The sequence below is a fragment of the Thunnus albacares genome, chromosome 20 (assembly GCF_914725855.1).
Source record: "Thunnus albacares chromosome 20, fThuAlb1.1, whole genome shotgun sequence".
NCBI classification, from domain to species: Eukaryota; Metazoa; Chordata; class Actinopteri; order Scombriformes; family Scombridae; genus Thunnus; species Thunnus albacares.
Window position 1 is genome coordinate 2,704,628 of NC_058125.1, and position 144,179 is coordinate 2,848,806.

Below are 144,179 nucleotides of genomic sequence, written 5' to 3' on the forward strand. Positions count from 1 at the left end.
GATGCACTTAAAGTATATAAAAGTAGAAGTACTCATTCTTGACAAATGTCCCCTCTGACTGATGTATTATTATATATGACATCATTAGATTATTAATAGTGAAGCATCAGTGTTAGAGCAGCATGTTAATGTTGTAGCTGCTGGAGGTGGAGCTGGTTTGAACTACTTTATACACAGTCAGCTAGTTTAGTCCACTGGTTCCCAACCTAGGCGTCGGCCCCTCCAAAGGGTCACCAGATAAATCTGAGGGGTCGTGAGATGATTAATGGGAGAGGAAAGAAGAAAAAACAAAGTTCTGATACACAAATCTGTTTTCAGTTTTTGGACCTTTTCTCCAATCTTTGATTTTTGGTGAAATACTGGATCATTTGAATATTTACTGAAATGAAACCATGTGAGAAGTTTAGAGGGAAATTGTCTCTTTGGTGGAAAAACTCTGAAACATAACAAGAACAACTAAACACTGTTTGAAAAGTGTAACCCGAAAGGTTCAAAACCACTGGTTTAATCTTTAACAAGACCACTGCACCTCTGTCACACTTCTATCTGCCATGCTTTAGTCACTCATTGTAGCTGAATTGGCAACATGATATGTCATGTGACATCTCTCCACCAATCAGAGCTTCACAACAATCACTGACTACACCACCAGGAAGTAAAGAGCACCTGACATGTCAAAGGAAGCCTACAACTTTTCTGAAACTGTATTCCACTTTACACTTAGTTACTTTTGTGAGTCAATTGTGGCGGGTTCGGCGCGCATGTCTTACCCTCTTCACTGTCAGTGATATCATTTGTATTTAAATCAACGTGTCGATATTGTCCTCAGCCCAATGGCCAGCTCATTTCCAAGTGTCCCGGAGCTGGCTGCAGAGGCTCGGCGTGTGTACGGCCAGGTTTTCGGGGAAGACGCTCCTCAGGTGGCGGTGTGTGCTCCTGGAAGAGTCAACCTGATCGGGGAGCACACTGACTACAACCAGGGATTCGTACTGCCAATGGTAACATATGACTGCTCGCTAAGTGGCAGTCGAAGGCTTTTGTGAAGCGGTTGAACTGAATCTCAATGTTTGTCACGCCAAATGTCCTCTAATAACTAGTCATTTTAATGTTTCTTTGCTGTTTGGTGGGCTTGTGTGTGTCACTGCATGAATCTGAGCCTCTTCACAATATTTTAAGGAGTCCCTCAATTGTTCGGCATGCAAGCAGTCAGAACAGACACTATAAGTTATGCAAAAATGCAACTTTTATGGCTGACTAGCCTGTTCTGTAGTCTTGCATTAACAACGATGTTGTGATTCACTTTGCGGTTTGGTGTGTCACTTGCATGCCGAATTTAACAAAGAACAAAAGTCTAAAATTTGCACAAAGACTTAAATTCTTCATATCAGTAATAAGCATCAAATCATTAACTTCCTCATTTTTTGAATGGAGTTTGGCAATATATTTCCTCTCTGACAAAAAGGAAAAGCTAACCACCCAGCTGCATGTGTATGTCTGTGTGTGGTGAGCCAGGCGCTGCCCCTGGTGACTGTGGTCGTTGGGCGTCAAACCTCTGGCCAGGATGTTACCATAGTAACGGCAACTGAGGAAGCAGACGAGCCTCGGAGGGTGGACTTCAGCCTACCCAGTGATGGATCACCGCTGTCTCCAGGGTTACCAAGCTGGGCAAACTATGTGAAGGGCGTTATACAGCATTACAGGGGTAAACAAATGAGCAATGACTGTATCCACAGCTATACAAACATTACCTGGAATCTGTTTTAATTAGGTAGTAAATAGAAGCTTGTTAATCTTACAGATGTTATTTTATACACCCGCCTTGGTTGGACACCACAGGATATTTATCTCATGAGTATTATCTCTGTCTCTGTATGCCTCAGCTCCTCCTGTCCCAGGTTTCAGGGCAGTGATAGCCAGCAGTGTCCCCCTGGGAGGAGGTCTGTCCAGCTCTGCCTCTCTGGAGGTTGCTTTCTACACATTCCTGCAGCAGCTCAAGCCAGGTCACAGTCTGATATTCAGTACCTGCAATCAGGATGCAAAATGCAATTTATTTCTACAACCTTAATGGTTGATCTACAGGTATATGAGCCTGGATCTGTGGTATCCATTCTACATCTTTTTCCGCAGATGACGGAGACAAAGTGTCCAAAGCAGTGGCATGTCAGCAGGCAGAACACACTCATGCCGGTGTACCCTGTGGCATTATGGATCAGTTTGTGTCCGTTCTCGGCAGGGAGGGGCATGCTTTGCTCATTGACTGCAGGTAGTGTGAGAATAGATTAAGATTGCCTCTGTCTCTTCTTAGCATGTTTTGGCAAATGTTTTCAAAGGCAGAGGAAACTATAAATTTATGTCCACCATGATCAACCATGTCCTTAGGTCCCTGGAGGCCACCCCTGTCCCTCTGGCAGACCCAGGCCTGGTCATTCTCATCACCAACTCCAATGTGAAACACTCTCTGTCCGGCAGTGAGTACCCCATGAGACGCAGACAGTGTGAGGAGGCTGCCTCCATCTTGGGGAAGGCCAGTCTCAGAGATGCTACTATGAAGGACCTGGAGGGTGTGAAGTATATTTTGTATTATCCTGTCTTGATCCATTCTGTCCCACTCTTCCTTATTTCCCTGAGTCTTAATTCCGCACCCTATCCTCTTTTCTTCCATTGCTGTAGTTCTGTCTTTTCTTGTCTTTTAAATTCATCTTCTTATGTCCTGTACTACTTGTTCTGTTCCACTGATCTATTGTAGTTCTCTTTCTTTCCTTTGAAGGAAAAGTTCAATACCTTGGGAAATATGCTTATTTGTTTTTCTGAGATTGAAATGTTCAGATGAATACCATTTCACCAGTCTGTATCTAAACGGAGCAGTCTTGACATTTGCAAGAACCATTTCAGCTGCTCGAAGTGCTACAGCTGAATATCTAATTAGCTATGTAGCTTAGCTGGGGCACTTTTCAATTACACCATCCCTCGTTGATCCAGACAGGACTTTGTTGTATATCACCACCCTCTGTATCACCATAGTGGCAAATAAAAACACCTCCGAAATATGATTTAGAGAAAGAGCAACATAAAACCAAAACAGACAGCCACAATAGTGTAAGAGCATAGAGAATAAAATAAGACAGGCTTAAGGCACAGTGGTTATAAACAAATTAAGAGGAAGCCAAATTAAATAAAGTCAGTGTAAGCTGCACAATAAAGGTAATTGATGTAATAGGAACAGAATTAATTATGTCGGCTTCTACCTCATGGCTCCTTTGTGTCCATGTCACAGGCTGCTCTCTGCTTGTCAGCCAGACCACATTAATGACAGGTTTTTAAATAGAGGACATATGACATTCTATGTACAGAGCAGATCTATAGACTGTAAGACAGAAAATGTAAGAAAATGCACTTTAATTACAGCTGGACTTAAACGTTTCATCATGCTCAATTCCACTGATGCATGTTATAGCGGGAAGCTAACCTTATTTTTTACCTTGTCTACCATTTCAGAAGCAAAGGCGCGCCTGGATGATGTTACCTGTCGAAGAGCTCGTCATGTGATCGAGGAGATAGACAGAACTGTGCGAGCTGCTGAAGCCCTGAAGAGAAGCGCCTACAAAGAGTTTGGCAAGCTAATGGTGGAGAGCCACAACTCCCTCAGGTACTGTTAAAGCAGCTGTTCAGGACACAGTGTTTACAATGTCGGAGGTGTGTGGTTACTTTATGACGGTGCTACGTTGTCCATGTGTCAGAGATTTATATGAGGTGAGCTGCCGGGAGCTGGATGAGCTGGTGTCTGCAGCCATGGAGGTGGAGGGCGTGTTTGGCAGCAGGATGACAGGCGGAGGATTCGGCGGATGCACTGTGACTTTGCTGCAGGCTCATGCCATCGACAGGACTATACTCCACATACAGGTTAACACACACACACACGCACTTATGTAGAGATCATGAGTACTGTATGTAGATTATTAGGAGTATCAACGATATACTAGGTTTCTTAAATCCATATATGGAACATGGTAGATTCATACCTGTAGTCTGCTGTTATCAAAACAAAACTGCTTCAAAATCATGGGAGATATGCCTGTTTGAGGTCATCTCTGTGTACTCAGTAGAGAACACAGAAAAAAAGACGCCTTACAGCAACAGCAATATCCCCCTCCTACTCCCCCATTCATGAAAAGATAAGCACAGATTAGATCTTAACAGCTGGGCACACGCACGCAGGAGTTTTCACTTGTTCTGGCTGGCTACACCTCTGTCAGAGTGAATGTTTGCAGAGATTCACTGGAAATCCATGAGGTCACCAGACTCTGCAGCTAACAAGAAAAGTGAAGGAGTTATTTGACCTGCCCCTAACGAAGGAAGATGTTAATCAAGCACAGTCTCATGACTGAGAGGAGGTCTAATCATAATAATTAATTAAAGGGGACATATTATGCTTTTGGGGATTTTCTGTTATTTACACACTGTTATGTCAGATATCTACTGTATGTTAAACATGGTCAAAATTGCACAACTTGAGGTTCGGGTATGTAGAAATGCTCCCTGCAAGTCAAAACCCAGGGATTCAACCTGCTCTGACCACTTCATTTGCAATGTTTTTTTCTAGCTTGCCGATGAGCTGACATTGCGTTGCGCATGCCCATAAATGGCCGTCCGTTCCATAGCCTTGGTTGCTAAGGTTGTTGCTAAGGTTTTTCCTCGTACTGTTCATGGTGTCCACTCTTATATTTCGGATTGGATTTCGGCTAGCATATATACGGATGTATTTGAGAAGCTGACATCTTGAGTAAAGAATTAGTAAAAGAAGTGACACCCTACTACTATAGTTTGTTTACGTAGCCAATGAAAGTCGGCTGAGATGCAGCTGACCAATCAGAACAGAGTGGGCTCATAGGGAGGGGGGCCTTAAATAAGATACAATTCTGTGGAAGAGAAGATCATTGCTATAGTTCCTAGGATCCCTTTTTTTGTGACCCTTGCAACCAAGATTCAGAAACTGAATCAGAATGAGGTTTATTAGCTAAGTATGCAAGCATACGAGGAACGTGTCATGATGTTTGCTCCCACAAATGCAACATGGAAGAATAAAGAATAAATCTAGAACAAAAGTAAGGTAATAAATAATGAAATAATCAAAATAATATTAAAAAAAAAAAACATGCTGCTTTGCACAAAGCCACATAAATTGCATTCAGCTATGAAGCATGATTTGTTTGCTTTCATAGGTCTTCATGGTAACAGGTCAGGACACCACTGGAAACAGACATACTTGCAGAGATGGGAGTAAAAGAAAGTTGATAAAATGTTCTTACTCATTTGCCTAAACATAGGACCAAATATGCATCACTGAAGATTTTTGGGCCAGTTAGGACAGATATCCTGCTCTAAGATGTTTGATAAACATGGGTTCCGGACTGTAATGTTCACCAGTGCTGTCAGACAGTGACAGGATAATATAGTATCTACTGTAATCATCTATCTTCTTTGGACATTATTCAGTTGCACTCTCATGACTCCACATATTGCATCCGACAGTCACCAGATGTTTTAGGTTTCTAATTTTAAATTGAGCGTGTGCAGTTTGGTGTGGATGCAGCATTAACACAGCAGGTGGCTGCTTTCTAATATCGAGGTTATGTTTGTTGTTGCTGAACTACTTTCATCCTGCAATATAACACAGCAGGTGAAACACCATCCGTTTTGCTTTTGCTATGTTGGGGAATTTTTACTTTTTCTGTTTTCAGATTTTTGTTTTCTTGAAAGTCTTTAAATTCCGAAGGGTATTTGAAATGAGAAGTGTCTAAGGACATTGTTCATTTGTTCACGGGGGATAAAAAGAACTTTTCAGTGTTCTGGCTGTCACTTTAAGGGGGGGCATTTCAGACAAATTGCCCAGTCCCCCGTGTCTTGCTCAGACAGCTCCAGTGTGTGTGAGTGTGTGTGTGTGTGTATGTGAGTGAGAGATCAGGGGGTATGAGCCGAGAATAAAAGCGAGCTTCGTGGAGACAGAGCCAGAAGTGTCCAGTTATTAGCATGCTGGTCTGGTCACTGTGGCCCTGTTGCCTTTCTGCTTTAACAGTCATGCTGTAGGCCTTCTGTGGACTGGCTGCACCACTCAGAATCCTACAGGAGAAACATCAACAAAGATGTAAATTTAACCACAGAACATCACGGGAAAAAACACCTGCATTTTAAAAGGTTGCTTTGAAATAACATTGAGAAGGAAAACAGCAGCAGGCTTTTATAGGTTTGAAACGGCACTTTTATAAATCTTCAGCTTTGGAAACAGACTTGGCAGATTTCCTCGCATCTCTCCTAACTAGGCCGTATCCTGGCTACTACCGTGGCTTGGTGACCGTCAAAGGAAACAAGACTTTCTTTGAAACAAAAGAAACACTTGTAACTTCCACATCCATCAGTCCTCAGCATTCGTGACCAGCGCAGAGGGATCCTTGTCCTCCCAGAGAGGGATTCGCAGGATCATAAAAAACCACAGCTTTGCCTTCCCTTCGCCTCCGAGATGCTGAACCTCAACTCGCCAGACGATAACAGCAACAGGAACTCTCTCCAGGACCCGGTGTCATTGAATGTCGGTGGGGAAATTTACACTACAACCTTGGACACTCTGACATGCTGCCGTGACTCGATGCTAGGCGCCATGTTCACCGGACAAATCCCTGTGCTCAGGGATAACCAAGGAAATGTTTTCATAGACCGAGATGGTAAAGTGTTCAGGTACATTCTGAATTACCTGCGCTCCAGCTCCCTGGACTTACCGGATGGATTTTCAGAGCTCGCCCTGCTGAGGAGAGAGGCAGATTTCTTCCAGATACGCCCCCTGCTGGAGGAGATCCGCCGCTGTGAAGCATCAGTGCCACTCAGCTGTAGAGGAGGACCACTAGGAGCCATGCTTATCCTTAACGTTGACTCCAAGGTATGTGTATTATAGTTAGAACAACATGTCAGTCTGACAATGAATCAATGTTGGAGTTTTAATTTAGTAATGGCTAGGCAGGCCTAGCTCTGTATCATTTGTTTAGTCAGACTTTTTCCTGGCAAACTGATTTAAAAACTGGTACACTCATGTAGAATATACCTTGAGATGCCAGAAAAATTCATCAGGTTATGTAATCTATAATGGGTTTCTTAATTAAATTTCCAGAAAATTGACTTTGTCAAGATATATGTTGATGTTGTGGTATAGAATTATGCCTGACATAAAATAATGTATCCATCTCACCCATCAGAAGTTATTTATAAGATGTTTTTCTGAGTGTTATTGTGGACTAGGGACACAAACTAACAAGTAATTCATTCAAATTAATTTGAATGTAAGCCATGCTTAATTGTAAAATATGTTGTCAAATTAATGTGGTCCTTTTTTATTGGCCTCTGTTTTAATCAAGTCAATCAAATTATCCAATGACCAAACAAACATCGACTGGGGAAAAGTGCTCTGCTAATGTCAGTTTGCATAGCTAATTAGCTAGTCAGTTGCAGCACATTAAACAGCTTAAAATGCACCTGCAAATGTCACTTTGGTCCAGTCTCAATGCTGCTGTGATTCTTACTCTTCATTACCACTGCTAACAACACACTGTCATGTATGTCATGTGTTATGCTCATGGCTGGTACCTGCAGCGCAAATTTGTAGACTTTCACTTTGTAGACTCTCACTGTTTCCCTGCTGGCGCTCAGCCTGCCAGCGGCTGTCATGTCACACCGATACACCCCACCAGAGGCTGAGAGAGAAAAGAAACATTACTTTTATTTCCCCAAAAACTTTTTTTTCTCCTTCATTTTATAATGAAAAAAAATCACTTTTACATTATTTTTGATGGCAAAAAGGGATGACTAATTGTGATTTCATTTGGACATTTCTCATTTTCCAAAACTAGTTTGAATTTCAAAAAAAGTGACAGCCAAGCAGAGATCTGGAGGCTCTGAACTAAGCTAAATGGATGAAGTTTACTTGATATTAAGTGTCTGGCCTTGTGAGCAAGGCTGGATTACCAAATGGGTAAGCAGACCCAGAGTCCCCAGAACCCAAAAGCCCCAGATTCAGTGTGTGCTTATTGGTTTTTGGTAATTTAATTAATTGTGCATTTCTTAAAGAATTTGAACTGGTAAAGTACAATACCAGCTACGGTGGGCCTTGCAGTATTAGGCATTTTGTGGCCCTGTCTTGTAGAGAGGGACATATGGTACATATTCCTAAATAAAGGTGTTGGGACCAACAGCAAATTTTAGCCCAGGAGCAGCTTAATCTGGCCGTACTCATGAGACTAGGAAGAACTCAAACTGAACTGAAATTTCAGTTGGATTCAACACAAAAAGACTGAAGAATATTTTGGTATTACATCAGCCTTGCTTTCAATGCAGAGATTTTCCTGTTAGTAGATTCAGAATATTGAAATTCTAAAAATACTGGCCTTAACAAAATGTTTGAGCTTATGTTTACTGTATATACATAAAATGCGCAGAGGTTGTGTTTGTGCATCTGTTCACACGTTCAGAGACATGGAAAGACAGGTTCTTTGTTTGTGTACACTGGAGAATGTGCAGTCAGCATACTCTACTCTCATTCCAGGTCCGTGTTCTCCACTTTAACTTGCGGCATGGGCCAGAAAACTATGAGCTTCGTACGTGCTCTGTACGAGCCTTCACAGTCGACCTCTTTTGCACCTGGAGAGCCTTCCTAGCTCTGCTCTGTGAGCACTTCTCCTACAGAACATCCCAGGGTAACACCAGCCCTCATCCATGCAACCCCAGGCAGAACAGGCTGAAACTGGAGTGGGTGCCGAGGCCCGACGAACTCCCGCAGGACCAATACGACAAGCAGCGCTATAGAGGTCTAACCGTCTTTAACCCTGAAGTCACGCAGTCAGATGACATCATGAACGCGCACCGAAGCCAATGTGAAATCACCGACATGCAGGGTTTTGTGGAGGAGCTGCTGAAGGTGTCTCTGGCTGAAGGGTTCAGGGTTGATCTGGTGACTCCTGACCCAGCGGAAATTCTTAACTGCACCTCACTTCGGCTTGTCAAGTGCTGAACTTACTAAAAACACCAGAACATGCCAACTAAAACTACAGATGTTTGCCTTTAGTCACAACTGAACCCATTACCTCTAGGACTAGAATACTTTGATCAAATCTTTTATCGGTCAGGGTTAGGATTAACTTTGTTATATGGAAATCAGAAGGATACAGATTATGACTAGGAGGTCATTAAAAGGCTTTTTTCCTGGGCCCTCTGTCTGTTTTTCTGTCTTAACGTTTACCGAAACTGTTTTAAATAGTAAAAATAATAAATTGTGTTAAATAATAGATTATTTTACTGACCCCTTACGCTGTGGACATATTATTTGGTATATGCAACATTGAACGTAACCTTTAGACATGGAATCTGAAACATTGCTAGCTTTGTCTGTCTGTCAAAGTGATTTTGACAGATAGGTGAAGCTTTTTGGCTATCAAACATAGGGGACTGTTATGGGAATGGTCCATATTGACTCTGTTCAAACATTACATTACATATAGAGCTGTAATGCTGTGGCAGAACTACTGGAGAACAACAGTGACTTTTCAATGATTTCTTTGGGGAATGGGAATGTTCTCCATGGCTCCAAAGCTTGTGCAGCTTGCCCCAACATACGTCATTTTGAGCGAGCCCTCATTTCCACAAATCCACAAAGGCCACATTTATGAGAAATAAGGCAGGTCCAGAATTATCCTTTAACAACAATTTTCTGCCAGGTCTAACTGTTGTGCACTGTAGCTAATAGAACTAACTGCGAACATTAGCTTAGTAATATATGACCTGTTTCAATTAAAGAATAAAAGAGGGAATATTCGATATTACACCTTTACCCCTCAATATGGAAAATTTCACAAAAATAACACTGTATATGTCAAAATACAAAATGCTGCCAGTAAAGTTAAACTAAATGACCAAATGACATAGGTTAGATTAGCATAATCAGATATTTGATGGTGCAAAAGGTTTTGCACTGCAAATCATTTGCTAGATTTGTGTTACTGGAAAAAGATTATTGAGCCTTTCTTCAACTTGCTTAATGGATAGGTTCACAATTTTTCAAGTGTGTCTTAAACAACAATCAGGTGTCTATATGAACATTGAAGGAGGTTTTCCTCGCTGTAATCATTCTTCCTGTTCATACTTGCTATTAAAAGATCCCCTTCAAACGTGCTTATAATGTAAGTGATGGAGACCAAAGTGTGTCCACACAGTCATTTAAAAGTTGATGTGAAGCTTACATGAGGCTTCAGCAGTCTGAGTTAGTCACATTAAGTGGATATCTGCCACATTTACAGTCTTTTTATTATCAAATTACCTCTTTGTGTTTCCTCAGACAGTGTTTCTCTGTTGAGCTGTGGTGGAAGTATAGTAACAAAAAGAGGAACTTTGCCACTAAAAAGAGTGTAACATTGAAAGATATCTACTTAATTTGACCCATTTGGACGCAGAAGCTTCATTTTAGCTTCAGATAAACTTTTAAATACATTTTGCACAGAAGGAGGACTGTGGATTTTGTCCTCCATCACTTACATTGTAAGTGCATCATGAAGGGATCTTCTAATGGTCAGTATGAACAGGAGGAATGCTTACAGCAAGAAAAACATGTTTCACTGTTCATTTGGGCTCCTGACTGTTGTTTTAAGACAGACTTGAAAAATTGTGAACCTGTCCTTTAATGTTATCTGCACTTTAAATCATCTCCATCTATCTTTGTCATCTGAAAAAGACAAAGGCAGCCACTTCCCATCACAGTTCTTGTGGTCTATGTATAGATCTCTATCTTGCAACTCTAAATTCAACTTTATGTGGCTATACTTGGCTGATGACTAATGTGATTTTTTTAAGGGTTTGGTTCTATTTTGCCATCCATGAAAAAAATACCTACCATACCTACATATTTAAATAGTTTTTTGTCACATGAATTAAACTGACTTTATTTCTTTGTGGGAGGGTTATATCCGTTTGCCCTTTCAGTGACATAGAGGTGAGTTAATGGACTGAGTGTGTAATTTTAGCATGGGGGAAGTAGTAGTAAAGGAAGTTTGGAGGAGGAAAGATGTGCCTTAGCCAATGAGGATAAGTGTCTGACTGCAAAAACAAACCCAGCGGTTCTTTCCCTTTGCTCACTCTTTGAACTTCCTTCCTTGAGTTGTGAGAGATATGATGAGCATGAATGGCTTCTGGGTGGACAGTTTGGTTTTATAATGGTTAGATTTAGTGTTTAGTTTCAGGTTCATTACTGGCTGAAAGTGACCGCTGTTTGATGCACTCATTGTCTGGTTTTGTGTGTGTTTGTTTTTCTTCCTCAATAGGAGCGATACAGCGGAACGCCGACTTTCTATGTCACAACTCCTTCAGAGGGGGCTCGGACTCTCAGTCTGTCCTAACCTTTGTCAACACATCTCTGCTGTATGAACACAACACATGCATTCCTTTTGATAGGCTTTACTTACTTATTTCAATTCTCGTTATTAAAGTTCAAATGATATGCTGTGATGCAGACTGGATCTGATTTGAAAATCATTCTGTTACTGTTGAAAAGGTGCCTTAACAATAAAACATTGCCTTCTGTTAACATTTTTATTACTAGATTTTTTTTATGTCACGCTTTATCATCTGGATTACATGTAGCAACTGTTTTGTATAATTAAGACTTACACAACTGTGAAAATACAGGCTAGAATCATATCTATATTACCTCTAATTTTTATTGAATAAAGTATGTTGTTTAGAAAATGTAAAAAAAAAAGAAAAGAATGTTGTTATTTTCCTTGAAGCTGCATTAATCGACATGTTTTGACATTGCTCTGTGTCTGCTGGATGTCCAGTTATTTGTATACACATGAGTCATAACTGTAGTCAAGAATGTGACTGTATCCCAAGTTTAGAACACATACTAATCATTAACATACTTAACTGTTTTATACTAACAGGAAATAACATTATACGCAATATCAGACATCAGTCAAGCTGCAACTTGGAATGTCACTGCCGGTTAAACATCACAAAGAGAAAGCAAAATGTCTCTTAGGATTTAATACTTTTCAAAGTGTCTGTAGATGTTTCACCTCCAGCTATTTATTTAGACTTTTTCCAGCTGTGAGCAGTTGTTTCATTCCCTCTGTGCATTGCATTGTGAGAGAATAGTGTCCCTTGACAGCACACTCAAAAAAATTCATCATATTTATTCTGCATACTGTTTGATTTGAGTATACAGTTCTTTATTAGTTGCTCACACAATTCTTGTGTGTATGTAAATGTAGTGAATGTTTCAGTATACAGCTGTTGTCTGTCACTGTTGGTGCTTTTTGAAAGTAACAACCCGGTAGTTTCGGCTCTAAAGCCAACAAAGCGATAACCCACTTCTCTCTACATCAGAACTAATTATTCTAAATAAAAGCAGCCAACCAATCTGTTCTTTTTTCAGACCAAATGCTTTGTCTCTTTTTTCATTTTGGTATATTTATATTGTATGTTTTGTCTGTTTTATTAATGGGGGTATCATTAATTGGACTTTCCAGAAAGATGTAACACAGGCATTTTCTGTCCATTTACTGTCCAAAAGCAGTGAGTGTCTTCATTTTATTGGCTACAAAAATGTAACCACTTCATCATGTTAACAAACACGAAACAACATAAGCATATCCCAGGAGATGCTCCCAAGCCTCATGGGAGCTGTGGTTGTTGAATTGTTATCCAAATAATTGATATTTTGTCGTTGTTAAACTAACGACATGTTCAAATTTTACAAGCCAGGAGAGCAGTAGATACCCATTTTGCTAGGAATATGGACAGCATCATGTTTTCAGAAGGAATGATGAAAGAGGCCCCTGCCAGAAAAACTTAACAGAGCTATGAAAGCTTTTGAGACACAGGCGCGGAAGTGGGCGGGATTTAGTCTGTGTTTAGGAGTTTACGAGATGCACTTGAATGCAGCACAAGGGCGGAGTTAGCACAGCAGTGAAGTTTAGCCTAGCAGGAAACACCGAGGCTACCACCGCAGCGGTGGAAAAAGAAACAGCAGCGGACCTAGTTTCAGTTCTTAGCCAGTCCTCAGACCAGATATCGTCTCGGCAGATTCACTATCGCTTGGCACCTTGGAACTGACGCTTTCTGCCTGGTTACGTTTTCTTTGACTTTATGGTAGGAGAGAGCTGCTAGCCAGCACAAACACCGGACGCTGGCCGGAGGTGGAAACCTATCCAGCGGCTGTAAACGGTGGACGTCGGCTGAGCAACGGCCGTTTTGAATCAGGTGGGTTGGGAGGTGGGCCCGCACTTCACGTTCACAGAGAGCTGGTACCCACAGGTGTCGGCTTCTGAGCCAGTTGGTTAAAACCTGAACCACCCTGTTCATCACTGCCACCTGTTTTCTGTTCGACACCTGAACGGCTCCAACTCAAGCTAGCTAAAGTTGCTTGTGTAGCCGGACATCATTCCTCCCAATTGGCTAGCTGGCTAATCTTAACTCTGGATATTCCACCCAGAAATCAGGCATCCTAGGGTTGTTTCCTTGTACATCAGTTAGTTTGCACCTTTCTTAAAATTAGAGTTACATTGTTTTCCACATAAACTCTTCCATTTGGTATTTACATTAGCCACCGTTAGGCTGTTTCGCTACATGTTTTATTTTCTGCAAGTATTTCACCTGCTATCTCTCAACTAAAACATATTCGTGGACGGTCACAAATACGACCAATGTATGTTTTACGGTATGGACTAGTTTGCTTGGTATATTGCTTTCATGCCAAGAGTACATTACCTGAATGACTATTAAAATGTCGTCAGTCATTTTCAGTAGACGAAGTGCCTACAAGGATGTCATTAAATCGACATTTTTTGCACAGAGATTGGTAAGGCTGTGTTGTAATCAAATGTAGCATGTTGTTAACCAACAGTAAACAATGCTTCCAGACGAAACCGTGCAAAAATAACTAGTTGAAGTAGGCGTTAACACGCACCTGGGCACAATGATAGCAGCTTGAAACCGGTCATTTTGCAAGACGTGAGTTCAGAACAGAAAATTAGCAAGAAATTGATAAGTGGTTCAACTTGAGATGTCGAAGAAACCCTGGCGTTCCTTGTTAACCCCAACCTGTAGCCAGGTGAGTAGTAGTTGTAGCTAGTGTTGCATAATTACGGAAAGGTAAAACCTGAGCTAGGTGTGTCTCCCCAGCAGGTAGAGTGAGCCTTGTGAGTCAACGGTCTGGTTTCAAGCATGAGTAATAGTTATAAGGGGAGGGGGTGTGTGTTTGAGGGAGAAGCGTTTCACCGGTTTGTCTTGTTTCAGGAAAATTCACAACAAAATAACAACACGTTAGCTCAAAATAGTGATACACATTTTGTCCATGCAGTCAAAGCCAGGTTATATCTTACTGTAATACCGAACTGTGATGTGAGTCACTTTTTTTTTTTTTAACATAACACTCTTGTATCAACTTCTGCAAATATATTTTAATCCTCTGCCTGTTTAAATCTTAGTATGATTTAACTTTGTGAGATAAAAAGTCACTCAAGCTACTGAGCACAAACAGAAACCGGTCTCACAACCTGGACAGGATACTGGTGAAGGACACACAGGCAGTGTCCTTCCAACTCCACCTGCACCGGTGCAAGGCTAGCCAAACAAAACGCCTTTGTTCTCAGTTGACGTGGTGCTATTCCACCTGCAAAGTCCACCTGAAAATATTATGGAGGCAAAGTAAATTGCCCCTCCCAAATGTAGGGCAGGCTAAGAGAGTGCTTTCACCTGCTGACTTTATTGTACAGTTTAGAGGTCTTGTACAAAAGCATGAAATTTCTCAGCTATCTTAGAAATGTGTGTGCTGTGCAGTGTTGTCTTTAAAAGCTTCCTTTTTTTAAAAACCTTTTAACAGGAGAGTTGATTTATCAAACCTCTGCGTGGGTGAGGAGATGTACCCTGCTTGTAAACTTCAAACAGAAACACTTAGCTCAGCCTGTCACGCTGTGTTTAGCGCTGTTAACTGTTAACTTGATTCCTGTTTTACCTCTCCCAGTGTGCAACACATTACCAAAGCAGGAAAAGAAGCTTTTTTTTTTTCTGTGGTTTTTAATAATGAGACAGCTTAGGAAGTCTCCTGCCCGGGCTTTCCAGCAGATTCGTCAGGACATTACAAGGACAGCTAACGGATGAACTGTTTTTTTAAAAGGTCAGACAGAAAACATGCCATGATGTCTTGTTGAAGAGGATGATAAAGTTAGCTGTGATAAAGTCAACATGTGTGCTGCCAGTATTGCATCTTGTTCCAGCGTTTATCCAGGCTCTAAATGAGGCAGAGTAGGCAGTAGGGATGGAACATATTTCTGGATTTGTTGAACGTCACCGTAATCATAGTGTGAGAGCTGTAACGGTTAGTAGATCAGCTGATCAAGAGAAATTTAGATAATCAAGCAATAGTTTAATCATTTTAAAGCAAAAATGACAAATCTACTGGTTCTCAATTTGAATATATGTGAATTTTCTGTGATATTTGGGATTTAAACTGCAGATTGGACAAAACAAGCGATTTTGAAAATATCATCTTTTGCTCTGGGAAGTTGTGATGAGCATTATTTTTCTGACATTTAATAGCCCAGATAAATAATCAATGAATTGATGGCAAAAAAATGGCAGATTCATTGATAAGATTCCAAACAAGCTCTAATTTTTGAAAAAAAATCACAGTCATTGAAGTTTTAGTTTTACACAAATCAGCCCTGCAAATAAGAAGGGTTGTTAATTCAACTCTGTGGTCATTTTGGAGACTGTGTGTTGTTGTATTGAATTACATTAATCTGTGAGGTGTAGCTAGTTATTTTGTTAATTTTGGGTAACATATTTGGGAAAAACCAGTAAGATGGTGTTAAGAAGCTGAGAATGATCTGTTGTAAGTGCAGGAATAGATGGCAGCAAAGTGATCTGGCTGTATTATTTATATAAGAAAGGTGACCACAGGAGCTGGGAAAGCAGAGCCTGAAGGGAGAAGTGGTTTGGTGGCAATATAATTAGCGCTTTGGTACAATATGTGGTTTTAAGTCATGTGACCTGGTTTTAACAAATTGTTCCTCAATTTTTAGTGAGACAATTTGATAGAAAAGAACAATATTCTCAGGAACGGCCTCGCGTTACCGTCAAAATGCCTGTAGTTGACAGAGAAAGTAATTGATCTGTAACATCAGTGCTCATTGGTCCCTTCCTCCTGCAGCAGTATTATGTCTGTCAGACCTGACAAATGTACCACAAGTTGGTTGTGAGTTATGCTTTTTAATATGCTCTAATGAGCTGCCGTGACATCCCCATTGTGATGAAACCGAGAGAGCCGCTCACCTTTTTAAATGATCTACACAAGAAGTCACTATTCAGTGATCACAAGGTTTGTGTTAATGACTCGCAGGTCTAAACCGCTGCCTAGTTTCATCCTGTCAGTGAGGATCTGAGCTGAGCTAGTGTGAAGTGTGTGTGTGTGTGTGTGTGTGCTCCCGATCACCACCCCCCCCCCCCCGTCCTCTTCTGTCTCTCCCTGGTTCTGATTACAGGAAAGAGGGAGTGAGTTGGTGGGAGATATGATATCCTGCCGGCCACACCCAAAACTGACAAGATCCCATTTCTGTTTTTGTTAGGGGACAGTGGAAGGAAGCATCTCTGTAATGTTTGCTGGGGTTGAGCGTGACAGTCTCCTACCGCTCCGTCTTATTAGATGCATTCTTGTATCTTTTTAAAAACACAGGAAAGCTGTTTCTATTTCACCTTTATACACCAGTAACACACCTGACGGTTTGTGTTTCATACTGCCGATTTACCCCCCCCTCCCCCTCACTCCCCCTGTCAGTGCGCTGACATGATACCAATCCCTCCCCAACCCACAATGCATCAATGTGTGCTGACTTGAGAGGACACGCTTCCATCACCACAACCAAGAATAGCTCAATGTTGTCCAGCTCAGGATCTCAGAAAGGTGTTAGACCCCGCCCATTCAGTTTCATTTGTCTGTGTGTGTGTGTGTGTGTGTGTGTGTGTGTGTGTGTGTGTGTGTGTGTCAGATGTGCAGTTACAAGTGGTGTTTGTGATCAGACCATGTGTGCAAGCTAGTTCTCTCAGGCTACACAGTCTTAACAGCAGCTGTCAAACAGGTTCTTCTCCACCTGTGTCAATGTGGTTTATATCATATTTTCATATTCTGACACCATCAATATAAGTGTTTTGCACGTAGTATTGAGTCAGTGACTCGATCAGATGTCACTCCGGGAGGGGCTGCTTATCTTTGCACCTCTCTTCCCCGTCTCGCAGCAAGTGCTGGCATAGCTGTTGATTGCATAAGTCCATAAGTAGAATGTTTTGGATGCCAGGCATTTCCTGGCCACTCATTCTTCCTCTGAAGCACTATGCTAGCTATGTCGTTGAGAGACGCAGCCCACGTAGCAGCTCTGCTGGTCGAGCAGCCTTCTCTTGAGGTTGTCGTCGTGTCCAGGCATGTTTATGCACTTTTTTTTTTTTTTTTTTCCCTTCCATTGACTCCCTTCTCAACCTAGATGGTTCGGTTTGATATGCAGGGAATTTGATGACATCACTGAAATGTGGGTTGAAAAAACAACAAATAGCATCCTGCTAACCGAGTGAACAAACTCAAAGCGGAGATGACAACGGTGTCGTCACTGTCCGGGGACAGCGGTGACGACACGCTCCGGTGTTTTTTTGCATGCGGCTGTGTGAGAATAGTCAATACGCCAGTCGAAGTTGCTATCAAATGTAAATAGTGTATGGAACCTTATCACGCTGAGAGATGAGCTCACCATAGAACAAACAATGTCACCAGTGTGACAAAAAAAACACACAAGTGTTTGCTGTCATTTACAAGTTCATTGCTTCTCTCCTGCCAAGTGAAATTCCTTAAAAAAAAAATCTATACCACGGTGTCACAGTGCAGAGCTGTGCTGGAACTGACCTGAATCTGCTGTGTTTCTCTGTCACTCACTAACCGGCCATTGTTCTTCTGATTTAACCTGAAACTAACAGGTACTTCCCTCTGATAATAACAAACTTATCCACAGACATGGCGGTGATGTAAAATGAACCTCTGTGTTCACGTTGCTCAACAAACACATCTGTGAAGATCTCAGTTCTTTCCCTGCAATGTGGCAAACTTCAAAAAATTCCACATAGTAATAAATCACATGAATGATTCTTACTTTTTAAGCTTAGACGGATCCATTTAAAAACACTGAGCACCAGAATGAAAGTCATAGTTTAGATTTGTATTTAACTGTTGCTGGATTTTTTTTAAGGCTAATATCAATATTTGAGACAATTAATACTTGTGACTAATATATGAAGTGAGTGAAACATTTTCACATTGTTTCTACATGACTGACACATCTCTGCAACCTCTCTACCACAGCTGATTGTTACTTATATAATGTACATGTTGAGACGGGCATATCAGTGATCTTTGTCCATATATTCAGCCTGGACTGTTTATTGATCAGAAAGTCTATTATTTCAGCCACTCCCCAGAGTCTTCATCACTGAATGGAGTTTGCTCAGTTTAAATCAGTAAATATCTGCTCAAAGAATCTGTGAACAAGACTACAAATCTGACCCGGCTGGGAAAAAAAGTGTCGAGAGGGATACGCAAGCCCGGTCAGGTGTTTAGGAGACTGTTCCTGAAGGCAAGGTCACACGATCGTTCATCCCTGTTCATTCCTGTCCGTGTCCTTAAGCAAAACACAGACATACCTCTAACTATAGAGGCATCACTCCTGGCTACTAACGCTTCATGACCTGCTCTTTGATGAAAGGCATACATGCGTCTGTAAAAACACATATTCACGCAGAGTGCTGTGCTATGATGGAGTGCTCTAGTCTAAATGATTTAAAAAGGTCAATAGTTTCCTGCTTCGCTCAGTTTGTTGAATATTCCACTGTTTGTTCCTCTTGGCTTCAAGTTGAGCCTCCCAGCGCAGCACGAGAAGGAGCAGAGGAGGAGGAGGTTTAATCTAACTGTCTGACCTGACAGTGTTAAACATCACTGCAGCTCACGTAATTGTGATGTTGGTCCCCGGCCTCGGCTCTTGATAAGTAGCTGGTCTAGAAATAACACTGGAGTGCGTTTTTTTTTAATGAAGGGGTAATTTGTGCTCTAATGTCTGTCAGGTTACTTGAAAGGCCACAATTAATCAGTGGGAGAGAAATAACTGTAGGATTAGGATGTCTGAACTCGCACCTGACATGTCGCATGGTGTCAGCGCTTGTTTTTTTTAATGGATAAAGCTAAGCTTCCCATACCGGTTGATGACTTCACTGTTTACACGTGTGCACGCGTACGTGAGGGTTGTACTCTACTGTTCCAGTTTCCATCAGCGGATTTCTCCGGTAGCTGGTAGAAGGCGTCGTGTGTTTTTTTGTGAAGCAGACCTCCCACCCTGCCTTTGTTAACAGAGCTTACAGCTTTGAGCTCTCCTTTCTGCTCCACTGCTTCTCCTGGGACACTCTCACACACTGGCAGGGTGTCTACAAGGACTACAAGCTCGTAACCTGCCGCAACAACAAGCATCTTACCGGCTGATCAACCTGCAGTCGCAGCATTTGCATTCTCAGTTGTCTAAAGTATAGCTGAATGTGTCAGCTAGCTCAAAGCTCTAACTGTTGCTGTCAATGTTGACTACTAGAATTCTGACATTGATAGCAGTATAACCTCTTCAACCCAGATATTCCTCTTAAACAGACCTGTTAATTGGTTAAAAAGGATTCAGTCCAACACTTAATTGAAGCTATATCATAGTTTCATTTCATTTCATTTATTTATAACGCACTTTAATCAACGTTTCTATGAATGTACCAGTGTTAGCCAGCTGGCTCGTTGTCAGCTGCAGTCCTCTGATGAGATGTTCTGATGGTAAAAAAACAACAGACAGAAGCCAACAAGATGCCATAAAGTCAAATAGCAATAAAATAAACACTCACAAGACATGCAGAGCAACAGGAGACAGCAAAACAGTAGTACAGTAATACAGCAACAATATCCACTATCATGTATATGTAGATAATCATAAAGTTAGTCTTGATAAAACTGTTTAAAGATGCAGTGAACACATGAGTCACACAGAGACAACTATAGAAGATCATTCCACTTTGTAAAGTAGTAGCTGTGTCTTACATACTGTATATAGTTATAGAGTTACTGAAGATATTCAAATGACCAAATGTAGTTGTGGCTACACATTATATCAGTTGAAACTTAAATGTTGCTTAAATTCAATATGACATATTTAGTGTCTGGTAGAGCTAAAACAATTAATCAATTAGTTCATCAGAAAATTAATCAGCAACTATTTTGTTAATCAGATAAATGTTTTAGTCATTTTTCCAGCAAAAGTGCCAACAGTTCATTCACAAATGTGACTTTTTGATGCTTTAAAATAGGATTAAATAGGATGCTTTTGATCAAATAAAACAAGACTTTTGAAGATTTAGGTTTTGGGAAACTGTCACAGCATTTAATAGAATAAAAGATGACTGCATTAATCATGATGAATGAAAGTCAGTGTTAGTTGCAGCTGTAATCTGTGGACACTTTGGAATCTCAAAAAGAACTGAGAATAAAGTTGTCAGATTGACAACAAAGTGTTATTTGTTTCTAATGATGGATCCATCATCTATCATGAGTCCACAATACTACTACAATAATACAAAGATTTTATTCTTTATTTACTGTTACTGCAAACATAAAAACATAAGTTAAGAATCTAAAATGTTTTAAAATGTGTGCTGATAATTTAAAAACTTCTTTTTTTGATAATATAATTTTAATGTGCTTTAAACACATAAACAACTAGACCCTGATCAATAAATTGGCCAATCACAGATGTATCAGTATCTGCATATATGTTGGCCAATAAGGAATTACAGTACAACAATACTAAAGACAGTGTCCTCGTTGTAAATGTTAAGGAAACACTTTTTAACTAATACAGTATATATTGTGTTATTTCCCAGCCTAATTTAAACCTTCACATAGAGACAAGTAAACCTCTACATTCAGTCATCCTGCTGTAGCAGCTCTGCGTACCAGAATAGTGTTGACTTTTTCTTTGAGGAAGCTGGAGTTGGAAACGTGTGACACACAGCCCAGCAGTGAGTCAAGGCAGCACTGGCTGATATGAGGGTAATAACAGAAATATGTCTGGATTTGGACCGAGGCAAATGAGCTGGTATAGATGGAAAACTGTGACTCATTGCGCGGGCCTTTTGTCACGGACTTGTGACAGTGAGGATCATATGTCTGACTGTAGTTTCTGAGTTTCCCCTTGCGAGCTCGCTTTCTTCTACATAGCTGAGTGTCAGTGAGTGAAAGAGCCAGCGAGCTGAGGGCCCGGGCTCACAGAGAGAGAGCACACACACGCACACACACACACACACACACACACACACACACACACACACAGCACACAGACAATGAGGCTTACAGGCTTTTCACGCTGCTCTGTGGTTGAACCTTTTCCCTTCACGTGACGAAGCTTAGCCAGTCGCTTTCTATGAGCATTGTAGAACCTTTTACCCGCCGGTTTACCACTGATTAATGTCGTCTCACAATGCCCCTTCAGTTGTCGTCACAGTGCCGTCTTTCTTTTTTGGAACTGCAAGAAAGAATGCAAGGATGATATTTTTTCCTTTCATTGTCTCCGTCCTTCCCCCTCTTCCTTTCCTTTCCTTTTTTCTCTGAAGTGGCCTCTATGGAAACTGCCTTTATGTGTGACAGGTGTTTTCATCAGCTGGCGTGTGCTGCTAAGGAAGGTTTGACCGTCTGTGTGTGTGTGTGTGTGATGGTCAAACAATGGCTCCTTGGTTGTGCCCTGACTGACCTCTGACCCTTGTCTGATGGGGCAGCATTACCACACCCACTAATTTGTGTGTGTGTGTTCACAAATGACAAAGGATGAAGTGCAAAGCTCTGCCTGTTGATTTCCTCTCTCTCTCTCTCTCTCTCTCTCTCATCATCAGTCTAGTGGGAGAAAACACACAGTCAGCTTCCATACCTTCCACACTGTGGTCCCACTTTTCCACTGAGTCTGGGTGTTAGTGTTGGGCACGTACGTACAGACAGGACTGTCAGTGTGGAGACAGGCTCCAGTCAGATAGAACACACGTTTGTAAAGCTGTAACATTCTCATAAAAATTCAAACGAACGACAACTAACGCACATTTGAATCATTCGAAGGCAACGTGTGTTCGTCCGCGGTGCCTCTGCCGTCTCATGTATCAGTTTACCAGGTGACTCCTCAGATTTGTTAACGTCCCTGAAAAGCTCCTTTTCAGATGTGGAATTTATAAGACTGCTAGTCTGTTGTTAGATGAGGATTTATTCAGACAGGACAGGACGGTTCTGGAAAGACTTGCGCAGTATTTGCCCCTTGCTGCATGAGAGGGTGCGGTGGCACTGCTGAGAGCACTGTTGAATTAAAAAGTAATGATTGGAAGGAAGAGGAGTGTTCTCTGTTCCCTCACAGGCTGCTTCAGTCATGAATTTTAGAACTTATTTAGTCTTTTAAGGCTTTAGCTGATGAACGACCGTCGTAAGCATGAGAGACACACGTCTCTCTTTCTCTGACTGAATTTTCTCATCAGATCTTGTTTTAAATGTGGGAGGATGTCCAATTATAGACAGACAAGATGTTAAAAGTTCCCTGTGGAATTTTCTGTTTATATTCAGTGAGTCACATATAAAAAGCATTGCTCCATAACACTACTGGAGGTCAAAAACTCCAGGATTGATTCAACATTGCTCATATGCTGATAGCATTTTTTAACTGTGTAGTTGGCATGAATGAAAAATTTTAAATATAGGAAGAAGGTGATGATCTGATGATATTTTTAAAATTTAATTCTTTTGCATTGCTTGAGAAAAAGACTGATTAAACATTGCAAAGTATCTCATCATCTTAATATTTTTGTCTTAATGTTTTTCATGCTTTATTTTATGATTTTTCTTTTTACATAAGAGGTCATTCAATTGCATTTAATCTCTTTGTGTTTAAGACTTGACATTAACATGAATGCATCCAATTTAAATACATTCAAATACAATGATTATTATGTTCAGGAACTGATAAAGAAATGTTCCAGGTCCATAACTTGAACATAACAAGGTGCATGTCTGGAAGAGGTTTAAAGGTGCAGTGTGCAGGGTTTAGTGTCATCTAGTGGAGCAGACTTGGCAGGAATGGAATATAATATTCATAAGTATGTTTTAATTAGTGTAAAATCACCTGAAAATAAGAATCATTGCATTTTCGTTACCTTAGAATGAGCCTTTTATATCTACATAGAGAGCAGGTCCTCTTTCACTGAGGCTGCCATGTTGCACCGCCATGTTTCTACAGTAGCCCAGAATGGACAAACCAAACACTGGCTCATGTTTTGGCAGCCACCATAGTTTCTCCCACACTCTTGGAAGGTGAGGGTGAGGGGTATTCAGTTGGTTGCAACGTGCAACTTCACCTTTAGATGTCACTAAATCCTACACACACTGCTCCTTTTTAAAGCAGCTGCATTTTACAAAGTCAGTAAACAAGCTGAGCTTCATCCATGAGTTATCTATGTTGTAGAATTCAAAATACTTCCACACATTACTTCTCTGATGTTTTAGTGCCGTCTTATTTAGTCAATGACATTTCAGCACTGTCTGTTACCAGTATGTGTGTGCTGCTACATGACTATAGCACTTATATCTGCTAGTTTAATTAAGCAAGTAACAGCAATAAAATAAGGACTTAATAAGTTTCAGTTTATGTTGTTTTGTTTTCTTGCTCATCTGTTTTCTCTCTTTTGCACTTAAAAAAAAAAAGATATTCTCATCCTTAGATTCAACTAGGATGCAAATAGCCAATCAGTGACTTTGTGTGTGAGTCAAAGAAAGACAGATTTTTTTTGAAAAAGCATTTGAACTCACAAACAACCATCTTGCAAACATCTCAAAGGAAAGAAACACTTGGAAAGTGCAGTGCAAATACATGACAGCAGTTGGTTCTTACCACGAAAGAATAAGACAAAAGGATGAACTGGAGAGTTTGTGTTTTAACCCCTCCCCATATGTTTCTTAATCTTCCTGTGTGTCTCTCTCTCTCTGTCTTTCCCCCCATGCAGCGTGCGTCAGTGGGCCTGCAGGCTCCACACTGGTGCTGAGACAGGATGAAGAGGTTCAGGCGACACGGCCAGGAGTCCCACAGAGATCGACTTAAACAGGAACTCTTCCAGTTCAACAAGGTGAGCGAGACTAAACACACCGGCTCGGCTCAGCTTTCAACAGCTGACAGGAAAATAAAAAAAAAAAAACAGAGGCAAAAAATATGAGTTAAAGAAGGAGAATCATATGAGACTCCCTCAAAGGCACAATCTGTTCCTCTCATTATTAATGAACCATCAAAGTGCACTCATCTTCAACAAGTAATACACTGTATCTACAGAAGAGCTTCTTAAAATGAGCATTTCATATATCCTGTTTACATGTTTCATAGTCAAAAAGAGAAGTTCTGACATGTGAAAAACCAAATTCAGCACTCAGCTATGAGCAAACTTGACAAAGATGGAGCTCCTTGGATTTACTGCAGAAACACAGTGGTACTGTTGACTAACACACACACACTAGTGAAATCCAGGGCCACATGTATAAATAATGACAGTGTGGAGGGAAACACAGTTTTCTAGAGCAAGCTGAGGGTTTTATGATAAGACGAGAGTGACATGAAGAAGGAAGAATCATGAAATCTTATTTGTTTAGGTTGTTAACCAGCTGATTGGATATTAAATTTCTGCAGTCTATACAGTGATCTCTAACTTGTCAACCAACGGTGCATGTATGAACTTAATGCTGATTACATGTTTTGTATTTAGTCCATCACTGTGAAGCACTGAGTACACTCTGTTTTGATACCACTACTAAAAATAAATGATTACCGACTTCAGTGTCACCACTGTTGGTGATTTATAGGTACGTGTGATGAATTAATGATAATTCTGACGCTATTAATAGTCATAGCTGGGTGCACCGCTCCTCCTCTTGTTGGAGGGCGTCGGCGATGCAACATTCGGTGAAATCGCTCCCTTTAAGTGCATGTAAACACAATGAGTGACAGGTCTGAAAACTGGTGGAGCAGACAGTTTGAACAAGGGCGTATCAGGAAATGAGGCTCGTGCACATGCACCCACTGTAACAGTGAATATTTCTTTCACACACACACAGCTTTTATAAAGCTGACTCCAAGAGTGACTATGCTTTTTTTTTCTTGTCTTTGTGCTTACACAGAGATTTCCACATTAGACCCGGAGACTGAACATGTGTACTGAAGCACTTTCATTTAGTGTTAGTTGCAACCGTCATCATCCAGCCCTTTCAAATAGAATGAAATGAGCTGTTTTTATTCTGAATGAAGTGTGATTATTCTCAACAGTACTTCACGTTTCACTCAGACCTGATAAATGCTGACAGTGAGTCAGCAGTTACAGAGACGGGTCGGGAGACAACAGGGTTCATATTTGTATGTCATCTATCATCCTTCTTCTTCTCGTCCACCTGCTGTTATCTGCAGCCTGTTTTGGTCCAGTCTCTCGTCTCTGTCCTATCCTGTCATTGTCTCTGCTGTCACAGCTCAGTCTCACCCCCCCCCTTCCTCTCTGTCCACTCTCTCCTCCTCAGACAGTGGAGCATGGATTCCCCCACCAGCCCAGCGCTCTGGGCTACAGCCCCTCTCTGCAGCTTCTGGCCATCGGCACCCGCTCCGGTGCAATCAAACTGTATCTTTTACTGTGCATGTGTGTGTGTGTGTGTGTGTGCGTGCTGTGTCGGCTTTAAATAGTTTTTACAAGAGGAATCCGAGCGTCATGTTTGAACTTGAGGAAGGCAGCGCTAATGAATGACTATGACGCTGCTAAGTCGTCGTCTGCGGTTCACATGGGCACCTGGTTCAGGTATTTCATTTTTTCCCACGCTGTTGCTCAACACCGGCTGCCATTCTCAGACAGCGGAGTCTGTCTGTGTCGCCATAGCGTCGCACACAATCCTGCTCATTGACAGTGCGGCAGAGCCAGTCGGTACACTCTCCCCATTGACACAGAGACACACACACACTGGTTTTGATAACCGCGGTACCTTCTCTCATTAGGATAATCCATTCATACAATGCAGCAGATTGTTCCTAGATAAAACAGCGAGAGGGCACAGATAAAGGAAAATCTGTGAATGAATATTATTAGTCCAAGCACAGGACGCTTCAGGCGAAGTCAAACAACAGAGCAGCTTCTGTTCTTTTTATGTAGCGCACAAATCATTTGTAATGTCAGGCTTTAATCAATCCTCATGGGGACATTGTTTGTCCACAGTGAGGTCAGGGTCACATACACAGCAGCAGCCTGAGCTCACTGATTTATTCAGTGACACTTTAGCAGAGATGAAACTCAGTTCCTCACGTAGACATAAAGACTCCCTCCTGTATCACAGCTCAGTGAGTGACCCAGCAATCCTCAGATTTATTCAGGATGTCCAGTTTCATGAAGCTTGGCTCCTATCTAGCGTGGATCACCATGGTAACAAATGCAACTACACAACTCAAAATGTTAATTTATCATATACTTGGTTTGTGACCAAATACCTTACAAAAACAATGACACTCCCATCAGCCTCAGCTGTAGTTTGTGTTTAGCGCTGATTAGCAAATGTTAGCATGCTAATCATATGAAGAACTGGATACCGGAATCAATGACGGCGCCCCGTTCATTCCCATGAAAGTTTCTCAGTGGCGCGTGAAGCCAAAACATCGGCTTCCTGCTGTAAAGTAAATACCTGGATGTCATTCATGCTTCCTGATTGTTGGGCCCGTAGAGCGTGCTCAGTAGAAACTTTCACTGGCCGACCTGGCTAACTTCCAGTTGACTCTTTGCTTACTTGAACAGGGATAAAATAGTTTAATCATGTGGCTCTTTTAGACTTTCCAAATGTTATCGGACCAAATGGATCAAATTCTGATTAGTAAACAGTTATTTCGTGGGGTTGTGATGTATTCACCGTTTTACAGCCACCCTTTTCCAGTGATTGTGTGCAAGACAAATGCTTTTTGGGCCAGTGTGCATTATGTGACGGACCTGGAATGGTTTGGCCACTATATGATGACATTGGTTTCACAGCCTGGAACAGTTACTGGAAGCTTGCTGTTAACACGCTAAACTAAAACGATGAACACGATAAACATTATACCTGCTAAGCATCAGCATGTTAACATTGTCATAATAACAATGTTAAGACTGCCACTGTGAGGCTTTGTTTCATAGGCCCCTGGTGTCTTTATCACTTGTCTAGTAGGACTGTGTCTATATGAAACCAGTTTGTCCTTAACAGTGGTCAGGTATGGAGCTCCAGGTGTGGAGTTCATGGGTCTACATGATGAGAACGCTGCCGTCACACAGGTGCACTTCCTCCCCCACCAGGTACAGTAAGAGGATCAATGCCCAACACACTCAACACCATTTTACTCTTTTCATTCGTCATTTGTATGGAATGAATTCACATTTCATAGATTTATGTATTCATTGATAATGGCTCATGTTTAGGTTGAACTGGTGACTCTGCTGGATGACAACAGTCTCCACATGTGGACTTTGAGAGCCCACAAGGGACTTTCTGAACTTTTGGAGATAGGACGCTTCATGCTTACTGGACCACCTGGGTAAAACCCTCAGACACACACACACACACACACACACACACACACACACACATTTTCCCCTTTCTTGATTGCTTTTTCACAGCTGTAACTTTCCCAGAAACCATCTTAGAAATTTTATCAGCATGTCTACCACTGCAATCTAGTTGCAGTTTTGGTTTCTGGGCTGCAGTTTGGACTTGGGACTCTTACTCATCTTTTATGACTTCTGTATAGTGGATGGTAATAGTATTTTATACAGTCGCAGTAGCCGCCAATCATCCTGTTAAGTGATCTCATCTCCCTCCTCTTCTCCCCTTCAGTGCCCCCCCAAGTGTGACCAGAGTGACAGCAGTGCTGGCCCATTCGTCAGGAGACCTGCTGCTGCTGGGGACAGAAGGAGGCCATGTCTTTATAGTTGAAGTGCCTGGGTTCAGAGAGCTGGAGGAAAGAAATATCAGCCTTGATCAAGTTGCCAACAGGTGAACAACTACAACATGCCGACACACTGCACATCGTTTATGGTCTTGATTTTACATTATCAACCATTTATTTTTTTCAAAATTGGACTGAGCTGGGTCTGAACTGCTCCCAAACATGCTTCCATTAAACACTGAGTTGAAGTGTTGATCAAAAAGCTTGATTACATCCGTTGTGATTCAGAGTTGTAAAATAATAAAAGTCTTAGCTTTTATAGTCACTGTATGCTTGTTTTCTTAGTAGTAATGAATAACAGCAGTCTGTCTGTCTGTGCTAGATATTATTCAAACAACAATAAACTAGATTATATTCATATGAAACAGAGCTGGATGTTTTTGGTCACAGTCTTATCTGCAAAGCGGCAAACATGTTGACATGTATCATGTGTGTTGTATATGTTAGGTGTGTTACTGAAATATGAAATGTATTAGAATTAGAGTTTGACCTCAACGAGACAGGCCCATAAGATGAGGTATAAATGTAGAACCACCTCTTACATTTCAGTGTTTGTTCTGCTTTAGAAAGAAATGAATCTAATTACGACAGAGTCATTGCCACACAGACAACCTGGGATCCCTGATGCCAGTTTCACAATAAAGGATTTGAAAGGATTCCAATTAAGTATTGGAGTCACATTCAACAAAAGGCTATTATAACCCATCCCTAGTAGAGCTACATAACTCCTGGAGTTCAGTGACCCACAAAAGCACATTCAGGGTCAAAGTTTAATTTAGTTGAACTTCCCCTACAAGACCTGGCAGAGAGTCCAGGCAGCGTGCTCAGCCACTCTCTCCATTTGAAATAACGTCTTGGCTTCTAGCAATGATGAACTTGTGTTTTGGATGTCAAAGCCCAGTGAGGGTCTGGTACAGTTTCCTGCTTTGTCCAGTTGTTAATTAAACCCTGGTGAGAGAACGACTGGAATGTGAGATCTCTCGAAATTCTGTTTAAACATCTCTGCTGTACGAGATAAAACTGTCTGTAGATGCCAGTTAATTGTTCAGTTCCATGCTGTCTCTGTGACTTTAAATTGTTTCACTTACAAGACAAGCATGAGCTTGAATAAACAATACAAGCTCATATTGATACTTGGAAGGTTTTGATTTGCATCATATCATCTGGTGTTTATCTTCTCTGTGCAAATACAGCATTGCAGTTAGCTGGATTTCAAATGGATTGACCATAAACAACGTAAATGTGTGTTGATTGTTCTGACTACACCGCTGTCCCACACACACAATACAATCCATCTCTTTGCACACTGCCTCTCAGCTGCTACAGATCAATACTGAGATTGATGTTCTGCCTCCAGTCCTTCCATTGTCCCTCTTCCACTCATTCTTTCCTCTTTCCTGTGTTTATCCTTCCTCTCTCCTCTCCTCCAGCGTACCAGACGACTACATAGGCCGCAGGAATCTAGAACATGTTGAAGCCTTACAAGAGAACCCGGTCAACCCAAACCAGGTCGTCATCGGTTACGGACGAGGTCTCATGGTCATCTGGGATCTAGAGAACCAATGTGCCATCCAGCACATCCCTGCCACACAGGTGACTTATGAAAGACAGGTCGACTGAAGTGTTTTCAGTAGAAGACTTGTGACCTGAATAGAAAAGCAGCCAGTCCTGTATAGACTGTGGTTAGAAGCAGCATGCTTAATCTCGCTATGTGCTTTGTGTATTTTTCCATGTAACTTTTAATGCAACCATAGCAACTGGAGAGTGTGTGGTGGACAGAGGACGGAGGCTACATTCTTAGTTCGCACAGTGATGGAAGTTACTGTCGATGGATGGTGGGCGGAGAGGACGTGGAGGAGGAGGAGAAATCAGACATTCCTTACGGTGAGGAGGGAAAAAAAAAAACTGTCCGCTGCACATTTTTCTTTGCCGTCTACATTTTCAAAAAAAAAAAAAAAAAAAAAAAAAGTTTTTCTGGAGGCTGATGATGACTCGTCTTTTCTTCTCGCAGGACATTTCCCCTGCAAGGCCATTTCTAAAATAGTTCAGCTACCTACAGAAGAAGGGTACGTTACACACACACACACACACACACACACACACACACACACACACACACACACACACAGCTGTTTCACTTGTCTTCCTTCATCAAACCGTTCTAATGTTTAACTTTATTACCCAGATGTGTTACATGACCTGTTACACATTAATCTCTGGGCAAACTGAACTGAACTTGAACTTGAACTTGAACTTGTGTGTGTGTGTGTGTGTGTGTGTGTGTGTGTGTGTGTGTGTGTGTGTGTGTGTGTGTGTGTGTGTGTGTGTGTGTGTGTGTGTGTGTGTGTGTGTGTGTGTGCGCGCGCGCGTGCGTGCACGTAGGCCTCCGTTCCTGCTGTTCAGCGGTGGTATGCCCAGGGCCAGCTACGGTGACAGACACTGCATCACTGTGATCCACAGTAAAACACACGTGGCTCTGGACTTCACCTCCAGGATTATTGACTTCTTCGTCATCAGAAACGGACAACAGCACACAGGCAGGCAGCATGCACACACACACAAACACTCACACTCAGCACACACACACACACAACGCTCACACAATTCAGATTTTTGTACCATTTACTCACTAACCAAAACATTAGCAATTCATTTTCAAACACGCTAGACGTCAGACAGGTTTTCTGTATTTCTCCTGCAGAAACCCGACTGCTTTTCCATGTAGACACTCACTGTAACCGAGTCTCTGGAAATCTCATCACTGACCTGCTGCATATAAACATGAATTTACATGCATGTGTCTGTATCACTTAGTATCAAAAACATATTCTTTAAAGATCCCCTTCAGACACGTATGAAGATAAATATAAATACTGCTTTGAGTAATAATTTATTGTAAGTACAGCAGTAAAAATTCTTCCTCGTTGACAAATCTAGTGTCTATGACCACGATCGCAGGATGACATCACTTAACACAGGATGTCTCCTGCTTCACTGTAAAGTCTGTTTTCAGTGTTTGTGCACTGGGACCTTCAAGTTTCTACATCACACTTGTGTAAATTGTATTCTGGACCATGATTGGTTCCATCTGTGATGTCACGGATCGTGTTCTTAGGTACACGTCTTAAACAGTGAAAGAACAAGAAGCAAAACACATTTTTGACACACACTTTTTTTATTTAACAAGACAGTTTGAGATACTAAAATGGAAAATGTTTACATCCCTCAAAGTAAGATCTCAAAAGTAGGCTTGAAATCTTTTGACACTAGTGCCGTTATGATACCTAACGGTCCCTGGCTCTAAACGTGCATGCACCCATTACCAGCATGTAAACACGCTGCGTTATTTCCTGCAGTAACCTGTTTCTTAAGTGCATGTGAACATTCTCACCGTGGACTCCCACAGCCTTCCTGGCAGGGTGTAAAGACATGTGTCATCTTTTGATGCACATGGACCATGCAACCAGTTTTGCAATGCAAAATGTAATAACAAACATTTTGGGCGTACTCACTTTCAGTTTTGCTTTCAAATGAGTGGTTTAGATAAACTGTTTCAACCAGGTCTTTTGTTTTAGGGTGATTTAGTCGAAATATTTACAACCTCAGAGAAATTTTCCTCTCTCAGAATTTCTCAGACACTGCAGAGAAAAGTGTAAACAGTTGAGACTAATGTACAGTATATGTATCTAACTAGTGTTTTCACTCTGTTCCATCCACCTACAGGAGATCCCAGTGCGCTGGTGGTCCTGGTAGAGGAGGAGCTGGTAGTGATCGACCTGCAGACGGAGGGCTGGCCGGTCATTCAGACACCTTACCTGGTCCCCCTCCACAGCTCAGCAATCACCTGCTCCCACCACGTCTCCGCCATCCCCCTTAAACTGTGGGAGAGAGTCATTGCAGCTGGAGAGCTGCAGAGCACACATTACTCCAAAGAGGTGCACCCACTTTTACCTTGTTGTTGTTAAGTGTTGCCTCATTAACAGTATAATAATCACTGAGGTCTACTGACTGATGCCTCCTGGCTGTCCTGACATCTAGGCTTAAGACCTAGGGTGACTGTGCTTATGGGGTTGTGCCCCCCCCCCTCTGGAACCGTCTTCCCCTAGTTATAAAAAAAACACAGAGTCTGTCGATAGTTTTAAGAAGCTGTTCCAATCTCACCTGTTTCATAAGCATCCTGTCCCGTAATGTCTGACTGACCTCTGTGTTGCTTTTATTGTTTTAGTTTTATCTGACTTCCGTGTCTGCCCTATGTGTAGTTTTATGGTTTTATTGTTTTTATATTGATATTTCCTGTTTTTAACCTTTTTTTTAAAATTTTATTTTATTTTTCTCTCAATTCTTTGCGTTTTATAGCAACTTGTAACTCTGCTTTTGCTCTTTAAAATGTCAGGCTGTTTCAAATTTTGACATGTTCAGTACTTTTTCACCAGAACCATGACTGTAAAGAAATAGACATTTAAATTCTCTAACTAGTTGTTAAAGTTACATTAACCTCAGACAGAATCTTTAAACACATGTCGATGCACAGTCTGAAGTTTCCCTCTACAATATAAGGCTCCCACTGCTGAGACATCTGCACATAACATTTTACCTGATGTAACCTGCACGTTACTCAAAGAATTTCCTCCAGAGCCGTTCATCATATATATATTGTGCGCTGTATCCTGAATATGGACACATTCCTTCATTTCTTGTAGAACAGATGGCATTAAGTTGGTATTATTGTTAAACTTTCATTTCCCCTCTCTCCACGCAGCCCTGGCCAATAACAGGCGGGCAGAACCTGGCCCCAGACCCTCCACAGAGAGACCTGCTGCTCACAGGGTCAGCTCACCTCAACTTTGTATCCACTGGAACATATTTCTCTCTAACTGGCTGTCAGGCATTTTAACAGTATCGTGTTTATTTGTGTGTGTGTGTGTGTGTGTGTAGGCACGAGGATGGAACGGTGCGTTTCTGGGATGCATCAGGAGTCTGTCTGTATCCCATGTACAAACTAAGCACATCGGCAGTATTCCACACAGACGCTGACCCCAATGACAACATGAACCAAGGCACGGAAGGAGAGTGGCCGCCGTTTAGAAAGGTGTGTGTGTGTGTTTGTATAGCAGGGAAAGACATTTCTACAGGAAATGTTCCTTTTCCATCACAGATCACCACTGAAAAGATGTAGATTATCTAAAGCTTGACTGATGCATCCACACAGTGAAAAAGTTCACATTCACTTACTATTATTATATTTATCTAAGAGGAAGTCAACCAGTTTTACATATCAAGATCAGTTTAATCATGTTGAGTGCTGCATGGGTGTTCACCAGGCATGGAGGGTTGCTATTGAGATGCATTATGGGGAGTGTAGGATCCAGCATTGTCGGGACTGACAGTCAGGACAACTTACTGTCTGCTGCTTCAATTTTGACCTTTGTTTTTTTTTCATCAGTCTCTTATGAGTTTACCATTTTTATGGAAGTGCATAATAAATGACTGTTTTTTTTACTGCAGGTTGGCTGTTTTGACCCGTACAGTGATGACCCCAGGCTCGGCATTCAGAAGATCCACCTCTGTAAATACAGCGGTTATCTGATTGTAGCTGGCACAGCTGGACAGGTGAAATGTTTTAATTAACATAGGTAACATATATCATAGGACTGTGTTGTTTTATTTCCCAACTTATTGTGTTTTTCAGTGTTCTTTTAATACATTTCTTCACCTTGTGTAAAGCACTTAGAAGTGCCTCTGTGTGTGAAAGGCACTCTTCAAATAAAGTTGATGAAGCCATGATCACAGCTGTGGATTGATCTCCACATTAAGGGAAAAGGTAGAAAGATTGGGGAAAAAAGTATTGCATACACAGCATAAATTCTCAAGTAAAAGCCACTACTCCAATTTATATTCTTCATGTCAAATCAGGAAAAGGAGGGATTAGTATTGAAAGTGTTAAAGTAGAAGCAATGGGGATGAATTAGTGAATGAAAACATAATTTCTGTTAGAGAAGAGAAAGCGAGAGCAGCAGAGTGGTGAGTATGACATCACTCCGTCATACTGATGGAAATAGTGCTGTGGAAACATTCACAATGCTGAATTTGTCATGGCAACATGTAAATATGAAAGAAAAGAAGAAGAACAGGAAGGCTTCCAATAGTAATAAAACAACATCTTAATACTTAATATTATTGTATCAGTTTATCTGTTTCAAATGAAGGCCTGGTGTTACCAGAATAATATAAAATATGATGAAGTACGAAGAAGGAACTCGTCTGTGATGTTTCCTCCATTCTTTGGTATGTGCACTTCCATGTAGGGGTGGTAAAGTATGAGAAGTAAGCCTGATTCGTTATTGTTGGATGCTATTGTTCATACTATAAAAAGCCTTCACACAGTCACACAAACACAGGCAGAGCTGGCAGGCTGAGGGTTTAGTGGTCAGAAACGGACCTTTTCTTGTCACGCACACATTTAGATTAGAGGTTATAGTAGCAGAGCCTGGTTTGTTATCAGTTTGTTTTTTTTCTGTTTTACATGTCTTCTTCTTCTTCTGTGTCTGGTGTTTGTCTGTCCAGATCCTGGTGTTGGAGCTGAACGATGAGGCAGCAGAGCAGACGGTGGAGGCTAAAGTTGTGGACTTGCTGCAGGGCCAAGAGGGATTCCGCTGGAAGGTAATGACCACTGCTGGAATGTTTTCCTGTAAAAAGCCGAATGCCTTACTTATCAGCTAGTCGTTTCAATGCATGACTCATCACTCCCTGAAAGCTGTAATATCTTACAGTTTGTACATCCTTTTTGTATCATTATTTGTAACATACTGTACCATCCACCAGTAGAGCCATGTCAGCACCACTGAGTTCCAGTGACAATCGGTATATTGATGCTTTTCATGTCGATTAGGGCCACACTCGTCTGGATGTGCGAGAGGAGCCGGTGCTGTTTCCCGCAGGCTTCCAGCCCTTCGCTCTGGTGCAGTGCCAGCCTCCCGCCGTGGTCACTGCCCTCAACCTGCACTCAGAGTGGAAGCTGATTGCTTTTGGCACCAGCCACGGCTTCGGCTTATACGATTACCAACAGAAGAACAACGTCCTCATCAAGTAAGGAGACATAGAGAAAGAGAGAGAGAGATAGAAAGTTTACTGAGTTTGCTCTCTCCAGAGGCTCCTTTTTATCAAAGCATGCATAGATAAAGTTCTAAGTGTGTGTGTGTGTGTGTGTGTGTGTGTGTGTGTGTGTGTTTAGGGACTGTCTGTACAAACAGGAAAATTAGTATTTATCAAACAGGCACACACACTTCACACAGTGAGCAATGATAAATCTCAGCTTGTGCACTCACAGGCTCATTTACATACAGACACACCCCCCCAGAATGCCAAATACGGTCAACGCATCCTGTTGAAATTCCCAGCAGCAATTAATGTAGAGTTGCTTGTTGTGGATAAAAATAGAAAACAAGATAAAGATAAAAACATTACACACAATGAAGTTAAGATACTGTAGTGTCCCGGGAGCAAATGTGAAGGAAAGTTTCCCAGCACGCACTGGGGCAAGCGAGATATCAGTCTTATTTTGTCCATGTTCCTGTCTTGTTATTGGTTGGTGTTATTGTACTTTTACATTATGTTCTGTAATGTTTTTATGCACTTGCCACAGGTATTTTGCTGCCATGTGATTAGTTGTTAGGAGTGAATGTGGCTGTTCAGTGAGTGATGTGATGTGCACAGTTAAGCATCTCTCTACCTGGATCTCATATATGGCTTTTCTACATATGGGTATACAGCCTATGCATACAACAGATAAGCACTTATACAACTGCCTCACTCAGTATATCCTTGGTATAATCAGACAAGCGCTCCAAACCAACACAAATGGAACAAAAACGACAATCATAAATAAAAATGCTGCGGACATAGCAGCAGGTGCAACATGCATAAATACAACAATCAAACAGCCAAGCAAATAACAGTAGGTGACCACAACCACACACTTACTAAAGCAAAGAGAGAGCCTGCACTTTTTTTTTGCACACCTTGAAGTGCGCACATGCAACGCAGTGACTGTTGAGGTTCTGTCCTGGACTGTGGGTTAAGCCTGTGATTCCCATGGCTCTGAGTCAGGGTTATGTACGCCAGCAGGTTCAGTATCTGTGCACCTGTGCGTTCATGTGTTGATCTTTGCTCTGCGCCGTAGGTGCACCCTAAACCCCAGTGACCAGCTGGCCATGGAGGGTCCTCTGTCCAGAGTGAAGAGCATTAAGAAATCCCTTCGACAGTCATTCAGAAGAATCAGACGCAGCAGAGTGTCACTAAGGAAACATCATGTCAACAACGCTGCCAAGGTAGATCTACAGTACCTCTCCGCTTATCTCTTCATCCAGGCTCATAGAAGCGTCGCTGAATGAGTCAGATGTGACAGAGAGTGGAATGCACGGGTTCTTCCGCGTTCTTTATTTCTGTGTTATATTAAACTTTGCTCACTTTTTTTTTTTCTTTGAAATCTGCATCTTGTCTCTGAGCAGCTCCAGGAGGCCAATGCTCGCCTGGAGGCTGAACTGGCAGAGATGGAGCTGGCTCCCGTACAGAGGAAGATCGAGGCTCGGTCTTCAGACGACTCTTTCACCGGTCTCGTACGGACGCTTTACTTCGCCGACACCTTCCTCTCAGACAGTGAGTTACATCGTCAAACGCTCAACCCAGCCCATACACAACACCAGAAGGTCACACAATCAGATAAGTGATGTTTTTTCATTCACACCTCCTCATTTCCTCCTAGGTTCACACAACACACCCTCCCTATGGGCAGGGACCAACGGCGGCTGTGTGTTTGCGTACATGCTGCGCCTCCCTCCTGTGGAGCACAGAGCGGACGAGCCGGTCACCGCACAGCCAGGTGAGAAACATATGATTTTCCCCAAACGATTTCATCATGTTTCCACATCTCTGTCCTGTAGTTCTAACGTCATCTACCGTCTGTCTGCGCCCGCTTATTTTCCAGCAAAGGAAATCCAGCTGATGCACCGCGCTCCTGTCGTTGGTATCGTGGTGTTGGACGGTCAGGGGGCTCCTCTTCCTGAGCCATTGGAGGTGGCCCACGACCTGGCTCGCTCTCCTGAAATGCAGGGCTCCCACCACCTGCTGGTTATATCTGAGGAACAGTTCAAGGTCAGGATCACACACACAACTGACATGACCCTAAGAGATGATAGATACAACTGATGGTGGGGTGGGGTATTTTCAAGAACTGATTTCCAGAAAAGCTTTTGTTTCTAACTATAATGGAATGAAATTGTGGGAAACTGAGCTCACAGTGTCTGGTGTGTGTGTGTGTGTGTCCAGGTGTTCACCCTGCCTAAGGTGAGCGCTAAGATGAAGTTGAAGCTGACGGCCGTGGACGGCTCCAGAGTACGGCGGGTAGGCGTGGCCTGGTTCGGCAGCAGTCGGTCGGAGGACTACGGCGAGAGCGGCCTGGTGGTCCTGACCAATCAGGGCGACCTCCACGTGGTGTCGCTGCCAGGAGTCAAGATGCAGGTTCAGCACCCCTGCATCCGCAGAGAGGACGTCAGCGGCATCGCTTCCTGTGTTTTCACCAAGCATGGCCAGGGTAAAAAAAACAGACCTTAAATCTGAGTGACATCACAACTAGTTTGGAGCCAGTCTTGGCTAAGAACATGTTCTTTAGAGATCCTAAAGACACAAATGACTGTTCTGACTGCACTTCTCATATATCCTTTCTTTGTATTGTTGTCTTCCCTAAGGCTTCTACCTGATCTCTCCGTCTGAATTTGAACGGTTCTCTCTGTCTACCCGCTGCGTGGTGGAGCCTCGCTGTCTGGTGGAGGTCCCTCTTCATTCAGGCGCATCCACCCAACACAGAGCACAGCCTGACGGAGCTTCATCTGCTCACAGGTATACACGCTTTGAGTTTCCTATTTTTTTTAAATTGTAGAAAGGCGTCATTAGTTTTGGTACTTATGAGTTTTTGTCGTCCCCGTTCTTCCAGAAACGCCCGTCAAGAGAGCGAAGACGCAGGTAAAACATCTCTCAAAGGCCTCCGAGACTTACTAATAGCAACAAACAGCATCATACTTAAACATGCATGTGCCATTGGCTGATGGAACACTACATGTCCAGATGTAGTGTTCTGTTTGCTGTTGTTTAACTCTGTGCTTATGCTACCGTGCTGTCTTGTCTACCCATCTGTTTACACACACACAAACACACACAACGTTGTTGTTGTTTGTGGCTGACTGTACTGACGTGTCCTATGCTTGCTGCCTGTGTGTTCCAGAAAGCGCAGCTAGACGTGTTATGGAGCATGCTTTGCTGAATGACGAGAGTGAGTACTCGAGAGAGAAAGACAAATGTTGGATCATACGGATATAGAAATATCATGACTGTTATCTGAAACCCTTTAAAGTCTCGCTTCAGTTCGATTTGCAACCTGTGCTGCCTCTCCTAACTGGTATGTCAGCTTTCTGCTCCCATTGTTGGCAGACACACCTTCATCAGCAGGTTGGAAACCTGAGCAGTGTTTACCAAACCCATCATCCCATCGCATGATTTGTACAGCTTCCCCTTTGAGCCCAGAAAGCTGGATCCTAATGTGACCGAGCTGCTGCTGCTGCTGCTGCTGCAGGTCTCGGGTGTGAGAAGTGTTAAGAACCACCAGTCAGTTACAATCATGTTCTGTTTCTTTGCAGAAGTGCTCCAGGAGATCCAGAAGTCACTAGAAGGAGACCAGACGTAAGTATCAGTATCAGTATCATGATTCCTCAGAGGATCTAAAGATTCGCTGGACTGACTTTTGCTTCTCAATATATTGGGCATAAAATCTAAAACCAGTAGTCCCTGTGATGAGCTGAGTTTTCATGTCCCAAGATATGAATACTGCTTTAGAAGATATCTCACCAGTGTGTAAAAATGTTCAATATTTGTCATAAATTTAAGAATAAGTGTTCACTCTTGAGCTTTAGAACAAAAAAAAACCAAACTTTCCAGCTTTTCTCAGAGCTTTCGCCCACAAGTCACCATTGACCTACTGAGCTAGAAAGCTCCAGAAAAAGTTAGTAAGATTTATTTTTTCAAGCCACTGCTTCCCACGGTGAAGAATGAACTCTCATGCTCAATAAGTCATAAATGTGTTTCAAATAAAATGATTCCAGTCTAATGCTGCATTCACATGATGTGGGAGGGAAGATGGTGATGGGAAAGATTCCCATATTTAGTTCACATCATCACACAATGTAAGATAGTAGCTGTCATTCTTGTCAACAGGATCAAAATACAAACATACACCCAAACAGTACTTTCAATTTCTAAAGCTGGACTAATCAGTAATTTAATATTAATAATGACTGTGTGACGTGAAAGGTAACAAGCAGAAATATCAACTTTTCAGTTCCCCTCAGCTCTACAGAGCTCTTTGTGCTAATTGTCAGGGTTCTTCTTTCCCATAAACTCTGCTCTCATCACCAAACAGTAGACAGACACAGTTAGCGACTAGCTGGTGAACATAGAGGAGCTTTTAGCAGCTAAAGAGCCAGATATTTTTCTCAGGAGCAGATGGAGAACATCACAGACCTAAAAGAGAGTGAATATTGGACTTATATTCATCAGGTGGCCTGAAACACAACTCAAATGAATTCCAGTGTTGTTCTGTGTCTACTGGATGACTAAATAGGTGACTGTTTCCTAACACTTGAGCTATAGCAACTTTTATAAGGTAGTAATATGTCAGTGTTCACAGCTTGTTCCACTACCTTCAACTGGCCAAAAAATACATGAATGTAGCTGTAAAAGATGATCAGAAGTAATACTACCAAGCTAACAAATTATTAGCAAATGATTCATTTGGTTTATTAGAAATTAGAAATCCCATTTTGGTTGAACTTTGATCTAAAGGTGAACATGGACACAGTGTGTAACCAGTCATGTTGATGGTTTTTTTTCCACAGGTCATTCCTGGAGAATAATGTGAAGAGTGCTGTCGCTTGAGAGACGTTGCTGGACAGTGGAGGTGAGGAAATAGTGACACCTTTTTCCTGTAATATTAACACAGGCTATCTGCAAGTCTTAAAAAGCACTGAATTCAGTTTGCTTGAGGAAAAAGCCTTACAAGGTATTAAAAACTTAAATTTCATGTACAATGATGATAGCTGTGGGCAGTAAACTTAGCTCTAAAATGTGTTTGTATGTGTTTGCGGGCTGTCAGAAGCTCTACATCTATAAACTACAAGTGAGACTGATGTGACATTGAATGGGAAAGTGTCAGTGAATTATCATTATATACTGCTGGGAAGTACTAACAAAAATGTGACATAGTAATGAAGAATTCTAGTTCATATTGTTGCTCCTGGTTTTCCATCCTTCTTTAATGTATGATTGTGAAATAAGTATAAATTTGAATTCTGTGAAAAAAAACCCTTAAATCTCTCTCCAAGTTATCGCAGAGCTTTTTTGTGATTATTGCAGTAAAAAATTTTGCAGCAGCTTTTCAAAAACTACGATACAATTTGTAATGTTTTATGTGCTCTTTTTGCACTGAAATTGCGAGAATTGGGAAAAATTGCAAGCAATGGAAAATAATGCGATTTTTTAGAAAATGACTACCAATGTAGAGTCTCATATAATCACTTCCTTGGATAAAAAGCGTACTGCGTAGAAACAACTATATTTCAGTGCTAATTTTTAAAATGTATTTTCTGAACATGAGAACCATGGGCTCAAAGTTATATAAAAAAAAGAAAATACTGTACTTGAGTTCCATTTATAAGCCTTTTATTAAATAAACTTTCACCTCCACAGTCAATAATGCCATTAATATAATTCCATTAAAATAAAAATATAGTTTCATTTCCAAAGTGCTTTTTTTTAATGTTTTTGGTAGATTATGTCCATCTTAGCTGTCTGAACAACATCAGCTTGTATTCTTCTGACTAACTGAATGCAAACCTCATTTGGGAACATTTGTTTAGCTCAGTCTATGGCATCATTTCCTCCACTTAAATCCTTGCTGATTGCACGCTGCAATGACGTAACATGAAATGCGACAACTGCTCCAAATCACAAGCGGTCTGTTAATTTGGCCATTTCATGCGGAAAAGTTGCGGTAATTTTTCTAAATTGCACTTTCTTGCAAATATTGCAGAGATTTCTTGAATTTGTGTTAATTATCGTAATTGTAAAATTACAATTTCCTGGAGGGACTATTAAATGGTCCTTTTTAACTAAAAAGTGACATATGATTGACAGTTTGTTTCTGTTGTCTGTCCTCAGAGTGAACTGACACGTTAATGATCATGAAGCATACTGCAGTCCTGTGGCAGCTCTCGTCTCCTGCCTGGCTGCCAGAACAACCACTACTGACCCCTGACCCCTTGCCTCAGTGACTGACCTCCCCACTGGCCCCTCGTAGAGACACCAAAGGGCTCTTGGCAGTAGCGTGCACTATGAGCACCACCAGGCTGCTTGAAGACTCACTAACTGCTTGATTCCACCGGATGCGGCTGCATCACGTTCTGGCTGCTACGGCAAAACAGACAAAAAAAAAAAAGAAAGCATTAAACTACGTAGCCTGCTTACCCATAGTAGAAGCACAAAAATCAAGGAAAAATGACCAAATCAACAAAATCAGAGCAAGTCATCAATATCAGGCAGGCAAAACACTCTGCTTCTGGTGGGGGTTTGAAGCCATGCAGAGGACGGAACAAAAACCGCGACACTGCCGTGCCCGATGGAATCAAGCAGTAACGGTTACAGACAGAGGGTGAAGGAAGAAGACACCACCTGTGCCTAAAGACCACACACTGTACACAAATCCTCACAGCATGGTCACAACCATTTAACCCAAAGCTCTACATGAAGCACATTCCTCACGTGACCAGTGCCAGAATTCATCACACAAAAAAAAAACTTTGATCCTCGCCAGCATCAAACCAGCATCTCACATCTGCCATGGATGCCACTTGTTGAGGCTGTTTGACTTAAATAGCAACCATACCCACTTCATTCAGAAAGCCTTTATCACCACCAGCCTTTTGGACTGCCAGTGGACACAGTTTGTCCAATCACCACGCTCTTGTCTCTGCTGGACATCTCCCCACATGGACATACAGCTGGACGGAGTGCAGGAGATGATTTGAATTAGGTTGATGAAACTAATGTGTAGCTTCAATTTTATGTGATTTGTGCCTGTTTTTTTTTATTATTATTTGAAGAAACCTCCAATCTAAACTGTGGAAGCTTATTCTGCCATAAAAAGAAGAAAAAAATGGATGGAAAAGTCAAAATAATGAGATACTAAGTTAATGTTTTTACTTTTTAAGTCAAAATATTTAGATGGTAAAAATTTGGACTTTCATAATTGTTACTTGGTATTTAGCATGATATAATTTTGAATTTATATTTGATCATTTTGACTTTCCACCATAATTTTACTCAAAATTCATAATTTTTTCTTGATAGTCATACTTTTTTGTGATTTTGACTTAGTCATAATTTTCTCAAAAGCCATAATTTACACATAGTATCTTATAGTTTTGACTCAGTAACTTAGTTTTGATTTAGTAAATCTCATACTTTTGACTAAGTTTGATTTACTATTATAAAAGTGACTCAAAAGTCACTTTTATTTAATATCTTGTAATTTTGACTTGAAGCAAAAAATTCTCATTTTCACTTGGGCTAAAAGTTTGATGTAATATCAGTGTTTTTTTTTTTATTTTTGTCATTCCTTACACTTCATCTATTTTTTTTTCTTTTCCTGGCATTAATGGGCTTCTATACTATTCAGATGAACTATCAAGGGAAAATATTTTTTTGTGATGCCCCAGAAGAGAAAAAAAAAGATACAAAAGTTGTTTTATGTATATTGAACCACACATTTTTTATTTTTCAGTCAGGATTTAACAAATTAGTAATAGCGAGTATGTTGTACCCCTGCACACTGCTAACACAGCCCTCTCCCCTCCCGTCCACTTGATAAAAACTTTGTAACCGGCCATAGGTACTTCTCCACTACTGCGGAGCTCACAGTGCTGTACTTTTTTGGGGGAACAGTTTCTATGGGGTTTGTTTTTTAATTATTTTTTATGTAAACCATTTTTTAATGCCAGCAATGAATAATGTAATTTAGGAATGTAATTGTAAGCTATTGTAGTGAAATCTTTTTAATATATACAGTATGTATGTGACTCAGTCTGTACCTGTGGGCCTGTTGTAACTGGGGTTGGCTGCTATTTAGATCGTACAAGGAAATATTTTGGTACTGCGTCTGAGAATGCCGGAATACTATTTTAGCCTCTGCCTAGAATATATTTTTGTAGTGAACTGATTAAGAACCCTAATTTTTTTTTGATTTGTAATTTCACACTACAGTTTTCTTGTGGATAATTATATGTTTTTTCCCAAGAATGAATGAAGTGTCTGTTTTTATTGTCTAAATACACTGACATGTCTTTATTTTGTAACTGTTTGTTTTCCACATCTCATCATTCCTCATCCCAGCTGTTCTGCAAAGAAATCCATGACAATGTATAAATGTGGAATGTCTGCGTAGTCCACTGACAACTGGAAAAAAGGCCTAACATTTAGACTCCCAACCCATCATTTAGGCCTGTCTGATTATATTCCAAAACTCAGCGCTCTCTCTCAATTTTTTCTTTTTTTCTCTGAAACACCAGCTATAATCTTGGTCATTGTGATCCACAGTGCCCCGGCCATCTCTGGTGAAGTGGATAAAGGAGGGATCAGTTGTCATACATGCCCAGCCAAGAGTTTTGATCATCCATTATAGAATGAGGCGCTTTGTTCACTAATTGCCTCGAGCCACAGTGGCTTTGCTGCAACCTGAGCTCTCTAAGGACCTGGCTGAGGCTTGGCTAGCTAACAGCAGCAGCTCTGTTAGAGGATGACCCTGCAAGATGAGTCAGTCATTTGCAACCTGGAGATGTTAAAGGACCAGTGTGTAGGATTCAGTGGCATCTAGTGGTGAGGTTGCAGATTGCAACCAGCTGAATACCCTCCCCTCCCCTTCCAACCGTGTAGGAGAACGCCACGGAAAACGGGAAAGGCCCTCTCTAGAGTCAGTGTTTGGTTTGTCCATTCTGGGCTACTGTAGAAATATGGCGGTACAACATGGTGGGTTTGTGGAAGGGGACCTGATCTCTGTGTAGATATAAAGGGCTCTTTCTAGGTTAACAAAAACATAATTCTTAGTTTCATGGATTATACACTAATTAAAACATTTATTACGTATGAATATTATATTCCATTTCTGCCAAGTCTGTTCCACTAGATGCCACTAAATTCTACCCAATGCACCTTTAAATGAGCCAGAAAATGGGGGCTGGATGCCCTGGACTTAAACTATGAGTTTGCTCAAAGAAACCCAACTCAAGATCCACCTACTAGCTCTTTCCCAAGCTTTGAGTCATATCTCATGGTCTTCACTAGCAGGTAAGGTTTGCTTAGCTACTACAGAGAGGAATCTTATTACATGCAGTAGTTTTTATGATTGCATCCAAAGCACTTTTAGGACTTCTTATCTCTGTTGGTGTCAAAATTAAGCTAAATTGGGTGCCCTGGTGGCAAAGTGCTGACCATGTAATCTCCATGTCCCTGAGTCAGTCCAGCTGGGGACCTCTGTTGCATATCCCCATTTCACCCCAATCATTTCCTGTCTGCCTATACTGTCTACTCTCTAATAGAAAATGCCCCAAAAATACTTAAATAAAAAAGTTCCAGATGAAAGCTCCGGTAAGGCCAGTAAGTGGACCCTGAGATACAGTAGGATTGTTTAGTCAAACTACTATTTCCCAGGTCAAGACTGAACTTTAATGCTTAATGATCCTGAGGTTAAAGTTCTGAATCTCAATTTTTGTTTGAGGCTTTTACATCGACATACTGCAGACAGCTTCATTTCTGTCTTCATTTCTTCATTTCATTTCTGTCTCCAGAAAAGGAAAGTGTTTGGCCTGAAAAAAGAAACAGCTTTGTAACTTTTGCTGTCTTTTTGTCATGGTGAAGCTTTGTCCACTGAGTAATGATTTATTCACTTGGATCTGAGTAGACATTCATAGGGACATCATTAGCAAACACAACTCAGTAAGTAGTGATTTGGTGATTAGCAAGCGAAAAGAGGTTCAAATCAGGCCAAAATTGGTTTAAAGAATATTATTTAAATATGCAAGTAACTTGTTTTATCAGCATTTCAATGACTATTTAAACAGGAAGCAGATCTTAACTATACATTGAATTATAGTCACTGTTATGCTGTTCTAATGACTGAGTTAGCTGATATATTTAATCTAGAACTCTTAAAAAAAATAAATTTCACCCGAATTTAACATTGACACTTCTGTCTTTTGACCTAGATATCATCAGATCAGTGCTTACTGGGAAGTGAAACATCCAAGAACAGTACCCAACTGAAGACTATATATGAAAAGGACCATGATACTGTTGATACAGTATATATAGCTGAACTGTTGATATCAGCAATAACAGTATATATAAGTACTGATATCGATACAACACAAAACCACTGATGTGAACCTCATGGTGACAGGATTCATCCTGGGGAACATGACTTGTACCACATTTCATGTCAATCCTGTAATTGTTGACATATCTCCCTCTGGATCAAAGGTCTGGTCAATGAGTCAAAAGAAGAAAAATGTTTCACTGTCCAAATACTTATGGCCTGCACTGAGGTATTGACAATTTAGAAATGAGGCCACTCCAGCATTCCAGCAGGCACTGACGGAATCTCCCTCTCCCAGGGGAAAAAGCGAGGTAATGAACCCTTTTCTCTCTCCTCTCCCTCTCTCCTCCATCAGCACCTATTGTTGATCACTCCAAGCAGCACCTCTCACCTTTCCTCCCAAGCATTCACCAGCTGGCCATATGAAAGGCAGCAGAGCTGACCTGCCAGATAGAGCTCAATTATTCAAAGGCCACTTTGTGTTTGTGTGTGCGTGTCGGTGCACGCCAGCTCACCTTTGTTGATGGGGGCATTGTGTGTATGCATAAACCACATGCAAACTTTTGTCGGGTGTGTATTGCATATGTGGCTGTGTGCCTTCCTGTATAATGTTAGTGGGTGGGATATCAGTGTGTAACTGCCCCTCAGTCCTCCTAAGCATGGCTACATGATTGTATCAGTGACACCAGCTCTTGAGGACAAGCCGGAGCACTTTGCAGCCCCCCAGGCATGCCTGAGTTTCACCTGAGAAGCCTGGTAAGCTATATTACACTGAAATGAGCTCTCACTGCTTTCCCCCCAGGGCGCACAGGCTATACAACTACATGTAGGTGGATCTAAAGATAGCCTTGCACTGCTGTTTAGATTTAACCTGCAGATAAAAGCTGTTCTTTGCCATTACAAAACAAAAAGGAGAGTTGTTTTCATCCAGCATGTGAAGAACTGTCAAAAGATCGTGCATGAATTTTGATTCAATGTGCTTTTGCTTCCTTTCACTAAATTGATTTATTGTCAAGTTTGACTTGATAGAGATGTATTACAGCATCTATATCCTAGCACTGACTGTTAGCTAAAAAAAAATAGGTCAGTTGTGACTGAACTAGGTCTGACCTGGGTGTCTTTATCCTGAGAACAAGGATCAGGGACTTAAAGTGTGAAACCTGGTCTAAATGCTGATGGATTGAGCAAAGGACCTGGTTTCACTGAGTTTGACAGACGTGTTACTCAACCTACTGCCCATGATTGTTCATTTTACTGAGTGGATAACTTATCTTTCAAAGTGTGTCATTGATAAATATTTTCTTATGCCAGACTACTGAAATCTGTAAATGACGTCTTTCCATTTTATTCATCAGTATGATATCAAATGACAAAACAAAGGAAATGTTTATGGTTATGTTATTCTGCAGGTAATGTCAACACTGAAGAATTGATAGCCATGCCGCCCGTCAAGTCCCAAAGTAGAGCAAATGCCACGAAGCAGAAAGCAGAGGAGGTAAAAAAAGGAAATCATCAGAAAAATGTGAGGCGAAATTGTTCCAAAGCATCCCAGCCTCCCTCTAAAGTGCCTAATGGGAAACAAAAAGGTAGAGGGAATGTACCTAATCTGGAGGACGAAAAGGCAGATGATATAAAGAGTAACAGAAGGAGTAACACAGATCAAGGAAAAAAGAGAGGGGCAGAACAGAAGCCACCACAGAAACAAACAGGGATCACATTAAGAAATGGGAAAACAGCCAATGGTAGATCACAACCCCAACCCGAGAGAGACAGTAAAAGTACAGGGCGCATAAACAAGACCACCAAACTCAAACCTCCAAAAGCACCCACGACAAAACAAGGGAGGATCAACAACAAGCACCCCGCCAAGCCTGAAAACAAGAGAAGTGATAAAGTGACAGAAAGTGAGGAGGAGGAATCAGAGAGCGATGCAGGAAGCTCAGCGGAGGCGACGGAAGAGGAAAGTAGTAATGATGAGAAGGAGGAGGAGCGGGACAGTAGCAAAGAGCCAACTGAGACACAGGAGAGTGAGGAGAGCAGTAAGGAGGAGGCTGAGGTATCAGACACTCAAAGAGATACTGAACAGACAGCAGACGAGGAATCAGACAAAGAACTTGCAGAAGAAGCCAAATCCAGAAGTCACTCTGAGGTCGAAACGGTCACATCCAGTGAAGAAGAAGTGGAAAAAGGGAAGGAAGTGGAAGTATCTGAGGCAGTCATCAGTGATAGGTGTGAAGACAAGGAGATAACCCAGGAGGACACGTCTGAAAAGCCAACAACTAACAAAGCCTGCAGACGACGCAGACAGACACCACGTCCCCCAAAGCCTGCACAAGAGCCAAAATACAAGATGTTTAAAAAGACAAAGGCAGATAAGCAGGCTGAGAAGGCAGAGAAACAGAGGGCCAAAGCAGAAAAACAGAGGTTAGAAAAGGAAGCCAAACAAAAAGCCAAGGAAGAGAAAAAGAACAAAAAGAAGCAACAGAAAGAGGAGAAAACCAGCTCTGCAACAGAGGAGATTCCAGCACCAAAAGAGAAGAGCCAGCCACTTCAGTTAACCAACAAAACAAAAAATATCAATGAGAAAGGTCCAGATCCAGATGAGGAAGACGAGGAGGCAGAACCCACATTGACTAAAGCCATCAAAGGCCAAAACAAAATGATGCTTCTCAAAGCCAAAGGTAAAGACCTCAAAACCATTCTGGAGCCTGAAGCAACAAAAGAAAGCCGACAGGAAGCTGGTGGTGGAAGTGGTGTCAAAGGGCAGCCCCAGAGCTTGCTACTGGGGAAGGTCAAGATGGCGTCTCTACGACACAAAGCAAATAAGATATTAGTTAAGCCTGATGAGGAAACATCAGAAAGTGAGGCTGTCGATGGGAGGTCCAGCAAACCAAAGGAACGTTTGATAGCGCGAAGAAAAGGTGTGACCACTCTTCGCAGAGTGTCCGGTTGGATTCAAATGAAAATGCCAAGAGGGTTAAACTTGAGGAAAAAGCTATCTGCTTGGACCAAAGCTATTGGGGTCTCCCGCTGGCTCTCCCATCGGGCCATAAAACAGAAACAAGGCACTAGAAAATCCAAGGGCAATGTCCTCAAACATCGGATGGCTATGAGAGTTGCCAGTAAAACCAGCCTGGCCAGTAGGAAAACAAGGACCTCCTCTGAGGACAAAATGGCTAAAGAAAAAGCCGGCCTCCAGGGAAAGGCTGGAGGGGAAGAAGCAGCACCAGCTGGGGAAAAAGAGGTAGAGGCTAAATATGCTGTGGTACTCCCCAGGATGAACAAACTGGGCAAGGCTAAGACAACCCAGGCACCCCAGGCTGCCCCTGGACCTTCTACACCATCAAGCACCACTGAATCACCAGGAGAGCCCACTACCTCAGAACCCAAACCCCCAAAGCCAGGTGCCAGGCTCGTGCTTCCTGTCAAACCAGATCTCAGCCTCCTGAAGTCCATCAAGAAGCCCTTGCCAGGAGGGCTCATATCAGGCGGAGATGTGGCAGAGAGGAGCCCTGGGTCCAGTGTTGGTACCGCAGCGCAGGAAGGTTCCTCCAACACTGAGGATACAAACAGGAGAGCTGCCTTAGACAATCAAAATGGAGTCAGTGTGCTACAGGCTGCAAGAGGGAAACTGGGCCCTTCCCAGATCAATCTGACCAAGATCTCCTTATCAGGGGGAATAATTGGTGCCGGATCCACTCGGGCCAAGGGGCCAGACCCAGAGAAAGAGACTGCAGCTGGGATACCCAGGTCCAGCACTCAGCCCCTTTCAAATGGGGAGTCAGGTGCTGTGATGCCAGGTGTACGGTCTGTGTATGAAGAAGAGGCAGACAGGGAAGTGGCCCAGCTGATGGGTGAGGGGGCTATATATACCCAACCAGAGGTGCACTGGGCTGGGAACCCACGGATGAGTGGAGACCCTCAGGTATGTGTTACAGTTTTGGTAAATCTACTTTTTGTGATAGATTGGCAGAAATACGGGTATAAATAGTAGTATGAAACACATTTCAGTTACTTAAACAATTCTTAGTGGAACAACTATAGAGTACCTATAGTGTTTCAAGTTGTGAGAAACACTGATTTAAATCAATGTGTTTTAAATCAATGTGTTGATTTAAAACACATTGATTCCTTTATGGTGAATCATCTGTCTTTTCTGTGTGGGGTTCAGGACTGGCTGCGTGCTGAGAACCTGCTGCCTCATCAGACGGTTGAGAAGCTAACCAAGTGGACAGTCTATGACGATGGGGGCCAGGCCAGGACTATTCCAGCCCACAATGGCAGGGGTCCCTGGGAATCAGATGACCCCACCCAGGAGATGCTGGAGAGTCGACTAGTCAGTACACAGGTAGTAATACTCAGCAATCATCATTACACTCCACAGTGCATAACGTGTTGAACAGAAGGAAAAAACGCTCATAATTTAGCTGCTCTCAGGTCTGTCAGATTGAACATGACACAAATTTTCTGCTCGTGTAATCCACATGCATCTGACCCCTGGATTAGTCACCAATGGCGAATGTACCAGTTGTAGAGATGTTAGCTGTGACTAGCCAGCGACATGGATTGTCAAATATTTTATATGCAAAGCTAACACCAAAGTCACTGTGATTCCTCAACTGGGTTCTATGAATTTCCATAGCGAATTTCATTCAAATTTTAGTTTACAATATCTTTACAATATATCTAGCCTGAGGGTGGCACTAGAAAAAAAGTGTCCAAAATGGAAATGTATCTTTCTCTCATTTTGTTGTTTTGTGTGTTGTGAGTACATCCACAACACACTGTGTTGTTGTATGTAAGATTGATGTTTTTTGCTGGTGTTTTCATGGTACATTTCTTGAATTGTTCATTGTTTTGATTTGTACCATCCTGGATGGGTTGGATGGTTAACCACACCTGTCGCCATGGAGCCTATCATTCTATTGATGGGTAAGGTTTTTAAACATTTTGACATGATGAAGATCGGACTGTGCTCCCTCTCAAGGATAAAAAGTGGACCAAAGTGATTGACAAGGGGAGATTGAGCTGATGATGGTACTAGGTGAAAGACGATTAAATATCCATACCAAATGTCATTGCAAATGAGTGAGTAGTTGTCTTGATGTTTTGCCCAAAGTGTTGGACAAACGCCCTGACTATCTGACAATTCTCAATCATTGGGTCTTGTTGCATGCAGAGGAAAGACCTCACACCTTGACTATCATCCTTGTTACTGCAACATTCTAGTACTGGTGAGCCTCAGCATTTGCCATTTTACCAATTTCTCACGCGACCCTGTCAAATTGCATTGTCCTATGCACCATATTAATCCCAAAAAGACAAACATTAACTATAGTTGTGTATAAGGGTTGGAGTGTCAGCATATCAGTTCTATTTCATCCCTTATAGCCAGTGTATACACAAGACAACAATACATAAAAGACTTGCTGCTGATTTATTTATTTCCCAGTCTGTGCAGAAACAATAGAGCATACAACACACCACAGCACGCTGCTATGAGATTGCAAAATATCAGCTATCACATCGCTCCACCACTGCAAGTGGATTGGTTACCTGCTGTGGAAAGGTTATGGAGTGGGGAGTGGAGTGGACCATAGGCAGCAGGGAAGTGCAGAAACAAAACACATCGTAAACCAAAGGGCTATGATGAAGCTTCATTCACTTTTTGGAAAGTGAAATCTATTTAGTGTGAGTTAGACTAGAAGATAGCTGTGGAGAGAAGGCAGAGCTGTGTGAAGTCCAGCATATTCACTGGGGTCAGCCTTTAAATGGAGTGATCCTTGGATTTGGGCTTGTGTCCTCATACAGTATCTGCTCATGTCTTTCTCTTTGTCTTTCAGGTGGTGATGCATGGCAGCGAAAGACCTGTAGAGGTGGATGAGGTGGAGGATCTGTCCCAACTGGAGTGAGTTTACACACACACGAACAGTACCTACAGTATAATTATGCACACTTTCAACCTGTTTGTCCAATGTTCTTAGAGAGGTGTGTGAGAGCTCTGTGCTTCTGAATCTAAAGAAGAGGTTTCACCGTGACTGTATTTATGTAAGTTATGTAAGTTTCATTACTATTCTCATCTTTTCATATATATATATATATATATATATATATATATGTATGTATATATATATATATGTCTTTTTCATATATTGTATATGATACAATTTATAAAATACGCTGAAGCATTTTAATGTGAAAAAGTTTCCTAATATGACTCCAGCAACATTAGATGTTTGAAACAAGTTGGTTTGCAAATGGACATCACCAATTTTATACATAAATATAATGGTTAGAACTACTTAACCTGTAAAAACTGTTGTATGATGTCTTGTGTTGCTCTGGAGGAGCTAAAGTCTGGGAAAATAACTTTTGTGATGTCATAGTGATGTCATCAGGGTTATTTCGGCTTGGGCTTGGAGACTACATTTTTAACAAAAAGCCTTTGTGAAACTAGGGGGATGGAGTTTGAAAGATGTATGCCTACATATCTCAGCCTCTACTTATCAATTGTGATCATTCTTGGTTTTTTTTAATCTTTCTCTTCTGAGTCACCCAACTTTATGAAAGTGCATTGCTAAATTATTTGTAAAAACTAACTCAAGAGCAGCTTACTAGCTATTACAGAAGCTTTCAACTGCTGAAATTGACTTTGAATCCATTAGTAAATGGATCCAAGCTGACCACTTAACTATTACCGCTTTTACAGAGCTTTTAATTGCATCACACTATCTTTATCCAGAGATTTTCTGGAGCTCTCCCTCAGAGGACTGAGTTTGCTTTAACTGAACCAAAGAGCAAATTCCACCCACTGAGGAGATGCAGTTGAAAGCTCTTGAAAAAGCTAGTAAATCGAATCATATATCTTTTTGTCTTAGTTAGAAATTTTCTTCAATGCTGCATGATAGCCAAACAACCATCCAATAGTGCACTACCACAACTCAACAACTGTTGTTTATGCAAGTACTTAGCAATACCTGCCATCCTTGCTAAGTGAGATTTTCAAACTTGTTTATTTCTAGAGTTAAGTTATTTATTTCTGTGTACATATTCACTGAAAGTCTGTGTCATTTTTTTCCCAGACTTACATTGGAAACATGCTATTGTCCATTAACCCCTTCAAACCGCTTAATATCTACACAGAGGAGCTGAGACAGAAATTCCAGGGCAAAGAGCAACATAGAAACTCACCGTGAGCTAACACTTCCCCAAACTGCTATTCAATAATCTGCTTACTTTTTATTACAGCATGAGTGTCATATAAAGTGTCTCACCCATCAAAATCAGTGTTTCACGTTCTGTCGTATTCTGCTTCAGCCATGTGTATGCCATAGCTGATGCTGCCTTCAGCCACTCTCAGGTTTCCACACAGGAGCAGTGCATCATCATAAGGTACAGGAACATCAATTTCACCTATGTTATTGCCTACTTCTGTCCAGTTTGCACCAATTCGGAGTCTTATTGTTCCTGTCTATGCAGATTCTCAGGATTTCACCAAATCCCCTGCTCTTTTCCAGCATTTATGATCTACACAGATATTGGTGATATTCTATATTTTCCTCTTTACCAACCAATCCCATGAAGAGACCCAAACCAACAATGAACTGATTTAACTAACAAGTCTATGTATCCAAAGCCTGATATTTCTCTGTGCCATAGACTTCCATTGTTGACCTCCGGTTTGGGTAACATTTGCTAAAAACTACCATGGCCAGCTGTTTTAGGAAATTACTGAGAAAAATGAAACTATATATTCATGAACCCCTTTCAAAGCTTTATTTGTTCAGGAAGGAAGTAGGAACCAAGGGCCTTGATGCTAAGTGCCACAGACTAACACATTGTTGATTTGGGTCTATTCATGAGAGATGTTGACAGTAAGAAAAATATAGAATAATGTCAGCCGTATCCTTAAAAGGCAAAGACATGCATATCGATAGACTGGTCTGTCAGTCAGCCTGTAAAGATTTGTACCATATGCGCTGAGGACATGGGATTTGAACAAGAACTCCTAAAAATGTTCTGAATATTAATATTTTTTCACTGCATATAAGTGAGTCTACCAGAAAGCTGTGTCATATTTTCGATAATTTCTATTTCCTGTGTAGTGGCCAGAGTGGTTCAGGAAAGACTGAAGCTACGAAGCTAATGGTCCATTACCTCAGCTCCATGTATCAGGGCAGAAACGACAATCTCCGACAGGTAATTCACTTCACAAAGGAATACCTTCATAACTCTGAGACTATGTTTACAACTTTTGATTATATTTAAAAAGGAAAAAAACATTATTTTTATTTATATTTTGCAATTTCAGACATTCTGTAACTGTAACGTATTATCTGGATTATAAATTACACCACTGGAAATCATAGTCAGGAGGAATTGCGATATCCCACCCAAATTATATGTTGGTCTACTTTTGTGTACATTTCTAGTCAATAAGTCCATACAGTTTTAACAAAAATATTTTCTTCCTGGAAGATAATACATTGTAGATGCTTTACAGTACAATAATTGTAATTGTACGCAGCATTTTGTGCTATTTTTGACTATCTAGCCAGTTTACATATGTTGCTTTCATCCATACATCATGCAAGCCAGATTCCTAGGGCAGAGTTAGATCTTCCACCAGAGGAGTGAAGATGAACTAGTGGGCAGTGATGACAAGAACAGTGTTGACATGAACTTGGATCAGAGCAGTTGCTCAAAGTGTGTCATGTTCCTCTGCTTCACCTTCTCTGCAGTTCCACTCAGCTCTACAGTTACTTTTTAGCATCTTTTAGCTACTTATTTTGGTTTCACGTCCCACAACTTTACTGTTTTTTCCTCTAATCACCTTGTTTCCAGCTGTTTTCAGTGAAAAAGCTGTGAAAAAACTACTGCACACTACCCGCTCAGCACCAAACAGCAGACAGACAAAGTTAGCAACTAGCTGGTGAACATAGTGGAGCATTTAGCAGCTGATGGGCCTGATATTTTTCTCAGGAGTGGGTAGAAACCAAATCAGAACTAAAAGGAGAGTGAATATTTGACTTCTATTTATGAAACTGAAACAAACTACAAATTAAACAGACTCCAAATTAATGCTAATGTTGCTCTGTATCTGCTGGATGTGTAGCCTAAATACGCAACTGACGTTTGCTACGTCAGCATTGTGTTTACAGCTTATTCTGCTGCCCCCAAGTGGCCAAAAATGCAGGTTTAATGTACGATTTTATCAATTATGTTACGTTTTAAATGAAAAAGATTGCAAAGCATTAGGGCATTAAACTTTCAGTCCTCCATCCATTTTTGTCTTTGATTGACTTCTTTCGTCCTCTTCCTCCACCAGCCCATGGAGGTCTTTCCTATCCTGGAAAGCTTCGGGAATGCCAAAACCATCCTCAACAACAACTCCAGCCGCTTTGGCAAGTACCTCCATGTCCACATCCTCCAGTGAGTCCAAAAAATGATGTTAACCTTTTGCTGTTTTGTTGCTCCCCCAGATGTGATTGGTTACAACTGTTTTATTTGTTGACTGTCTCTCATCTTGGTTGACAGTGGGGTTGTTGTAGGGACCTCAATGTCTAAATACCTCCTTGAGAAGTCCAGGGTTGTCTTTCAGGTGAGAATGAGTGGGGTGTGCAGTGTGCTCAAAACAGACATCATGGAGGAGTTGATGATGTTCTATTTCAAACTTAATCAGGTTCAAACTGATTACAAGAGACATTAAACACCACAGCAAGTGTGTGAATATGACTGTGGGACAATTTATTGTGTAAATCATTGTTTGATCAGCTATTAGTATAGTACAGTATATCACACAACTTCTTGTTTTTCCTTGTAGGAAAACGTCTAAAGTTCCTTTTGGTTTGGTTGATTGCTTTGGCTTCTTGGAAAAAGAATGGAGGCTCATTAGAGGCTCAGTTTTCTCAGCTTGATACAGGACACTTCCACCTATAAAACTGATCACATGGCTTCTTGATTCTCAGTTTTTAGCCATTGCTGAGTGGCTCTGAGGATTTTAATGTAAGTCAGTTGGTCTGTCTACCACTTTGGTCCAGACTGAAATACCCAGTATTTGGTACAGATGTTCAAGATCCCCAGAGAATGAACCCTACGGACATTGGCGATCCCCTGACTTTTCACTTAGCATGCACCAGCAGGTCAAAGTTTTTGATTACCCAATGAAATATCTCTATTAGACAATTTGTAGTCATTCATGATCCTCAGAGGATGATTCTTAATGACTTTTGAGCACCCCTGACTTTTCCTCTTGCACCATGACTTTTTTTGGTTCAGAATGAAATAATTAATGATTATATCACATGATGAATTGTGATGACTTTAATGTTCCCTGACTTTTCATCTAGCATTGTCAAATTTTTAATTTGTCCAATACTTTGTTTTATGGCCAAATACGCACCTGCAAAACTAATAACATTCCAATCAGCCTCAGCTTTACTTTGGGTTTAGTGCTGATTAGCAAATGTTATCATGCTAACAAGCTAAACTAAGATGGTGACCATGGTAAACATGACCTGCTAAACATCAGAATTGTGAGCATGTTAGCATAGTTGTTAGCATTTAGCTCAACTGGGGAGCTCTACTGCATGTGTGAAAAAGTAGAGTTAAGCCTTTTGTGTCTCCAGAGGGAGCTGTGTGAAATCTGATAAATTGCCTCAAGTGATGTCACATGAGTCAGCATCGGTTGAGGCTGAAGACTACAAGTTTGAAATGAAAAAAATCTGAAAGAAGTGAGGTTACCAGACACTCAAATCTCTGAACCAAACTGTTGCCAGTTGAGTTGCATTGTGGGTAATATCTCTTGTTCTGCTGCATCAATTCTTTTTTTTTTTTTTTTTTTTTTTAGCAAAACTGTCCAATGTGAGTCTGACAGTGTTATAGGATTACAATGCTAAATCTGTGGAGTACTTTTTAAGTAAAGCCTCACAGAACCTCGCACAGCATGGCTGTTTACTATAGTCTTGTTTATTGACTTTTAGTGCTTTACTGGCATGGAGTGTAACACACAACCAAAATTTGAACATGGCTGTGTGTTTCATGATGTTTTTGTTCTTGGCAAACAGTCTTTGCTGTAAGTAGACGGTAATTAATCTGAAGTTATGAACCCAGCTGATTTCACTGTCGAGCTCTTGTCTTATTTCCTCTGTAGGCCAATGAAGAGAGGAACTACCATGTGTTCTATGAGCTGCTTGCAGGTATGAACGACTGGGACAAACAGGAGCTTTACCTGCAGGGAGCCGAGACCTATTACTACCTAAACCAAGTACATCACACATCAGTGAACACAGAACAATTTCCATCTGTGCTTTTCCCTTCCTTTTCACTCATTATACATGTTGTTCATGTTGTTTGCCTCCTGTAGGGTGGTGCCTGTGAGTTGAAGGGGAAGCAGGACAAACAAGACTTCCAGCTTTTGGTTCAGTGCTTTGAGATCATTGGTCTCCATGCTGACCAGATCTCCACCGTCTGGGCCATCCTCTCCTCCATCCTGCAACTCGGCAACATCTGCTTCAGCTCCTATGAGGTGTGTGTGAGAGAGAGTGAGAGTCAGACTTATCAGGCATTGGTATCAAACATCAGTCGGTGTTGTTGTTTCAGAGTGAGTCCTTCGAAGTGGCTCGTATCTTCAGTGAGGCTGAGGCCAGGAGGGTCGGCTCCTTGCTGCAGATTTCCTCTGAAGCGCTGCAGACCGTCATCACACACAGAGTCACAGTCAGCAACCTCTTAAGCATCTATCAATTAGTTATCATTCATATTCATGCATGTATCTGTACACACATTGATCAGCTTTCTTGTATGCAGGAGACAACCTACGACAGGATCTACTGCCCCCTGTCTGTGGAAAGTGCCATAGAATCCAGGTAAGAGAAGGGCGGGAGGGTCATCATCATTTCTCCAAATGATGCAGGCTGAATGTAAGCAGAGCAAACAGTCACAATCTTTTTAAACCATATAACATTTCATTGTTTCTGTTTGAAAAAGTTTTCTTCCATTTTTGATGATGTATTAAATCTGGTGATATTCCATAGAGCACCAAATGTAGATAAATCTGCCGCTGAAAACAATGCACAATAAATTTACTATCTATCTATCTATCTATCTATCTATCTATCTATCTATCTATCTATCTATCTATCTATCTATCTATCATATTACAGAGGAGTACAGAAGAGACCAAATCTTATCTTGTAGTCATAACTACAAAAAATTGAATATCTGCATGAAAGTATGTGACCATGACAGCATCTTTTGAACCAGCAGTTTAATTATGAAGATAATTTGGCTCATTAAAGTCAAACTACAATGGCATTATGAATTCACTCAGTTTGTAATTATTTTAGCTATGTGACTCAAATCATTTGTATTAGACTTACATATTACATTTGATAGAAAGGTGTCACAGGCTGAGCTGTGTAAACCTTGAAAGACAGAAAAACAGAATCAGTATGAATTAATTTATGCTTTTTTTACTTGTATATTTCTTAAAAAACAAAAAAAGAGAAGACAAATCAGCAAGTTGGTGTTGCATTATTCTAAAGCTGTGGGACTTGTGAGTGTGAGAGATTAAAAAAAATGTTCAAAATTGAAGCAGCAGATACTGATATTTCTTCTTTTATGGTTCAAGATCCCAAAACACTGGATCCTACATTTCCCACAATGCTGTTGATAGTGTCATTGTCCCTTGCTTCATGTCTTTTAAAGTTATCATCTCCAAGACCAATCCTACATTTTGTTTCAGACTGTTAAAGCTCCTCCAGAGCCACAGAAGAAATTATACAACTGTTTTCATACACTGAGTAGTGTTCTTCATGACAAAACTGATCTTGATGTATAAAATCAGTGGAGTGTCTGTTTAAAGGTTTGTGTTTCAGCTTCCTCCTCTCCTCTTCCTCTCTTACAGAGATGCCATTGCCAAAGCCTTGTATTCAGTGCTGTTTGACTGGTTACTGGAGCAGATCAATGACTGGCTGAGTCCCACAGAGATGGACAGCACTGTGGGCATAGTGGACATCTACGGGTTCGAGGTTGGTATCCAGCCTGTTCTGAGATTTGAAAAACAGAATTAAATAAGAATGTGCTTGTGGCATTAAATGGGACTTCTTCTGCAGGACCTGGGAGTGAACAGTTTTGAGCAGCTGTGTATCAACTTTGCCAATGAGCAGCTGCAGCACTTTGTCAACAAGGCGGTGATCTCTCAGGAGCAGGTCAGTGGGAAGTAGGATAGATACATGAAGATCAACTGACCTTTAGGGGATCACTCTCATAAAGTCGCCTTTTATAAAGTGTTTAAAAGTGGGTCAAGAGGAGTAACATAAAACTACATGAAGAATATGAGGAGTCAGCTTAAATTCAACTTCAGGCAGAGCCTTGGCCAAAATAACAAACCAATCAGTCCTGAGTAGAAATAAAACCACAATATTAAACTCAAAAACAGGAGAAAAGAATGAAACAAAAATGGCAGCCTCACAGAGCTTCCTTCTTAAATACAAAAAACATAAACAAAACAATAACTTAAGATGATGTATAGATTGTGAACTGAAATTTAACAGCACTACCCTTCTTACATGAACCTGGCAACAACATACACCAGCAGCTATGGACTAAATCCTGACAAGATAGCTCTCAGTACACAAATACTCTGAGTTGCAGGCAGCACAAAGTGGCCAAAATGCCCAGAAGTGCAGTTCCTCAGCTCTTATATAACCCCAGATGGACTGTGATTGGCTGCAGGTTGCCAAATTGTGACAAATCCCTCTGGTTCTTTATCTCTTGATCTTATCCTCTTCCAGCATGATTCTATGTTGCATCTTTAGTTTATCAGGAAGATCACTCAGATTTGCTGTTTGACCACTAATGTTCTGGAAAAGGGCTGTAGGGCATCCAGACGAAAATCCAATTATTACCAGCTCATTAATATTTACAGCTGCAGACTTGATAGATTGTTCTAAGTTAATAGCAACTGTATTTCTGGAGGAACAACAGTAACAGTGTACAGCTTCCTGGAATCTTATCGTCTTACATGTTGCAATGTTTGGTACCATGGTGCCTCTGTAGAGAGAGATACAACTAAAACCTGTTCTCATCAACCATATTTGGTATCCTGTGCAAGAGCTGTGTGCTGAGCCGATTGAATAAGTGTTGATTGTCAAGAAATAGTCCCAGCACGCTGTACATGTTTTAATACTCAACATAGTACAAAACAGAAATATTAAGCTGGGAGGACATTTGGGGATTTGTGTGTGTGTGTTTGTGTCCTGCAGGAGGAGTACAGTGTGGAACAGATCCAGTGGTACCCGATGCCACTCAAGGACTTCCACTCCTGTCTGGAGCTGATCTCCTCCAGGCCACATGGCATCCTCCGTATACTGGACGACCAGACCTGCCTCCCCCAGGTACACAAACGCACACATATCCAACAGAAAACACAGGTGCATACACTGGAAAAACCAAATGTGTGTGGCTGAGTTGATGACCCCATTACTTTGCCATGTATGTTGTGATCACACTTGAGTAGGCCATGGCTATTAATTCTGGAAGGTATCATTTGGTATGAAAGTAAAAATGTATAAATTGTGCAACTCTTGAGTGAACACTAGAAGCTACAAGCAGAGCTTTTATGTTAATTCTTTGTTATCACACAATGTTTCCATGTTGTTCTACATCTGACCTATAAATTAATCAAATAATCACTGTTCCTCTGTGTTTGTTCATCAGGCCACTGACCACACTTTCCTCCAGAAGTGCCACTACCACCATGGTAACAGCCCCTACTATGCCAAGCCCAAGAACCCACTGCCAGTCTTCACTGTCTATCACTATGCTGGAGCTGTCACCTATCAGGTATCAGGCACAGCATATACAGTATATATCTGTACAACATATTTATATCTGTATTTAAACATCTTTTTATCCTCTTTTTCCAGGTCCATAATTTCCTCAATAAGAATCACGACCAGTTCAGGACAGAAGTGGTGGAGCTTTTTGCCAGGAGTCGCTTAAAGGTGAAGCAACTACAATTAAGCACATACAGGGTGCTGCTAATGTCTTTATTATTATGTCTATTAACAATATTACATAATCAGATCACACAAGTTTGTGTATCAACCAATTAAACTTTACTTTAATAGCCTCTTTCATATAGGTTAATGCCATCGAGAGTGCTTTTACAAACCCAACTAAAAGATCATTTTACAAAATTATGGACAAGAGTTGAAGCAAGTTGCATGTTAATCAGGTTTTAATGTTCCCTGGAAACCCTGTGTTGTTTTTTAAGTTGTGCTGCGTTGAGCTTTCTCTAAGAGTTCTGTATGTCATAATTATGACTTAGCATCTCATCTTTTCTCTTAATTACATGATAAGAATCTTGTAGTTATGATATGTTTTCTCATAATAATGAGACACAGGTCTCTTAATTTTAGAATCTTTTCTTGTAATAATGGGATAAGGATCTTGAGGCTATGACATCTCTTTTCATATCTAAGAGACACACATCTTGTAATAATAACACCTTTCTCATAACTATAAGGTCATAAGTATTAGAAATGGATTTCATTCTTTCATCTTTTATTGTAATTAAATTATGAGATACAGACCTCAGAGTCATGGCATCTTTTCTTGTAATTTTTATTAATTTAACCTTTACTAACAAAGACGTCTCTTAAGATACATTGTCTCCTTTGCAAGAGAGACCTGGCCCAATGGCAGTGTAGGGTAGAATACAGTCCCATTAAAAAAACGTATATATGCATATGTCATTCTGTGTAAATGTTTTATTACTCATATCATTAGTAGTAATGTTCTAAATGATGAGAATAATCAGTTTTGAGGATATTTTATCTGCATAAATATGAGCTATTGGTCGCTCCAAAATCTAATCAGTAAAGGTTTACAAAATCACACATGCACACACATGAACTCACTGAAACAAGCAGATAAAAAGCCTGTTTCCTTTGTGCGGCCCTGTTTGTCAGATGGTGTCGGAGCTGTTCCGGAAGGTTCAGGACGGTTACATCCAGCAGAGAGAGCTGGGCTGGAGAGGAAAGGGCCTCCGCCAGCAGCCCTCTACTGCTGCCTCACATTTCCTACAGTCCCTGTCTGAACTCACCACCCGCCTGGAGAGGTACCAACACACTGACCGGGCTGGCTGTCATACAGCTGTCATTACCAATGCTGAGAGATCTCTAAGGAAGGAAGGCTTTTTTTTATCTTAACTCTTATTTCTATTTTATTTTATGTTTTGTGTTCTATGTTATTAATACTATAGTACTTTAATTTTCACTACGAATGAAAAGTTCAGTATTATTATTAATTTATATATTATTATATAAATGATATGTATATATGTATGATAATTAATGTTATTCTTTCTTGATGTCTTTTATGCTCTATGTAAAGCACTTTGAATGCCTTGTTGTTGAAATGTGCTATACAAATAAACTTGCCTTGCCTAATTACAAGAAAGCCAACAAGGGATACTATTTCGCTGCATGTGTTTAGAATCAAACAGCTGTGGTTTGTGGAGAATGTGGGTTTAGTAAATGTCATGGAAAGAAATATGAGAATTATTTGGTGTGAATCATCAGCCGAAAGCAGTTCTACAACAGACTTTACGAGATGACACGTTATACAGTTTCCTAAATACAGTCAACCACATGTATACCAGTCACTCTGTTGGTTAACTCTCGGTTCTTTTAAGATATTCCTTTCTTGACTTGCAGGCAGGTCTGAGGTTAAACCAGTTTCCTGATGAGTCACCTGTGTCTGTGTTTTTTCTCTTTAATCCCAGGTGCAAAACCACTTTTATCCGTTGTCTGAAGCCAAACTATGTCAAGGTAACACCAGATACTTTACATGATTAGCTAGTATCAGCCAGCAGTGTACAGTATAACCTTGTATCTCTTGCGTTCTTTGTCAGCTTCCTGGGATCTTTGATGTGGACTATGTGTCAGCTCAGCTGAGGCATGCTGGGATGCTGGAGACCATCCACATCAGGAAAGAGGGTTTCCCAGTCCGGATTCAGTACTCCCTCTTCATTGAGAGGTGCAGACCAACATACGCAGTGCTTGCCTGATCCATCATGACAAAAATATTTATTATGTTTTAACACCCTTTTTATCCTTTAAAGAAGGAGGTTTCCCATTGTTGTTCCCTTTTTCCTCTTGCTGTCTCTCCAAACTGCTGATCTGTTCCACCATTGGCTACAGATTTGAAGGATGTACAAAGTACTGAACTTCAACAATCTATGACTCGATTCAATGTAGCAAACATCCATCAGGATCTCAATCTCAATCCAACCCTAAACCTTCATATTCCACTCTACTTCCATTTGCACATTCCTGTGGAGGGTTCACCAAATTAAAGGATAAATCTGGTGATAAATCAACCATAGTCCCGTGAAAAGACAAATAGGGGGTTTCCACTGGAGGAAGAACCTTTTGAGGAACTATGGATCTAGAGAGAGTGTGAACGAATTGAGAGCACAGGAGGTGAAGCTACTTAGGGGAAGATTTACATCTTCAAACACAATTTTAAGTTCTTTCTGGCCTTTCTCTCAAATATGTGAACTTTTTTTCTTATTCATATTCTTTGTAGTGAGTATATACAAAATCATAGAGAGGTGAAGTTCAAATAAAAAGAGAAAACGTGACTATGTTATTTTTTGCCCTTGTGCAGACAAACCTGATTTACAGTATGTGTTGCGCCTCAAGCACTGCTGCCATTACTGTGATGTCACAGGGGAAGAGAAGACATTTCCACTGACGGTGAAAATGGAGATGTCTCGGTTAATCACAGTGGAGAGATAAATGTCGAAGTTCTTCAGTCTTAAAACACTAGTGTGAAATTGATAATGACACAGCCTTTGGGAAAAAATAACATGAACATAGCTTCTGTCTGACCTCCACAGTCTGGATGTGAAAGTGCTGTGTGGAGTCGCATATTAAACACAGCAGGAATGACTCGCTAGCTGCTAATTTTAATCATCAAATGCCATCATTTCTGTCATTGTAATCAAAAGAAAGGCATCATTAAAGTAAAATCTGAAACACATGATACTGTTAAAGTGGAATTTCAGCCAAGAAACTTAATGCTAGCACCAAGCTAACAGAGATCAGGAGGGTAGAGGCAGAGCCGTTTTTAGCAATTCCTGAGCGGTATGTTGGACCTTTGTTAGAATAATACTCAAATTAAGGACTTGATTATGAAAATAAAATTAATTCTATGGAGCACAGGTTTGTGGCTTCCAGATTTGGCTTTCACCCTCTCTCACTGTTTTTTTCAAAATGTTAGTTTGTTGTTGGAGCCACTGATAACAGCTCTGCCCAGAAAGACGTCTAGCTGTCTGTTAATACTGGACCAAATTACACTGAATTAGAGTTTTGTAGATTGTAACCTTTATTTTAAAGACATTTGATGACTATATTTTCTCCTGATAGCTGGTTCTACAAGATCTCCTCAACAGATATCTTGGCAAAAGCACGTTGAAAGTGAAATCCTTCAAATACATTACAGTTTTACACACAGATTTAGAAATGACTGGTGCCACCGCAGTAATATTGGCTTGTCTATTTGTACACTACAACCCAGATTTGAATATATGCAGGCTTCAGGCTCCAGGGGAACAAAGACAGATGAAGGTCTGCACACTGAAGCTCCCATAGATACAGTTTATTGAGACATCCACCAGTTTATCAACACTCTGCACCACCAAGGTTTATTTTTTAATGCCTTTAGCTCATCACGTTGTTCCTTAGACAGGTTGTTTCACATTTTATATTTCTTATTTTTACATAGTATGGTAGACACATCCCTTTCCACCAGTCCACAATATGTATCCTGAGATGGATTTCTGTATTTTGGAGGTATAGGCTGCAGGGGGTAATTACGACGACTAATAACCCCAATACTAAGGGTGTGATTTCATACACTCTGTATTCTGTGGACCACAGTCTTGTTACTTCCTCCATCCTCCAGGCTATCCAATCCTATCTTTAATCACACCAACCCCATGCTGCCTTCATGTACTGTCAGAATTATGCATGTGTGCATTGCTGACCTGACTTAAAGTTTTATATGATCCCTGATTTATGCATGCACCATAAATCAGTTACATTATTCAGCAGCCTGTGTTTCTGTTTGATAGGTATGGCGTGTTGCTGACCCAGCGCCCCAGCAAGGGGACAGACAGAGAGCATACAGTGGCTCTGTTGAAGATGGTTGATGCAGAGGAGGGACAGTACCAGCTGGGACTCACCAAGGTGCCAAACTGTTCATTCATGCCACTAATTAGTGAAGTAAATAAAGCTTTTAATCGATATGTCATCATGTGTGTGTGTTTGTTTGTTTTAGGTGTTCCTCAAGGAGCTTCTGTACCGGCAGCTGGAGGAGAAATGGAGCAGCACTCAAACTTGGGCTGCTGTCACCATCCAGAGGAACATCAGGGGCTTCCTCTGCAGGAGGAACTTCAGGTTCTTCAAACAGAAAGCCATCATCATCCAGAGCCACATCCGAGGACACCAGGCCAGGTATGGATACAGAGTGGAGGGAGACGAGAGAGAAGAGTCGATAAAAGCTGAGGCAAAATCTCTCCATCCAGGAGACAAAATGTAGTCATGATTCAAAACTTACAGATAGCTTTCCAAATGATCACCTCAGAGCATGAAGGCTCTCTGATGTGATTTTTGTATAAATGGTACTTAAATTCAAGTGTTTTCATTTTCAGTTGAAGAAGATATTGGATAAAAGAAAGAAACAAACAGAAAAATTAATTAAAGAAAGAATATCATTAAAGAAATAAATTAGAAGAAAAGAATTAAAGGAAGGAGAGAGAGAAGGAAGGAAGAAAAAGGAAACAATGCTGTTCAGTCTAAAAGATGCACGCGCAGTCACACAGTATCTATAGAGGCTAAAACATGACGCTGCCTCTGAGTTTCTTCTCATCATCTAAAGAATAAACACATAGTTGGTTTTCAGACACAGTCAACTGCGTTTAAATATCACAGTTAATTGGATATGCTACTGCAGTATATTGCTGTAATGCTTAGACTGCTAATAGCCCAATAGGTGGCAGTGGAGAACAGTTGAAACCCAGTTGTTGTTGCTGGCATGGAGGTACATGATCTTCCCTCTGACGCTATCAATTGTGAATGAGAACAGGAAGTGAGAACAGAAAGTATTTGTGATGAAACATCCCAATTATTTGTTAACTGGAATAATTAAGTTTCAACACTGGAAAGCAATTACACATCTGTGAAACAACATGTAACAATTTAAACATCCAAATAACATGGGATAATGTCCTTGCAAGCATTGCTCACCTGTTGGTCATCTAGTGAGTGCTTTTATTGGTCATCTAGTGAGTGCGTTTATCATTTGCACTACAACAGCTATTGATAACGAAGCAGGGTGGAGTACACAGCATAACATTCTTCAACAACTGTGAGGAAGACTGTGGAAATATTGGGTGTGTAGATCAACATTACATTTACAACATGGGTAGTCATCTGCTAGTAATCTGCTATGTGCGTGTGATTACACTTGGCAATCCGTATACTACACCTGCTGGGTCTCTGTTATCACACAAAGAAACATGAGCCTGCACACAATGTGCCAGCTATTCATGAGCGAGGCTAATCAGGCAAATATCATTTTAATTTATGGTGTGGTTGTTCACTTATGTAACTTAGATCCAATAACTGCACACTGTGCCACCAGTGGCAGAATTACTTTCACTTAGCAGCGCATTATCTATGCAGAACAAATTGAACATATGAAACATACACTAGATTGACTATGACATGTGAACACAATACTGATAGATGATATAGGAATTTAAAAATTGGATCCAATTACCGTCATGTATAACGATGGACCCCTATTTTATTAAAGGGTTGATATAGTTTATGGCATTCACAGCAACTATGTTTTGATTTTTTTTTTAGTTTATAATTCCTTATGTGCATGGCTATGTTTATTTACATCTGTGTTATATAAGCCTATTTATGGCTTTATTCTAGGTTATTCTTTGTTTATTTTGTCACAATAAGTAAATAACCTGTTGTGTTTCATTATTAATAATTCATAAGTTATAGTAAAACAATGCGCTCATTAGCTACATAGTCTAAAATGCTACTTTTCTCAGTGTTTATCATTAATTATAAGTCATGTTAAGATGCTGTACAGAATCTATCAAGTATTACAATACATTTTTAAATGTCCATTATGCCCATTAAAATGTATTAACGTTATTGCCATTATTCCCTGGCCAAAGAGGAAAACATTATAGCATTAGGAAAGATCAATTGCAGCCTGAACTTGAAACCAAACCTAAATTGGAATGAGGAATCAGACAAACACGCAAGCAACCCTGGACGTGGGACACTTGCTGCCATACACTGGTGCCAGGCACCAACTCACACACACAAAGGTTCAGAAGACAAGGATTGATTTCAGCCAATTAAGAAGAGGGATGATTAAGTGGCCATAATGTCAGATACCTGAGTGGGTTTATTGCCAAAGAACGTCAGGGAACCCCCTACTCTTTATGATAGACATCCTGAGTTCTTTAACAACAAGTGAGTCAGGACCTCAGTCTAACGTCTCATCCACATACAACCAAAGATGTAGTTTAGGTTGACTCATCACAACCTTTCATGTAAAATAAATGATATCGGTAGGCTACTGAATAAGACCACACACATAAAAGTCCAGATACTGTTGGGAATATATTCTAGCTCTTCAATAGCGGACTTCTAGTACTAGGACATCGAATGCTTGACAACAGAATGACTGGAATCATTTTTCAAGATGGATGGTCACAGGGGGAATCAAACTCCTAATTCTGGTGTTATTAGAGCAATTATAGAGCACTGTGTTCTCTACCACTGAGCTATACAGGACCACAACAAAACCACAAGAGTATTTGCAAGCTAATGGGGTCGGAAACATTGCATTTTGCCTATAGTTGATATAGATCATTGGAAAATAAAACATTGTTTTTCATCAACTTCTTTCATTTTAGGAATATTAGCAGACGCATTGTCCAGAGGAACTGTTGATTTTGTGATAGTAATTATGACTCAGTTTGCCTGAATATTTTAAATGACAAAGCAACACAAAACCCTTCCCACTGTGAAGTTAGAAGGACCAACAATATTTATAAACACCTTATTTTAATTTTGCTGGGCGTCTCAAGCAGAGGACGAGAGTGTACCCCACTATATATATAATATGTAATGGAACTCACTGTTGCCCACTAGTATTTCCAGAGCGGTGGACAACTGTGTTTCCAGTATAGTGTACAGTGGCTGCATGCTACATGGGAGCGCGCACCTTTCACAAAAAGTCAAATGCCCCCTGGTGGAATAGTGGTTAAAACACAATGAGCTTTCTTGATAGAAGTTCCATGTTAGGCATGTTGGTGTGTAGGCATGTAGGCGTTTGCTGCAGCAAACCAAATGTAAACATGCACTCCACTTACAACGCGTATCTATATGATACCTAGATATCTTTTTCAACTGGGGTGTATGTTGATGTGGCATTTACAGCTTGCCAAAGTAAACGTATATACGTACACATACACTTTAGCTGTAGCAGGTACGCGGTGAAAGGTACTGTGTGTTAGTTGCATAGACCGTAAAAAATATGGACTATGGTTTGTGAACTGCTGTTTGGTTTTGAAGCCTTGAGTTTAGCGATTTGACCATGGATGTATAAAGGGAACCCTTAAGAGAACCCTAACCCTTCTATTTATACATCCATGGATTTGACCGTCCGTCTCCATCTTGGATTCGGACAAGAGGGTGGAGTTGACCCTAGCACTAGCTGCTAGCTTGGTTAGCACGGTGCATTTACAGTCTATGGTTAACTCTAGTAATGCTAATGCTAATTTTCACTAGCGAAAAATAGGCCTAAAATCATTCAAACAAAATGTACTTCTCAGAAAAACTGAACAGCCGATTCCTTAGAGGGTCTTTTAGTACAACCAAACACTGAACAAGACTTTTTCAGATGACCAAAATGTTACAATTACAAATGTTTATTTCATAAACTGAAAACACACTGTGAAATAGCTGCAGCTACGCATTTACTCTGTAAATCTGGAGTTACGCCGTGGTTACGTTATGTAATCAACGTTGTAGCCGTGGTAGCGACTTGTCAAACACAAGATAATCACACCCTAAAGCATACTCTGCTTTATCATCTATTTTACTTTAAATGGGACCATATTTTACAAAACGGACATCATGCTGTATTGAAGAACACTTTAAACTAGTGATTGATACCATAAACTCATTAGGAAAATATTAACTGGGGTAATAAATAAAGTGAGAAGTAGGGTCATTTTCTCATAGATTTCCATACAATCAGATTTCTTTTTGCAACCAGTGAAGTCGCTCACTGCTAGTCATCAGAAAGAATGCACTTCCACATTGGCTTCACTTTTCAGACCGGGAGCTACCTGTTTTGTTAGTTGGCAGAATCATTTGACTCTTCATAGAAATGAGAATAGTGACTGATGTACAAATGTGGATGACTGTATGTTTGTGTATGACTGCCCCCTCTTGCCTTCTAGGAAGTACTACAAGCGTCTGAAGCAGTCCTTCACTCAGTTCTGGGCGGTGATGATGATAACCAGGAACACCATCAAGAGACGCCACTGGAGGAAGGTAGATATGAAAGAGAGACTGCAGAGTCCTTGGCTGGGTTTCTTGGCAACAACATATTTGCTGACTTTATTGTGCAATAAATCATTGCTCTATGTGCTGCTTAAGCAATAGCAGCAGCTTAACAGCATATGAGTTGTAATAGGAGAAATGTGGTCACGCCCTCTAGATAACACCTGTACATCCATGTTTGGGGTCAAAGTGTAGTTTTGTCAGTGGTCTGTATACAGTTTCAGACTGTTGGCAGTTTTTACCTTATTATACGGGCATTAGTTAAAGGGTTGTTTTATCCTAATTATAAAAAAAACATTTTCTCATTTACCTCTGGTGGCATCTGGCTTTGTATGTAGTTTTACAATTTAAATTTAATTTATGATGTATTTGTCCAGGTTTTGAGACACCTGTCTCTGAGATGTCTGCCTTTACATAAAAATGAGGTAAATAGAATTTTAGAAAATTCAAAAATGACATTTAAAGCTGCAATGATGAATAGTTTTTATATAAAAATTGATCAAATGACTATATGGAATGTGAAAGATACCACTCTTTGCAGTTTGAGGTCTAAAGGGTATTTTAGCCCCTTTTAGCTCATTGTTTTGGTTTTACAGCCTGCAAATTCATCAACCACTGCAAAAGGTGAAGTAATTTTACACTACCTGCACCAAACAGCAGACAGGCAAAGCTACTAGCAACATGAACATTTAGCAGCTAAAGAGACATATTTTTGCCGGAGATCAAAATAGAGCTAAGAGAGTCAGTGTTGGAGTTACATTCACCAGGTGAACAAAAACATGACACTAAATGAATGATAATGTTGCTCTGTAACTGCTGGATATGTAAATAGGCAATTTTTTTGCTAACTTCATAGCCATAACAACTTCACATAACATATTTTTGAGGCGCTAACATGTCAATGTCGTGTTTTTAGCTTGCTCTGATTCCCCCAAGTGACCAAAAAACATGAAACATGAAAAATGAAAGCTACAGAGGTAAATGTATGATTGATGGTACCTGCTGTGCTCTCATACAGTCTGTTGGATGTGTTCTTTCTCAAACATTTTTCATCATTGGCAACAACTCTGTTGACATTTGATTACTGCCACATTATATAATTTCATCCCTTTCCTTTAACGAGCTTTCTGAGCTTGCATTAATCATGTCACTTGGGTGCGCACACACACACACACCCTGCTTACACCTCAGTCACACTCTTGGACTTCAACCCCTGTCAGTGAAATTTGAAGCAGCCTTTGAAACCTGTCTGTCAGACTTCCAGCTCCTCAGCTCTAACAGGTAGGCTGCTTTTCTTTTCCTCTTACCTACTGCATCAGATCAGGTGCAACATATGTTTTCAGTCATTTATTTGACTTGAGAAATAGTTGGCACTGTGGAAATAATGTAAAATAGGGAGTGTAGTAAAGGAAACTATCTGTATCAGGTATCAAAAGAGTCCTGTGCGTCCTGTGTTTCATTTCTTTTTCTTTTCTTGTCTCGGCTGTAAACTAAACACAGTTTTCTTCTTTTTGTTAGTAAAACATCTCAAGCGAAATGACGGTCAGTTTATTTGCTGTTATTCTTTTATGAGGCTTGGACTATGAACAGTGGATTTGTCGGGCTCCTGCTCACAGGCTGCATATGTCAGCTGCTCTGTCAGGCCTATTTGGACTCTCAGAAGTGTTTACAGAGAGTAAGATTTGGATTAAAGTTTGACAGATGGATTTGGGGCTGAAAGTGACATCAGCCAGTCAGTTACCACCTCTGATACAAAATAAATGATGCAGTTTGACAAATAACATATATAGTAAACCTTTCATTTTTAGGTAACACTTTATTTACATAAAAAAATTAAGTCCCTTTATAGGAATTATGTAATTTATGTAATTTCTTAGGAAGGTTCTCAGAAAGCATTATGTCATTTTTATGGTGATTACTGTGAAAATGGAGACAGTGTTCAGTTGGCACTGACATTTTTTACATCTGTCTCTCATGAGTCCCCTAACTTCTTGTGTAATAATAATAACAGTAATAAAGTTTATTTACACAGCCCTTATCAAAATCTGCAATTACAAAAGCCTAGGTACACAGGGCAGGCTATTCTGTAGTTATAGCTGTTTCAGTCTGGAGTGGGTTTCCTCTGGATGCTACAGTCTTGTCTTTGTCTTTATCTAAAGACAGTCATGTTAGATTGAACTAGAACCTCTAAATGGTCTGTAGATGTGAATGGGTTTGTCTGTTTGTGTTAGCCCTGGTTCACTCAAAACAAAACTTAACCTGCGGGTGGCCAAGATAAAAAGTCAAGGGATACATTAGGAAACATTCTCTGGGAACGATGAATGTCTGAACCAAATTTGATATCGATGTATTAGATGTCAACATATTTCACTAGATAAGTGAAAACTTTGATGCTGCTGGTGGCACTAGTCAGGGGATCATCAACGCCATGAATGTCCATTAATGTCTGAACCTGTACCGTATGAGCATGGCCAAACCCAAATTAGCAGGTGTTTGCACTGTGTCAGAGCATTGTTGCTATTTTCCCTAACTAGTACCAAACCAGAGGGTGTGTTTGAATCTGCAATGATTTGTGACACAATTGTTTGGTTTGGGAAGGTCAGTTATTGTAAATCCTCTGATGTAGATGCAGAGCAGGGTTGGGCAGCCTGTGTGTTTGTAGAGAACCAGTCTCTGAGTTATTTGATAACTTGCGTGAGTATTGAAGTGAAGCCGTGATGAAAGAACATTTGCTGTATGAATATGAATGCACACCAATGTTTAATCTGAGCTGTGTACCTCACTTTTGTTTACAGATTAGACATGTGTCCAGCAGAATAACCAGCTGGCCAAGCAATGATGAATTAGAATTAGATACTGGGAAGGATAGAGATGAATGGGGTGGTTTGGATTACATTAATAATTTCTGAGTGACGTTGCCCTGCTGTGTGGAGGCAACTCCTCTCTGAAAGCTGTAAACCTCCTGATAAAAAGCAAAATCGTACTTATTGGACTCTTGGAACTGTGTGGCCTGTTGTGCGAGGCGGAGCAACAAGACTGTGGGTGTTGCAGGAGTATATAACAGGACATGTGTCTAAGAATAGGTCTCATTGAACACACACACAGGCAGAGCGAGTGTTGAGTGTACCTGGATAATAAGAGGATAACTTACCTGAGGAGTTACCCAGCGGTTGAGCAACAAGCTTCAGGTTAAGGACGAATATGACTTTGAGATTATGAAATAAAATCACTGATCACAGAGTAACAAGCAGTATGATTGACTAACTGGTCTTGTATGTTTGTATGTCTTCAATTTCAGGAATTTCAGGAGAGGAACAAAGTAAAGGCAATCACAAAGACAAAATCTGTCACTCCAGGAATGGTAAGGCAACAACAGAATGACTGATATAATCCTGTATCATACAAATCCTGCAAATCCTTCATCAAAAAAAATAGAAACCAGCGTCATGTTGAAGTACCAAACTTTCTCTCTTTCTCCTGTAATATGTTGTTTTCCTGTCAGGATGTGGGGATGTTAGAGATCCCTGCTGAGTTGTCAGCCAGACTTCGCAGTGCAACAGGTGAGCGTCATAAGAAACTGAACCAGAGAGATGATTTGATAACACTATGATCTGCACACATACAAAAACAATGATGGCAGTTTATAAAACCCATGCTAATATGCCACCACCCTGTGTTTTATCAGTTTGTGATTGTAATTTTGTTTCTGCCCTACAGGGCGGCAGCATGGGTCAGGAGTTACAGAGGTCACACCTCCACAGGTGAAGGCAGAACACAGGTTCACCCTGCCTCTGGATATAGACAGATACCCATTTTCTCGCTATGCCAACTCCGTATTAAAGGTGAGCAACACACACACACACATTATACAGACCAGGATGTAAATCCTTAATTTAATCTATTTTAATCACACTTAAGCGGATGGTTTCCCACACACTCAAAATGTTTTTAAGAAATGAATAATTCTGTGTTATATTCAGATGTTTGTGTTGAATAAAGCAGTTTTGCACTTCATTCAGATGTCAAAGCCATGCAAGTGTCCCTGGAACGTCAGTCACTCTGAGGTCTCATGCTGTGACATTAACATATTCTGTGTTTAATAAATGTAGGCTTGTGAGGAAATGACAACCTGTTGAGTTAAATACTTAGTAATCTGTGGTGATATTTGGCCAAGGTGAATGTTGTTGGCGTAGAAACTTTTTAGAATCAAACCAAAAGACAGAGAAATCAAGTAGCACAGTAGATTGCTAGTTAGCTCTGTCACCTTGCAGCAAGAAATTTCTGCGTTTGAATGTAGCAGCAAGCCGGGAGCGCTATATCCATTATATGTGTCAGAGCATGGTCACCATGTCACTTTTTTGCACAATGTGGTGAGCTACAATAAATGTCAGTCATTGAGAAGGTTATGACTTAAGGGATGAGGAGTAATTGGTTAGTTACATTGAGTTATACTCCCCTCCATAAATAGTATAAAGCTCCATAAAGCATAAACAGATGCTTCCACATCCTGTTTCCCACGACTAGATGAGACAGTCCATGGCACCTGGTTCCTCATAGCCTGGAACAGGATAAGCAGGTTAGAGATTTTATGGCTACTAGATGAATTACCTCTCAAAATATTAGGAACTACTTTTCTGTTTCTGTAGGACCTAAAGGTGGAGTATGACGGCAGTCTGTACACAGCTAAAAGTATTTGTTCTATAAATAGGCATATGGTTGCTACCAATATTTAATTATGTGTCATTTTTAATTACGAATCTACTGTCCATATAGTTGGAATCCACCTTATATCACCAAAATATGCTGCATGCTGTAAATGTGGTTAATTGTTGTTCAACATGCTGTGTTAGCATGAAGCACTGGAGACAATTTTCTGCTGGGGACATATGGAAGACTTTCTTTTAGTGTTTCTGTTAATGGAAAGTCTGTGTCCACGATGAAGTAGTTACCTTTCCGAAATCAGGGTCCAATGGGAACAGGTTGAGATTTATTCAATAAAAGGGAAAATTCTTCCAACAGGATGAATTTCGAAAAATAAATCAGTCAATAAATCAGTATAATAAAGAAAGTAATACTTGGTTGAAGAAATTGTTGATTGATGATGGATGTTGTGTCCTCCTCAGGATACATGGAGCCAGCCTCAGGGATACCCCCTCCAGAGACCCCTCACCCCTCTGGATCCAGAAGATGCCACACTTGCCCTGGACATTTACAAACTGGTATATGAGAGTGATTAGATTAGATTGTATTAGATTAGATTTCTTCTCATTCTTCTCATTTATGATTTCCAATACTTTCCTCCTCAGATCTTGCGGTTTACAGGTGAGTCAGGCATCAGCAGCTGGCAGGAGCAGATGTTGGGCAACTATATAGTGGAAAAGGGCCAGAGCCGACCGGCCCTGAGGGACGAGATCCTGGCCCAGTTGACTTACCACACGTGGGGCCTGACTGAGGAGCAGAGCAGCCTGAGGGGCTGGCTGCTGCTGGCCTGCTGCCTCAGTGCCTTCACCCCTTCACCAACATTGGACAAAACCCTGCTCAAGTAGGTGCTACGCTTTGGTTAGCCTTCTATTACAAACAAGGCTTAGTGGAGGGTATGATAAGATGGGGTATGATGGGGTTAATGATATGAAGTCACACTGTCTGTAACTGTAACAGTATAAATATGTAAGTTATGTTAGATTTTTATGTTCTAATTTATATATTTTTCATATCTTTATTTCTAAGAATTCAAATCCACTGTGTGTAGAATTTTTAATATCATCTTTTAAATTAGTTTGATGGTGTGTTTGGTTTTAGGCAATTAGACAATCTGGTGAAAGTTGATGCAGTCTTTGTGTTGCTTTCAGCCCATTCACCTGTCATATCCAGAATGCATTGCTTTCTGCTACAGTGTCTTTTTTGATATTACCACTCAGGGCACCAAAGTCATAAATCATTTAATTCAGCACATAGTGGCTTTAATACATTTTTGTTTACAGTGATGGCTATTAATGAAAGTCATGATGCAATTTTATTTACTTTCATGTACATTTCCACAGAGATGTAAAGTACAAAAAACTGTTCCATACTAGCGATGCTACCAACTTAATTTAAACACATTCATGCACAAAAGACAAATCTCTATGAGTTGGAAGACATTAAAGCTCTACTTTGTAAATTTAGAAGAAAAAATAACAATCTTCTTAAAAATGAAAAATTGAATTCATAATAATTAAAACACACCCTTGCTCAGTTCATCTCACTCAAGGGTTTTGCTGCTACAGCCTTACTTGCTCTAGTATGACCAGTAACATATGGTGGCTAGTGTTAGTTAATAGAAAACTTTACATATACATATTGCATATTGTAATATAATATATTACATATTGATGTGTGACTCACATTACTGAGTGGGTTGCTGTTACACTACATTTTAGCATCTATAATTACAGGATTGTCACTTGTTGCCAGAGGCCATTGTTGGCTATTGTCATCAATAGCTTTTTAAAGAACATGGAATGACAAACCTACAGATAACCGACCCTGCGATTTTAGCATCTTTCAGCTAATTTCTTTCATGGTTTTGCTTCCAGCAAAAAGCTCTGATAAACCCACTGTATACTACTTGCCCAGAACCAAACAGCAGACAGACAAAGTTAGCTAACTAACTCCTGAATGGAGTGGAGGATTTAGCACCTAAAGAGCCAGATATTTTCCTCAGACAGTGGAGACCAAAACAGTGCTTGATGGAGAATGAATATTTGACTTTGTCAGACCAGAAATATGAAACCAATAAATGTGTCTGATTTGTTAAAAGGCAAATGCTTGTTAATATGTGAGCCATTAATTTTACAAGTCAATAATTTGTCAATCATGTGATGTTTCGCTTATTGTGGAGTTGAAGTGGCTAAAAAACAGATTAATGCAGCTTTAAATTGAATTCTTCCCATGGTTTGCCTCGCTTTTACACTGGATTTGTGTGGAAATTGTTAAAAGACGGTAGTGAAGTTGTGGACATGTATACCGCCACAAGCCTACAATGTGATTAACCATTACTGTATGTTATGTTTCCCTGTCTGAAAAACACTTTACTTGTCTGTACATGACTCAGTCTTCAGTATTTCCTGTCCAGGTATGTTTCTGACTATGGTCCAGGGGAGTACCGTTCACTGTGCCAACACAAACTGCTCACATCTCTGCAGCTGCCAGCCCCCACTGCCCGCATCTATCCCCCCACCCAGCTAGAGTGGACCACCAACCAGAGGAAGGGCACCATGCTGTTGGACGTACACACTTTCAATGGTGAGACTGGCAGAAAGTCAAACTCTTCAGGAAAATAAACCTGGACCAAATTTACTAATAGAAACTCTAACTCTAAACTGTAAAAAGTTCTAAAAGGTTCATAATATCCTCTGATGTTCCTCCGATTTTTTCTCAGATGAGAAACTGACAACTGAAGTGGAGTCATGGACCACAGGAGAGCAGCTGGCCTCATGGCTTCTGCATTACAGGTGCTCATCTAGTTTGGAACATACAGTGCATTTACCTCCCTTCACTTATGAATGTTTCTGCAAATACATCCTCCCTGATTTTCTGCTCCATGTGTTCTTGGTGTGTCATAGAGGTGTGTTGGAGGGTGTGCAGGGCTGGTCAGTGTCTCTTCTGACTGATGACGGTTGGTCCGACCTGGCTGGCTCAGACTTTGTCATGGATCTGCTGGCCGGAGCTGAAGCTGAAGTGCTGCCACCACCAGGCACCCCCTCCTCTACAATCTCTGACTACCTATTCAGCAGCCCGGGAGACAGGTAACACAGTGAACAAGTCATTTGTTTTCTGGGCCAATCCAAGGTTGTTTTAAAGGATTTGCTAAAACAGTGAGAATCTGTGTGTGTCTCCCTCTGTTCCTCCAGAATGCTGGCTACAGATCTGGATGGCTTCATCCCACCAGCACCTTCCATGCAAGCTCCAGGGCTGCCTCCTTTTGAGGGAAACCCCTTGGGAATGAATTATCCACAGGAAGGTAGGTAATATGCAGTGAAATGTTGAGGCAATATCAGTATGCTTTAAACAAAATACTTATCAGATTGTCAAACACCTTCAGAAACCCCCCTTCCACCACACCTTTCTGACATCAGAATTAGGGGTGCTGCATCTGACAAACTGTCTCTTTGACAGCTTTTCACTCCACCTTTGAATATGTCCATTAAGTTCTTTTGCCTTTAGTTGTGTTCAGACACCTCATACAAACTAGTTATTTTGAAGCATACTGAAACCCAGAGGCTGCTACCCCCTTCCACCTAACATGCACGCAACCTGGGACTAACCCTGTGTGCTGAAAGTTTGATGTGTGAATGGTCCTGTTCATCCCTTGGGAGTGTATTGTTTCCCTGTTCTGCAGGTTGGACTCACTTGTAGCCGCAGGACCAAACTCTGTATCACCCATGCAACAAAATGTCCTCCTGCGAGGCTGGTGGTGGTAGTAGCCATCCAGTTGGTGGGCCTCTTCTGGCTTTGGTCAGCCTGCTCTTCTCTTGATGTAGGCACTGATGCAGGTTTTATTTAATGGGTATAAAGTGGATGGTAAAATTCTTACATTGTTATACCGTTTAAAACAACAAATCAAACAGTTCGAACCTTGCAGGATCATCACGTTGTAGCACATTTCAAAACCACTGTTGTTTGCTCGTGTCTCGGGTGTGTCACATTAGTGGCTAAAAAGAAGTCAGACGTGTTACATCAGTGCTGACACACACACTAACCTACCAAACTGAAAGAGTTATCATAACAGGACTCGTTCCACCTCATTCATTCTTCAACTGCAGCACATCAAGCTGTCCTCTGGGTCTATCAGTTACTCTGGTTTCACTTTCACTCGATTGTGTTCCAAGTGACTGTGCTCACACTGGCTGACCTTCAGAGACTGTTGCTGGTATTCTGAACTCAGGCACAAGTGTAATCAAGTGACTCTGCATGGTCCCAACTCAAGGCTGGATTATTAACTGGGCAAAGCGGAAAACTGCTACCAGAGGCCCCAAACCCTTACTGGTCTTTGGTAATGTGTTTGCCAATATGCACCACTACATAAATATCAACTGAAATGACAAGGGTCCTGAGCTAATTTCTGATCTTAATGCCCAGTATTGTAGAAGTAGCCTTGTTCCAAACCTCTAATTGACTAACCACATCTCCGATTTGTTGAGCAAGTCAAACCATTCAACCAATCAGCGATATGTAGACAGAATTAAGAATGAGTATATCATCCTCCTACATAGCCAGCCAACCAGCCACATCCATAAAAAACATTGTCAGAAAAAGCATAAATGAGATTAACACAGGTGTATGTGTTAAGAAATAACATTTAAGACAACATAATTATTTGATTATTGTTGAAAAAACTGCCTTAATTCATTTTTTGGCCACTTAGGGGCTGCACAACAAGCTGTAAACACAACATTGACATAACCTCACCTTATAAAATTGATATGGAAAACATGCTAATAAACAGTTGCCAGCAGCTAAGGAGCAACATTAGCATTCATTTGAGGTTGTGTCTTTGGGCACCTGACAAGTTTAAGTCTAATTTTCACTAACTCATGAGGAAAATATCCTGCTCATAGCTGCAATGTTCACTTGCCAGGCACTCAGGTAGTGCACAGGTAGCTTACAGTGGGTTTATTAAAGCTTGTTATTGAATACACATATCTGATACAGAGATGAGAGCCAGTAAATGGCTAACATGAACATGTTGTCAGGCTAAATCCAGACTACATCCATTGTGTTGCTATCATCTTTCTTCACCTGTTCATAGGTCGTGGTCGACAGATGGATGCCTATGTTGATGACTTGTTTGATCCTGTACTGGACCAAGGACCCCCGGTGAGTGATGTCATCAGATTTATTTTATCATTCAAACTGTGACCTGTGATTAATGTAAAGGTTATGTTTGCCTGTTCCCGAATAGCGTTAAAGTTTTATACTGTAGGGTGCACAGTGTGCTCACTGGTCTCTGCTGGATTGTGTATCTCTGGTTGTATCTTATTACTGAGTGTGTGAAGTCACTGGCTTGTATTTCCTGTTGTCTGTTCAGTGGCTGCACTCCTGTCTGTCACTCACTATGTAATGTATCACTGATGTGTGTGTGTGTGTGTAGGACATGGAAAGAGTGGCCATGCTAAACCGCAGGATGAGAGGTGGAGGAGGGATTGGACCCATGCAGCCTGGCATGTATGGAGCTGGTAGGAAAACTGGATCTCCTGTTGCATCTCCATGAAACATTCCACACCATGAGGATCACTTAGTCCACTGTATAGTTGTATTATAACACACTCTTAAACAGCTGTTCTTCAACCAAACTAAAAAAGTCTTTATTTAGAAAAAACATCACTTTGGTTATATTTCAAAATTTAAAATACATTTTACATCTACGTCTCATTTTGTCCTTAAAGGTGTTAATGTTTTGTAAGCAAGAGCTCAGAAAAAAGTTTATTTGACTCTATGGAATTAGATTTATGTCTCATTTGTGAGGATACAATTGGGAAATTTGAGCAGAGAACAAGATTGTTTCCAAGCACATAAATTATATACACAAAGAATACTTAAAGAAAACTAAACTTTGCTCTGTGCTTAATAATTTTATTGTGTGCTGTGTTTCACATCAGCATAAAATAATAAATTATTCTTTATGGGAAAATAATACACGTGTAATACGGCAGATCAAGTCAATTAATATAGCACAAAATAACAAGCTTTACAGTGACAAGGGCTTTACAATCTGAACAGCTTAAACCACCATCTCTCCTTAAACCCACAGTTTGGATTTATCTTAAAAACTAAGAAGAGCATCATAGGAGGGATCCCTCTTCCAGAAATGGACAGACATACAATAGGTCCTACAAATGATTAGGAAAATCGAATTATAATAAAAATCTAAGTTTGCTGGTAGTAGAATTACACTATACCACAGAGGACTCACGTATAAGCAAAATGGAGCATATACTGTACATCAAGTTAATAAGTATCATAGTTACACATACAAATTTTATGTTGTAATAGGTGACTTAACTTTTTCAGTCACATCTTAAATCACATGCTTCAGTTATTGAACAGTAATTAGAACTGATGATTCTGTTTTTCAGGTATGCCTATGACAATGCCAAGCTATCCTATGGGTAAGTGAGGAGATTCATTTGTGTCTTCAAGAATCAAACTTCTTATGTCCTGCTGTCTTAAGTCCTTTTAATATGAAGTAAAGTGCAAAAAACTGTCTCTTTCAGTTTTCTAATCTTTATGTCACTGCGTGGTTTATGTCCAGGAATGCCAGTAACTTCAATGCCCAGCTATGGTGCAGCTCCTATGATGCCAGCCATGCCAGGTCTTTCCTCAATATCATACATTTTAATGTATCAGTTTGTTCATCCAGTAAATTCAGAGTTCCCTCTTTGCTATTTAAATCTTTAACTCTTGTATGTCATAATCCCAACATAGCCATGATGATGCCTCAGGCTCCCATGCCTGCTCCCGCTGTCGCTGACCCCATGCAGATGGCAGCAACCCAGCAGGCCCTCATAAACCAGCAGGCCGTTCTCATGGTAAGGGCCAGCACACTTAGGATATTATCTTTGTAACATTATGGTCCACTGGTGTGCCACAAGGCTCAGTTTTAGGTCCATTATTGTTTTCAGTATACATGCTTATTCTTTGTAAATATGACATTAATTATTATTTTTATGCAGATGACACCCAGCTTTATGTGCCAATAACACCTGCTGACACCAGCAGTCTAAGTACACTTATACACTGCCTAAATGAGATTTAGTGTTGGATGTCCAACAATTCCCTGCACTTAAATGAGAGCCAATCAGGCTATTTGGCTCATCTGTCTCTGTCCAGTCGATCCACAATCACCTTGGCAGTCTGTCAGTATATGTTAAACTCGTCAGTAGAAAACTGGGAGTACAGTTTGACTCTGACTTTTAATTATGTTCACAATCAACTGCCTGCTGTTAGCTTCTGTTGTTTATTGTGTTGATTTTACTTAATATTTTACATGCCTGTATTTTAGTGGGGTTTTTTTTCCCATGTCCATTTTAGTGTTTTTATCCCATTTATTTATTATAGCCTTTGATATTCCATTGCCTTGTGAAGCACTTTGTGACTATTTTTTGATAAATGCTATACAAATTAAGTTATTATTATTAAAGTTATTATTGTGGTTGATTTTTTTTCATTCTGTATTCTTCCCTCTCCTCAGGCCCAGCAGATGACAATGCAGGCGATGACTCTGTCCCAGCAGCAGACGCAGGAGCAGCAGAGGAAACAGGAGGAGAAGCAGAGGAAGGAGGAACAGAGGCAGAGGGAGCAGGAGAGAAAGCAGGAAGAGGAGAGGCAGCGGAGACGCCGGTCTGAGCGGCGCTCCAGGGAACGCTCACGCTCACCCTCCCCATCCCGTCGATCTCCTTCACCCCCACCCCCACCCCCACCTGCACCTGTCCAGCACAAAGCACCTGCACCAAAACCCACCTCCAGCTACAGGCAACCTGTGCCTGAGGTATTTCTGCATGTAGTGTTCTCTATTGCTGCTTTTTAACACTTTATATTATGACACCAGATTTTTTAAATTCCTTTTTTCATACATTTCTACAAATTCAGCTTAAAAACACCCCCTCTTGTTTTTTTTATTATTATTTTATTTTATTTTTTTATTTCTCCTTATTATATCCTATTTACTTTTTTACGCTTGCTGTGGCCCATTTTTCTGATGGTGATTATTTATATTTTGTCCAGTCTGTGTGTTCAGGTGCCTAAAGAATAAGACTGAACATATTTGATAGTGTCAACAAATGTCATGGAAAGACCAAAACCAACAAGGCTTCAGTCCGTCACTCAGTTCTTTCTGAGTTGCCTACTCTGTCTTAAAAAAGGGGTCCCAAATATGCAGTTTCATTTTCATAAATAAGCCTCATAATTTCCTGAAACAGCTGGTCACTGTAGGTTTCAGCAAATGTTACTCAAACAGGAGGAAATAGTCCATTTGTTGGAGACTACTTTCAGCTGGACATTATAGACGGCATGTATTATTGAGGGACTCACAATTATTCTGTAGTCTATTGAGTCTTGAAACTTTGTTTTAAATGTAAATAAAGTTTTGTAATGCACAATGTGAGCTGTAGTGGGATCAATGAATTGCTGGTTTGGGTCTTTCATCAGATTTGCTAATAAGAATTTAAAAGTAATTTGTGGTGACATGTTGTTTGTTTATTACCTTGACAGCCAGAGAGACAAGTGGACTCACCAGATCCAGATGACCTGCACTCTTTCAGAGAAAAGAGGGCATTCTTCAATAAAATGGGTAAGTGAAGCCGACCACTGATCGTTAGTGATATATGTAGCATCTTTTTTTCTTTTTGACCAAACAATCTTCAAACCCTTAAACTGTCTCTTACATCTGCACAAACCCCACTGCTTCCTCCTTTCCTTTGAAGAGCATTGGAACTTGGTGGAAGTGATTTATTCCATCATCCCATTGCTTAAAAGTATGATAGCAATTTGTGTCTTCTAGGAGATTTCCCACTATATCCAATTTAATGTAACATGCATAGTGCAGAAGAGATTGATAGAGGCTACAAGTGTTTTCAATTAGTTATTACATGAATGTCTCATTGGCTCATTGATGTTAAAATGCTAGAAGTAGAACTTTAAATCATCATATTTACAATAATTTTCCACTTCTGTCATTGTTTCCTTGTTCGTCACCATGTCTCTCCTCCATTGTCCTCTAGGCACTCATGCCCAAAGTGAATCCAAAACCCCCAAACCACGTCCAGCCTCCTCCAACCCACCCAGACAGCAACACTCCCCGCCTTTACGTCAACCATCGCCTCCACCTACAGCACCTAAGCCTGAGGGTGAGAAGATGAGACAAGTAAAAGGGGTTACATAAAATCCACAGAATAATTTGTGGAATCTAGAAATATTAGGAATATTTAACCCCTTTACCCTCAAATAGTTATTTTGTTGACCAAATCATGGGTAGCTGAGCCCATAAGGAAAAAGAGCACATAGCTTTTTCTTTAATCTCCCTGTCATCCTTTTATGAGATTAAATATCTGTTGTTTTTGTTTTGTGAGAAGATACAAACTAATTATATAGAAAATGAATTGAAGAGCTTGGAGTAATGTTTCTGTGTTTCATCTCCCTCAGTGAACCGTCTTCCCTCCCCCCCTGCTAAAGAAGCTGACCCCCCAAAAACAACACCCGCCCCAGCACCTCTCTCCAAGCCTCAGCCCGAACCCACCTCCAACATCCGGGAAATCATCAAACAGTACAACAGCCGACCCCAACCAGAACCCCAAACCTTTGAGCCTGTCAGGTCAGTGTCAATGATCTACTCTTTGCAATCCGTTTCAGCTGATATTATGTGTAGATGGATCTTCTACATCTTGTTTATAAGTGCAGCCAGGATGAGGTGAAATCACATTCACTATTCTTAAAATAAAACATAGGTTAGGATGTAGGGCTGTGGTTAGATTAGGGCTGGTTGGTATTGGTACCAATACTAAAATAATACTTTGTCCAATAACTTAATTTGGGGAATATAAACAAGTTTTAACCCTTTTCATCATTTAATGAAATATTCCAAATGCATCAGTGTTCAAGAACTTTGCTTACTAATCAATATTTTTATATTAACAATGGATCAAATGACATGTAATTTGAAGACAGTTGCTTGTGGTGATGAACCTGCAGAGAATTATCACCCAAGTTGCAGTTCACCTCAGCTCTACAAAGCCTTTCAGCTTTTGTAAGCTAATTTTGTTTGTTTTGGCCTGTAACTCCCTAATCATCCACCTCATTTACAGCAGCTGTTTTCAGCGAACCCACTGAAAACTATATGTACATGCCCACCGAACAGCAGACAGACAAAGTTAGAGACTAACTGGTGAACACAGTGGAGGATTTAGAAGCTAAAGAAGCTAAAGAAGAAAGTTGGTGGAGATCATAACAGTACTCACATTCATCAGGTGGACACAAACATGAATTCAAAATGCTAACTTTGCTAAAGTTGTGTACCTATTAGCCAAAACAACTTATAAGGTGATAATATGTCAATGTTGTGTTTCCAGCTTGCTGTGCTGCCTCCAAGTGGCAAAAAAGATTTAAATCTTAGTTTTAAACTTCCAAATTAAACTTCCAAGTAACTTTTTAGAAACATTTTTTAACTTTTAAACTTCCCATTCTTTGTTATAATTTTATTAATTGTTGATGTATTTTCTCTGCAACCTTTAAGAGGTTCCTGGGGGTTTCCAGCTAACTGAGGAGTAGTAGTAAACAATAACTAATGTTTCTGATTCACTGATTTTGTTCTCTTTGTAGACATCCTCCAAGGCACTTTATAAAGAAGGGTGATCCCAAAGCGGAAGCTCTGGCCAAACTCAGAAACAAAGCTCCAGTGCCACAAGAGAAGGTCAGAATGGTCTGAAAAGTCTGTATCTAAATGTCTGTAGGAAACAAATGTGCTATTGTTAGGTTTATTAATGTGTCTCAGACTGAGTATCTCTACCTGGAATATATTATGATACATCCTCACATTTTCTGCTTCCTGCTTGCAGAAACAGTGGGTGCCTCCTCCACCACCACTCCAGCCTACCTTGGAGCAGCCTCCTCCCAGGCCCCCCTCACCGCCATCTTCTCCTCCCTCCCCCAGAGGTCCACGCGCCATCTCCAGTAACATGAAGCAGAAGCAGCGTTCCCTGGCGAACATGTTCGGCTCCCAGCGCTCCCAGCCACCTCCGTCTTCTCCCCCTGACTCCCCGCCTCCTCCTCTGTACCCAGAACCCATCCTTCAGAACATCCCCGACCCGCCGGACATGGCTGCTCCATCTCTCAGTGGGTGTCCATTGCCTCACAGAGCAGTCCCCAAAACTTAAATTGACATATGTTATTTAATTATATAAAGTGAGATGTATTGAGAGTCCCTGTATTCCCTGTAGCATTCAACCTAACAGGATCCAGCGTGTTCATTTCAGTCTTTACTGTTTATTAACTGCAGATATGATGCCAGGCGAGGAGGGCATTCACTCCCAGCTCCACCGCTTCTCTGCTGGTGTCTACTTCTCTCACTCCACCACACCGGGAAAACTGTTCCTGCGCAAAGAGGTAAGATAAACACACACACACATAACTGAACTCTACCCCTAGACGTGACCATAATTGTGACCTGAAGACTCACTGAAACTTACAAAGATTAGACAGAGAACATATAATGACTTTTGATCTTACTGGGGAGAAAGAGGTGCATATTGAATGGCTTAATTGGTAATTTATACTGCAATCCACATGCAAGAGGGACTGAAATTGAGTAAAAACTGTATGTTTGGATGAGATGGTGAACTGGAAACCTCCCTGTTATAAATCCACTTCTCTGTCATTTGTTTTTATCTCCAGGTGTTTTACCCCCGAGAGACGTTCAACCGGCCCTATATCCTCAATCTGTTATGTGAACAGGTGAGTATATTTAGAGGTGTCATCATGTTTTATAGGCTACTGAGGAATCCCAGTGTATTTATCTGTCTTGTAATTCATTACTAGTTATCTCTCTCGCCTTTCAGAGACAGTAGACATCAAACTCTTGATATTTTCATGGTAATAACATGTTTTTTAGATCATGAGGGACACTTACTCTGACAGCTGTTTGAGGATCAGCAGAGAGGAGAGGAGGAAGATGAAGGATCTGCTAGGTAAGAGTGTCGACAGGTGTGGATGTATATGAAGAAGCTTACAAAATAAACCCTGACAGTTGTTATTATGTTGATAAAAATCTTTTCATTACAAGCAAGAGTTAGGAAGGAATTCTTCATATCCTACACTGATATATATAAACTATTCTTTCTAAATTTGTTTCTGTATTACTTTTCATTATTTTGTCCTTCTGTCACCGTTTTCCCTCTGCAGCAAATTTCAATGTGGGAACGACTATAAGCACCATCCAGGATGACAACATGAAGAAGAGGATCGTCATCGCTGCTCGGGACAACTGGGAAAACTACTTTACTCGCCTGTTCCCTGTAAAGGTCAGCACGACAAAAAGAAGAATGTTTTGTTAATTTTGGGGATTGTTTTTGCCAATATTCAAATGTAACTGATTCCATGAGTGCCTACATAAGAAAGTCAACATTCTTTTAGTGTAACAGCATATACAGTATTTACATGAGTATCCAAGCCAGTGTTAATAACTCATTTCTCACAATACTTTCATTAGTTGAAGTTAGTGAAGGCTAGAAACTCACCACTTGTGATTATTAACAAGTCAGGTAAATGTGAAAGATTTGAAACATTGATGGTCTTACATCTGAGCCACAGTAGGAGCCATGTCAGGCATTTCAGGGATCTCTCCTGTGTATCTGCTGCAGTTGGACAGTGGGGATGCTCAGTTTTTGGGTGTTTCTCATCGTGGCATTCGTCTCTTGAAAGTGGTCAAAGCATCAGGCATCAACCCCAAACACCTCCATCTGCTCAGAAGCTACAGGTAAACATGCAGCCCACACATACACACACACACATAACACTCCTCCTGTGGGCAGCCATAAGTGGAGGCTGCCGTATAAACAGATAATGAATGGTAATATAGTAAAACACAGCTGTAATAATATAAAATAGGTTTTCATAGGAGAAGTTATGATTGTTGACAAATACTGTACATGAATAAACACTTAAAATGTCCTTATATCTGCTTATAACTGTACTATAGTGTGTTATAAATCATTTATTAAATGTGTATATACTGCTAAATAGAGAGACTTAAAGTAAAGTGTTTCTCATTTTTGACCTTCTTGTTGGCAAAATACATATACATAAAATACAATACAATACCTTCCTTTGAGTGATTTATAATTTATAAACTTTTAAAAAAATAATTTTTCTATTATAAGCTATCAAATTATACAAAATGCTTAATTGGTGATGGTGCAGACACAGGCATTATCTACTATTCTTTTGTAAATTCTACTTCTTACTGAATGTTGGATGCAGCTACTTTCATGCTAATTCACAGTAGCTGGTGATCAGAATGTTAACTCAGGCCTGTGTGAATATAGTTATGCAGAGCTGATGTCAGTTGACCTCAATGGTAAAGACAGAGTGGAACTGGAGTTGAAGAATGAAAACTTACTGCTGCAGTCCTCCAGAGCTCCTCAGATCACTGCCATGATCCAACTCTTCCTCCAGGAGCTCATCAAGGTACCACTTCCCTCTTCATCATCATCTTTTGGCCGTTGGGGTCCCATCTCATTCAGTTGATATCCCCCAGCTCTGGTGGATGTGTTAGTTTCATCCCTCCAGCAACTGACAGAAACTCTTAAACGATCTGCCTCTCTGCTCTCCAGGACTCGGGCCATGTGGTCGCACTGAAGAGTTTTGTGACAGATGACAAGAGTCTGCTCACCTTCAGCAGGGGTGATGTCATCAAACTCCTGCCAATGGAAGGACTCCAGACAGGTGAGCAGCCCGGGGCAACAGACAAAACAAATTGTGTTAGGTGTTTCTGAGGGACGGCTGACAAGTGTATATTATTATATTATATCTTATACATTATAATCAAATACAACAGTGTCCATCCAAAGCCATATTTGTGCCACGTTTCAAACATGAGTTAAGACTGACAGCTATGTAGTTGTTGGTAGTTAGTTGGCTGATAATTAGTTGGTATATATGTATATGAATACATATAAAATAAGGAAATACTTCAAATGTGTACTGTATTTCACTTTATTTTTTTGTTTGATTTGTTTTAATTTAGGCATTTTACATCTTCCATACATATAAAATGAATAGGTGTGAATTAATCTAAATGTAATTTACAGTATGGTTTCTATAGTTAATATTACGCTGTTACTATAACTATAGTACATCATAATTATTACGCTTGTATGTGTCTTATTAGATTTGTAATGTATATCAACAACTGCTTCCTGTCAAATAACTCCTCTGTGTGTTCCATCAGGCTGGCGTTTTGGCACCCTGGGAGGGCGCTCTGGTCTTTTCCCAGAGGACCTCACCCAGCCATCTGCAGCCCCAGACTACCACAGTCTCCACCTTGATCGAAGAGATGATAGGAGGAAGAGCATGAGGGCCAGTAGACCTAGTAGTCCACCCAAGGGCCCGTCTCCAGGTCCCATCAGCATACGCAGCACCGACTCAGAGCCGCTCAGCAAAGAGTTAGAGATCAACTCGGCCATGGCTGAGTTTGCCATGAAATACTTCAGGTATGATAGAAGAATGATAATTATTGTTGTTGATAATGTGAGGTGGTTTGGGTTCATGGACTATGTCGTGGCTAATTTTGGACTACCATTATCTGTTTATCAAAGAGTTGGGACGACAGGTCTGCCAGCTAACGGAAGGAACTTTGCAGAGGTGGTTCGACACAATGAGGTAGCACAATACAAGTCACAGTACATGTCCCATGTTTAGTCACTGCTCATACTGCATGTACTATACACTGTACACTGACACATCTGTATCATGCTGTATTTATTTTCAGGGGGCCATACAGGAGTCCCTCATTCTCTACAATGACCCTGAAATCAATGATTTATCAGTCAAGTGCTTTATGGGTGAGTGCTTCAACACTGAACATGCTAACACACCACTGTTTCACTTTGACTCTGCACTATTTCTTAATCATTTCTCATGCTCACTTCTCCCTCCAGACGTGATGCAGTTCATGGGTGACGTGCCGATGAAAAAGAATAACACCCAAGCAGACTGCCTGGGCGAAATCCTACTGGTCAGTGCTCATTCAAACCATGTATCTGTGATGAATGGACTTCAAATAGAAATTAAACTATGAGTTTCTCTCTTCCTTTCAGCTCGGGAAGGAAAAAGAGCTGCTGAGAGATGAAATCTACTGCCAGGTCATCAAGCAAACCACCAATAACCCAACCAAGTGAGTGTGTGTGTCGAGTATGACAACTGATTAATGCAGCTTTAAAAATAAATCAAAGGGTTTGGAATGAGGAATAAATACAGTAAAATCTACAATGTGCCTCTGTGCTCTTGCTAATAGAATATAAAAGTACATCATGTTTAATGTTGCATCGTGGCTTGACAACTATGTGACAAGTATATGATAAATAGTTATGACATTAAAATGACTCTAATTATAAATACACAAATAAAAATTGTGCTTCTCCCCAGTAGCCATAATAACATGTAATCAGTGCTGGAAAATAACATTTGAGGTTTTTGTGTTAATTTTACTTGAGTATTTCCATGTGATACTACTTTATACTTCCACTCTACTATATTTCAGAGGGAAATATTGTACTTTCTATTTATTTGACAGCTTTAGTTACTTTTCAGATGAAGATTTGACACAATGGATAATATAACAAGCTTTTAAAATACAACACATTGTTAAAGATGAAACCAGTGGTTTCCAACCTTTTTAATTTTGTCGTCTTACAAAAAACAGTGTGTAGTCGGGGTCACATTTCACATGTCTATGAGTTGTTTACAGCTCCTGATTTTTCCCTCTAAACCTCTCACATGCTTACATTTCAATAAATGTTCAAATGATCCAATATTTCAGCAAAAATCAAAGATTAGAGAAAAAGTCCAAAAACTGAAAACAGATTTGTGTATCAGAACTTTGTTTTTTCTTCTTTCCTCTCCCATTAATCATCTCACGACCCCTCAGATTTATCTGCTGACCCTTTCTGGAGCTTTGTACAAAAGTTTTTCCCCCATTGTAAATTTTCATTGAAAGTAATCCACAACACACAAACATATGAGTCTGTAGTATACTCACTATAGTGCTTTTACTGCTACACTCTTATAGTTATATTAAAGTTATAAATATTCTACCTTTGTGGAAGAGAAATCACACTATTTCTTATTCTCCAGTTGAATCCCAGAGATGACCTTTCTCATGATTATTCACAAACGGTTTGATCGATTGCTGTGTGTTGCCTCCACAGATCCAGCTCTACTCTCGGCTGGCGGCTGTTGAACCTGGTGACCGGGTTCTTCCCCTGCTCTAGTACTCTGCAGCCCTACGTCTCCCGTCACCTGCACGACGTCTCTCAGGACTACGAACACCCGTACCAAGGTAGAAGAAACACAAGACAATGCGCACACTCTGACATCACTTCACACGCACACTCCTAAATACACTAAATATTTAGATAAATACCTCTTGCAGTACACACACTCTTTATAACATCTTTGTCTACAGAGCTGGCAAGTGTGTGTCAGGATAACCTTAAGCGGTCTCTCAGTTTTGGTGGTCGCCGTAACATCCCCTCACAAACTGAGATGGAAGCCATTCTGGCAAGTTGACCTACTCACTAACGCATATGAAAGCACATCTTTCATGGTTCCATCCTTCTCAGTATCTACAGCAGAACTGACTGTGAGTGTGTCTTGGTTTTCTGCAGGCTGGGAAAACCTCTCGACGCGTTCCGATCAAGCTTCCAGGAGAGGTGGATTTCGCCATGAAGATACGAAGCTTCAGTGTAAGATTTATTTATACCTGCTTATCTATGCACAATAGTCTTCTTATTTTGTTTATTATGAAAATCTATGTTTGTATTTTTTATCTTCGTCTAGATTGTAGCAGATATGGTAACAGAATTCTGTAAAGAAATCGGCATCTCAGATCCCATAGAAATCAAAGAGTTCTCCATCCTCGCCAACAGAGAACAAGGTAAAACGGACTCGAAATCTGCTGTAACTGATGTAGAAAGTGTAGTTAGATTCATCTGTAATTATGTAACCTGACGCGCCAGATGGTTTGTTACACAGAACCATCTGAGAAGTCATCCTTGGAAACTGTTTGGAAAAGGGCAGGTGATTGGATGAACTGTCTATTACTGTCTTACCTTACGAGGCAGCTGGATTCATGAGATCACAAGATCACGCGAGAATCCTCATAGGACGCTGATTGGTCCGAACCACCGGTGGTTCGGACCAATCAGCGTCCTATGAGGATGTTATATGATATTCTTGGATTATTATTACTGATGCATTAACATATAAGAAGCATTGTAACGTTGCTGGTCAAGATGGAGCCGTAACTAAGGCTGTTAAATGAAGGCAGTGCAATAAAAGGTACAATAGTTCCCTGTGAAATGTAGTGCAGCAGAAAAATCACAAGAAAAAAATGGAAAAAGTAAACTACAAGTACCTAAAAGTTGTACTTGGTTAAACACTTGAGTAAAAGTACTTAGTCACTTTTCATCTGTGCACTAAAGACAAGGCCATAATGCTTGTGAATGAGTGTGTTCCAACTGTGCAGGAAATGACATCTTAAAATATGGTATGTGAACATGTAGATTATAAATCAATATTTTATTTTTTCTCCCCTGGTAGGGGGATATTGGGTGGATATATTAGTTTAAACAGCATTCAGTGTAACTTGCCTTGTCAAACAGACTTTAGAGTGAGTGAAGAGTGGATACACTGAGCCATTTTGGATGATGGGAACTGAAAAGCTTCATCTTGCTTTTGAACCTGAAATCAAATGAACTGCAGTGATGGTTTTGCTGTGATCAGGGCATGTTACAACTGTCAGTGAAGAGAGTCAGATAAAAAAAGATCCTCTCCTCCTCCTCCTAACTCCTCTTCTCCTCTGTCAGATGGGACGGTGCGTCCTCTCCATGCTGAGGAGTACCTGTTCGACTTCCTGCTGGATGACGGCTCCATCTTCCTGTCTCTGAGAAGACTGATGTGGAGAAGCCCTCTGTCCTTCAACAACGACCTCTATGTGGACTTCCACTACCAACAGGTAACACGATGAGTTCCCCGCAGTCTGCAGCAGGAGAACATTCATATCTGCTGGTCCTGATTCCATCTAACTCTTATTGTCTGTTTCTTTGTGTGTGTGTGTGTGTGTGTAGCTCCTGGGTGACTACCTGAATGGGCAGCTGATGCTTGCCCCTGCTGCAGGTAGTTCCTCATCAGTCCAGCAGGTAGCAGAGCTGTCAGCCCTGCAGCATCTGGCTCGTGGAATGATGAACCAGCCTTCGCTGTGAGTCACACAGACTGATATTCTCAATAATACAACACTCATCACTTAAGGAATATCATCAAACTGGACTTTACATTGTACATTGCATTCAACTTCCACTGTTATTATATAGTTATTATAAATTCAGTCAATTTATTAGCACTACTCAGTCTGTGAAAACAGTTGTGTAATGTCTTTAGTGGCTCTAGAGAAGGGTTGTCAAGGTAGAGTCAGGATGTGGTTAGCCTAGCGTAGCATAAAGACTGAAAGCAGGGGAAACAGTTCAAACAAGTTCAAAAAGACACTCACAAACACATCTAAAGCTCACAAATTAACATGCTGTATCTTGTTTGTTTAATTTGTACACAAACAGAAATGTAGTCATTACAATTTTTGATCTTAGGTTAGTTGCGTTCTGGAGTTATTTGTTGACAGACACCACATTATTCATTCACTCAGTATTTCTGTGCAGTGTCTGTGGCTACAGTGTGTGAGGGTAGTGTGGGGCGACTGTAACTGCAGTAACTGGGTGGAGACATGAATCATATTTTTCACAGGAAGCTGTATTGAAGAAAGAAACAAATTAATAATGTAATGTTGTTTATAAGAACTAAATATATGTATCAAGGTAAATATAGAGAAATATACTGTAAATGAGAATACATGTCACCACCACGTCAATAGTATTATTGTGAGATATTAAGGGAGGGTATTGTAATTTTTTGTAAGTCAGTAGGAGTATCCAAAGAAAATATTATTGATAAGGCTGCAGAGGGCCTTGCTTTTATATGAAGTCAATAATTCAGCCCCCCTCCCCATCCTAATAATTTCCACACAGTCCCTAACTTCAGCTTCGATGTGTTGAAGACCAGCAAATTCTTGCAAAAACAGAAAACTTTTGGTAAACAGCTCCAAATGTATGCACATGATTGACAGTTTGTTGTGTGTATTTCCCCATAAGATCGGAGATGAAGGACTACCTGCCCTCACAGGAGGGGGTCAGCAGTAAAGTGGAGGAGATCCACTCCTTCTGTCTGGGCCAGCTGGCTGCCATGCAGTCCCTCCACCCTCAAGACGCCAAAATGCGATTCATTGGTAGGTAGGAAGTACCTGCTCCTCTCCCCTCCCCTCCTCTCCCATTTCCTCTGAATTGTCACTGATGTATTTGTCTGAACCTTGTCCTCCAGAGTTTCTGAGGACCCTGCCCCTGTTCGGCTCCAACGCTTTCTTGGCCCAGAAGGTCAGCCAGCGCGGATGTCCCTCTCCCTGTGTGATCAGCATCAGCCATGAGGGAGTTCTGTTCCTTAACCCTAAAACACAGGTACTGACAGAAGATAGTAGTCAGTAGTAAAACACTGCATTGTTACTCTATGCAAAGTGCTGTTATTCCACATGTTTTAAGAGCTTCTCTTGACCTCCACTGATTTGGAGGGACATGTAGTTATGTGATATTGTCACTATAGTCAGAACTGGACAGATGAGAGCACATGTTCTCCAACAACAATCACTATTAAGGGGAATTTACAGCAAAATATGTCAGATAAGACAGATTTCAAGAAGAGGAGGAAAATAGAATGGATTGAATGATCCATTTAAGCTTGACAGTCAACAATGATGTGAGATTTTATGCCATATTCATTATCTAAAGTTAACCTGTTTAATGCTCATATTTAAAATGTTTTCTTGAAGGACAGTTTGAGTCCTTTTTTTTTTACATTTAATGCCTCTTATAGTATAAAATAATCCTCTTCAACCACATAATACCAGATTTGTCTTTCAGTCTGTGTGCAGTCAGACACAAGCTGTAAAAATCTTGAGATTTGTCTTAAACAATCCTGCAGAAAGTCCATCTTGTTAGGTTGGAAAAGCTTCCAATGAGAGCCAGATCTCTCTACTGATATTAATGACATTCATCTCCAGTAGCAGGTGTACAGTACATCTCTGATGGATGACTGACTGCACGATATGTAGCATTTAATAAAAAAAATGAAATTCAGCCATCTAATGATCTCTGTCTCTTTGCACTGCAGGAGCATGTGTTTCTGATTCCTCTGTCAGACGTGCAGGCCATGCGCACCATCCGCCCCAAGAAACGCAGCAAAGTGCCAGCAATGGACATCAGTTATGGCGATCCAGTCCGTCCCAAAAAAGTCACCATTCATCTCAAGCAGGTAATGACTACAGTACTGACTGAGAGGAGAATACTTTTTTATCATTTTTTTTACAACCTGGGTTTCATTTTTATACATTTGGCAATAAATCCAATGGATTCACAAAGGGAAAGTGGTGATAATGTAGCCGAGTTCTGAGAGAAACCCTCTCATAGTCTCTGGCCATGCTCTGCCCATAGAGCATGCTCAGTATGCATTCATCAGGCCAGCATGGAAATGTCAACCCTTGTTTTCTGTTTGGGGTGCTGGAGACCTCGGACACACTTTAACAGCTAACAAAACATATATTAAATAATTTTATCAACTTGATATTTAATGATGTTTCCTAATTTTATGAGAATTATTAACTGTATAAACATGATTTTGAATTAACTGTGACCTGATTGGTTAACTGTAATAGACATCAACATAAGAATATTGCAAATGTGTCAATAGATAGAGAGCAGAGAGTGTTAACCTTTTAGTGCTTCCACAAACAAACAAACACATATTTGAAGGGAAAAGATAAATTTTGCAATTATTATTATTTTTTTTACATATGGTCGGTGGAACCTCAAACACAATATCACTTAAACATCAGCTTGTTTTAGTTTATTACCTACTGAGAATTCTGGTATGCGGTGAAATCTTAAATGTCATAATTTGTAAAATCCTTGAGATTTTGCATTTATGTCTGATTTTAATCTTCTTTTTGATCTTTGTCTCTGTCAGGCCAAGCAGTTGTGCCACACCCTCGCTCTGATAATGGAGGAGTTGATCCGGCCATCAGTCACCAGCTCCATTTCAAATTGCTAGTAGAGACACACACACACACACATACACACACATACACACACACACACACGCACAGTACTTATCCTTTAATGACCGACTTCTGTAACTGACTTTTGTGTTGAATTTTATTGTTATTTATCTTTTTTTGTGTGTAACTTCTTAAACAGTGTGTCACTGATGAAATAGACTGAAGAAACATGAATATGCACACATGCAGATATTATCTCCAGTGTTCAGTCTAGTGATCAAAGAATATAAATGAATGCAGGATGGATTAAGGTAAATCCACCTGTTGTTGCAAGATTAATCAAGAAGTTAAATTTGTTCCTTTTATGCATTAAAATTTCTATGACACCACAGCTGAAATGTAAAGTTTGTTAATCATTATCGGTTGCTAATGTAACAATATCTTGTTATATAAGTGAATAATTTATAAACATTAAAGAAATATGTTGATTAATTAAATCTCGCGTGTTTATTTTTTTCAATATTTTCTCACAAGGAGGCTTCCACAGGCATAAATTATTTCCAGAAAGAAAGGTTTATGTTGTATGAGTGAATCTCTGTCACAACTACACTGTATATGTCTGCTGCACCTCCTCTCAAGGGGACCTAGATCAATATGAAACAATTAAAGAAGAAAACTAAAAGCAGCTGTAGTGATGACATTCACGATAGCAGTGAGTTGTTTTCTTTTTCCTCTAACAATATATATCAGTCACTCTAAAGCAAGGTTGCAAGGTTGCCACCTCCTTCAACCGTAAGCTCACAGAGGGAGTTTTCATATTATTCCAAAAGAGAGCAATCATCTCCCGGCCTGAAGAAGTCTATCAACACTGACTGCTTAGAATTGACAGCTAAGTTCTCTGGGTGTATATCTAGAATACGCTTTGCATGGAGGGGAACATTCTTACCCAAAATCCGGGATTTGTTCTGCGTAATACTTTCCCAAACAACAACAAATATCTGCAATGTCAGGGAAAATTTTACTGGAGTAATATAAGTTTGCATTAGCCATTTGTACTGCAATAATTTAATTATTGTATTGATTGGATTCTGTTGTGCCCTCTAAGCATGTCATGCCAATCTGCTTCATGTATATCTTCCCAAATATCTATTCTCCATGCCTCTAGATTCCTTTTTGAGACACCAAAGTCCCATAGAATAATGATACTCTTTTATTTAGATATGTAATTGTTAGGTTTCCAAGATTTGTCAAAGGTTGTTCAGACATTAACTCTTTATATTTTAATAAAAGCTTGAAACCTCCATCATAATCATGTTTCTGTTGAGGTCAGAGATGACACAGGTCTTTAACAGCAGGGGGCAGCACTGCAGCATCAACAGCACAGTCTGCTCTGTTTCTGCACTGTCCCCTTCATAAATCCTAATCATATACCTAAAGAGTATAAATGACAAAATAAAGCTGGCATTGATATCGTTTGTAATTTTTTGTTTCCATGCATCTTCACATTTGTCAGTGTGGTACTAGATCCCTCTCATTATTTGTTTTTTCTACTGTACCTTGTCTACCAGCAGCAGACTTTCCTCCCTGCTCCAGTTTGGTTTTCTTTTTGTTGAGATTGTGACAAAATTTCTTATAATTGCAGTATATCATCTGTCTGGGTCGCTGGAGGCCTCTTGTTGTTAATGTCATGTGTTATTTGCAGCTGGAAACATCAAAATGTCACACAAATAAAATGAACTTAAAAAAGGCTTTTGTAGAGTAAGATCACTGAGTAAATGTAAGTTGAACAGTGAGACACATGTAGGGTTAATCATTTTGTCCTCTCTGAGCATACATACATGTGATTAAACATGTAAATGCTTGAGGGAGAATTTTACAGTTTACTTTTGTAAGTACGGGTAAGTGGCTGGATAAATGGGTCTTATTCTTCATGCATTCTTCCCTTTTGACAAAGAATATTTAAAGTTTACTTTAAAACTGGCTCTTAAGCAAATTCTGAAGTGTTCTTAGTTTGACAAATACTGTTCAAACTAACCATCATTTTCTGCTCACCTCTAGGAACTTGGTTATTACCATGCAAGAATATTTCACTGCAGTAGTTCAGATTAAAGAAAAAAAATAAAATAAAAAGCTCTAAAAAGTCTGGATTTCCAGCAGTGGAGATCAGTTACTGCTGCTCAAAAACTTTTGTATAGTTTGCATATGTTTTTTCTATAATCCCATTTTAAATCCTAAAATATTTTTTTCTGAACCCAGATTTTTAATAATAAAAAAACACATTTACGTCTATAATTTACTCAATTAATTTGGTGGGGCTGGTGCAATAACAGGTTGCATTTGGGTAATATGAGGTCAAATTCAGCATGGTATAAATTTATATTCTATTTACACAAATACAAGTACATGTTCCATCTTTCACTGGCTCCTACAAGCAGGACTTGTATTCAGACCCTCTCTCTTTTCAGTTGGAAGCAGCCTCAGCCAGAGCTGACAGGTATTGATTTAAACACCGTGTGAAATTACACTGTGGCGGCAACCTGACCTGAGTTCACCTACTCAGTACTGACTGAAGAGACGCAGCCTGAAGGTTAGAGGACAGCAATGACTGGTGTGTGTGTGTGTGTGTGTGTGTGTGTGTGTGTGTGTGTGTGTGTGTGTGTGTGTGTATGTGGAGTTAAGACCACCACAATCAAAATCAAGTGCAGGTTTATGCCAAGCTGACTTAGAGTCTATGGTCCATGGTCACTGAGGTGCATTTGAGCAAGTCACTGAACCCCTGGTAACAATAGGACTGTGTTCATATTCAACTTGTCTTGTTTAAAATATGAACACAACACACTCAGATGAACAATTCATGGAACATGTGAGTTCTTTCTTGAATAATTTGACATACAAAATCCCAACTTAACAGCCTTTTCTGGATCTTTCAACTGCATCTTACAGTCTTTGTCAGTGGATATCAGATGTTAGATATTAGGCTATTTGGTCGTGTGATAACTACTGAGCTATCCTCATGAAAACTGACCAAACTCCATCTGCTGAGGAAGACTGTTAGATGTGGTGGAAACCTATGGAAAAAGTAAGTGGACCTTGAGTTATGACTTTTTTTGACAAATTCATGGAAATGTTCTTTGAGATTTTTCCCATCCCGTCAACTCACAAGTTGCTCTTATTGATGTCTTATAACTGATCCATAAAGAAGAACTAACATGTCTGCAGGGATTTGCGTCCATTCAATAATATCACTTATAGAAGTGTTGAAATTGTTTGCTAAAGGTGTTAATTCAACTTTATGTTATTTTGGAGGCTGTAGTATGTGACGCTATCAAATTGTATCCCTGTATACTGACAGATGTTTCTAATCTTTCATCCACCCCATTTATATCAATGAGTGGAAAAGCATCTCTCAATATATAACCCAATACAATTCAACAGCACCACGAACTAAAGCCTCCAAAATAAGCATTAAGTTAAATTAGCACCTCTGTAAAACAGGTTCAGCAAAAACTGATCATTAAAGCCTCTATGACAGTATGATATGACTGAAGTGTTGAAGCTCAAAACTGAAATAATGAAGGTTTAAAACTTCCTTTAAGATCCTTTAAGATCAGATAAAAATAAAGCTGATTAATGGTGTGTACTCCCAACTTTTCAATAAATTTGCATAAACCAGTTGATACTTAGTAAATCCGGCACTTCAGGGTCACCTGGAGTTCTTTGGTTGCTAAACCAGCCTTGGTGATAAGGTCTGGCTTGCAGTCAGGATTCCACTTAATCAAAGGTGTTGGATGGGGTTGAGGTCAGGGTTCTATGTAGGCCAGCCAAGTTCTTCCACATTGAATTGGGAAACCATTTCTTTATGAACCTGGCTTTGTGTACAGATGCAATGACATATTGAAACAGGAGAGGAACAAATACAAAGTTGGAAGTACACTATTGTTTAAAATATCACTGTATGCTGTAGCATTGAAATAAGACGCCTGACTCAAACTATGGAAATCAACCCCAGACTAAAAGTACACAAAACAATGTGGACACACTATTTCACCAGTATTATCAAATAATGTTGATTAACTATTCTAGGTTAAATGAAAGTATTTTATATATATATATATTCACTCACAATGCCTGCTTGTTAAATATTGGACTTACATATTTTTACGAGCCCAGTCCTTAGTTAAAGTAGATGTGCTCAATTCAAATCAAAGAGTCAAATGTGTGCAGATATTCAGATGTTATCAAATTGTGAGTGTCAAGGGCAGCAGAGTTATTGACACCATCCTGGGGATTTCTGTCTACAGTGAGCTCTCTCTGGAGCTGTACCACATAGAAGCTGCTGCTATCATCTGAGACAGTCTCAGTCTCACACAGACTTTAAAGTTATAGTTTACTTTTATCTGTTTTACTCTCATACATTTTAACTTGTTGTTAACCTTAGTCATAACGCTAAAGTTAAAAAAAACTTAAAAGCTGAACATAAAAACTGAATTCTGTCAGTCTGTCTAGCAAACATTAACTTATACTCTCTGTCTGTCCTGCCTACAGTTCTACTATAAGTAGTATTATTCTAAATAAGTAGAGTTGGATGACATATTTACACCCTTTACTTAAGAAAAAGGGACAATAATCGTCCTGGAATCAAGATTTTATTCAAGTTAAATACAAAAGGTTCATTAGAAACATGTACTTAAAGTATATACTTAAGGGACAGGTTCACAATTTTTCAAGTCTGTCTTCAAACAACAGTCAGGAGCCCGATTGAACACTGAGTTTTTCTTACATAATCATTCCCCTTGTTCATACTGACCATTAGAAGATCTCCTCATAATGCACTTACAATGTAAGTGATGGAGGACAAAATCCACAGTCCTCCTTCTGTACAAAAATGTATTTAAAAGTTTATCTGAAGCTAATATGAAGCTTCAGCGTCCAAATGAGTCAAATCAAGTAGATATCTTTCAACGTTACAGTCTTTTTAGTGCCAAAGTTCCTCTTTTTGTTTCTATACTTTCACTGCAGCTCAACAGGGAAACACAAAGAGGGAACTTGACGCTAAAAAGACTGTAAATGTGTCAGATTTCCACTTGATATGACTAACTCAGACTGCTGAAGCCTCATATAAGCTTCACATCAACTTTTAAATGCATTTTTGCACAAAGTGACTGTGTGGACACACTGTGGATTTCAGACTCCATCACTTACATTGAAAGCACATTTGAAGGATCTTTTAAAAGTCAGTATGAACAGGAGGAATGATTACAGTGAGGAAAACCTCTTTCACTGTTCATATGGACACCTGACTGCTGTTTTAATATACACTTAAAAAAATTGTGAACTTGTCCTTAAAAAGTGCTTGAGGTTGTTATTATACAGGAAAATGGCCCCTGTGAGTGTAAAACCTACATTTATGTACCAACATTTGCAATAAAGATTACAGGATGGAAGGAGCAAAGAGAAAAATCTTCTGTTGTCTGTAATTGGTCTTTAAATGTAGTTTTGCTAGATTGATTTGATTTATGTATTTATTGAATGGGACAGTGTGCAGTTTGAAACATTAAAGATGCACAGCACCAGAGTTAGCTTGAAGCTAATTTGCATCTGTAGTCCCCGTTAAAAAAAATACAACAGCTCAACAACAAAAAGAACCCAAACAAACAAAAAAACCAAACCAAACCAAACCAAAAAACCCCACACAGAACAGATTAAAAAGATTTAGAAAGATTTCATACATTCTCTCATCTTGTTGTAATTCATATTTGATTTTTTGCTATTCTCTAGCCACATCACTGTTGAGAGATTCGTAATCACAGTGGACCTAACTGAAGTTAGGGAAAAAAAGTAAAATCATGAAAAAAGAATAAAATCTGATGCCCTCCAGTCAAGCTAATCAATAACTCCATAGCTGAGACATTTTTGTTTAGTTAAACCAAACAAAAACTTTGCTTTTGTCTTGTAGTTAAAATACAAAAGTTTAATACTTTCCCTAAACTGAAATTAGGTTAATTGCGACAAGCAGCTTTCTTTTTTCTTTCTTTCTTTCTTTTTTTTTTTAAATTTCCAATCATACAGTATTTCCTTGCAGTGCTGCATTCACGTGAAACGGGACATTAGGCTTACCGGGTAGAACATACAGGAATTACCGGAATTACGGAACTATGGCTCATTAGCATTCACTTGCCTAATTTAGATCACATACTGAACAGCATTAGCATAACTCTCTGGATTTTCGTTTGTGTTTTACAATGCAATATTCTGTATGCTGTAAATCGTTAACTTTGTGAAATGGTGAAATACAAAAAAGCTGATGAGTAACAACCAGGCGATGGAAAACGTAGCGCCTGGTGTGTGACAGTTTCTAACCATAACATTTTGTAATAGTTGTGTTATTTTTTAATAACTATTATCACTATTATGCTATATTATTATTGAGTTATTATTGTTATAGCTATTATAACTCAATATTCCAAAGACTTTGAGCGTCACGAATTGGTAGCTACTCCTCAGTAGACGTGAGGTTTCCTATTTCAAAATAGAACCACAAACAATCCTAGAAAATGTAGCGTCGCCCATTCTTGTTCCAGCCAATCAGAGGAGAGCGTACTCTTGCGCCGTCCAATTATAACACACTATTCCTTCTTCTAGGCAGAACGCTACCCAACATGGCTGCTGCTGTGCAGTAAAGGCACAGAAGTACAGTAGTACTCGAGAGAAAAACACAATTTTACAAGGATATCAACAGCGACCTAAAAATAACGAAAGGTGAGTTCGCAGACTTATGCTGTATAATGACCGGCTGTGTTGTTGCGTAATTTGGTGGAAGCCTCGGTTGTGTTAGCATCTGCCTTTGACATCTAGCCGCGACAGCAGCCGCTGTGCAGAGAGGACGAGAGCTTCGACTGTAACCGAAACTCTTTTACGTTTTGCAGTCATTGTTGTCGGCATTTGTACTTTCCGCCTATCATAAAATATGTCATGCGGATATGGTTGTTGTTAACATTGAACACAAGTTATCATTGTCGTCTTTTGAAATGTGATTCTGCTTCAATTTCCTGCAGTTTTCCTTCACCAAAATAACAGCGTAGTATAAATTATAGCACAGTGCTATGAGCAACTGCAAATGTCATTTAAAAAAAAAAACCCTGAAATACAGCGGTGTCATTGTGCCTTACTGACCCCTAAACCTATGTAAAAGGTTTAAAAAAATGTTCTACTACTTTTGTTGTCAGTGAAGGCCACATCACAGATGTATGGGTATTATGGATGAGTGTTACTTCAACATTGATATGACATATTCTCGTGTTGCTAGTGTCGGGTACCGTCTGTGTTACCGGTGCTAACACCATACTTGTAAAACTGTACCGGTGCCTGAACCGATACTCTAAAGAAATAAAGCACAAAACGACGGTCGACGTTAAGAAACTGCTTTTTTTTATTGAAAAGTCAAAATTGAACTTGAATTTGAACAATATATTAACTCTTTAACAGTTTAAAGTACACTTAAATATGTAAATGGATACAAAACACTATTAACAAATGTACATAACAAATTCACATAGTAAATAAAACCTAACCCAACTACAATAATTTAACACTAAATAACAGTTACAATACTAAGTACAGCAAAATACATTTTAAGTTGGGCTCAATAATTGTCTCCCTAACGCTGGGCCCGCCGGGTGCTGAGCAAAACTCAGGAGAGACTCAGCAGCCAGACATTTCTCCATTGATTGTTTAGGAAAGGCTGAGATTGAAACTAAAAGGAGAACAGCTGGTCCACCTCAAATGTCAATCCACTTTAAGTTAGCCTTCTCAGGTTATGCTAACCCATTGTCGCTAACTTCAAGGCTAACAACCTTCACTTTAATCAGCAGTTGGCAAACAAGAAACAGGAACTTGGCTTGAGACTTGAGGAGTTGTAGCATTTATTCACCCACAAATAGCCCGAACTGTACACACATTGCACTGCTAGTTCACAGCTTTGCTCTCTCTCCCTCTCTCTCTCTCTCTGGACAGCACTCAATTTGGCACCAAAATGAGGCACCGAAACTGACAGTCTTGTTTTTCTTGAGCTTTGCTGTCAGGGATTAGCTCGCTAAGTTCACTTGTAGTAGCCCAGTTTGGAACAGTCTCTCACCCACGCAGTAGATGACAGCCTGAAATAGGACTGTTAGGGTAACATTTGCTGTCAGGTTCAGCGTTGTGTCGAAGTCTGTTTCCCCTTAGCTTAACCTGCACCCAACCTTATCCCTAACCCCAGCCAGTCGTCCTCTGAGGTGCTTAACCTGACCCCCCAAACACAATTCCAAGAGGAGGGGAACATTATTTGAGGGGGGGGGGGGGGACAGACTTGACACATCACCGGCATCACCTGCTTTGCCACCAGACACTTATCTGAGGTAAATTTTTCCAGGTAAGGTGAGAGTTAAGCTGAGGATAATATGCATCCCAACCTGAAACTTCTGCCAGGAGTAGATTTAGGAGACTTGTAAGTGACAGGCAGGACACAAAGCTATTTCCCAGCACACAGTAAGCCTGTCACTAATATTTGACTGTTAAAGAGCCCATACAGTCCTTCTTTAAACAATATACAGCATTTAGGATGACCTCTGTTCTACGCTCACTGTTTATTTCCACCACTCCCTCTGTTTTTCGGGGGTTTGATCTTTCTCGGACAGTCTTACTTTGCAGTCGGTGCACCCTCTCACCCTTCACTCTGTCAGGCTCTTTTCTCCTCTGTTTGGCCCGAGCGCTGTCAACTCTCTGCCAATGGAGACTGCTGACTCTGGAGTTCAGTGGGTTTTTTGTGCCAGAGGAAGCTGCTTATGTGGTCAGAGTGAGTGGGCCTGGTGTCAGTAGATTCAGGGCCTTGGTCTGCTTTTCAATAGAGTTATTATGCTAACATCTGGGTGCTCTCGCTGTAGCCCAAACACAATACACCATGAGAGCGTTAAAGCTAACTTTAACTAAACAGCTTAAACTGGTTTGGTGATATTAAAAAATACCAACCATGATGATATTTAGCAACAAGTTTCTTAATTAAACCGGAGTCAAATTCCTTGTATAAACATACTTGGCCAATAAAGATGATTCTGATTCTGAAATGTCTTAATTAAAGCTACATTGCAATTGGGTTGGTTTCCGGTTTTGCCAGGCTAGCGTATGAGCGTAAACCAGTTTGATTTTATGCAAACTGACTGAACCGGCATTTTTCATTATGAGACGTCTAAAGCACCTCACACACAGGCTCTGACACTGCCAGGAGCGCCAAACTCTCTGAACTTCGCGGGGCCCGGCGCGGCGGGAACAGATGGAGCCTGCGCCGGCCCAGCTGGACGCCAAAGACGAGCTGGTGGAGATAGGCTGAGCCGGGCTAACGGCGCAGATCTCACCGATAACCTGGATATACCCGGTCGGGCTGCTTACAGGTTCCAGAAGTCTGAGAGCAGCTTGTGTTTTGGGCGCGATGGATCATTTCACTAGCCTCCACAACAGCTAGCAGCTAGTTAGCATGGCTAGCATCGTTAGCATAGCCGTGCCATGCCGTGCTGTGAGCACCCTACACAGAGCACCCTAGCACAAGAAGAAAAGTTTTTCTCACAACAATGGTTGTTGTGAGAAATAAAAATACAATGTGTCAGTCAGTTGTTCTGATTATGGTGCTGCTACACTCTCATTCATGGGCTCTCATTACGTTCCACTCAGAAGCAGCTGAGTCACGTGCAACACCTAGTGGTAAAATTCAGTATGTCCAGTCTGGTATTTGGCTTAATATCAAACCGGTATGAAAATGTTTACATTGGTCCAACCCCATAGAATACTGCATAGTAGGTCAATGTAATTGTCATTTCAGTCAGACATGCTAATTAATTAACACGTGTAATCTATCATCTATCCACAGACCTCTACATGATTGTTATGAAGAGGATCCCCGTGCTGCACCTGAGCAACAATTAATCCTCCAAACAAAAACCCCACATCCCAGAGTTCCCTGCTTCTCTCTGCTGGTCCTGCAGGTGTGGGCGTGCCTACTGTCACACTGGCCGAGGAGGCAGGGCGGAAGGTGTTGCCAGGTGGAGGACCAAGGCTGCACCCGCCTGCCTTCTCCATCTTCCTCCGTCCTTATCCGAACCACCCGATCTGCAGCTTCCACAGGCGGCAGGCTGAGAGGGATCCGCCCAAGACCCTCAAGTTCGTGGCGTCCAGATTTGGATATTATAGAGCGGCACTGACAGGGCTCTGCCAGGTGGCGTTGGCTGGTTGAGGAGCGGAGCATGTGGAGTGGTTGTGGTTGCTATGGAGCCGCAGGATAAGAAGCAGGTGAGTGTGGTTGCTTAGCTCAGCATCTGCCTATGTCTCTGAGGTGGAGAGTTGTGTACTGAACAGATAGGGCCCCTGGGATCAAGGCAGTGCTTAGCTATGCTTCAAAGGGAAAAAGTGTGAGCTAACTTTCTTTATTTATTAGGATCCCCATTAGCACCAACATAAGCAACAAACAAAACAGCTCATCTCATAGGATTAGGATCATCCTTTCAACAGGACATTAAGCCAAACACTAAATTGTAAATTAATCACAATTCCTCAAGAATTCATAGCAAACGTACTTTTTTTCATACAAATATTCCTTCTTAATAAATATAAGTCTTACTTCTTACTTGCACATTTTTTTCTTCAGGAAACAAATTTTTCGTTAAATTCTGAAAGAGCAGATATGTAAACAGTAACACACATTTATGGCATAAGGAGATGCTAAAAGGGAAATTTAAATGTTTTAAAAAACATCAGGTACAGTCTTAAAAAGTCTCCATATAGTGTTAAATACTGGCTGCCTGTATTGTAATGTTTGAAAGCCATCTCTGGTGCCACAGTCTAGTGTGTTTGAAATGAATAAAAATAATCCATTGGTTGGTCAAAGGGAACATTACATTCATGACACAGTCTGTCTTTGTAATATAGTTGGAATAACTGGCAAATATGGAAAATAAAATCAAACATACCAATTCTGTGGTATTGTGTTAAAATGGTTACATGTCACTCAGTCTCAGTCTGTACCATGTAAAAGTTGTTTTACCTTGAAAATTATTATCACAACTTCAATCTTATTTTTGTAAGTTTGGCTATTTCCATCAGTTATCATAACATGATGTACACCATGGTTTCACATTCTTCCATAATGACTTTTTCCCACACAAACTCCCATGGCTCTTTATCATTTTCCGGTCATTTCAGATCACTCATATGAAGGGTTAAAAGATCAAACCTCTTTAGTTAAACATAGATGTGTAGGAGAGGCATTTCACAACCAGGCACCGTTGGGTCAACATTACTGGCGTAGGAACGGAAACGTGGCTGCCACTGACCTATTGCTCAACAAGCTCAAAGAAGAGCTCTTTCTACCGCTTCTATCCCGGTGTTCCACCTATGTGCTGTGTTCTGTTATGTAATCATTAACACATAACAGTACAGTCAGATGCATGTAGCCGCCCTCCTTCTCAAGGAGACATGAATGTCCTAGAAGTCGTAGAGGTAGAGTACAACTTTCACTTGTTATATTTAAATGACTTGATATAATATTGATTGATGCAATGGATTAATTTGTATTTGTTTTTATTGTATAATGGTTATATAATATACTGCAAATATATTAGCAAGAAAGCAGTGTGAAAAACCATTGTTGACTGTGTGTCATAAACTCAACAGCATTGGACTAAAGATGCCTTCAAATGGCAATAGTGTTCATATGAGTGATGGTATCCATGATTTCTTAAATGGAACTTCTCTGATAGCTTCACGTTTAGGAGTTGTGATGCACACCATTTCTGCAAAAGTAGTCAGCACAGGACGAATGACGTCTACTAATTGCACTATCATTGTGAACATGTCCATAGAAGATAGTTGCTTTTGGTGTGTACTGTGGCCAGTTCAGCAAATGCATTTGGTCATCATTTCTTTTGTTCTAATCACAATCGTCTTTTCTGCTGTTAAAGTTGAACTGAAATTTAAATTCTCTTTACTTTTTATGCAAACTGTACTGATGACTTGGCTATTGGGCATATTTTCTTTATTGTAGAAACAGCGTCTAAGTCTCTGAGTGTCCCATAGCATCGGTTAGCTGACAATTGAGAGCTGGCATTGCTAAAACACGTGTGTCAAAATATACAGATGGGTGACCAATTAAAGGAAAAACTGGTCCAGGCCTGAATGCTTGACCCCTACAGTGAGGGGATCTGGTGGCTCTGTTATGCTGTGGGGGGCATTTTGCTGGCATGGTTTGGATTCACTTGTCCCCTTAGAGGGAAGGATCACTGCAAATCAATACAAAGTAGTTCTGAGTCATCACCTTTATCCTATGATGAAACATTTCTATCTTAATGGGAGTAATCTATCCAGGATGACAACGCCCCAATTCACAGGACACGATGGGTCATTGAATGGTTTAATGAGTTGTGAATCATATGCTGTGACCTTCAGTCACTAGATCTCAATCCAGTTGAACACCTATGGGAGATTTTGGACTGACGTGTTGGATGGTGCTCTCCACCACTATCATTAACACACCAAATGAGGGAATATCTTTTTGAAGACTGGTGTTCATCATCCTTGGCATTGATTCTACAAGTCTCTGGAACGGGGATAAACACCATTCTTCCAAAAGACACCAGACGGTACTTTTCGTTCATATCAATTAAACGCCTCATCGGCTGCTCCTGCACGCTTAATACTGTGTTCGTCCTATAGACTAGGAAGGTGGGGACTAGCTAGTGTTAGCTTAGTTTTCCTTCTTTCATAGGTCCAATTGCAGTAATGGCAAATGACCAGACTCGTGTCTGTAGGTATCTAACTGCCTGTTGGGTAGTTGGAATTGAAGTGATATGATAAATAACAAACTATTTTTAGTACCTTCTCACACAAATACTGCGCTAATCAAATTACAGTTCTGACATCATCAGACAGAACCAAATATTCCCACCCAGTAGAAAACACTGTATGGAGCAAACAAGTACTGGAGTCAACACAAACACCAAAGAGATGTATAGTTTTCTTAGCAAAACTTCAACTTTAATAAGGCCTGGGTGATATAATAATATTATTATTTAAAGACTGCAATAATATGAACATATAATGTTAATTTTGCAAAATGCAGTTGGCCGAATTAATGATTCCAAACAGTTATCAATGTTATTATTTTACACGTGAAGAGTTTTGACTGATGCAATATGTAACAGTGGAAAAACTGGTTATTTTAGTATTTTGCATACATTTGCCATATCAGAAAAACATTCTTATCATTGCTATTATGTTGAGCTCATGATATCTCCCAGCTCTACTCTTAATTTTTCAGTCTCTACCAGTTTCTTAACACTCTGTTTTTCTCTATGTAACCTTTTGTATGGATCTCTCCTTCACTGCAAAATATGCTAAGCTGGCAAAAGTAGAGAAAAAGCCCAGCCAGGGTTATACAGGCTAGGTTGGTATTGTTTCTCCCATCAAAAGAGCCTCTTTTTCTCCCCTCACTATGTCTGCCCTCTTTCAGCCCCCCCCCTCATCACTCTGTGTAGTGGGGGTTTTGTTGATTAGTGTCCCAGCCAGCCAGCTGCTGAACTGAGTTGAACTGAATGAGGCTCGGTCCATGCCAGAGAGGCAGCCAGACTCGGTGTTTTTGAATTAGAGTCCAGCTGGCAGCGTGCACTGACGCTGGGCTCTGTTGTTTGCAGCCCAGTGACGAGGGAAATTTGGGTGAGGTTTTGCAGCATCACCAACTCTCTCCTGCCTGTAGACATGAGCAGGCTGTCTCTTCAGCTAGTTTCTGAAATGTAACAATTCTCGGCACGTATCACAGCTGTCGTTAGACGTTGCCCTCGTAGCCCAGCAGCAGTAATAAAGATTTTAAAAAAGCAGAGCAGAGCAGAGCAGGGACGTCATGGTGTTGAAGATGAGAGAGAGAATCTGTTTCTGGAAGAGGAGCGGTGTAAGTTGTCTCTCGCTTGTTTCTGGCAGTCGGTAGCTGAACAGATTCTCCTCAGTAAGGCTAAACAAATGTAACAGGACTGTTTGTTACCTGTTTGGATAAGCGATAGTGTAGTCAAGGCAAGTCTCTCGGTGTTAATAGTGCTGTTTGCATGTTGGTTTAATGCTCTTGTGAGCATCAAAGGTTAATCTAGATGCTTCCCAGGTTGTGGGCATGCTCCGCTTTACCAAGAGCTCAGGCTTCTTGTGTCTATGCATGTTACGTCTGTCTGGAGGATTTTTGTTGAGGCTTTGTTACTCTGGGGAAATGAGAAGATATTTATAGCTTGGCTGTGTGGGGATGTAGAGCTTGAAAGCTGAACCCTGTGTGTGTTTGTGCATGTTGTGTATGCGCGGGCCTTTTCAGACACGCACATCCTCACAGTGACATGGAGTGTGGGAAAAGGTTGCGTTCCCATTGACATTAGATATAACCGCTTCCCTTTCTCTAGTGCCAACAGCTCTTTTGACGTATGGGCGAGGCCTCTGTAATATGAAGAAATAAGTGATGTATTATGTTTGTTGGACGTTGTGAAGGCAGCTGAAGATTTAAGGGACTACAATTTTAGTAACTAGTTCATAATTGAAGTCATTTGTCAATGAAAATGTCAAATATTTTCTGATTCCACATTCTCAAATGTGAGGATTGTTTTCTTTTATATCATTTATACTGTATATCTTTGGGTTCTGGACTGTTGGATCTATGGAGACGTAACTGGGACTCTGGAAAAATTGTGATAGGCATAAATTAATAGTGACAACAATTGACAGTTTAATTTTTCAGAAATGATCAGTTTCAAGCTTCTTACATGTGAATATTTTCTGGTTTCTTTAGTCTATGACAATAAACTGAATAGCTTTGGGTTGTGGACTGTTGGTCGAGACAAAACAAGACATTTGAGGACGTCGTCTTCAGCTTTGGGAAACTGTGATATTTTATCGACCAAACGACTAATTGATTAATCGTGATGGTTTTCTATGAGAACTTGTACAGACAGTTATGGTTCCCAGTGAAATAGAATGTCCAAAACTTTACTATACTTTGGTTTATGAACAAATACCTGTAAAGCAGACATTCTACTTCAGCCTCAGCTGTATTTTGGGTTTACTGATAAATAGCGATGTGTTAGTACGCTAACATGCTAAACTAAGATGGTTAACATTTTTAACAAGTTGCTAACATGATTGTTGACTCTTAGTCTTATTTTTCTTTTCCAAGGCGGGCCACTAAGGTTTGTGTTTGTGTGTGTTCCGTGTACTCCTGCTACATCGGACTCTCATTTGTGATCAAGACCTTGAGATTGTTTCAATCAACCAAACACTCTTCACTCCGCATCTGCACCTTGATACTCTGTCCATGAAAGCACAAACAGAAATAGTGAAAAGGGACAACCTCAGTGAAACCCAACATACAAGATTGACTTACTGCCCAAACTACAGACACACCTCTCAGCTGGGCTGTGTAAGGATGGCTCGTGTCAATAGCCCAAGTCACAGACAATGATATTGGGATTTGAAGCAAATGATTCTCATTATGAATTATACAAAGTGCTCAATTGTTAATACTACTTTTTCTTTAAACTGTCAGTATGTGCTGACATGGGATGTAAAGCTAGATAAACTGTGTTAATCAACATTCCTGCCAATAGACTCACTAATTAGTTTTATTAAGTTTATATCTGATATAAAGTGTTGAACACATGCAGTATGTATATAATACCAGGGATTGGTCTCTTTAGATAATGTAAGCCCCTGTGTGCTTGGCATGTTTGGCTGTATGACACTTGAATGATTATAAAAAGAATATATATATTTTTTTAACCAGAGTATGACTATATGTGTCTGATTGCAGGAGGAGGATGCTGTGACTCTGGGGCTGTCGACTGGCCAGGCTCTGGTTAAGCTCCGGGACCAGCTTAGCAACCTGCTGGAGCAGCACCAGAGGGCTGCACGCAGACGAGCCTCTGCACAGGTACACATGCACATTTGTGGCTTCCTATTCAGTACATTCATTCCCTAAAGCTTAATCTCTATCCCCAACCTAGAAATAATATGTATTGTAATCTTAACCCTAAACCCAAATGCAAATTTGCAGAAATCTTGAGTTTTTTTTAATCAATTTTATATTGAGAAAAGTACAAAAAAGAAACAATATACATCATACATTTTCTCCTTTTCCATCCCCCCGTCCCACCATAGCACACACATACACATATAAAATAAACTTGTGCGATCATGGAGAACTAACACTCGTCAAACCCCTGATCCCCCCCCCACCCTCCCAATGGGGACTCCACACCCCGACGCTGGACGTCTCCCCCTGAACACAAACGCATCCCACACTCAGAGAGTCTTAGGATGGCCTCATGCATTTGTGCCACGGACCACTCCATCAGGACAATTTGGAGGAGAGAGTTGGCCCATTGTTGCCAAGCCAAGGAATGTGGCGGTTGCCACCTCAAGGCCAACATTTTCTTGGCTGCAGTGAGACGAGCTCACAGGATGTGTCTCTGCTGCGAAGACAAAGCTAAAGAGGAGTCGTCATTAAGTAGAAGCGACGTCGTTGAAAGTCGGATCCTCTCCTCAAGCGTGTGACTTAAAGTGACAGATATTTGCTTCCAGAATCTAATCACATCAGGGTATTTCCAGTACACATGCATAAATGACCACAGGGTGCTGAGTGGACATAGGTCACAATTGGGAGATTGGGAGATGTAATGATCTTTATAGAATGGCACCTTCTAGGGGTGACGTACATCCTGTGAGCAAATTTGCACGTAGAGAGGGGGGTAAAGAGAGATAATTTACCATTCATTCTTAAAAAAAAAAAAAAAAAAAAAAAAAAGTGAAAGCTGTATCAACCAGATCTTCGCAAACTGTCACACTCATGAGCCAATGAGATTGTTTACACAGACCAGCGCAGAATATCTAAACACAGAACATCACTCAAACTTAGCTCATAGTTCACAGTAACAGATCGAACATCAGAATTCAACATGATGGAATAACAACAGTAAGATATGTGCTATCGTCGTTGACAGTCAGTGAAAAGAAGTTAACATAAACGATGGACAGATAAATAATGCTTTGCTACAGATGGTAGCTGGACATTTAATGTTAGCCTTGTGCTCGGCAAGTTCACGTTTAGCCGACCAATTGAAAGTAAATAACATGTTATTATTCAAAGGAAATAACATGTAGATAGGCTATAGTTGGGGATGAAGCGGATAGTCTTTCCTTCCATTTCCACAATAGCACTCCGCGCAGCTTTGAGGATCTTATCTCTGTCAGTGAAACTCAGCAGCTGCATGATGAGGGTGCGAGTGAGCGAGCTTGCTGTTTGTGTCTCCCTTGTGAAAACCTATGCATTGTGTTCACGTAATCTCAACTGAGCCCAGCTTCGGAAACCACTGTGGAACGGCATCCGACAGGTAAGCAAGAGCATGTGATGTCTCTGAGCTGTCAGGGACCCTGCGCACACGTATGTTGTCTCTGCTCAACCCGTCCTCCATGTAGGCTATCTTGTCCTCCAACCGGGCATGATGTGCAAACTTTGGGTGGATGATCGAAACGTTCTACATTCCTCACAACGGTCATATGACTCCCAATCTGAGTTGTTTTTCTGAGTCATTATTGCTCTGTTGTGAGCAATACACAGTACATACACGCAGTAAGCTGTTTGCTCCCATCTACTTATAGAAGTACAGTCCCTCCATCATTCTGTAAATAACACATCACATGATAAATGTTATATAACACACTGCGTCTTGTTTTCCTCACCTATCACTGTTATGTTCTCATAGGAGCAGTGGGTGAGTAGCTTCCTTTACCATGGCAACCGTCACTCCTGCCTCCATTGGCCAGGAGCTGCCCTCACTCTACTGGTGGTGCTGGGACTCTTCTGTTGCCATGGCAGCCAGCCAAAGGGCAGGTAGGTGACCTCTTTTCAGCTCAACTGTCCTGTCTTAGGATTTAATATGTGGCATTTTATATTTCTAACGTCAAATAGGAAGAATACACAAAGGAGGTCACTGTGCTTCTCTCATTCCAATACTGCTTATCATCTTGTCTACAGTGTAGTATTCCAGTGGAAAAATAATCAACGTGTTCAAGATGAACAGAATTGAGAAATTGTAATGAATCACCAACTACACAAACACCAGCTGTCGTTGCTCTCGCTGTGTGCTGAGGCTGTCCAACACTTTATCTTATTAAATATGCATACTGACCAATTAACATATTAAAACACTAATTGAAATGTGGGTATATGTGCTAAAATTGAGTTTCTCAAAGGGTAAAATTCCTGATAGAATATCTGGGATAACTTTATATGAACTTGATTTGACAAATGTGTCTCCGCCGTTCTTTTCACTTCCACAGTTCTGGTATAGAGCTGGTGAACGCAGCAGCCCTTCTTCTCCTCTTCCTGCTCAACCTGCTGCTGGTCGGACGTCAGGAGAAGCTGAAGAGGAGTGAGATGGTCCATCGCCTTAAGGGCATCATCACACAGCTCAGCGGTGAGTCAGAGCACGATGACTCACCGCTGGAGATACAGAAGAATTATGGCATTTATGCTTCCTGTCATATGCTGTCAGATTCTGCATCATAGGTCCACAGTATTGCAGTCACTGAGGTTAATCCTTCAGGAATCAAAAGTAACAGTTACATAACTAACTGCCAATTGTAACCACATTTTGTTTTTGGCTTGGATCAGTGAGGTGTTTTTAACAAATTTAGAACTGATTCAGAATCAGGTTTCAGTGCATCCCTACACTGACAAGATGACCTACTCAAGTATCAATATATGGTTCTGAACGACAAGCCGTTTTCTTGGGAGTAACTTTTATGGCAGAAAATGTCAACACCCAGCCTGGCACTGGTCCTCATGTATGCATGTGTTCTGTGTAGTAGCTTACCCATGTTGCTGACTGTATAAAATGTCCTGGGTCAGTTTGCCAGTGTGGTATCAGGACTGACTGCATCCTCACTATCTCTGCCTGTTTCTCCAGACTATCTGTCAGGGTGTGTGGGTGAAGTGCGGTGGTCTTCATCTCTTTACCCTGACCTGTACACACCCTCGTCCCCATCGTGGTCCCTTCACTGGACCTACCGCGACTCCCAGCTGATTAACCTGCCTGTTAGTCTACTGGTGGAAGGAGACATCATCGCTCTAAGACCTGGCCAAGAAGCGTTCGCATCCCTCAGAGGAATTAAGGTGAGTCTGTGTTTAGATACCTTCACACTTGTGTCTCTGGTGTACGCTTAGTTAAGACATGCAGAGGAGGAAAATATGCAGTTTTGTTCATTCATTGAACTGGATTCCACCACCACTACTCACAAGCTCCCTCATCAGGCACAACATTAAACTAATACAACACAGTTTGTTGAGTGAAGCTTGATTTTTAGGTATAAATCCTCAACAGTGTTTGCCATTTGATTAAAAGACCTTAGACACACTACAGTTCTGTTGATGTTTGTTTGGTAGTAACTGCATGACTGTATTATATTGTTATGTAGTTACTTCCTGTAGTCTTGTTGCCACTATGAGGTAGCCAGGCAAAGACATAGTCCAGCACATGACCTTCCATAAAACCACAATTTGTAATTTTTCCACGTCAGCTTTTGTACAGGTTAAACAAACAAGACATAATGTTTTGGTTAATGAGCTTTAGAGGTGCTGCTAGGTGGAATTTTGTTATCAGTGGACAGAGCTAGACCAGCTGTTTCCTGTCTTTATTCTAAGCTAACCATCTCCTCATTGTAGCTTCATATTAAACAGTCAGATGAGAAGATTGATACTGCTAAGTATTTCCTGTAATGGAAGTGATATCTACTCATGTAAAGCTTAATTGTTTGACCAGCTATCATTTTTTTTTCTTTCTCAGGATGATGAACACATTGTGTTGGAGCCAGGAGATTTATTCCCCCCGTTCTCCCCTCCTCCTTCCCCACGAGCCAATGAGAAGAGAGGACCCCAGAGCCCCCAGCAACATCGTCTCTTCAGAGTGGTGCGAACTCCGGTTCTGGACGCAGTCAGGTGGGCAACTTGCTCATTTTTTTTTTCCTTCTTGTGTGCCTTAGGCACTAGTCCATATCACCTGTACCACAGACCACCTGCCCAACAGCTCCATATGAGGAAGAGAGAAAAATAGAGTATTTAACTTTTTATAAAACTTATGTTTTTGACCCTTGTGTTTTTTTTTTTTTCAACAGGAACAGTTTGGAGATGGCGCGGTCTCGACCAATCACAGTGCTAGACAATGAGAGGTTTACAGTACAGTCAGTCATCACCAAGCTCGTCTGTCCTGTTGTGCTGGTGAGCGATTAATACTGAGTTACTAAATAGTTTCTGCAGTGTATTTGGAATGACTTGTTGTCTACTTGACATGTGCCACCTTTTGCCTCATTGGTATCATTCTGATCTGTGTCTTCAGGTGGCGTTCCTGCTAGTAAACACCATCCGCTATTTTTGTGATGCACCCAGCCTCACCCCAACCTGCTATAATTTCTTTCAACTTCAGGTAACATCATTCAGCTAATGTGCAGCTAACAAAGACTGGCGTTTATTTTCCTGGTTTTATATTAGTAATGTGTATGAATACAGTCAGCCAGCTTATATTTGAATTATAATCAGTTGAGAAGCAATTGATCAGTCACACTTTTCCGTTATATGTTGGTATTGAACACACTGGATTGATGATCATTTAAAAGAGAAGGGGGATGAGATGACAGGACAGTGATGGAAGTTTGTGAACTTGTATTTGCAGGTGATGGGTGCTCTGCCCATCTTGCCCCTGCTCTTCCCTGTCATGTGGGTGCTGGTGAATGCCTTCGGAGAAGCCAGAGTCCTCGCTGAGTTCAGCCGTGCATCACCAGCTGGCCTGGTGAGGAACACACACACACACACATACACACACACACAGTTCTAACAGTGTGTTGTGCAGTGGCAGACAGCTCTAGTCACTAACACAGAGGATTGTGTTCTATGTTATTAATGATATAAAGACACACACTGGAGGGTTAGACTGATATATTGGTTTGGTTTTGAATGAAGGGTCAAGACCAGGAGTCAGTATTTCCTCCTGTGATATGTTACAACACTATGTGGCTGAATACATACGCATGAGTTTATTACGCAGGTTGTGTATAGGAGGGTTTAAAGCTGCAGCATCATGGCTCAGACGCAGCTCTGTAAAGACTTAGCTGGTGTTTTATTGTGAACTGTGAACCTTTTTTTTTTCCTTTTTGAATGGGAGATGAAGAAATCAGGGTGGATAATTAAACTTAAGGTAACGTAAGGATTATTTTCATTAGAGTAATAAACCAACAATTCAATTATTCGTATATGCCTCATTAAATTAGGAATAAATGCTCTTTAACAATTACTTTGCTGTGGTAATGATGACTTATGACTCTTCATGATTTCTTAATTGAATGTATATATATAACATTCACAAGTCAAACAATAATAGTCATGCTTTACTGATGTGAGCATATCCTGTGCAAGATGCACAAAGATAGTGAAGCTGTGTGGGGAAATAAAGCAGCACAGCTCACATAACCAGTCATAACCAGTCTAACCGATCTGTGTGACCACACTGAGGCCTGATGAGATGCATCTGTAAGCGTGTGATAAACACCAGCAGCGATCAGTGATCAGACATACAGATTAATGAGGACGTACATGGACAGAAACATATTTGTCTTAGTTTTGGCTCTGTACTGCAGCACGTCGGTTTTGAAATGAACAATGACAATGAGTTTAAAAAGCTGACTTTTGTCTTTATTCGCTGATCAGTGTAGGACTTGTAACCCTTTTTTATACATAGCACACAACAGGACAGTGATCCTGGTGCATATCCAGATGTTTTGAACTGGTCAAATCAGTCATCTGACCTTCATTTCAACATACATTTCAATTACAGGCAAAAAGAGTCTGACACAAGTGAAGTTGGAATGTAAAACAAGCCTGATGGTGCTTTTCATGTGGCTAGCATTGCTCTCATTTCTTTTTGGCAAGGATGGAGGATTGTATTTACAGAATTGGATGTTATCACTCACTCCAGCATCATTTTGAGGAGACTTCAGTTATTCATGAGGCACAGAGACTTTTTGGTTTATTTTTTTTAATTTAGACTATGACGAGGAAGGGAGGACAAATATTTGGATCCTCATTTTTTCCCATCAGTTTCTGGGTCACAGGCTGGAAGACAGACAGGAGGGAAGCAGTTTCTGTTCAACAAATATAGAGGTGAACACGCTCAGTCATTGCCTGTGGTTTTAACTGTGTGTTGCTGCTAGTCTGCTCTTATCTGCAGCCTTCTTTTCAAAAGCTGTGGGTTTGATTACAGAGCCAAAACAACGAAAAAAACATGTTGCATCTTCAGTTTGAGTAGAGGTTTGTGTTCCATGTTACAGATGCTGCTTCAGAAGGGTTTTCAGTGTTGGCACCTTCAATTCAGATCCATCAGTATAGACCTTCATAAACCTGTATCAGTCTAACCCTAATGTACACACACACACACACACGCACAGAGGAGACTCAGCGAGGGCCTCCCTCTGTGTTTTAACTAGACTCTTCTCTTGCCCCAGCTTGCTAAGTTCTCTGAGGACACTCTAAGCAGCTACACGGAAGTGGTTTCCTCCCAGGTATAACCTCTCGCTGTCTCGCTCGCCCCCCCCCCTCCTCCCCACCTTCCCCTCCTCCACACGCTTGGCTCCCAAATTCACCTGAACCCTCCTGTCTTCACTCGCTCACTGTCCTCGCCCTTTGCAAGTCCCTCTGTGGAACCCCCCCACCCCCACCTCCGTACACAGCTCTCGCTACCTCCACTGCCTCACCCTCACATTTACATCTTTTGATTTCTTCACTATGGAAATCGTCACGGACGTCTTTTTTGATTCAGATCACCTCTCTGATTCTCCGTGTGTTCACTACCTTTCTTTCTGTCTTTTTTTTTTAATTTAATAAAAGGGCTTTCAGTTATTTATTCATCTTGCACGACGTGTTTTCTGTTCTTTGGTTTTTTTTGGTCACTCTTCATCTGTGGATTATCAGTCAACACGTCTTGACCGAGCACCTCTGGATGTAAGTCCTCCAGTCATCTTTGACATGTTCTCTCACCAGCTTCTTTTTAAGATCATTTTTTCTCACCTTCATGGATACAACTTCTCTTCCTATGACCTCTCACAGCTCCTGATCAAACCCAATCATTGTCCCTCTCTGTTGCTGGGCTGTAGTACTCAAAGGAAAAAAAACCAAAGGAAATCAGTAGATTACCACCGATCCGTCTCTCTGAAACCATCAGTGTTTTGTCTCTCTTTGGCTATAGATGAATAAGTGTTGGATACAGGAATAGGTGATCCTGAGAGGGACTTTCACTTGAATCTGTGCCTGACCTTCCACCTCTGCTTGTCTGCCTGCACTGCATGACTGGAAATCAGCCAGACTCTGGCCTTACGCTGATAATCCTCTAGGTTTTCCTCTCCTTGTGTCCTGTCTCCTTTTGGAATTACCATATAAATATTTTTGTCTTGGTCACAGCAAATCTGAATTTGGCAGCAGAAGTTTTGAGATGCTAGTATTTTAAATATGTTGGATTTGAATAAAGTTTACCTGTTTTAAAAGTTAGTCCCTGGTTGCCATTCTGACCTGGTTGGTGCTTGTTCCACTACTCTACACATTGTGGTAGTGTGCAAATGATTTTCTCCACTTTTCCATTTTGCCATTTTCCAATAAGAGAGGTTTCTACCATTGAGATACAATAGCTAACAGTAACGTTGAAGCACATGAATGCATCGTTTCCTGTGTATACTTCGAGTGAGCGTAGGTCATTTTAACTCTGCCGCTAACAACGAGAGCCACTGTATAGAAAGGTAATTACTGAATGTATAAACATAAAACGGCAATTGAAGACAAAATTCTGACCATGAACAGTATCAAAAATGAGATTTGAAATCATGAAAATCTGAAGGATTAAAACGTCGTCACTTGAAGTGAAGGGTATCGCTGTGTAAGGATTTGCATTGATGATTTTTGGCTGGTGTAGAAGTGTCGATGGCATCATCATGTACGTGCAGATGTTCACTCTGGATGGTGCCTTTTTTTTTTTTTTTTTTTTAAAGAGAGGAGTCAAGGAGAGGAATCTTCGCAGAATGTTTAGGAACGTTTCCCTCAGCAAGTCATGATTGTTTGCAGTTTGTTTTCCCCCTGCTGAGTCATCATGGATTCCATCCTAAAGAATCAAAAAAAATCTGCATGGATGTGTTTTTGGATCACTTGCTGCACCTCGCACTAGGCTTCACCTTGTGCCATTAGCATTGTTGTATAGAAGCTTTGCCCCTTTTTTTTCTTTCTTTCTAGACCAATCACAAAGCTGACGCAGATGTAATTATATGTTTTAGAGCTGGTGTGGGTCTTTTAGGCTGAGTTGTTCACTCAGTTTGCTTTTTCTTTGTTATTGAAAGCTACTTTTTCAAATGATCAGTCTCAATGGCTGTATCACTTAATTTATATTACTCATATACTTTAGAATTTAATTTTAATAATTTGTATGCATTGACATGTCCATATTAGTATGTAGTAGAAAGCAGTTTTCTAACTTTGTGTGTGTGTGTGTGTGTGTGTGTGTGTGTGTTTGCGTGTGTAGGAGATGCTGCGTTGTGTGTGGAGACACTTTGTTGGCGTCCTGAAGGGAGAGTCTCAGACACTCTGCTATACCTCCAGCCTTTTACACACTCTGGGATCTGTCACTGTAAGTACTGTAGGGATAAACAATGTGGGGAAAATCTTATTTGATTTATTTATTTATTTTTACCAATTAAAAATAGTAATTGAAACTCCAGGCCTGTATTGATGGCCTACACATATAACAAGTTCAGCTTGTACTGTCAAGCATGTTGTTCCTCCGTGAAGAGAATCTGATAAAATGTGTCAGTTTCTTGTTTTTGAGGTCTTGTCCGAGTGCTTTTTTTCCCCAAGTCAGTTATTCAGTAAAGGGAACTGCTATGTAAACTTACTGTAACTGGTTTTCTATAGAAAATGTACCAGTTCAGCTCATATTTAGATTTATATAATACTGTAAGATTCTTACCTTCACAACTTTACTTTACTTACATATTCAATTCAAAAGTGGCATTATATCAGTGAGCTATAAATGTCTGATAAAAGTGACTGTCAACCCTACTAAACTTCAACTGCTTTAAGCTGATAAACTTAAAGGATCAGTTCACCCAAACCACAAAAAACAAAAGACAAAACTCTAATAAAACAAACACAAACAAACATATTCTCTCACCTCCCTCCAGTAGTCTCTAGACATGTGGATAGTTTTGGTTTTGAGATATCTGTTTATGGAATTTCTTCTTTCATCCCAATATAGTGGAGCTGGAATTTTATTTATACCATCTTATACCTTAAAACATGCATCAGCTACATCTCTTTCTAGAGATGTCTCTGTTATTCTAGATGATGAATAAATCTCAGATTTTGACCTTTTTAACTGCTGCCCACAAACAATAACAGCCTCACCAATCCTCAGTTCTTTGTAGCACTGTCCTTCACTACCTGTGTGTGTGTGTGTGTGTGTGTGTGTGTGTGTGTGTGTGTGTGTGTGTGTGTGTGTGTGTGTGTGTGTGTGTGTGTGTGTGTGTGTGTGTGTGTGTGTGTGTGTGTGTGTGTGTGTGTGTGTGTGTGTGTGTGTGTGTGTAGGTGCTGTGTTGTGTGGATAAACAGGGTATCCTGTCGTGGCCAAACCCCAGTCCAGAGACGGTGCTGTTCTTCAGTGGACGGGTGGAACCACCTCACAACAGTCAGGATGATCTGAGAGACGACCTGTCTGTCAACTCCTACTGTAGAATGGAGACCGACGATGATCGGGATGAGGTGTGTATGAGTGTGTGTGTGTGTGTGTGTGTGTGTATATGAGTGTTCAGCCTGGCTTTAATAATGGTTAGGTTGATCGGTCTTGTGGTCCAGCACATGGGTCCAGAGTGAAATATTTTCACAACTATTGGAAGGCATTTATGCACTACGGAGAATAAATCCCCATGTCTTCACTGAACCTCTGCTACCAACATAATTTCCACTAGCCCAACACCTCATGACAAGAAACCTCATAACACACATTTCTTTCAGCTTCATGTGTGCTTAATAATATAAGTAACATAGTATGTTAACATGCCAGTGTTTTAAATGGATAAATACACTCTTTCACTATTCATTTGCATGCATGACTTTGGGTCCAATCCAGTGTGTGTGCTGGTTTTAGGAGCGTCCACCTTCTGCTCTATACTTAAAATATAGCTAGGAACAATAAGCCTGAATAATTTTGTATTTATCTTCTCAAAGACTTTTTTCTCTGGACTTTTTGCTTGTATAAGCGTTCCAAGTTGGATTCAACAAACTCTCTTAACTGCCTGAACTTGTAGTAAATCACTAGTTTCAGCCTGATGAATGTCACCTGTTAATTCACTGTGCATTCGCTAGATTTCATCATTAGCATTATAGTGACTTCATGAAGGGGACCTCCTCTTCTCTGATTGTAGGCAAGTTTCATTTAATTAGAAAATATGAATCCAGCTGCTAATGATGTGTCATCAGAGCAGCACTGTACTGTGACAGAAACAAGGAGGGAAAGCTTTGACATGAGGTTAGATACTAACTAAATGTCTAACTGACTAATATTAGAGGGGGTCATGTTTTTCCTGCTCATTCAGTGTTTAGCACTGGTGCTAGTATTTAAACAGACACTTACAGTTTGAAAAAAGCAAATGGTGTTGACAGTGTTTTTAGTAGAAACTGACTGGGATTCATCTCAGTTTTGTATCCACTCCTGACTGGTTTCCACTGCTGTCCAGGCACAGGAGGTGGAGGCTCTGCTCTGTCTACCAGCAGAGTCCTCTAACCAGCTGGGGGAGGGGCCCGAACCCAGCGAGACGTCACACGACACCGCTCGCTCCAGTGACACACTCCGACTCGTGCGCTCCTGCCAGCCCGTACACACTCGCACCAAACACCACTCTGGATCCAACGTGAGCTTCAGCCATGACACCGAGGGAGGCGAGGATGACCAGGCCCAGGTAAACACCGGAACTTCTTAAGTGTACAAAATAGTATGTAAGGGAATATATCATCTACGTTGATATGATGTCATGATTCATGCTGCGTTGTGATGTTGTTTGTCTTCTCATCTCTGTCCCGTTTGTCTCCAGGACTTTGCGATGGGCTGCCCGGAGGCGGAGGCTGACGACTTTGTGTGCGACTACCACCTGGAGATGCTGAGCCTGTCACAGGACCAGCAGAACCCAGCCAGCATCCAGTTCGATGACCTCTCCTGGCAGTGCCACCTGCCCTCCCTTAAACCGCTGGGCCTCAACATCATGCTGAACCTCTGCAACGCCAGCGTCACCCAGCAGCTCTGTCGCTTCTCCGACCACTTGTCCAACCTGGCGCTGCAGGAGAGCCACGGCACCGTGCTGCCCGTCTACGTCCCCTGGGGGCTCTGCGAGCTCTCCAGGCTCATAGGTGAGTGAAGCGTGACGGAAACAGCAGTGTTATTACATTTAGTCGGGTTCGATAGGTTATGTGAGGACACAGTAATCAGATGGATCTTATTCAGACGGTTTTGGCGCTGTGATTTAGAGTTTCCTTCAGAGGGAAAAGCTGATCTGACTGTCATCTCTCACACAGCATGAATTATGGATTAAGGCACATTTTACCTCAGAAGAAAGATTTTAAATGATCTGCACTCCACATGGTTTTGATGATATATTAAGGCCACAAGTTTTTTTGCTATGTTGCATTTATGGACTGGAGAGGTTGTAGTTCACCCAGCAAAACAGCAAGGCAATCATTTCTAATAATCAATGTCACATGAGAGGAGATATTCTCTTCACTGGTCAAAAAGGAAATAAATGGAAGGACTTTACTCTGATTTCCTGTGTAAAATTAGTTTTTAACCTAAAATGTATGTCATGTTTACCCACAGTGCACAGTGATGATACAGTGGGATTACTGTCTGATGATGTGTTCAAGGATAAAGCTGGCTTCTTATTGACAACTAATCTCAGGAAATATTTAAAAACTGCTCACAAATATATTGTTTAATTTTTAAAAAAGGTTCAGTCATTTCCTAAAACAGCTGGTCACTGTAGTTTTTATCAAACATCACTCAAACAGGAGGAAATGATGCATTTGTTGAGGACTGTTTTTCAGCAACAGATTAATCCACATTTGGTGCTCTAGTGAGTTTTTCTGCCAGCAGGATGGTTAGTGTGCATGTGTGATTAAATCAAAATACAGTGTGTGTGTGTGTGTGTGTGTGTGTGTTCAGGGTAATAAAGGAACATGTCACCCAGTGCAACAGTGCGGATCATTGATGTGTTTTTAGATTAATTTCAATGGAGCTCTACAGTACAGAGGAATAAGATGTATCAGGCTATTTGTTGCTTTGGCTCACCTCAAAAGCACTTACACACACTAAAAGTGACAGATGTGCTGCATCTGTGTGAACAATCAAATAACTTGAGAGAGACGTCTACACACCTTGACACATCTGGCCAATCACCGTGTAATGTGGGTGTGATTGTTGTTTTTGGAAAGTCATAAAAATCAGAGGACGCAGCCCACTGAAGGAGGTTTCAGAGGCTGTTAGACAATCCATCAATCAACTCTCCCACAATCCAAACACAAGGCTGATAGATGTGGTACACGTTCAGCTAAAGAGGTGCATTACTTAACAACTGAACTCTATTTTGTTTGTGTGCATACAAATAGGTTTTCAGGGCTGGATTAAGTGTCTTGTGTGTGTGTGTGTGTGTGTGTGTCAGGGTTCACTCCTGGTGCGAGGGAGCTGTTTAAACAGGAGAACCACTTGGCTCTGTACCAGCTGCCATCTGGAGAGAAGACCAAGGAGCTGTCTTCCCGCCGCCTGCATTACTTCATCAAACGCCAGCCGCCCATCTCCCACCTCATCTCCCTGTTCGTACGAGACTCCTCCTCCAGTGAGTTGGCACCAGCTTATCTTTTTCTATCAATCTACTGGTGTGCTTTTGTTTTTACTTTACAGTTTTTAATGAAATAATAGGAACTAACACATTTTTTTCTTTGACGTACTTGTTGCATTTTACTGTTAGTTGTCCACCTTCTGCCTTTGCACAAATATCTGAGTAACTTAAAACAGGTATTTGTTTTTGTTTTTTGATGCCTGCTAATGTGATTCACTCTTATCTGTGATGACCTCTGACCTCTCTGTTGTAGATAACGTCCAGATGCTGTCACACGGCTCGGCCGACCTCATCCTGGAGGCATGCACTGACTTCTGGGATGGAACTGATATTTATCCTCTCTCAGGCTCAGACAGGTGCAGCATCTCTCCCACTTTGATTCTTTATGTCTGACTGTAGATTTACAGCAAAGATTCACAGTTTGTACTCTCAGCATCCATATTTCTAGCAATCTCTCCATTTGAAACTCTTTTTTTCTTTCTTTCTTCTTGTGTTACAGAAAGAAGGTTCTGGACTTCTACCAGCGTGCCTGTCTGTCAGGTTACTGCTCAGCGTTCGCCTACAAACCCATGCAAGTGTCACTGTCCAGCCAACTGAACGGGAAGTGTGTGGAGCTGACCCACGGTCCCTGCCTCTTCTCTGGATTGGAGCTACCCTCCACCACCCCCATCAAACACAACTCCTGCAGGAACAGCTGGAGCTCAGACGGTACACATAAAACACAGAGCAGCGGATAGTTAAAATAAGAATGCAGTAATAGTACAACTTTTCTCATTTTCCCTTCTCTTTTCCTTCCGCTGTCCCTCCCTGTCATGGTGTGCAGAGGGTATAGGTGAGGGTGTGGAGCGTGAGGACTGCGTGCAGGCCCTGAGCGGGCAGATCTTCATGGGCATGGTGTCGTCCCAGTTCCAGGCCAGGCTGGACACGGTCCGGCTCATCGATGCCCTGGTCACCGCCTGCATCCGCTTTGTTTACTTTTCCATGGAAGATGAACTCCGCAGCAAGGTGAATACACACAAACTCATGTTTGATTTGATAATATCCAGTAGGTGATCTGGGTATGGTACTCTTTGTTCAGGACAAGAATTTTTTTTTTTTTTTTTATTATTTATAAATGGTTGGTTTTTCCACCATTTGCCACAATAAATGTTTTTTTCCCAGCATGCAGTTGTTTCCAGTTAACAGTGGGTGATGTAAAAATCATCTGTAGCACATATTAAGACAAGCAAATACATGAAAAATATGTGCATGAAGAAAATGTAAAATATAAGATATATATATAGTGGAAAATTCTACAACCTTTTCAAAGCAGAGTGCTGTGTATGAGAGTACTTGTTTATGTGTGTGTGCAGGTTTTTGCAGAGAAGATGGGTTTAGAGACAGGCTGGAACTGTCACATCTCTCTGACTCCAAACGGAGACAGTCCCTGTGATGGAGCTCCATCCAGCCCCAGTCACGGCTCCCTCCATGAAGACCTAAACCAGGGTACCTTACCACTTCTAAGATGTGTGCTGATGTCTGGTGTTTTGAGTTATAGAGAGTATCTCTTAACAGCTCCCCTTCATATGTGACACAGACTCTCGGGATGAAGCAGAAGGTCCGCTGCTGCCAGAGGAGGAAGCCCACTCTGACCTGGCCAGTTTCCAGCCCACAGACAGCGACGTGCCCAGCTTTCTTGAGGACTGTAACAGGGTAACTAGACTTTTATTAAAACCAGTGAAGCTACTGCTCAGTTCTCCCTCACCCCCAACAAAACACTTTCATTTCTCTGTCTTCTGCTTTCTTAACCAGCAGTATTGCTTCCTTTTCAACTGTTTTTTTGACTTGCAGCTTAGTTTGTGTTTTAAAATGTTGTTCTTGCTGTTTCCTTGTCTTGGAATTTCCCTTTTTAAGTGTTCACATTTCCATTTGTCTTCTAAAGAACTTTGTCACACCAAAAATAGACTAAAACAGGTTAAGACAGGATATAATAATACTGACTGTAATTACACTTACAGTATAAGCAATAGTATCACAGTACTTATTAAATTACATGTTACTACATTCCATTGTTTCATTTCACACATGGAACCATTGTAATGTCTATGGACTGTCTATGAGTCAAGCAGCAACTCAGTCCCTTTAATAGTATTCCATAGATGGATAGAAGACCATGTGTACAATGAAAAATAAAATATACACACACACATTCAAGACATAAACATTAGTCAGCTGTATTAAACAATCCTGAGGTTTCCAGGCTGTCCATTCAGTTAGATGAGAAATGCATTCCATCTATCTAAACCTCTTTACATTTTGAACTTGAGTTGTTTAATTCAAGTCTTTTTTACTGTTCCTGCTCTCTGTCAGGCCAAGCTACCTCGTGGTATCCACCAGGTTCGTCCTCATTTGAAGAACATCGATAATGTGCCTCTTTTGGTGCCACTCTTCACAGACTGCACCCCTGACAGTGAGTCTTCTCTGTGTGTTTTATATATTAAGTGACCAAAATTTCATATATGTAATTCTATTCAGCTGTTAATCTCAAATCAGTTTCTGTCTTGGATAAACTCAGTGATTCTTGGTTGTTGTAACAATAAAATTGACACTTTTTTTTTTTTACTTTGCAGCGATGTGTGAGATGATGAAGATCATGCAGGAGAACAGGGAGGTTACATGCTGTCTGGGAAGCTCTGCCAATTTCCGAAACAGCCGCCTGTTCCTGCAGAGTGACGTCAGGTACACACACACACACACACACACACACACACCTACCTCTGTAATGTTTTATGATAGATCAAAATCATATAGTAACAAGTCACAAGGGTTGAATGTATCTTCCAGAATTGGATTGTTCGCAGTGTGGGGAAGCGTTATAGTATCAATATTCCAGCATGCATGTGTGGAATCCACCTGACTTGTCACATTACACTGAGTACATGCTATAGACAGTCATGTGTCTGTATGTGACTATAAAGGCTAGATAAAAGATAAAAGGCTTAACGTCCTCTTCATATCTATCCAGAGCTGATAGCTTGTGTGTCCTACTGTTAAGCTCTCCCCTCCTCCCTCCACAGCATCGCTCTGGATCCTCTCTACCCATCTCAGTGTTCATGGGAGACGTTCGGCTATGCTACAGGAGGAGGATTTAACGGAGATGTTGAAGGTCTGTCTCCTCTGAGGCTCTCCGGACAGCTCAACAGTATGGGCTGCTCCGTCACCTTCCACCAAGGAGAGAGTGTCAGCATGGTCAAACTCATAGAGCAGGTACGTCCCACACACACACACACACACTCACTCATTTAGTCAGATAGAGGTGTCACATTTATTAATTAAATCGGCTTCGGGGTGAATCTGTTCCCAGGCGCGACACACGACCTACGGCATCCGCAAGTGCTTCCTTTTCCTGCTGCAGTGCCAGCTCAGTCTGGTCATCATCCAGGTGAGAGAGACTTCCATTGTAAGAGCATCATGAAGGGATCATCTAATGCTCAGTATGAACAGGAGGAATGATTACAACAAGAAAAACTGTGATATTGACTAAATAAACAAAGTGTGTCTGGTGTTTGTCTGTCAGTTCTTAGCCTGTCTAGCTCAGCTCCCTCCTCCCATAAACACCACTGACATCCTCTGGCTGTCCTGCTTCAGCTGCCCACTGCTAAGGTACACAAATATCAAAACATTATTATTATTACCGTCCACTGTGTCCTATGTTGTGCAGAATGTCACGCTAATGATCTGCTTGCATCATGTTGACAGCGTGTCACTTTTGGGGAAACCACCAGACAACTCAGTCATGTCAGTCGCCACAGGGAAGAACCTCGATGCCATTCCGAGGAAGGTAAGATCTCACATCTACCGCTGCTCCATGAGCTTTAGTTTGTGGATTACTGCTACACATATTTAACCAACCTTGTGTTATACTGTGCATGCTGTATAATGAGAGAAAGCCCTTCCAGCTGGAGATATTCTAGAAGAAATGTTTCTTGATAATCATGATAACTATAAATGGTACAAAACAAAAGAGAAATGTCTGACTCTCTCGTCATGTTGTGTCCTTTGCCAGACCCAGAACTACTTCCTGGGCTGTTTCCTGTTGAAGTTTGGCCTGACGGTGTGTGCCTACCTGTTGGCCTTCGGGTTCACCCTGCAGGAGATCTGCCTCACAAGCAGCAACTTAACTTTAGCTGAGAACAGCACCTGCCTTCATATACTCACAGCCAGGTAGGAGAAAGTCTCTCACAGTCACCCTCACACAGCCTCCAAATACAATGTTCAACAGAAGGATGTTAAGCTTTTGAACAGTTAAACATGGTGGTACCAGTGAGGGGGAGTTAGGATATTATCAACACTCTTTATCACAAAAAGCATGGGGTTTGTGGGAAATGTAGTCTTGCCCCAACTATAGACCCATTTGTTGAAAGTAATTACAAGTTTTCATAATAAATGTAGGATGATATTGATGCTGAGTGTGATAGAAGTAACATGTTGAGCTCACTGAAAGTCACTTCTGATGGAGATCAGATACACATTTCATGAATCTGTTGAATGAATTGTTTTAATATATGTCTGCAGCTCTTTGGATGACGCTCCTCACTGGTTCAATGAGCTGTCAAACGGCCTGCTGCTGACTCAGAAGGTCATGGCAGGGTTCCTCGTCTTACACACAGGTAGGAACTCTCATTCACACATATGCAGCATTAACAATGGTCCAACTCACTCATGTTTTAATGCCTCCGCAGTGGCAGGAGCCATTATGTTCTCGGCTTCTATGTCCGTCTGTCACATTCTCTCATGAACTTGATATCTCGGGAACATCTTGCACAAACGTCCACTTGGACTCAAAGATGAACTGATTAGATTTTGGGTGGTCAAAGGTCAAGGTCGCTGTGACCCCACAAAGCACATTTTTGGCCATTATTTAGTCAGATACTGAATTGGTGACACTAATCTTGGTGCCACTTTGAAACTGTGGTGACTGTTTAAATCTTCTGTGCTGTCGGGTTGAAGATGTATGTGAAGCATCCACGATTTAGAATTTGTAGCTTCTTTGCAGCAACATCCATATCTGAAGCTTTGTCTGCTGTCATGACTACAACTTTGTGTTCTATCAAAATCAACTTTATTGGCCAAACATGTGAACACATACAAGGAAAATACACTTAATACCTTCTATTAAATTTCTTTTTCTTGTTCTTCACTACAAATATTATGAGTCTGGACAGACATGGATGTAAACTGCAACTTGACTGGTTGGTGGAGGCATACAACTGCAAGGTGGTATTTCTAGTTGTAATTATTATTCATCCTTGTGGTCTTATTTGTCTTTCTCAGTGGTGATCTCCCTCAGCTACGTCCACCGCTCTCAGCCTCTGTGGAGAAAGAGTCCATTCAGCAACACATGGTGGTGTCTCACTGTACCTGTGGTGTAAGTTCTCACCTCCCTTTGGATTAAAAAGTGCTATTTGAGGTCATACTCAATTCAAAAACAGGGACATTTTCGCTCCACAAATATCACCCATGTGTTTTTTCTCACCATGATTTTACTGATCAGCTTTAAAGCCCAGCAGTTCACAGACTGTATTGTGTTGCAAATCTCTTAATCACTCAGTCTGCATTCAGTCTAATGCCGTGTGCAGACTGACATTATTATTATTATTGCAGTAAAACACAACCTCCTCATTCATTTCAGTGAGATAAACACAGAGTGCTCTGACAAAAAAAAAAAAAAAAAAAAAAGCTGGATCATTCAGCCAGAACACGTTGCATTGGCCAATCAAATACGTGCAAGTGCACATTCCTGGTAGATAACTTTGTTACATGTAATTCTGATGTAATTCAGAGGATAAAATGATCTTTTGTCACCTCGATAAACTTTCCAGAGCTGTAAAATCCTGTCTCATAATATAAAAACTGCTGTTTATTGTGTTAGTGTCTGAAACTCCTGAATGCAAGACTAACATATGCAGTTCATTCAGAAAGTATTCAGACTCCTTCACTTTTTTCACATTTTGTTATGTTGCAGCTTTATGCTAAAATCATTTTTCCCCTCATCAATCTACACTCAGTAACCCATAATGACAACATGAAAACAGGATTTTAGAAATTTTGGTTAATTTATTTAAAAGGAAAAACTGAAATATCACATTGACATAAGATTCAGACCCTTCACTCAGTACTGAAGCACCTTTGGCAGTGATTACAGCCTTGAGTCTTCTTTGATTTGATGTGACGAGCTTTGCACACTTGGATTTGGGGATTTTCTGCCATTCTTCTTTGCACATCCTCTTAAGCTCTGCCAGGTTGGATGGGAAGCGGTAGTGGACAGCCATTTTTAGGTTCTTTGGCCCAGTATGAGGTCCTGAGCGCTCTGGATCAGGTTTTCATTAAAGATATCTCTGTATTTTGCTCCGTCCAGCTTTCATTCAACCCTCACCAGTCCCCCAGTCCCTGCTGCTGAAAAACACCCCCACAGCATGATGCTGCCACTGACATGCTTCACTGTTTGGATGGTATTGGGCAGGTGATGAGTGGTGCTTGGTTTCTTCCAGACATGACACTTAATCAGACTAGAGAATCTCTCCACTCTGCCATAAAGCCCAGATCGGTGTAGTGTTGCAGTGATGGTTTTCCTTCTGGAAGTTTCTCCCATCTCCACACAGGATCTCTGGATCTCAGCCAGAGTGACCATCGGGTTCTTGGTCACCTCTCTTACCAAGGCCCTTCTCCCCCGATTGCTCAGTTTGGCTGGGCGGCCAGTCCTAGGAAGAGTCTTGGTGGTTCCAAACTTCCTCTATTTAAGAATTATGGAGGTCACCGTGCTCTTGGGAACCTTCAATGCAGCAAAACATTTTCTGTAGCCTTCCCCAGATCTGTGCCTCGACACAATCATGTCTCAGAGCTCTGCAGGCAGTTCCTTCTACCCCATGACTTGGTTTTTGCTTTGATATGCATTGTCAGCTGTGAGACCTTTATATAGACAGCTGTGTTCTGTTCCAAATCTTGTCCAATCAAATGAATTTACCACAGGTGGACTCCAGTCAGGGTGTAGAAACATCTCAAAGAATGAATGAAGAGAAATGGAGGCACCTGAGCTAAATTTCAAGTGTCTGAATACTTATGTCAGTGTGATATTTCAGTTTTTTCCTTTTTAATAAATTTGCACAATTTCTAATATTCAATTTTTGCTTTGTCATTACGGGTTATTGAGTGTAGATTGATGACTGAAAAAATGAATGTAAATGATTTTTGCATAAGGCTGCAACATAACTGAAAAAAGTGAAGGGGACTGAATACTTTCAGCCTACATGAACCCTCACTCTCTCCTCTCCTCTCCTCCAGCCTGCTCAGCCAGATTGTTCAGGCTACGGTGGATTACCAGTTGTGGCGTGACCAGGGCAGCCTCCTGACCTTTAACCTGGCCGACATACCACTGCTAGCCTGGCTGCTGGCCTCTCTGTCCCCGCTGCTGGTGGTGGTGGTCAACGAGGTGGTGAAGCTACACGAGATACGGTAGGAAAGCAGGCACAGGAACCTACACGTAGTATGTTTCACAGTTTAGTGATGGCATGAGGAATATTATGAATGTCCGGAAGCCGTAGGAGAATCTTGAGCAACAGAGGGAGGGGAGAAGGAAAAGCAGACGTGGCAGATTTGGATCACAGGGGAAGCGGCTGGGATCAGTGCGGGGATTATTGAGGATTATTGAGTGATCAGATCAGTCTTTAATTTTCTCTCTGACACAGAGCAGGGGTGTGTTGTAAAGCTGGGAAAGATGCAGCACATTGGATCTTAAGCCCCTTTCAGAAGCGCACATCATTGCATAAAAGTCACTGCAATTTAGTCTATATATATATGACAAAAAATCATCACATTAACAGATAGATGAAGACAACGATGTCACATATCCCGTCTCTGAAAAGAGCCCAGGACCTGATCGTGAGCTCTGATTCGTCCCCTCTTGTGTGTGTTTCAGGGTGCGAGTTCGCTACCAGAAGAGGCAGAAGCTGCAGTTTGAAACGAAGCTGGGAATGAACTCTCCTTTCTGATGCCTTCCCCTCGGAAGGAAGTCGGATGTCGTGGCAACACTGGGAACCAGTCAGTCAGTTCTGGAAAACCAGGGAAGGGCAGGCTGCAAATACTTGTAGTACCCTCCGTTAACACTGCAACCATCAGCAGGAGCAAGTATCAACCAAATGTCACAGTGTGTGGGGGGGGGCGGGGGGGCTTTATTACAAATGTTGAAGCTCCCGGGTGTGTTCTCTTGAAACAGCTGATCCTCTAGAGCAGGGAAAAGGAAAATTCCAAAGCATTCATTTCCTTTTTTGAATAGAAAAGAGCCAAAAAAAAAATAGGCGACTATTTATTGTCTGATTTATTTTATTTTTTTAGTTTTAAAGGCATGAGGAATGTTTTGTGAAGAGGTTTACGCTTCCTCACTATCAACTTCTGTCCTCCACCTCTTGAGAGACTCGTGCATGGTCGCTCTCATCTCCAGGAATGCTCCATACAAGCCACTAAAACACTGCTTCACTTTCAAAGGAGTTCATTTTAACATCATCCAACGAGACGCACTGAATCGCGGCATATCCGGTCCAGCCTTCATTCAACTTAACATCACATCAGTGTGTCTCCTCTCCGAGGAAAACATGCAGTATAGGGCTGAAAGGAAAAGGTAGTCTTAACAAGGTGTTTTTTTTTTTTTTTCATTGACATCTACAGAATCGGGTGTAACGCTACCTCTGAAACAAATGTGACAAAGAAGCTTTTTAGAAGCTGAATCATTCTGTAATTCGGCCTTTGAGCCACATTTTGAATCTTCACTGTGCTAGAGCCTGCAAAAGCAACATTCTCTATTTTATCCTATTTTACTACAAACGTTCTCACTCAATTCCTGAGCTAAACTGCTGTAATACAGTAAGGAATGAGGATTAAGGATTCAATTGGATCAGACGAGTTTTTATACACACATATCTACATTTAAATCTATAGATCTGTCTAACTGCAGAATGTGCCGGCATGCTGCTTTTAAACCCACGCAGTTGGCTGTGCAGTGATTTTTTTTTTTTAGTCCCTTCCTACTTTTTAAGTGACGGATTCACTTCATTCTGGTATCCAAAGCTACCAGAAGTCTTCTGTAAGGTGCTTCATATCATTCAGTTGCCTTCCTTCTCAGCCTGTCTGCCTCTCTCTCATCTCTCAACACCTCCACAGACAGGAGCTCAGGATACTGTTCAGTTTGGAAGTGTAAAAAAAAAATAGTTAAGTAGATTTCATCTGCTAATGTCTTAACCCAGATTTTAATTTTGGATGTGCTGATCATTTTCCTGCTCATCAAGTGTTTCCATTCATCTGCACCTGCCTGTTTTTATTTTTATTTTCTACTGTGTTCAGGCCTTTTTATTCACACGGTTTAACGTGCACCATCAGCAGCACACACGTCTGTATCACTGATGGTCTCCTTCAGTCAGACCAGCCTTCTGTAGGGTGCTGTCATTATTTCAAAAGTGGGACGGTGGTACTTACTGGTAATGCATCTCACTTCAGAACTCAACACCATGCTTTGATGTGATATAAAATATAAAATGATGTATACTGTAATAAAGGATGTTATTTCTTTTTTTAAAAAAAAATCATTTTGTTTATGTGGGAATCAAGTCACATTTACATATTATGTGTCATGCATTTTCCTCAATTTTATTTTATTTTTCCCCACTAAAAGAAATAATTTTGGTTAGAGGATTTTATCAGTATCACCCACTGCTTATTCCTTAATGTTTCAGTCACATGACCACAAACTGACTGACACCTGGGGTTTCATCTAAAGATGGCATCAAACGTGGCTTTTTGGGCTGTAGCTACTATTGAGGACACTGAGGTCATGTCCTCTGTCATTTATTCTCTGGGACTTTAGAGGTTTTAGCAACATGTGGGGATTTAACAGTTTAAAAACTGACTTTTGGTGGATATTTTATAGGCTGATTACAGATTCAATATATATATATTTGACTGCTTTTAGGACAACAACAAAAAAAGAATAAAGAAAGAATTCAACATTTAAACACCGGAATTGTTCTGGTAGTGTGGACAATATAAATGAACAGTTAAAGGAGTAGATACAATCTGAAAAAACACAAACCTTATTTTTTTGTAGTGGGGTTGGTAGACTTGAACTCATGACCTCAGTATCTCTAAAATCCTGGCTACGGCCCTGTTCAACCTGTGTGCTCACTTTTACATGTGTGCCTGTTTGATTTATTCCATAGCTTTTTTGAGTTGGGGGTGTCTGTGAATTAGGTACAACTAAAGAAGTTGGGTTTTCTGGTTTTACAGCATTGTGGTGTGGTGGTGACCCGTTTGTCTTGATGGACAAATCGACATCGCAAGTAAAACTACTGATGATTTTTAAGACAAACAATCACAATGCAAGAGAACATTTTATTTTTGTTTTTTTTGCCCCGTTTTTTTCTATTTTACTGTTTTTATATCATGACAAACATATGGACTATGCTGCATGATTCAGATCCTGTGAATGCTCTGTCTTGATCAGTGTACATGTTATCTATACTTCTACCGTTTTTCTTCACAACACACAAACGGACTCATCCGAGCAGGGACTGCACACTGTACGTTAGAGCCCTGGTTACAACCTGCAGAGTTGATGCTAGGCATTTTGATAACATTATCACGCACATGCTGGGAGCTGAAGCCTCTGTCAGTTGATTCGTGGGGGTGGAGGTGCAGGCTGATGGACTATGTTATAGTTGTTCACAAGAAACATAAATGTATATTTTGTATTTTTTAAAGTGTCTATGTTCAGGACTTTTGACAAATTTGTTTGTGTATTGATTATGTCATGTTAATAAATATGCTCTTTTATTTATAAGATTGTTGTGTGGAAATATTGTTGCAGAAAATAATTCAGTACAGCAAGAGGATGAAGAAATGATGGAAGATTCAAATTCTGCTGTTATGTTAAAACTCCTACTCACTTTGAGTCTAAGTCTATTATTTTGTACAGAGAATAAGTGTCAGTACTAGAGGTAAATGTATGTTTACTTGATACACACACACAGGTCTGATTTCAATGTGATGTCAAACTTACATGCAGTTGACATAGTTTTACCATTTTCAGTAAATGAGGTTTTACTCTGTTAATTTAATGTTTGATCTAGAAATTCTTGTTCACTTTTAATGACTTACTATTAAAAACACACTCAACTGATTTTACACGATGTTCACGTTACTCATCATGATGAGCTCAGCCTGTGAAAATATTTGTATAATGTCTTCTGTTGCCCAGGAGGGAGCTTCCAAAGTTTACAAAAATGACCCTGATGATGTCACATTAATGAGTTGCATTATGGGACATGTAGGAGCCTTTTTTTTTTTTTTTTTTTAGCTTGAGTCATTCTAGGAACTAAAAGTCAAAATATTGCTGCCTCTGCTGCATCAATGTCTGTCTTGGGAGTCTCCCAACTTTATGGAAGTGCAATGCTAAATTGTTGAAGTACACCTTTAATGCAGAGCCATAGTTTTCCCCTTATATACATTATATTTGAATGCACTTTGAAGAAACAATATTACACCCAGATTATAGTCTTAACGCTCTATCTCCACAATTCAGCACTACATAGTTCTCAGTCATGTTTTCAGCAATTATTTTCGAACACGTATAATGTATTTAGAGACAAACACACACAAATGTAACCAAATCAACAGGCATCAGCAGGTTGGAGCACACATATCCAACTATGCATCACACACACATAAAACTATGGTATTAAAGAAGTTGAAAATATGCATGAGATACGTCGCGATTGATCACTTGTCTTCTACAGAAAAGGCCTATTATAACACACACTTATCGCGTACATTGAGAAGTATTTCTCTCTATTTTGATGCTATAACCAGATAATGTGCAATTATAATATAAAAATATCCGTGGATGACTCGAATGAGACTGCACAACAGTCACTGAACTTCCGGGTACTTTCCTCCCACGCTGCATTGGGTACCAACAGCATCTCATTAATTAACAGCATCTCATTTACTGACACTGAAGTCAAGCTGACTAGAATCAACAACACTTCTGGTTGAACTTGCAAAGTAGAAGTCAACATTTCAGTTGTAGGTACGTTCCTGATTCATTAACGTCAACGTGAGTTTAAGGAGGAGTCATTTGAATGGCGACAGCTACACTGCCGTTCGCTTTGTTATTTTTCTCACCTACATAGTTTTTCCCACGACTGGAAGTATAGTTTGCAGTTTCCTTGGGTCTCGCTGTGACTGGCTAACTTGACAGTAGAGGGGGTCGATTCGAAAGAGAGCGAGGGGTCTGTGTGTAAGTGTCATACATTATAAAATATATTTACTGTTCATTCTTGAATTATGTTAGAAAACATAGAGAGCCTGTATCGTCAGGGTCTGTGCGCGTGCTAATGACCTTTTTCTGGTGTGTTGACTTGCTTGCATGTGTCAACCAGCAGCGAGCTAATGTTAGCTTGGCTAGCTCAGAGGAGAAAGTGTGCGTTTGCGGTCGTTTTGACAGCTCGTAAGAGATAGAAAATATATTCTGACCATTTAGAGATGTTATCGGCTCACAACTTTGTGTTGACAAAATAATTGGTCTACATTAATTTGTCTTTGAGTAGAAAAAGCCAAGGTTATCTAGCCAGTCACGTAAATGATGTTTGCTTAATGTCGAGAGACGTTACGCCAAACTCTGTTTACAAATCTCAACATTTAAAGTTGTTTTGCTTTTGGTCAAATATGGCCTCTTGGTATAACGTGACTGAAGACACTGCACGTATAAGTAGAAAAACTCGTCCATTCGGTTCGGTTTAATGCTAAATATACGCAACAACTATCCAGCTATTAGTCCACCAAGCAACCAAATCACTGCAGGGATGCATATTACGGTACAACACCGGCGGTACCAAGCAGCGTAACGTTAACCAATTATGATATTTACATCAATTGACACAAAGTGGTGTTTAACGGATTTATTAAAACCCGAAATTATTTAAACCCATGATTGATTACAGGAAAGTCTCAAGTTACGTTTGTTAGTATATGTACGTCTTTCATGAAGAAGCTTAACATTAAATTGCTATTTTTGTAAGCGAGGATCGGTTCACCTTAAACAAACGCAGTATAACTTCGCTGCAGCCTACACGCTGTGTGCAGACAGGATCTTATTTTGCAAAATTCAAGAAAGTAATGTTTATTGAAATGTGTCACCAGTCATCCTTTTGTTTTGAGGTATAAGTTACCTCATTGGTTTGCGTATTCTCACCACAGTGAAGTGCTGTATTATGTAGATTAATGATGATTTCTCATGAAATGCTCTTTATTGACGACAGCTGCTGTCATGTGGTGACTTGAAATGCTCAAACTTTCTTCCTCTTCTGCCTGTCTGTCAGTAGTTTTGAACTTGGATGTAAACAAAAAACAGAGCCTGGATTGGAGAAGATTTGTGTCTTATTGTCACGATTCTTCCGAGATGGACGTTGGAGTGTCCAAGTCCCATGTGTTTCTCAACTACAGCCCCAGAGCCCTCTTCTCCCAGTGAGACACGCATCTGCATGGTGGTGCTGTGTGCTCCTCCGTCCTGCGTGGTCCCAATACTCTTCACTGTTGGTTTACCTCCAGTGCATTCTATGTCTCAGTGTGTGTGTCGTAGTTTAAGAGCCTCAGAAAAAAAAACTGGATGCTCAGTGCTTTATAGAATGACTGGAGGTCGCCCAACTACAGTAATATTGGTATTCAGTGTGTGCAGCAGCAGCTTTCAGTGCATTTCGTCCTGCAGGTCATTGAGAGTCAGGGCCGCCGCAGTTTGGCTTGCTGCATTTATAGAAGCGCAGTGCTGTGTGTGTGTGTGTGTGTGTGTGTGTGTGTGTACACACAGTGAATATACACTAAATGTTTAATCATTTAGGGGACTTTTGTGTGTATGTAACTGCTTGTGCACGTGTTTGCGGGCTAATGGGTTTGGCTAGTGATGTAGTCTGAGACAGTGAAAGACTACATTGTAAGAATCTCATGCAGTGGTTCTCAAAGTGGGGTGTGGGGACTTTCAAGGGTCCTTTGAGGACCTTCCAGGAGGTAACGAGAATGTGGAACACTTACAGTTCATTATCATTTATTTAAGTGGAAAAGATTTCAGTTATGGACTGTTTCACTCTCACCAACTAACATGCAGCTGAGTCATCAACCTCACCACAAGGTCCATTGAGTAGCTGTCCTGGAGCTTTTAGTCGTATCTAATGATCTTCATCAGTAGATGAAGATGTTTTCAAGATCAAAAATGAACTTTGACCCTCAGCAACATGGAAGTTAAATGCTCAGAAAAAATGGAAAATTGATGTAGAATTCTGTGACTATTTAGTAAACTCCGTCTGCTGATGAAGATCATGTGCTATGATATGATAAAACCCACTTAATAGACCTTGTGGTCAGATTGTTCTCTCAACTGTTGTTTCCAAGTTGAAGAATGAACTCTGAACTTAGAGCTATCATCTAGTTAAACAAAAAAACTCTGAGCTGAGCAATTACCAAGACAGTTACATAACTCACTGGCAATAAACAAATAACAACAAATATCTTCTGACATATGTCAAAGAGACAGAATCATATTAATTGTCCATAAGGGGTCTATGATATGAAAATGTTTGAGAACTCCTGATCTGTTTTAAATTCAGGCTGGCTCATGCTTTCATTTTTGTGCTGCATGACTGTACAGCTGCTCAGCAAGCCAACAAAACACTGAGGACTGTACATGATGACACCAGGTAACACATTGTGATTGCAGCGCAGATCGTCTTTATGTTTGTAAAAGCAGTAGCAGAGGCCTGACTTCCTGTATAGACATATAGAGAGAACGTGCAGTCGCAGGACAGGTGGGAACAGTCACAGACAGAACACCACCAGCAGAAGGAAGACTCGTGTCGTGTTTGTGTTCAGGTGGAGCATCCCGCTGGGTGCACGGCGCGTCATGGACGCGGTGAAGGAGGGTCACAAGAGCAGCCTAAGCTCGGGCAAAATGGTGGCTCTGGCTGCGGGGCTCTCTGTCGGGGCCACGGTGGGCTACATCGTCTACCGCCACATCAGCAGCACCAACAACAGTGAGTGTCTGCCGTTAAAGAGTTAATGTTACAAGCTAAATTATTGCTTTAATAACAAAAATAATTCCTTGTGTTTATTGTCTGATATCTGTGATTGACAGGCTGTTTTGTCATGAACAGGTGAGGGGCCCAACGTTGAGTTGTCTAAGATGACACTTCCTGTAGAAGTGTACAGGAACATATCCAGGTACCAAGCCACGTTTTTGGACATGGTGAGTAGTTCAACTCCATAGTGACTCTGCATATGTTCAAAGCAGTTTAAGGTGCAGACACTTGGCTATTAAATCCATTCTGCATATGTTGTTCTTTTATAATTGTGTATAAAGGACAGATGATGTTATCTGGCACTGGAAACTTTTAAAGGGATGTTAATGAAGCAGGTCGGCAGGCAGGGGTGTGTGCAAAAAAAGTGATGTTTATTAAAAGTATTAGTGAAACAGAGGCAAAAATAACTTAACTTAAGCAGAACAAAGAACAAATGAATAAAATCTGCAGCCTCACAGCAAGCTGCCACCTGTTCCATCACAATGGACCAGTGACCGGCCTTTTACCTTCTCAGCCTCCCCTAACTGGAACGTACCATCTGCTCAGGTTACCACAGGGTCAACTAGACTGATACAAAGCTTTCAAAACATACAGAACAACATTGATGCTGCTGTTACTGCTGACAATCACAGCTTTCTCTGCTCACACACACACACACACACACACACACACACACACACACACACACACACACACACACACACACACACACACACACAGCCATGAGTGCACCAAACAGAACTGTGTTATCCTTCCCTACCTCCACTTGACAGAGCAGTGACTCACTGGTTAGTGCAGCTAATGATGCACACCTGTTTTCACTCCCACTGATTAAGCAGACAATCTGTCTACCATCACAAAACTCTCAAAAAATGATCACAGCAGGACTTGAAGCCCTTCAATAAAATGACATTGTGAAACCCTTCTTCCATTATTTGTTTAACATGACTGATAAATTAACAGAAAATATTGGGCTGAAAGTAGTGATCTAATACACAAAACACTAGCAATGTTGGGAAGCAGGGCCCAGTGAAAAGAGAGAGAGGCAAACTTTTCACAGAGGCTTCCATGATAGGTATCAGTGGACATTTACATAGACAACAACATGTTCATCTTTCTGTCATGATGCATTTTGTTGTCATTTTATTTGTGTTTGTTTAGTTTACGTGGTTGTTGTTATCTTAACTAGAAGTTCTCTATATTGTCTTATTTCAGCTACATTCTATTTTCTGCTGCCAAAAAGACTCCTGAGATTTTCCTGATGGGAGTTCAAAGTTCAGTCTAATTTTATCACTGTGGAGATTTGATGTTGTCTCCATGGTTCCATGCTTGTGCAGATGAAGATGAAAGTTTTTTTGCTTCATTTGTTAGTTTAATTGTAGAATATAAATACTGATACATCTAGTATGGTCAGTTTGGCCTCATTTAGCAAAGCTATGTGTAAATATTCAAACTGATTTAAATAGTTGGATGGTAGTGAGTGTCATGGGTGTGATTACTAGCAGCTCTCCACAATCAACTGCAACAGTCAGTCATGACTCTAGTTATAGTTATAGATCCCCTCCAGACATGTTTTTATATATATATAAAAAAAATACTACCACTAATACTTTGAATGATAATAATGTGTGTCTAATATTTCATCTCAAAAGTTTTCCTGCTGGAAACAAGATGTCTCCTACTTCACTGTAAAGTTCATTCTCAGTGTTTGTGCACTGGAGGCTTCAAGTTTCCACATCACACTTTTATAAGTTGAATATTGGACCAGAAGTGGCTTCCAAACAACTTGTGATGTCACACATTATGCTCATAGGCCCACCTCTTAAAACCAGAAACTTTCCACTTTCAGCAGATGAATGTGAAAACAAACTCCGCACATATATCATTCTGCACAGAGAAGCTCAAATGTCCAACTGTAGGAACAAGAGTGGAGGGGGACTTTAAATTAAAGGTTTTGATTTTTTATCCTAATCTAATGCCTCTGCTATGGAAAAATGTTTGTAGTTGTGTAACTATATTGTTGCATTACTTCATGTCAAAACAAATTTAAAAATTAGAAATGAAATCTTCCTCTGAAATCTAACTCTCCCAAGTGTATTTCCCACAGATTTAGCAGGTCAGTCAGTGTGTGATTTCAGTCTTCTCTGACAGTCTTATCTCTCTGCTTTCCCTCTGTGTCTTTCTTCTTCAGGTAACCCAGAAGTCTGGAGCTCATGTCAGGGTTTTGTCAGATTCAGGGGAGCCTGGATGTAAGACGGCTGTGTGTTTCCTGCTGCAGGGCTCTAAAGAGCAGATCCTGCTGGCCCGTTGCATCCTGGAGAACCTGGTCACTGACTGTGAACCAGTGACAGAGGCTTTGGAGGTTCCTCAGACCGCGTTTGGACGTATAATAGGTAGCTTCCAAAATGTTGAGGATGATCAGATTGATTCTTAGACCATAATGCCTCTCTCCTCTGTCCAGTTGTACAGATATCTGCTGTGTGTTGAAAACCTGCGGACACACAGGCAAAAAATCAATTGAAATGATTTTATTAAAAAGTATCCTAGAACATGTATGTCTGACATGCAAATTGATGGCATTTATGAATAGCCTAACTCATTCTGAAAATAGCAACATACTGACATGACCTGTTTAGTTAAGTGTGTAAATAAAGAGAGTGAAAACTGAGCAAAAACATCCAAGGGTTCTTAAAGGTTTAAGACAATCGCAAGGTAATAAAATTACATTAGTTAAATACTTCCCATAAACAAGAAGTAGCATTGATAAATTCTGCAGTGCAGGTTGACAGATGTTTTTGGCCCAATATTGGCCCCATATAAATAAACCTAGTGCCTATCCCTCCGTGTGTGTGTGTGTGTGTGTGTGTGTGTGTGTGTGTGTGTGTGTGTGTGTGTGTGTTGTTTTGCAGGGCGTGGTGGAGAGAATTTGAAACTGATCACCAGGACCACAGGAGCCAAAGTGGCTTGTTCCAAAGAGAAGACACAGGGTCCGGGTGCAAAGGGCAATGTTACAATCGCAGGTTCCAGACAGGAGGTGAAACAGGCCAAGGTGAGTAGGATTCACTAGTGGACATCTATTAGGCCTTTTCCACCACAGGAACATAATGACCCGTAACTTAATGGGCGAGTTCCTGAACTTAAATTTGGGGCACTGCTCAGGGGATGATACTAAATCCAAAGGGAAAGAAATGCAGCAGCTCATTTGCAACACGGCAATTATTCAGTCTCCAGTGGACAAGAGCTATATATGTGGTGGATCCTCTTTTCTAAGCATGCTATTTAGAATAGATGTAACTCCTGCCTGTGTGATGTGTTTGCAGGAGCTGATTCTAGAAAAAGTCAGAGAGGACATGATGGTGAGGACAAAGATCTCACAATCATCTGCCCTGCGCCAGAAGCGTGGCCAGACAGCCATGAATCAGAGACCAGACAGCACAGAGACAGAAGCACCACTGGGCTTGAATAACAATGGTCCCTACTGCCAGGCAGAGAAGAAGGGGCTTGTTCACGTCAACGGAACCACAGGAGAACCAGAAAATATTTTTGACAAGGTGGAGGAGCTGAAAATCACCAACACAGACTGCAAAGAAGAAGAGGAGGAGGAGGAGAGCGTCTCTACAGACTCACTCTCTGAAGTTTCCAAGTTTGAAAGTTAGTTTCTTTATAATTGAGTCAGTCTGTCTTTGAAGACAGTCACGTCATACAAAGATCATATTTTATTCTCCTCTGTGTGTCGTCCAGTCCCCAGCCCTGACCTGAGCTTCCAGCCCGATGAACATCTTGAAGTTTATGTTTCTGCGTCAGAGAACCCAAACCACTTCTGGATCCAGATCCTGGGGGTTCGCTCCCTCCAGCTGGACAAACTGACAGAGGAGATGAACCGCTTCTACAACAGTGGCAGCCCCACTGTAAGGACATGTGTTTTTACTTTTATGTTGAGTCTTCTTTAACACTGCTCAAATGAAAAACATACTCTTTAATGTCAAAAGTAAATAACAAATTGAAGCACAAAGTGTACTGGCTGTGTGTTGTGTAGGAGCAGAGAGTGGAGACCATTGTGGTGGGGGACATTGTGGCTGCTCCATACCGAGACCATGGCTCATGGAACAGGGCCAGGGTGCTGGGAGTCCTCAGCTCTGGACTGGTGGATCTTTACTATGTTGACTTTGGGGACAACGGGGAGCTGCCCAGAGACAGCCTCTGTCGTATGAGGTGAGAGAGAGAAAATCTTCGATTGGGTCTAGATGAGTTAATCTTAGTCTTAGTCTGAGTTTGGTCATATGTAACCTCATTACAAAATGACCACACACTGTGACCTGACAACAATAATTCCAATGTAGAATGAGGACATCAGGACTGACGGTTGAGTACAGACTCCATGACTTTTCACATTATTAGCTTGTCCCAGACGAATCTCTCAGGTCTGAGAGGAAAAACCCTCAAGTCGGTGCAGAATCTGTGCTCCTGCCCATCACGACATGCCCTTCAAGCTGTTCAGAGACGTGTATTTATCTCATCAGCTGTCCCGCACACTGACAGTTACCACACATGTTTGATTTGATCATAGCCAAAGCCAGGATGTACTTTTAGTTGGGGCATCTCTTTTCGTCAAGCACAACAGGTATTGGAGGTTGGGGAGGGAGGAAGGCAGTGGACACACACACACACACACACACACAGTGAAACTTCGGATAGAGTTATTTGAAATACGAGGACACGTTGCTCCATGTAATGCTCTCTATTCTGACGCTCTGTAATGCAGCTGCAGAGTGCATAGTTGCGTGTGTGGCATCTGTTAGGAAATGGCACAGTTAA

General features: G+C 40.8%; 6 protein-coding genes across 14 annotated transcripts in view; all 6 read left to right on the top strand.

The window, feature by feature from the left end:
* Positions 1-621: 621 nt before the first annotated feature.
* Positions 622-11,785, top strand: galk1 (galactokinase 1). 2 transcript variants are annotated; one of them, XM_044338238.1, is made up of 9 exons: positions 622-732; positions 830-998; positions 1,513-1,702; positions 1,881-2,000; positions 2,128-2,263; positions 2,380-2,561; positions 3,496-3,646; positions 3,738-3,900; positions 11,349-11,785. In XM_044338238.1, exons 2-9 carry the CDS (start codon positions 834-836, stop codon positions 11,421-11,423), a joined length of 1,182 nt encoding a protein of 393 aa, XP_044194173.1. In that variant the 5' UTR covers positions 622-732; positions 830-833; the 3' UTR covers positions 11,424-11,785. The 2 variants fall into 2 exon arrangements, with proteins under 2 accessions (XP_044194173.1, XP_044194172.1); XM_044338237.1 differs by having other exon boundaries at positions 622-998.
* On the top strand, positions 3,918-10,137 carry LOC122971534 (BTB/POZ domain-containing protein KCTD21-like). Its single transcript, XM_044338239.1, has 2 exons — positions 3,918-6,928; positions 8,585-10,137. The coding sequence occupies exons 1-2, from the start codon at positions 6,515-6,517 to the stop codon at positions 9,047-9,049; spliced, it is 879 nt and encodes a 292-aa protein (XP_044194174.1). The 5' UTR covers positions 3,918-6,514; the 3' UTR covers positions 9,050-10,137.
* A 1,187-nt stretch (positions 11,786-12,972) lies between the features above and the next one.
* Positions 12,973-43,560, top strand: llgl2 (LLGL scribble cell polarity complex component 2). Of its 4 annotated transcripts, XM_044337463.1 has the most exons (27): positions 12,974-13,290; positions 24,175-24,294; positions 25,724-25,821; positions 27,426-27,507; positions 27,631-27,746; positions 28,046-28,204; positions 29,588-29,750; positions 29,912-30,041; positions 30,169-30,223; positions 30,540-30,694; positions 31,881-32,092; positions 32,917-32,984; positions 33,093-33,246; positions 33,663-33,767; positions 34,722-34,817; positions 35,047-35,243; positions 36,337-36,484; positions 36,665-36,812; positions 36,919-37,035; positions 37,141-37,307; positions 37,482-37,746; positions 37,901-38,051; positions 38,146-38,174; positions 38,434-38,481; positions 38,846-38,888; positions 40,100-40,161; positions 41,421-43,560. In XM_044337463.1, the coding sequence occupies exons 2-26, from the start codon at positions 24,220-24,222 to the stop codon at positions 40,137-40,139; spliced, it is 3,021 nt and encodes a 1,006-aa protein (XP_044193398.1). In that variant the 5' UTR covers positions 12,974-13,290; positions 24,175-24,219; the 3' UTR covers positions 40,140-40,161; positions 41,421-43,560. The 4 variants fall into 4 exon arrangements, with proteins under 4 accessions (XP_044193395.1, XP_044193397.1, XP_044193398.1 ...); XM_044337460.1 differs by having other exon boundaries at positions 12,973-13,290; positions 36,919-37,307; XM_044337461.1 differs by lacking the exon at positions 12,974-13,290 and adding an exon at positions 14,085-14,140 and having other exon boundaries at positions 36,919-37,307.
* Positions 43,561-53,772: 10,212 nt separating this feature from the next.
* Positions 53,773-95,676, top strand: myo15b (myosin XVB). Its single transcript, XM_044338446.1, has 60 exons — positions 53,773-53,826; positions 54,956-55,059; positions 55,165-55,228; positions 56,780-56,893; positions 56,993-57,154; positions 57,229-57,342; positions 57,433-57,491; positions 58,532-58,655; positions 58,740-58,835; positions 59,892-60,023; positions 60,346-60,471; positions 60,555-60,632; positions 61,602-61,750; positions 62,417-62,462; positions 62,546-62,670; positions 64,772-64,886; positions 64,978-65,153; positions 69,203-69,296; positions 72,604-72,666; positions 72,808-72,865; positions 73,023-73,147; positions 74,429-74,524; positions 74,612-74,847; positions 76,420-76,589; positions 76,726-76,798; positions 76,910-77,092; positions 77,198-77,307; positions 79,096-79,163; positions 79,438-79,522; positions 80,423-80,455; positions 80,599-80,658; positions 80,772-80,875; positions 81,538-81,834; positions 82,557-82,635; positions 83,066-83,191; positions 83,487-83,655; positions 84,660-84,750; positions 84,896-85,172; positions 85,336-85,442; positions 85,731-85,790; positions 85,948-86,023; positions 86,238-86,356; positions 86,696-86,811; positions 87,380-87,521; positions 87,668-87,779; positions 88,285-88,546; positions 88,652-88,715; positions 88,825-88,897; positions 88,994-89,070; positions 89,153-89,229; positions 90,263-90,393; positions 90,520-90,614; positions 90,722-90,799; positions 90,894-90,990; positions 91,922-92,070; positions 92,183-92,313; positions 93,254-93,387; positions 93,480-93,613; positions 94,323-94,463; positions 95,175-95,676. Exons 1-60 carry the CDS (start codon positions 53,773-53,775, stop codon positions 95,256-95,258), a joined length of 6,894 nt encoding a protein of 2,297 aa, XP_044194381.1. The 3' UTR covers positions 95,259-95,676.
* A 6,152-nt stretch (positions 95,677-101,828) lies between these two features.
* On the top strand, positions 101,829-135,076 carry tmem94 (transmembrane protein 94). 2 transcript variants are annotated; one of them, XM_044337316.1, is made up of 32 exons: positions 101,829-101,964; positions 105,104-105,522; positions 111,062-111,181; positions 113,013-113,140; positions 113,590-113,726; positions 114,219-114,424; positions 115,095-115,246; positions 115,423-115,525; positions 115,644-115,730; positions 115,977-116,093; positions 117,802-117,858; positions 119,859-119,963; positions 120,920-121,093; positions 122,068-122,289; positions 122,422-122,734; positions 124,039-124,212; positions 124,469-124,571; positions 124,715-124,923; positions 125,039-125,220; positions 125,568-125,700; positions 125,792-125,907; positions 126,565-126,664; positions 126,825-126,933; positions 127,272-127,461; positions 127,559-127,636; positions 127,772-127,857; positions 127,954-128,035; positions 128,261-128,418; positions 128,770-128,864; positions 129,529-129,622; positions 131,536-131,706; positions 132,170-135,076. In XM_044337316.1, the coding sequence occupies exons 2-32, from the start codon at positions 105,499-105,501 to the stop codon at positions 132,240-132,242; spliced, it is 4,098 nt and encodes a 1,365-aa protein (XP_044193251.1). In that variant the 5' UTR covers positions 101,829-101,964; positions 105,104-105,498; the 3' UTR covers positions 132,243-135,076. The 2 variants fall into 2 exon arrangements, with proteins under 2 accessions (XP_044193251.1, XP_044193252.1); XM_044337317.1 differs by lacking the exon at positions 117,802-117,858.
* A 1,142-nt stretch (positions 135,077-136,218) lies between these two features.
* The window catches only part of tdrkh (tudor and KH domain containing), a 12,793-nt gene continuing 4,832 nt past the window's right edge, over positions 136,219-144,179 (top strand). The window contains exons 1-8 of one of the 4 annotated variants that reach the window (XM_044337776.1): positions 136,219-136,327; positions 139,159-139,319; positions 139,440-139,531; positions 141,556-141,757; positions 142,274-142,413; positions 142,685-143,015; positions 143,106-143,272; positions 143,401-143,576. In XM_044337776.1, coding sequence (XP_044193711.1) covers positions 139,190-139,319; positions 139,440-139,531; positions 141,556-141,757; positions 142,274-142,413; positions 142,685-143,015; positions 143,106-143,272; positions 143,401-143,576 — 1,238 coding nt within the window. In that variant the 5' untranslated portion in view covers positions 136,219-136,327; positions 139,159-139,189. Of the gene's footprint in view, positions 136,328-136,354; positions 136,538-136,903; positions 137,764-139,158; positions 139,320-139,439; positions 139,532-141,555; positions 141,758-142,273; positions 142,414-142,684; positions 143,016-143,105; positions 143,273-143,400; positions 143,577-144,179 lie in introns of those variants that run through there. The other 3 variants (XM_044337775.1, XM_044337777.1, XM_044337774.1) reach the window with 3 other exon arrangements.

Bases quoted from the DNA above. Each gene is read 5' to 3' on its own strand.
- LOC122971534 (XM_044338239.1), top strand. From the start codon at position 6,515: ATGCTGAACCTCAACTCGCCAGACGATAACAGCAACAGGAACTCTCTC. The intron at 6,929-8,584 runs GTATGTGTATTA...CTCTCATTCCAG, and splicing joins TCCTTAACGTTGACTCCAAG to GTCCGTGTTCTCCACTTTAA.
- llgl2 (XM_044337460.1), top strand. From the start codon at position 24,220: ATGAAGAGGTTCAGGCGACACGGCCAGGAGTCCCACAGAGATCGACTT. The intron at 35,244-36,336 runs GTAAGGAGACAT...TCTGCGCCGTAG, and splicing joins AAGAACAACGTCCTCATCAA to GTGCACCCTAAACCCCAGTG. The intron at 38,175-38,433 runs GTAAAACATCTC...TGTGTGTTCCAG, and splicing joins TCAAGAGAGCGAAGACGCAG to AAAGCGCAGCTAGACGTGTT.
- tmem94 (XM_044337316.1), top strand. From the start codon at position 105,499: ATGGAGCCGCAGGATAAGAAGCAG. The intron at 113,141-113,589 runs GTAGGTGACCTC...TCACTTCCACAG, and splicing joins GGCAGCCAGCCAAAGGGCAG to TTCTGGTATAGAGCTGGTGA. The intron at 115,247-115,422 runs GTGGGCAACTTG...TTTTTTCAACAG, and splicing joins CCGGTTCTGGACGCAGTCAG to GAACAGTTTGGAGATGGCGC.
- myo15b (XM_044338446.1), top strand. From the start codon at position 53,773: ATGGTCCATTACCTCAGCTCCATGTATCAGGGCAGAAACGACAATCTC. The intron at 85,443-85,730 runs GTAAGATAAACA...TTTTATCTCCAG, and splicing joins AACTGTTCCTGCGCAAAGAG to GTGTTTTACCCCCGAGAGAC. The intron at 90,800-90,893 runs GTAAGATTTATT...ATCTTCGTCTAG, and splicing joins TGAAGATACGAAGCTTCAGT to ATTGTAGCAGATATGGTAAC.
- galk1 (XM_044338237.1), top strand. From the start codon at position 834: ATGGCCAGCTCATTTCCAAGTGTCCCGGAGCTGGCTGCAGAGGCTCGG. The intron at 2,001-2,127 runs GTCACAGTCTGA...CTTTTTCCGCAG, and splicing joins CCTGCAGCAGCTCAAGCCAG to ATGACGGAGACAAAGTGTCC. The intron at 2,562-3,495 runs GTGTGAAGTATA...CTACCATTTCAG, and splicing joins TACTATGAAGGACCTGGAGG to AAGCAAAGGCGCGCCTGGAT.